The 142,309-nt window shown below is 48.4% G+C and overlaps 4 protein-coding genes across 8 annotated transcripts; 2 read left to right on the forward strand and 2 right to left on the reverse strand.

Annotated features, from left to right (window-relative positions):
* Positions 1 to 499: 499 nt before the first annotated feature.
* Nup37 (nuclear pore complex protein Nup37) lies at positions 500 to 14,776 on the reverse strand. The gene is made up of 7 exons (XM_077675237.1): positions 14,504 to 14,776; positions 13,410 to 13,534; positions 10,851 to 10,923; positions 7,160 to 7,345; positions 4,286 to 4,470; positions 2,919 to 3,054; positions 500 to 752 (listed from the first exon to the last, which is right to left on the reverse strand). Exons 1-7 carry the CDS (start codon positions 14,672 to 14,674, stop codon positions 636 to 638), a joined length of 993 nt encoding a protein of 330 aa, XP_077531363.1. The 5' UTR covers positions 14,675 to 14,776; the 3' UTR covers positions 500 to 635.
* Positions 14,777 to 21,473: 6,697 nt separating this feature from the next.
* Ubr1 (Ubr1 ubiquitin ligase) lies at positions 21,474 to 84,203 on the forward strand. 5 transcript variants are annotated; one of them, XM_077675238.1, is made up of 27 exons: positions 21,474 to 21,630; positions 31,353 to 31,767; positions 33,165 to 33,335; positions 34,735 to 34,858; positions 37,138 to 37,362; positions 37,686 to 37,808; positions 39,978 to 40,122; positions 41,777 to 42,113; positions 43,186 to 43,423; positions 46,064 to 46,450; positions 47,194 to 47,322; positions 48,277 to 48,424; positions 49,092 to 49,356; positions 49,661 to 49,871; positions 50,916 to 51,118; positions 51,963 to 52,371; positions 55,833 to 56,086; positions 56,851 to 56,992; positions 59,495 to 59,600; positions 60,414 to 60,616; positions 64,014 to 64,267; positions 65,368 to 65,701; positions 66,790 to 66,942; positions 68,048 to 68,262; positions 69,188 to 69,410; positions 71,998 to 72,121; positions 80,808 to 84,203. In XM_077675238.1, the coding sequence occupies exons 2-27, from the start codon at positions 31,493 to 31,495 to the stop codon at positions 81,005 to 81,007; spliced, it is 5,598 nt and encodes a 1,865-aa protein (XP_077531364.1). In that variant the 5' UTR covers positions 21,474 to 21,630; positions 31,353 to 31,492; the 3' UTR covers positions 81,008 to 84,203. The 5 variants fall into 5 exon arrangements, with proteins under 5 accessions (XP_077531364.1, XP_077531366.1, XP_077531367.1 ...); XM_077675240.1 differs by having other exon boundaries at positions 21,486 to 21,634; positions 31,358 to 31,767; XM_077675241.1 differs by having other exon boundaries at positions 21,490 to 21,630; positions 31,358 to 31,767.
* A 13,758-nt stretch (positions 84,204 to 97,961) lies between these two features.
* On the forward strand, positions 97,962 to 110,559 carry LOC144141667 (uncharacterized). Its single transcript, XM_077673199.1, has 5 exons — positions 97,962 to 98,964; positions 102,748 to 102,816; positions 102,909 to 102,998; positions 106,643 to 106,766; positions 110,439 to 110,559. Exons 1-4 carry the CDS (start codon positions 98,035 to 98,037, stop codon positions 106,730 to 106,732), a joined length of 1,179 nt encoding a protein of 392 aa, XP_077529325.1. The 5' UTR covers positions 97,962 to 98,034; the 3' UTR covers positions 106,733 to 106,766; positions 110,439 to 110,559.
* Positions 110,560 to 116,220: 5,661 nt separating this feature from the next.
* Positions 116,221 to 137,777, reverse strand: LOC144143083 (uncharacterized). The gene is made up of 6 exons (XM_077674899.1): positions 137,479 to 137,777; positions 132,862 to 133,088; positions 124,924 to 125,095; positions 123,996 to 124,112; positions 122,925 to 123,037; positions 116,221 to 116,483 (listed from the first exon to the last, which is right to left on the reverse strand). Exons 1-6 carry the CDS (start codon positions 137,636 to 137,638, stop codon positions 116,280 to 116,282), a joined length of 993 nt encoding a protein of 330 aa, XP_077531025.1. The 5' UTR covers positions 137,639 to 137,777; the 3' UTR covers positions 116,221 to 116,279.
* Between the last annotated feature and the right edge of the window lie 4,532 nt (positions 137,778 to 142,309).

Genomic DNA, 142,309 nt, shown 5'->3' on the forward strand with positions numbered 1-142,309 from the left:
CACAATGCACCCATGACCTCTCACAGACCTCCAAATACTATATTTTATGTAGGCTCTTACCGTCAGGCTCAATGGTTGTAACCAATAATAAGGAAAATGACCATTGTAATACAGTAGCCGACCGTTTTTTCAAACTGCAAAAATTCGGACTGCAAAAATTTGGACTTGCTGGATGTTTCGGACTTTCTTGAGGAACTGCCAGTTGCCCTATAGGAGTAATGACTCACAGATTTTTCGGACTATTTTTTGTTCCCCTCCAGGTCCGAAAAATCCGTCGGCTACTTCAAATGGTTTATAACAAATAGCAAAGTTGACGGTGCTGCGACTGTTCAGTGTTATATCTAATATACTGTTATAACCGTTATTGTTATAAGTGGGTTGGACTGTACATGGATGTAGCGTGCGTGGAAATGGGTTTTTCAGTGGCAACCGCAAACACTTCCACGTGGATGCTGCTGCTGCTATAATTCAACACAATTTCTCCTGGAAAAGAAACAGCTCATTTTGAATCGAATTTTTTAATTGAAATTGGAACAAACAGGATGGTTTCAAGATGGCAACAAAGCATTGCGTCTGTTATGTACAAGAGGACAAAAAAGGGGAGAAACCACAGGATCTCGGTGCGGACGCGGGAATCAGAAGGAGGTGACCCTGGCGATGTGAACCCTGCCGTCACCGCCGTACGCCAGAACGGGGTGCTTGTGATGCCAGGAGATCCCGCAGCCGACCTCACACGCCTGGCTTAGCAAAACCTGCGTGTGAAAGCGTCGTCACTGTTAGCATCGCCCTAGTGCATTGCCATCGTCGCATTGTGAACAACCATTGCGACAGGTTGAAATGTCAGAATGGTTTTGCGTCGATAATGAAAACCACAATTGTGTAAAATATGCTGTTAGGCTAGTTGGTGCATACTGCTTCAAGAAAAAGAGCACTAAAAACTACGACAGAAAAAACGGAAGGACGACTAGACAAGCACACCTGTCTTGTCGTTCATTTTTTCTAGCGTGGTTTTTAGCACTCTTTTTCTATATAATTATATAACCAGACTCTGAACTCGGCGGCATGTTTCGAACAGCCGATGACAATGGGTTACAACGTCAGAGAGGTTTTGTAACGATAATGGAAACCGTAATTGCATAATGAGAGAGAATTTCGGGGGAATTAATGCTGTTTTGTTATACGCCTCGAGCGCGGCCTGTAGGGGTGCCACTGAAATCCCCCTAGCGGCCCGTTTCGAAAGCAGGCGCGGGAGTCTCCGTCCCGCTCCTCACTGTTGTCGCTGCTTCTGTAAGGCAAGACAAAAGCAGCTCTGTAAGGCAAGACAAACCTACCAATCTGATTACTTGCAGATAGCTGCTAGCTTAATATCCCCTCCTGCATGTACCAGGACCACAGCTGTTATCTCATTCGGTTCCACAAGGCATGGCAGCATCTAACCGTTGGAATGAAAGTGCACTCGCCATAACGTAAAACGGCGAGGCTTTGACTGAACAGCAAAACAATTTTTCTTGGCTTTTGACAATAAGCGGAAAGATTGCGATGATGACCGGTGACGATGCAGGCATCACAGCCAAGATCCTGTGACATCACGGAGACGTCGTTGTATTGGGATTGTGGCCGGGGAGTTGCCACTGCCTTGCCTGTTTTCCTTAGAGTCCTTGCTCTATCGATAAAAAGCAGCCTTTTCAACAAACCAAACTTGTATCTCATCTTCCCCCTTTAAGGGGGCCATGCAGACAAAATACAAGTTGATTTCACTAGAAAGATTTCGTGTTTTTCGGTGCCCCCCCACGCTTGTCTGGAAGATAATGATGCTCTTTATTCACTGACAAATTCATCAAGTTAAGGTGAAATTTTGATTCTCCCGCCAAATTGTGTGTTTTTGTGATGTCTGCAATGATGTCATATGTGCTTGGGAGCATTGTTTACCGTTAGTCAATCTAGATGGCGCCACCATGAATGAATGAATGAATTTATTGTAAACAAGGACCATACCGCAGCGGACCGTTTTCTGCCTTTGGTTTGTTTTTGGCCGTGTTTGTACCTGGCTTGTTTTTGTTCAGGTAGAAAATAATTGTTTCGTGAAAGATGGTGTTCGTTCGACAAATATGGTCACGTAAGACACTGTCGCTTAGTCAGCCAGTGTCATCTGAGACAACCCCAAAGCGCCGCAGTGCTGCGCAGCTAAAACAAGCATAGTGCGCGCAGTACCAACAGCAGTACGCATCAGCATTTCTACGTTTACGTGTACTTTCGCAACTTCCACTGTTTACCCCACCATTCTTACTCCCACAAAAAGAATGTGCCCTAAATGTAAGCTCAAATAGCTCGTTCGGCAAGCCTATACTCCTGCTTGCTTTTGCCGGCCTCAGCCAATTGCACAGCTGGTGCGTATGACATCATATGTTCTGTTGCGGGAAATGAGCTTGTGGGTTGCACGGCCATTCCCTTTTGTCCTAATTATGTATACTCGGTGACAACTTAAGAACGGCACCGGCAGTTGCCGCTGTGCCTTATCACCGTAGCCGGATGTTTCTCCGTGCGGCGTAAGTAGGGCGTTACTGGGAATATTTTGAACATGGCGTGAGCCGTTCCCGTGATTTTGTGGACTTAGTATGCTTATAAACGACTCCAGTGACGACAAACAAACTGCGTGAGACAAGGCAGACGATATCACGCATTCATAGCAAACCCCTTTCAAAACGCGCGCGCACTGACGTCACGGGTCCGGCGCTTTGGCGGAGTGATACGCTACATGAGGTGGTGCCGTTCTTGAGTTGTAACCGAGTATAGCTTATCTGAGCGACGTTTACGTTAAAAGTGGTGCCACAGTACGATTCCAACGACGCAATCTTTCGAATGAACCAAACTTGCGTTTTGTCTGCATGGCCCCCTCTGAATTAAAAGGGTGCGATCACCTGAGCCGTCTTGAGGTTGAGCACCTTGACCGCATTGCCCGGGTGTCCACGGGTGGCGCACACCTCCTCCTGGATGTGTGAGAAGGCAAAGTTGGTCGCCCCACTCGGGTGCACGGGCTTCTGGTCCAGGGGCCGGCTGCAAATCCACAGCCAGAGCCAATTCAGTGTCACACGAGCAGACTCTGTGGTCAGGCTAGCACAACAAGAATGCTGCGAGCACTTGTTGCAGCACATATGCAGCACACTTCCTTTCGTTTCGAAACATGTGAATGCTCCAAAAATAATAAAGACCTATAAGGAGTGATTAGGTTTGTGCAAAGCTCTCTCTGCTGCACACATGCACACAGATAGACCGAGCATCGCTTGCACCCAGTGCTTTTGAAGCAGGAAGAACAGTTGTCTGTCCAATACCCTGGCCAACACAGGAGTACGAGTTCTATACCTCCCGTAACTGGGGCATTCAGTATAGAAGTCAGCAACTCCAAATTTTCCAGCACCAAAGTAATCAATAACCACACCCATGGTCTGTTCAGACCTATTGCTACGCCTGGCAAAATTAACGAATCACTCAAAATGAACCAACTTGTGCGGGTTTCAGATTCCTCAACCGCCTCAATTCAATGCATCCTACGGGCATGCCCATTCGTCCCACTGGACCGCAAGCATCTACACCCTATCACCCGCATCATCTCACCCTTGTCATGGGAGACAACCCAGACCCTCCCTACAAGAACTGTGCAAGTGAAGGACACCGCATTGCTGCACCCGCATAAAGTCTCTCTCCCCCTCTCTCCCTGCCCCCCCCCCTCTCTCTATGTATAGATCTCTTCCTCCCTCCCCCTCTCTATCTCCCGCTTCCTCTATCTCCTTCTCCGATGATGATGATTGATAATGATTGCTATTGGTTTCCCCTTTGAAGCGGGGTGACGACATGTCATCTTACCAAAAAGGACTAATATAACCATGTTTTACACTCTTGGTTTAATACTAGCTCTGCTTAGGGCAGGCACTAAAGCTTATTAGGCACGAAATACTTTTTTTCCCCTGTTATAGGTGGTAACTGTCCTAGGCAATATCCCCCTCTCTGCTTTTCGTCCCCCAGCATTCTAATCTTCTTTTCGTCCCCTCGACAGCCTTGAAGTTAACTTCCTCTGTGATACCCTTAAATCCTAGGGCTTCTGGAAGCACCCTTCCCCTCCCCTTCCCATCTCTCTCTCTCTCTCTCTCTCTCTCTCTCTCTCTCTCTCTCTCTCTCTCTCTCTCTCTCTCTCTCTCTCTCTCTCTCTCTCTCTCTCTCTCTCTCTCTCTCTCTCTCTTTCTGTATGTCTGCCTGCCCCCTTGGAAAGCCCCACCACTGCTCCACAGACCTGGAGCGGGCGGACTCCCAGAGGAAGCAGTGGGGACCGGCGACTGCCCCCAGCAGCAGGCTGTTGCACAGGGACCAGTCCACTGACAACAGGAGACCGGGCTGGCCGGTCTCCAGGGACATCAGGGGCTGGTGGGTCGAGGCGTTGTAGAAGCGCAGCGTTCCCCGCTTCTCGGCCACCAGGAGCTGCAGAGGAGCACGAGGTCATCTCAATCACAGCCTTCCATTCAACACACCAGTACCGATACCCTCTCGCTTCATCATGTGACCTCCTCCCACCACATGCACTTGTTTCTATGAACCTTGGCAGAATATTCAGAAGAAATGTCAGTCGGGTGTGTGGGCATGTGTTCCTGGCAAGGAGGGTGCCATTGAAAATGAAGACTTGGCAAGAACTTGCGATGGAGCATATTTCCAAGCCAATTAAACGAATAAAACTTTTACGGATCCAAGCTTTGTTCTTGCAGATAAACATGGAACTGCCTGCGTCCCTCCCTCGTCGTAAGCACCTTACTGTTTGTGGAAGGCCGGGTTCAGACTGTTGCCGCAACTGTTGTAGTAACTTTAAAGAATTACGTCATCTCACGTCTCAGCCAACCGAACTGCGTTACATGACATTTTTTGCGTCCATAAATGGCAAAACGGGTTTTGCGTCGGTAATCTGAACAGAATCTAACACACAAACCCAATCCGCTTTACCACTAAGGACTCCGGACAGGTCCCATTTGGCACGAAGCACCACTACTAACAGAAATTTACTTTGGAAAAACGTACCAATATATATATATGCATGAAACAAGGACCTGTGCCGCAGCACCTCATACGTTTTTGTTATCTAATAAGAGATTTGAACGCTTTGCATCAAAACCCGAACACTGTAAACTATCACAACGCCTGTGCGGTGAAAACAAGGACGAAAAAAAAATAATCTAACAAAACTTGTCATAGAGCTCGTTGGCGTGTACTTGAATAAAGAAGGAAACGTAGGGAAAACTATATGTGGACAAGGAAGAGAAGATACGACAGCATCGGTCAGTATCTGCATCTGTCGTATCTTCTTGATACAGATACGACAGATACAGATACTCACAGGTACTGTTGAATCTTCTCTTCTTTGTCCTCGCCTAGTTTGCACCACGTTTTCTTCGTTATTAAAAAAACAAACAAACCCCACCCAAAAAGGAAAACTTACTGTCCATAACAAAACGGATGGCTGTTGATGCAGGTATACCCTTCCCTTTTAACGAAGAAAGCTTCTATGAACTCTCTAGTGTACCGCTTTACGTACTTATCAACAATCACCACGTCACCAAGTTTAGGTCAGCACATTCACTCTTTGCAGTGCACTGCTATACTCGGTGACAACTTATGAACGGCACCGGAAGTTACCACTGAGCCTCATCACCGTAGCCGGGTGTTTCTCCGCGCGGCGCAAGTAGGGCGTTACTGGGAATATTTTGAGCATGGCGTGCGCCGTTCCCGTGATTTTGTGGACTTGATGTGCTTATAAACGACTCCAGTGACGACAAACAAACTGCGTGAGACAAGGCAGACGATATCACGCATTCATAGCAAACCCCTTTCAAAACGCGCGCGCACTGACGTCACGGGTGCGGCACTTTGGCGGAGTGATACACTACATGAGGTGGTGCTGTTCTTGAGTTGTAACCGAGTATAGATGCGAGTGTGTTGCCCCTTTCAAGGGGCTTCGATGTCCACAAAGGTGAACGTTGAGGCTCTGGTCCTTCTCGGCAATGTATTTCTTTCCGCACACGAAAGGGACACTAACCGTGAAAGGGTAATTTGGAGTGCACACCCACACCTAAAAATGTTTTTTTCAGTTGCGAGTCTGTGCCCGTCCCAACTTTCTTTGCACTCCCATCCGTTATGCACACTTTTCTGTCTCAAATAGCAAGGCAAACTATCCCAGCAATAAGCTGGAATTGGGAGAACTAAAAATCTGGCTTTAATTGTTTAATTTCTCCATAAATAAATCATTGCTTTGTGCAGGACCAGCGCTAAGTGCACTACAAAACACCACATTTTCAAATTCTCCTTTTTTCGTGGACTGTAACCGAATGCAATCAATTGCCAGCATTATTTGCAAATAGCATCGACTCAATTGACCATATTGTATTTTTACCTGTATTGTGAATGTGTTAAATTTCTTATTGTTATTATTGCTGTTATTGGTTGTTTGAGTTATGTCCTTAATTTTTGTGCTTTTCATGTTCCTGAACTTCTGTTGTCCATATTACTACATGGTTTGTAATTTCGTCCCTCCTGGTTGGGCCCTTCACTGGGCCTGCAGTATTGACTGCAGTATTTGAGTGAGTGAGTGAGTGAGTGAGTAAGTAAGTACGTAAAGCAAAGAAAGTAAGTAAGTAAATAAGTAAATAAATAAATAAACTAATTCTCGACTCACGGGCTCCAACAGCACTGTGCTCCAATATGAAGTCTCGCATATCCATTAGAATGATCCCGTCGGCCTAATTCGACTACTTCAGAAAATTATCATTTCTGTGCTGAGACAGAAAACAAAACCCTTGCTTGATAGACAGCGAGTTCCATCTAGTGCAAACTAGCTGAACTAAAATGCATATCTTGTTGATGTTTTATTTCAGTATAGAAGTGACATACACATTTCTAAGCAAACTAGGCCTTTAGAAACGTTTCCGTGGGTCTGTAAAACTTTTCATATTAGAGCACAATTGTTTCCAAGCCCGCGGGTCATGATTAAGTCCCACAGGACGTGTCATCAGGAGACACGCAAAAGCCACGCTGAACGGAATGAGGGTACCAGTTCTTACTGCGCGTGTTCCGTAAAAGAAGTCCATGCATCCCCCCGTGTACGGCCATCCGGTACAAAACGCACCTTTCCGACCTCCTCCGGGTGCCACGCGAGGGCAGTGCCTGGGGATCGGAGTAACAGCCGCGCTTGCTGCTCTCCGTCCACGCCCCAGATGCGGCACGTGTTGTCGTCCCCGACGCTGGCCAGCGCCTGGCCGGACTGCGGCTCAAAGGCCACTGCGTTCACGGGGCCCTTGTGGCCCGTCAGAACCTGCAGACACGGAAAGACGTTCACGGCCGAGGTGTGAAATAGCACGAAACACGTAGCTACACGTGTAACTCGAGTGACTTGCCACCAACATACGCTTATGCAACAATTGAAAGTTGAACACTGGGGTTCTTCGATTACCAGTCTCTCACTCACCGCGCGATCTCCGGGAAGCAATACACCATTTGTATTTCACATATATTTTTATGGCATAGGGAACCCTTTGACTACCTGCAGGCTATCCACATAGACTCTGAGACTAAAGGCACATTTCCACTTGTGACTTGGGCACGTCGCATGAGAACGTGCGATGAGACGAGCGATGATGCGACTGCATTTAGCGGAGTTGTTACCCAATCTGTACGATTTCCTTGGTGCTTTCAGCATTTGCATTAAAAAAAAAATGTCACACTAGCGCGACAAGAACAGGTAGAAATTAGTCCACAGATACTACACCCATGCGAAATCTGGAACAGTGCCGAAAGCATTGTGGGTTGCGGGAGGAATAAAAAAATTAAAGCCGTTCCACTCAACGTGAAAGCTGTCGGTAAGTGCAGAGCAGTGATTTACCATAATGGGCTGTAGCGCCATAATCCGCTCACTGCTACCACCCAATGCAATTCAAATTTCCCGCCTTCGCAGTGCTTGCGCGCACCCTGCCTTAAACTGCGTCAGCGGGAGTTGTCTTCTTTTTGTGCTTGCTTTTCCTCCTGCACGTGCTGGCATTGCACTGCCACTTTTTTCCGCTTACTATCGTAAAAACCAACCCTAACTAATTAAACGAATGCGGGCGCTGGTGGTTAATTACGTATATTTTGCCTCAAATGTACCGACACTTTTCTTTGTGCTAAACAATGGGGAGATGTATGACAAGGGCCAGCGGTTCACGAGTTTCGAACGCTCATGACTATATAAACCGCTTGCCTTTCGAAGCCTCTAGGTTACGCCGTGATGACAGCCGCTATGACGAAACGCACTGTGGCTCTACTTGGGTCCAGCACGCGAGCTCCGACGACAAGGTGAGCCCCTAAACTGCTCTGCACTTAAAATAACAAACTGAAGCAGGCTCTTTTCAACATATTATTGCAGGAAGGAATACATACGTTTGCTCTCACGCCACAACAATCGCATCCCGACCTGCAAATTTCGCACCTTTTCCCACACGCAGAAGTTCTGATGCCTCCGAACTCCACGGTGTTTACTACTTGCCAATAGAGAAACCAAAAGGCTGCAGCTCAGCCTACCGTCCCGCTATCCATCTACCTAATAAGAGTCTTTGCTTTTACTATTCAAATACGTTTCTCCGCACTGATGAGCTCCACGCTGTTCGCTGATTCGTAAATGCGTACGCTGAAGCCACTGACCGAAAAACTGAAGCACACGGGACGTTGCTTGCCGGCTCACTGCCGTTTGTAATGCCGGACATAAACAAGCGTTTCGTTTACGGCTACATCAGCCCACTCCGCGGCCACGACTGGCTATCCGGTTTTGCGGTGCCGTCGCACGATGAGGAAATTCAGTCCGAGACCGATCAGCTCCGCCGTCGCAAAGTGATGAAGAAGTGATGGTTACCTCATCGCTTTGCGACGTCACGCGACGTGCCCAATCGCTAGTGGAAATGTGTCTTACATCCAAGAGCCCCACTGAGACAGCAGTCGTCAACACATAATAGACACTCTCAGAATGACAACGCCGGGAAACATGTGCAGCCAAACTATCAACTGCACTGTTCAAAGATAAGGACGAGGGAGTTTCGGGGAGAGGGACGAACAGGGGTGAAAGAAAAACTCCCACCACCCCTCGCAGGAACCCCTGTGTAGATGCGACGCATAGGGGGTTCACGTTGCAGCGTTGGACCGCGGAGGAACGGCGCTGGAACGATGGAGCGGAGCGGCGCAGGCACCGCGTTTTATAGTGCGCATAACGGTGAGGGGACGCGCCGGCGCCAGTGCGTCTGCCGCGGCTATGACGCAACACAATCCAACACAATCCACTTTAATCCAATCCAAGCCAATCGAATCGAATCCAATCCAGTGCCCCTCACGAGAGAGTGTTCGCTATCGGAGAGGAGAGGGGCTGAGCGGTGGAGAGCGCAGCTCGCGCGGCGAGGAGAATGGGGGAGGGGCGGACGCCGACGACAACGTCGACGCCACCAGATGCAGGGACAAGGCGAGTGAATAAGATGCAGTCGCATCTAAAACTCCTTCGATGCACCGAAGTCTTGTCACTCGCTTTGCGGCTTCTGCTGCCGATACCTATCAGAGACTTCTTCACTGATACATTGTGTTTTGCATCTCTTTCTTCACTTTCGTTTCTTTGCCTTTTGGCGCACACGACTTCAACAGGCGGAATGGCAACACCACACGCCCGAGTTTCCCCCCAAAAGGGGTGTGCCTGTTCTACTCGCTTGCCGTCACATTTGTTTGTTCCGCGATATGACATCAGCATTGCACGCACTACTACACTAACTCCAGTTATGCCGCTGCCAACGTGCTCAGGCAGCAATGGTGGCAATGCACTAGGCTAGCACTCTGCAGAACCGGGTACAATTCCTGTGCAGTCCAGCCTGCTTACAATGAACACACCAGGAAATGGAAATAAGTTCGTTATATCCATTTCTTGCTATCATCATCATCACCACCATCATCAGCCTATGTATGCTCACTCCAGGGCAAAGGCCTCTCTCATAGATCTCCAATTACCCCGCGTGTTGCTGAAACTGCATTATGGGGCTTGGGGTGCAGCCTGATCCCGGTGACCATTGCCGGTAACGCAATCCCTCACCAGAGCAGGATTGGCCACCCTGGTGCAGTAATGGCCACAACCTCCCATGAATACGTTTTTTTGCTATATCTGAACATAAAATATACATATGGTAATGGGAACTGAAGATTTGTTCTTTATAGCCGGGATTTCGTTAAAACCGGGTTCGCTATAAGTGGGCTATGCTGTACAAACTCAGATGTTTTTTTTTGTTTACCCTTTACAGTGGCACCCGTTTTTGGTACAGGGCAACAACGCCAGTTTTTCGCACAAAGGGGCACTTAAGGGGGCTATAAAGTACAAAGACAAAATTCGTTCAATTCGAAAGAACTGGCATTGAGCACCATTGCAGTCATAAAAGACATTTTCATCGCCGAAAAGATGTACAAAGCGCTAAAACACTTTCACATTTCGCGATACAGTGACGTAATACGGGTAGCAATGATGCAATAAAGAGAAAAACGAAAAACAGTTTTAGTGTGTTAGCTGCACATCAGCATTCAAGCTTGCATTTTGTCTGTATGGTGTTCTCAAGGTTACTGCCTGAAAGGAATCAAATGCACCATGTACCGTGCTCTGCATAAACGTGAGCATGCATCCATTGAGCCAGTGTGTGAAAACTATCCGAAAAAGTGCAATTTGTAGGCTTGCGTTTATATTTTTAGCCTCGCATTTGAAGAACGGTTCAGTGTTAGGACTGCATACAAAAAGTCCACGGGCAGACGGTATTCCTCAGGGCTCTCACCTTGACCTCATCCTCTTCCTTCAAGTTGGTGTAGAAGAGGCGAACATTGTTGTCCAAACTCGCAGTTGCCAGCCTGCAAAAAACGTTGCAGTTAAAGGGAAATCGTAACATCAGTAAATAGGTGACCAGTAAAAAGCGCAGAAGCTCATGGGTACATTGTCTGCTCCCTCGGAGCCCCACCACTTCCGGTTCAAGGGATCGCCTGGCCTCCCGTACGCCGGCGGCTTTCACGTGCATGTGTGCTTGTTGTCTATCTGCTTCCACCAAAAAGAGAGAGAGAGAGAGAGAGAGAGAGAGAGAGAGAGAGAGAGAGAGAGAGAGAGAGAGAGAGAGAGAGAGAGAGAGAGAGAGAGAGAGAGAGAGAGAGAGAGAGAGAGAGAGAGAGAGAGAGGTAGGCCAGGCGGGAGCAGGGGGGGGAAGTGGGGAAGTGGCGGGAGCAGACGACGTACCCATGGGCCCTTGCGCTTTTTACCGGTCATCTATTGCACGTGAACATTCGAAATACGCAAATATAGCTGTCTATTCGATTCATGGCATGCTTATACAGTCTAAAGACGAGTTAGAAATGCTTCAAAAATTAAATAACGTACCACACTCGACTTCCAACCTCTCCGACTGGAACGCAAAGATGTTTAAATTATCGAGCAGTTTGAAAAAGTCGTGCCGAAAAGTATAGCTTACAACAACCGAAAAGTATAGCTTACAACAACAACATCTGAATGTTGGGCAGTGCGAAACCTATTTCAATAATAGTAATCCGTTGCCAAGATAGTGTTTTGGCCAACAAATTCTACATACATAAACCGCCCCTACTTCTGGCAAGCTATCAGCTTCACAATGCAAGCTTGGCTTGCAGATAGAGTTGGGAGAGCCCCTGTGTACCTCCCTTCTCCAGCTGAACATCGCTTGTGCGAATGAAGTATTCTTGCTGTTAGAAGAAGCCTTACATAAGGATGGACGCCACTTCCAGAACACAGGATTGCGAACATACAGGAGCACCAATAACGCTTTGCGAGGGGCGTTCACTTCCATTTGTACGAGACTTCGTACGTAGTGCATACAGGACTCGCCCTCAATGGGAAGTTCTTCTCCGCAGACAGTCGTAAAATGAATTTCCAGACGCAAGGCAGGTACCTCACCACACTTGCGGATTACTCAAAACTTCGTTTGAAAGCTTCTGAATAGTGCAACACCTTCACTTGCCATTCCAGTTCCATACGAAGCCAGACGGCTCTGTAAATTTGTTTTGGTTGCGCATTACTTGTTACTTGGGTAAAAATACAGCAGACTCTCGATAAACGGAACTTCAAGAGACCGGAAAAATTAGTTCCGTTTAACTGGAGTTCCGTTTACTGAGAGATGTTCTAAGGTGCAAATTTATGTGCATACACACTTCTAATGGCATTTCATGAAACTCTAACCACTAGAAAGTGACTGTAGCTGATAGTTTTCAGAAAGCAAGAAAACTACAACAAGCGTAGGCACAGCATTCACAAAGTTGATTTGGCAACAATGAGTCGCTGTGCACTACAAAATGCGTCAATTATTTTTGTTTGAGTCCTTGCAACTGCATCTTCACGGAGGCTACAGGCCTCAACTTCGCGAGTGCTTACGAGCCACCGAATTTAGAAGACAGCAACGTGGTAATGAAGGACGAATAGCGCAACGATGGCACAAACGAAACGACAGGAGGTGAGCCCTGTAGCCTCGGCATCTAGAATCGAGACCGAACAACTGGAACAAGAACTGCGATGTTGCATTCGTTGCGCTAACATGGCTAACCACTTACGAGACGAGGCTTACGAGGCCAACAAGGCTAAAAAAGCATAGAGAAAAAAAAAAAAAAAAAGAACGAAACAGCCAGAACAGTAATAAGCTGATTCTCATGCCAGTGGATTTCACAAGAAGTTCCACTTCTGGTTCCGTTTACATGGTGATGCGGAAATTTTAGTTCCGATTACTGAGAGTTTTTTTACGTTATCTGAATACAAAACCAACCAAATTCCAGCCAAATGTTCCGTTTAAGCGATTTCTGTTTATCGAGATTCTACTGTATAAATGAATTTGAAAAACACCCGGGAGATCCCCTACTGTTCCTCCTCCCTCCCAACCCCCACCAGTGGTTCCACACCTCTGACTGAACAGCTCTAACTTCTGCTAGCCACTTGTTTATAGCTTCTGTTACGCAAAATTCCCAAGAAACGTTTGTTAGAAAAATGCCTTCCAAGTTAATAACCACATTCTCTGTACTGTTAGGTATTAGTTATTAATGTCAGGTGGTAGTTAACGTAAAAAAAAATTATAGTCCTTGATCGTAGGGTTTTAACGCGCCGACGCAACGCAGGCGATGAAGCGCGCCGTAGTGGAGGGCTCCGGGTTAATTTTGACCACCTGGGGATCTTTAACGTGCGCCGAAATCTCGTACACACGGCATTTTCGCTTTTCGCCTCCATCAGAAAAGCGGCCGCCGTGGCCGGGAATCGAACCCGCGACCTTGTGCTCGGCAGCGCAACGCCTTAGCCAGTGAGCCACCGCGGCGGGTAAAACTATGGTTCTTACCTCATCCAGACCGGCTCCAAGACGAGTGACATGTTGGGGCTCCAGGCAATGCACTGCACCGGTGCAACATGGCTGAAGCAACGCACCACACTCGCTTCAATCGACTTCAGTCCAGGGTCTTCATCCTGTGGGAGTTAAAAATTGATGACCACTGGTATGCAAATCGGCAAGTCGGTACACGGCGTGCTGAGAACACAAATGACAAAGGTGAATCAACAGCAAGAAAACAGACAAAGGAAAATTCTATGGCTTCATTTGCACTCTCTCGGAGCAGTTTGTTTAAAGGGCTGGAAAGAACCGTCTGGGCGCGACACTTGGAACAGCAGTGCAAGAAAGTTACACCCACTCAACACTGATTCAAATATTTGACACCTATGGCGTAGCAAAGTCCACGGGCAATGAAGAATAAATTGCCCGGTTCATGAGGCAAACTATAAGGTTGGCTTTCAGTTCTTAACTGGGCTTCTGTTCAGCCCGTGCCAACATACGACGTATTCAGGCATTTCTTCACCGTACTCAGCAATGTAGTATCAGCAACTTCAAAGTAGTATCAGCAACTATATCAGAAACTTTGTGCAGATAGTACTTTCCATAGCCACAATAACATTGCAAACTCCTGCTGATGCCATTACGGACTGGTGTATCGGAGTGCTTTCTAAACCGGTTGGGGGTATCCTTGCTATTGGAGGAGGTTGAGCACACCTCAAAGCGGTGCTACAAGCCATTTACCTCCGCTACCATCTACCATCGAAACAGCGTCAACATTATTCGCAAATGGCTTTTTACATAAACCATTCGTTTTAATTTGTGGTCTCTCTTATTTGCCCGCGCAGAGCAGTATTGAGCAGTTCGTAGGAAGTCAACGGGCGCTCTAAAAGAACACGGAGCTGCCCTGGATCATCTCTTGGCAGTCCACAATGCTAAATCGAAGCGGCCTTTGATTACGAAGCAGCCGGCGTCTCGTCTGATTTAGAGCGCACGTGCATATAACTGTTCGCGCGGTTACATAGCGGACGTTATGCCGTAGCTCGTTGCGCGGCCGCGTTTAAGCAGTGGTCGCCCGTACGATTATGATCGTAACGAAGCGAAATTACCGGCAGCTTGACGCTGAAGACGGTCACTTCGGAAGCCGTCCCAACCGCCAACAGGGAAGAGTTCCACTTGCACGGACAAAACGCGACTGCCCTGACGGCGCCATCCACGGAGAGAGTTCGCCCCGGATCCAAGTCGGCGGCATTCTCCACGGGCTGGGCGGTTATCTTCATGTTCGCAACTGTCCCTCGAAACTTTTACGACTTGATAATTCGATCACGCTTTTACAAATGTTGCGGAGGCCGCCATTCACTGTTGTCCGGCTCGATTACGATGCCGCTTTCTAGCCGACTTTTAGGGCGATACATTTCACCTGCACCGCGTGAACCAGTTCAGGCGGTGCCGCACTTCGCCGTTCGTTTCAGCGGTGCAGCTCGCGGCACCTGAACCGCGCCGTTCGATTCACCGGTGGTGCCGACGGGTGCAGGACGGGTTCATGGCTTTGCCTGCACTCCCTGCCGAGGAGGTGCAGAAGCAGACGACAAAAGTGCAGGGCTGGTTCCGCCGATGGCGGAACCCGCTTTGCACCACTGTGAACTGGTTCAAGAGGTGCAGGCTGAATCGAATAGACCCTTGTCTCCTCGATTTGGCTACACTTTCTGCACCACTACAGGCGGTGCAGCACTCGCGCACTCGATTTACCAGTGCAGCTTGCGCCACCTGCACTTCGGCCCTCGATTCTCTATGCCTCGATTTGACGCCGTGCTGCACCAGTTCTTCTACACTTCTGCACTAGCCCCTGTGCGAGTTCTCGTATCGTGCAAGGTGTAGCGTGCGGGCTGTCCCTATCCGCACGCCTCGCGCGGATTATTTTTAAAACTGTCCGCACGCCTCGCGCGGATAACTTTTAAAACTGTCCGCACGCCTCGCGCGGATAATTTTTAAAACTGTCCGCACGCCTCGCGCGGATAACTTTTAAAATTGTCCGCACGCCTCGAGCCCGAATGCAGCCAATGCAGCGCTATGGTCCCCAGAATATATTTCTAGGGACCATAGCAGCGACCTGTGCCGAGTTTCTTTTTTCCGGGTGATATTATGGACGCCCCAGTTTCTTCCGCACTCAACTTGGATACTATCCGCGTGTTACGTTGTCATGGCTGGTTACTTTAGTGTTCGTTAGTACGATGATTTGCTCGGCTTCGCGTTATGTGCTGTCCTGAGCCAGCCAGCTCACGGGTGAAGCCGGCGTGCTAAGCCCTCGTCGGAGAAACGGCGACCACGACGACACCGACCCATCTCCTGAAGAATCGAGGACGAAGTTTGCCATCGCTAGTTCTGCACTTCCTATCCTACAAGCCACGTTGCAACAATGTGCCAGAGATCACCACACGAACAAATGCTGTGCTGTGATATGGCGAATACTGTGAGGTGAAGATGATTGTGTGCATCGGGGTGTAGTGCTCGATGTACTGCCACATTCGTCTTGTGATTGCGGTGACGGCGTAAACTTTGTAAATGAGAGCAAAAAAGAGCGAAGTTCCTCCAGTTGCTAGTGGCCTTGGTGCTCTATCCTCATTTTCACAGCGAGCCTTCTCTGACCGTAACACCTTTCCTCGTGGTGGTGTACAGCCATTGCTACTATTTCTCAGGCCCACTTTGTGTTGCACCAGAAGGCTATGGTTGCACACAGAAGTAGCCATTCCACTGAGAGGAGGGGGAATCACCCCCGCAACCTCACCCACCCAGACGTCGTCACCTGTACTCGTACTCTTAGACGTATGTTGTGCTGTCAATGCTGTAAGCATTGTACGACCCAAGATAACGTGTATGCTAGTTCAATCAATACAGTGAAGCACCTGAAGTAGCTTGGTGATGCTTTGAGTTTGTCAGCATATCCATGGTCGCTGTTCAAGATCTGTATACAGGTATTTGCAAGAGCACAGCCTGAATGCTTGTAACCACTTTGCCGACCACATTTTCCCTTCGCCTTATGTGAATCCTTGCCAAGTTGCCGCCGTCAGGTTCTGTTGTTTTCTTTAGCTCAAAAATCTCTGCCCTCTAACGTCCTGCTCTCTGCCTTGCGCTGCTTCCAGGAGGAGGAAGCTCCTCTCACACAAATGCAGTCTTGACCGGCCGACCTATTGCCGAGGAGGGTGCTGATAATCCACTGTGGGACCAAGGCCATTCTTGGCAGTGTGTGCAGTGAAGGTAGTCTATTGGTTGTTGACCTGTGTGAGAGATTGCTGATAGCACTGCACCGTTCCCGCTATGATTACTCTTCACTGTCCTTTCCTTTACAGCCTTTCCTAACCTTTCGCTCACGTTCTTCTCAATCCCATTTAGGTCTCCCTTTTTTACTCTAAAAGGCAACCTGTAAAGGAAGAAAAAAATTCGTAGGGGGAGTAGAAAAAACTTGCAAGCCAAAAAGTGCTCAACAGAAGTCGTTACGCAACAACGGTAGGGGTTTTCAATTATCAGTCCTGGACTCTCTACGAACTCCCCGAGAGGGAATCTGGCATTTCTTGCTCACATGTATTCCTGTGGTGTGGAGATGGAGAATCTTGCGACTACCCGTCGACAACGGGTGAAATGTCACTGTAAAGACCCAGTATATGGTTCAGGAATTAAGTCAACTTAAAGCATATAGATGAGACTAAATCTTTGTCACTTGAAAAATCTTGCATATTCTTCACATTTGGCCTCACGTTAGCTCCTTCTGCACAGGCAGGCTTAGTGAAACTATGTATGAACTCGCTGCACATTGGCTCCAGGGTACCATTTTCGGTTGAATAGCCTGCTGAAAAATACCGAACACTTTCCAATATCAACTTCAGGTTAGTTGTAGTGCAGTGGGAAAGTTTGTCGTGCACTCAGAAGCCATAATGTTTTTCATGGCTAAAGCTATGGCTACGTAATAAATCCAACATGTGTAACATGAGTTGTTAGACCAGCGACCTTCCTTATGTTTCTTCCCCTCTCTTCGTTTCTGTTGCACCGATTCCATCCAAAAAGCACCCTTTAAATGTCTGCACAGTTTCACCTAAAAACTAGACCATAAGCTACAGTTGAGGCTAACATCAACCACCCGGAGTTATCGTCTGTGGGTGAAAAGGTGAGGAGCATGATCCAGAAAAAAAAAATGAAAACAATATAATGCTGTTTGGGCAAAAGGTTTATTGTGCTCAATTTCTTTCGGAAAAAAAGTTACTAGCGAGTGAAAGTGGATTTCAGACTTGTTTATCTTCAGCATTTCTTTCAGTAAAGTTTTACTAAGGCTGCTCTCATTTCACAAGCTGACATCACAAGCACGGTGAGTTAGGCAACAGCACTGCCTCGACATTAAAATTTTATCATGTAAGGTGTTTCAACTGTGGTGATTCCGGCACTCAATAAAATGCAACAATAATGTGTTTAACAATCACGCATATGACTCCACATTACTACCCCTCCCTTTGCATAATACCACCAGAAGCTACTGCATTCTACCTGCCCTTGACATGAATGAAAACAATTTCCGGGCACCTTTCTCTGGCACTGATGTCACCTATTTCCCTTTTCATTACAAAATTATGAACAAGGTAATGGCCCTTTTATAGCAACCTGAAATGAAATTTTGTGTTTACGTTTTCCTTTGTGCTGAGTGAAGAGTTGTGTTACTAAGGTACCTATTTCGAAAGCAGCCCTGTTCTCATCTTCCTTGCCCCTGTGAAGAATAAAGGCGATTTAAAGGACTACGGACATGAAATTTCCAATTTGAGCAACTATGCAAATAGCTTCTTGTGTATGTAATCTTTCAGAAGTTGGAACTTTACTGTTTCATAAAAAAAATTTCAAGCTTCGCACGTATTCAAAAGGCAAAACGGTGCAAAAAAAGGCAGAACACCAACCCAAGAAAAGGAAATTGATAAACACCGCAACACGAGCGAGTACATATCTTGAAACACTTGCACTGCCTATGGTCTAACAAGATTGGCCCAGTTCAGTCTCGTAGGAAGAACTGAACATTATGAGTAACTACTCTTTTAGTGTGTGTGCCGTCTCATGCACTCATAATACAAAAGATTAACGGATACATCCTCTCTGGAAAGAACTTTCAAAGGCACACACTGTGATGACTGTGATATAATTCCCCTTCTCAAGAGTGAATGTATACACTGGTGGCACAGGTTGGAATTATCAGCTATTGAAGTGTATGCTTTTGGCTCTAGCTCCTCTATTACCATATAGAGTATATTGAACAGAAAAATTAGGACCGACACATGATGCACACACACAGAATTTTTGGCTAGGGGTCAACACATGTCGCATCATGTGACAAAATATAAAACAGTGGCAGTGTGTTTGTTCCAGGGGCAGATCCAGGCTTTTTCTGAGAGGGGGGTCAGCTCCTATCAGTGATGATGATGATGATGAGCAGGAGTAGGAGAAGCCTTATTTATTCACTGAAATTTCGGGAAAGCAAAAACACAAGGAATACAACAAGTCATCAATTCACCTTTTTCTGCGACCTGAGTGGTCATCTTCTTGGAGGTTTAAATTCAAAAATTAAGGGAGGGGTCACGACATCCGGACCCTCCCTCTGGATCCGCAAATGGTTGGTTCTGCACAACAGGAAAAAACAGCATGGCTGGAACAATGACAAAGGAAAGACGTAACACACCAAGAACTCGTGTGATGAAATGCTTGCCAGTGCCCTCTTTGGCATCATAGCAGATCCTGAGTTGTGTAGTTTCGCTGAGAAGCTTTGTATATCCAAGCCCACATATTGCACATGTGCTAGAACCATTAAGCAGTCTTTCCGGGTCCCCCACCTCACCCTGTTTCGTGAAGCTGCATCTATGGTCCCAAATGCACAAACCCCTCCCCTTCTTGCCCAGCCTCGTGTCCACTATACAAATGTAATCCTCCTGCCCCACTTGACCGACAACCAACTGCCCTTCACACCCCACCAGTACTACCCAACGTTACTAGACCTAGTCTAGTAACGTTGAGTACTACCCCTCTTCTGGGGGTGCCATCCACTATACCTGCCGCCACACGCTTCCTGGGAAGACTGGCTGAGCGCGGATCATGGTGTGGACGTGAAGTCGATGCAAGAACTTCTGGTGGTCATGGCATTCGGGTTAGTGAGGAACTCTGTGAGATTTGCAGACTGGCCGTCTTCTAATGAAGATTAGGAGACGGCCAGGCAACCTGGACTATGGCTGCCTATATAGTACAGATTTCTCTCTCTCTCTCGGCATGAATACTACATTTATAATGCTTTAACGCGCTCATAATAGCAGTGCATACAATGTGCCGCTACCTAGCAAGAATGTGGCAATGATGTGTGTTGTTTAAATGCATCAGACTCGCTTCTCACAACAGCAGTTTCCACAAAAGCGAGTGCTTTAAAATGGAGCGCTTGTAATTTCGAACTAAATTTTTATAGGCAAGAAGTCGACTGATTTTTCACACGCAGTGTTTTCGAAGGGTCTGACGCCTCATTACATCTAGCACAGCTATGAGGGGGCCAGCTAGTGGGTAAACCATAATGCTCACAATAAAAAAAAAACGGGCACATTAAAGGACAGCAAACAGCGCTAGTTTTTTTTTCCATTAGTTGTTTTTATTTTGTGCTGTGAGCGTTATTCTACGTACCCTCGTGTTGTTTTCAAAACCAATGCATGAACACTTGATTCAGTATCGCTTTGGCACTGTGCCTGTTCCTCTAGCCTGAAAACTAATACGCGCAGTAGCAAGCAAGCACCAGCAGAACAATACTAAGCACTCAAGGTCTGCACAGAATATACCCCACACGCATGCTCAGGTTATAAGTCCCGTGCGATAATCGCGTTTTTTTCCCCTTCAATGTTACGCAGGTAGCAGCTACGTTGAAAGAAAGAACCTCGGGCGATAAACAAACGCCAAGGCGACCGTAGCTGACTAGTGCAACCGCGCATTGCTTGCAACGGCTGCCTGCAGCAATCGCTGCCCGTGCAAGCATCGAACTCAGCCGCCGAATGCGCCGACATGAAGGGCGATAGCGCAGAGAACGCACCCTGCACTCGGCCCCACCTCATTCGCGCATTTACCATGTGCTACGCCGTCACAGCAATCACAAGCCGAATGTGGTAGTACGTCGAGCTCTACGCCCCGATGCACACAATCATCTTCACCTCACAGTATTCGCCATATCGCAGCACGGCATTTGTTCGTGTGGTGATCTCTGGCACATTGCTGCAACGTGGCTTGTAGGATAGGAAGTGCAGAACTAGCGATGGCAAACTTCGTCCTCGATTCTTCAGGAGATGGGTCGGTGTCGTCGTGGTCGCTGTTTCTCCGACGAGGGCTTAGCAAGCCGGCTTCACCCGTGAGCTGGCTGGCTCAGGACAGCACACAACGCGAAGCCGAGCGTTAGCAGACCGACGCTGCACTTGGTTTAAGTAAGGAAATCATCGTACTAGCGAACACTAAAGTAACCAGCCATGACAACGTAACACGCGGATAGCATCCAAGTTGAGTGCGGAAGAAACTGGGGCGTCCATAATATCACCCGGAAAAAAAAACTCTGCACACGGCGCTGCTCGAGACGTGCGGACAATTTCAAAAGTTATCCGCGCGAGGCGTGCGGACAGTTTTAAAAATTATCCGCGCGAGGCGTGCGGACAGTTTTAAAAGTTATCCGCGCGAGGCGTGCGGACAGTTTCAAAAATAATCCGCGCGAGGCGTGCGGATAGGGACAGCCTAGCGTGCGAAAGAACTGGCGCTGCACTTGCACGGCACTTTTGTGAACTAGTGCAGAAAGTGTTGCCGAATCGAGGAGACCAATTTATGTAAAGAATATTTGTTGGTCAATAAAAAACAGGTAGTTAAAGCAATTCAAAGCTTAAAATTGGTAAACTGTTTTATGTCACTACTAAAAGAGCCAAAATGACTAGTCAAGTTAGAGAATTTGGATTTCCCAGAGTTCACCGCCAAACTGCTCGCAAAGTTTTTAATCGCACTGCTTGGTTTGTAATGTTGATTGCTAAGTGGGAGCTCTTATTAAATGCCAGGTTTTTACCTCGTAGTTCAGCAACGCAGTAGCAGCGACAACAACGTTTTGTTTGCTGCCATCTGGAGACGGCTGCAGGCGACTCATTTTCGTCTGTTCCAACAAGCCCAACTCGAAACTCGGAATTTCGCACTCTTCTCGGCTTCTTCGTGGGTGAGTCGCTGTGTGCGAATACGTCTCACGCTCCCTTGACCACGGTTAAGACCTTGCTTCGTTCAGTCGCTCCGTCTCCAACGTGTCGCGATTGAATGAAAAAGCCTACAACGCTTCCCCCAGCCGGATCCGTTAGGCCTAGGTAGGAGCTCCTTTCAGTGTCTTACCGTCGGTTTTTTTTTTGCGTCCGCGTCCAGCCACGCTGACCGAGGCCTTGACGCAGCGGCAGTGAGCGCGAGGGCGCGTCCTAAATACGAGATTTCACGGCCAAGGCCTTTGAGTCAGCGTCGCGAGCCCTCAAACGTGGCGTTGCTGTCACTGGCCCGACGACGGTGGTGGTATCGGCGTCTCGAATCAGCTGTGCCGCTCCGGGGTTAATGCCTGTGATTGGTTTGTTTGCGCTGCTAAGCTCCGGACCATAGCTCCGGACTGTCAGGGTCGTGTCACTGATTTAGGAACGCGGCTTTGTAGATTCGGGCGCGGTGCGGGCGTTCATTTTAAACGCCAGTTTCTGATTTTTGCTGGCGCAACAAAACAAACTCTTCGCCCGAACGTGGCTTGCATCGCATTTGGCGAGGACTGCCGAATCACGGTACGTTGCGCAATTAAAACGGGGTGCTCTAAAAATACCCTGCTTTCGTAGAGGTTTAACCGGTGCGTCTTATTGTGATTTTTTCTTTTCGTTTTCTCGCGCGGCTTGGGGTGGTTTTCCCGTCGTTGTGTGAGTACCGTTTTTTTTTTGTTCGTGACATTGGGCGCTTCTTCTATGGGGCCGTGGTTACGTTAAATGTGGCGGTTATTTGGGAGAGCGATGAGTAGACTGGACTAAACAAGGAAACGCTCCAATTGACGGGGCGACCGCGCGGTCTAAACAAGTTCTTCAATGCGCCCCGAATGCATCACTGCCCATGTCTCCCTTTTTTTCCCCTGTGTTTGAATTTTTGTATTTGCGTGTGTCGTACACAAGTGAAGTCCACTGGCACGTTTTAGCGTAGACTGTGCGTCGTGGCAAAACAAATGGCGGTTTTCAATCGTTAATATTAAACTCTGATAGCTTTGTTTTCATTCATTTGCTGTCGACTCTGCCAGCCTCTACACCCCTTCCCTATTTTACTGCAAAACTACGCCCGCATTCACTGGTAGGCTTCTTGCCTATGTGGGTCCGTTTAGCTTCATTCAGGTGAATTGAATGGGCCAGTTTGACATTTCCTCGTGAATGCATTGGGAATGCGGTTCTGAAATGGGGACATGACATCTGTGTTCCTCGCTGGGGAACACACCCTACCTACCCTAACGACAATGTAAACATCACCTTTGAGTGCTCTTTTATCGTAACGAAATGAGCATGGATCTGCTTAGCAAACTGTGAACATAAACTACACAATCTGTAAGCACTTTCGGGCTCCCCCCCCCCTTTTTTTTCCAGCTTAGCCCTTTGCGACATGCATTAAGATCTAGCCGTCAGATAAATTTGTCCCTTTTTTTTTCCGGCTTAGCCCTTTGCGACATGCATTAAGATCTAGCCATCAGATAAATTTGTAACTGCCTGTGTACGCTTTTTGTACACTTGAATGCTGACGTCCAGTTAACACACTGATAATGGCGTTTTTAGTGCTGACCCCTACGTCACTTCTGTCCATAATACGTCACTGAAACATGAAAATTCAAAGTTTCTAATTTTCTAATTCAAAATTTTCTAATATTCCTTACGTCTTTTTGCTTAAAAAATGTATTTCGTGGCTAGCACGGGGCTGAGTGAGTAGTTAACAAAGACTAGTTCTGTCAAACTGAACAAAGCTATACTTTGTCTTTATGGCCTCTTTAATGTGGCAGTGTTATATCCCTGCTGCACTGGCGTCCGGATGTCATTTGAACCGAATGTCATTAAACCCAAATGAGTGGCTTCGAATGCTATTAACAATCTGCCATGCTCCACTACAATTTCTATGGCCTTTGAAAGCTTTAAAAATCGCTCGCCGTGCTGCGTGGCGCTGCTGCTATCAAGTTCTGTTTTTATACAATAATGCAACAGTCACATTTAGCAGCAGTCTTTGGCATTAAAATGATATCAAATTATCAATAACGTAAGCTTTGACACAGTTTTTGCGTAGTTCTGAACCGCAATCGAGTCTTTTTTTGGCTGTCTGGCCACACTGGTTTGTCACTTGCTCGCACTGGTGCTAAGATTATGGAATTGTTACATCGCGATTTAAGTAAATGAGAAGTAAGCGAAGTCCCACAATTAGTAATATTTGGTTTGTTTTAAGTACGCCAGTAATGTATTTCTTTATGCTGACTTGGAACGCTGTGCGCGATAGGACAAGAAATGGCGTTCGAGGGCCCCAAATGTCTCTATGGGTGCTCATTTGGCTCGAATGTCATTTGAGCCCAATGGCATTTCAAAACCCAATAAAGCAGCACAACTTCGCGTTTAAATGAAATAACATTTGGTTTGAATGACATTCGGACGCTAGTGTAGCAGGAGTATTATTCTTGGTCTGTGTTGTGATAGGTGCCAAGTTTTGTGCTGTCACTTATACAGTGATTTAGGTTTTCAGCCATATAATGTTGTCATTTAGTCTCCAACCGACGCCAGCCGTGTTTTAAAAGGAGCAAGATACTTGAAAAAGAGAATACCTTTGTGAGCATTGTTTGCTGCGAAAAAACGGCCATGTGTTCGGGTTTTCGGCACATGTTGAAGGCTTCCAGGTGGTGAAAATGAATCCGGAGCCCTCCACTATGGCGCACCTCATCGCCTATGTAGCTTCGGCACGTTAAAAATCAATCGTTTGCTACGGGCTAAAAGGGGTACATCTTTCGAACTCTTGTTTGAGTGGTCTCGTTTCGTAGTGTAATTTAGCTGTTTTCTTTTTATTTCGCTGTTTACTACAAATGTAGAGACTTAGCTCAGAAGTAGAAAACTTTTTTTTTCTGCTTTTGAATAAATGTGTGCCAAGAAGGAGATGGAATTTTTATTTTCGCCTGTTTTATGGCAAATCAAGCACACTTGTTTGTCCATGCAGTTTGCTGAAGTTAAAGGAGCCATGAAGACAAAATACAAGTTGGGTTTATTAGAAAGACTGCTTAGTCCCGATAACAATGATACCAATATCATCGCAATCTTCGAACAAATAATGGAGATATTGAAGAAAACGTGTGAAGCCGTGGCGACCCCCTAGGCAATTTCCCGCAACTTTTCTATGACGTCACGGAACCTTGTTTGTGCGATTGGCGGCCGCCTAACTGACCTGTCGCGACGACACATGACTGGACGTCTGTAATGGGGCCTCTAGTTTCATTTGACCGCATCACTTGAATGCTAACGTGCAGTTAACGCACTGAAAATTATATTTTATTGTTGGCCCGTATGACGTCATTCTTGCTCATAACACGTCACTGTGGCGCAAAATTTGAAAGTTTTAAATACTTCTTGCTTTTTTTCGTTAAAAACACATCTTTTGTGGCTCTAATGGAGCTGAGTGAGATACTGAATCCTAGTGCTTTCAAATTAAACAAACTTGTATTTTCTCTTCATGGCTCCTTTAAGCTGCTACCAGCATCCTTCAGACTTGTGTTGGCGACTTTTATTACTATTTTTTTTTGCAAAAATGAAATACTTATTGGCTGAAGAAGCTGGGCTGAAGAAGCTGGACTGGATGCTTATACATTCTAAGCTCTGACAATGCAAGGTAATAAGGCAGCGTTCAGAAGCCTGTATTAATCCAGAGCCCCTGTTCTGCAAAATTCTTCATACTTGCGGTGTTGTTTTTGCAATGAATTTATGCAAGGAGGTGCAGTGTAGTGTGGATTGTGGCACTATTTTGTGCAGCGTTTAAATCGAACTATTGAATGCTTTAAAACTTGTTTGCCACTTCAATTACGTACAAGCTTTCCTTGCGGTGTTCCGTGGTATTTGAAGGCAATCGATTGATTCATAGTTGCTGACTGGTTTGTTTTCTTTTCAGCTGAGGCTTTCATTTTAATATGTGTTATAGTAAATTCAATAACACACCCTTTACAAAAGTGCCTCTATAAATGTTCCTGCAAATAGTGAGACCGTAGGTCAATGACCCTTTGAGGGAAGCCAGACGATGTCGTGGCTTGTGTGACCCGCATGCCACTGATCGAGGAAAACGCAAGCGGCGAAATGTCGGCAAATGTCAGAGGTTAGTTTAGGGATTGAGGCAAAGAAACTGCACTGTGCAGTACTTTCTTATACTAGAGCAGAAATGAGACCGACTTGACACAGCACAAACAGCCGTCGTACGTTACTTCAAGGTTTTTAAACATTTAAACTAAAAGGAATGAAACAAAAATTCAAGAGAAACGTGACATGGCGGATCAAGTTAACTGCTTCGTACAGAGTCCAGTTTTTTGTTATTTCATGTTGCAGTGTTTGTGAGTGCCAGTAAACTGAAACAGGTAGGCAGTCATTCTTTTTTCTTTCTAGCAATTCTGCGGTGGTAATAACAGTGAATGCAGTTATAAACAGGCATGACTTGTAAGTTGCAGCGCAGATTACTGGAGACCCGTTCATGTGATTGCTTGTATCGGTGTGTAATGGACCATCGTGTCCAAATTAGACCTTCAATTTAGTTTCATGGGTATAGCTGTCTTAAAGGGACCGTGCAACACTTCAACTTTTTTTGAAATCTTAAATGCTTGCAGAACGTAGTCACCCAACACACTCAGTGCTTAGATTAGGGGGTCGCAAAGTACCTCAGCCAAAAATTACTGCTCTATGCCCATCAGATAACTTGTAAACTCGCTCAAAAGATTTTTCTCTCTTTCCTGGTCTTGACGTCCTTCGAAGGCCCGAATTACGTCACTGAGGCCATGTAGCGGCTGTTGGCTGGTTTTTGTTCAGTTGCAGCAGGTGAATGCTTTAAAAAAATCCTGCCATCTCCACGAAGTGAATGATGGTGAGAGGGGCGAAGCAAAAGTGCTTATCGGTAAAACCGTGAAACATTCGCCCACACATCATATAAAGACTCGACACGTCACGCTTTCCACCGCTCCGTTGACAAGCCCGTCGACGACGTCGATGTTTGTGGTGATCATGTAGGGCTTGTTTGGGACAATGAGAATCTCGAGGGGTAAGTTGGCGAATTCGGTGTGTAACATTTTAGCCACCTTGGTCGTCGCCTTCTGCAGAGCGTCTTGTGTCGTGTACCCCCGGTACGTGTCTTGAGCTCGCAGGCGACGAACCACAACCTCTTCTTCTTCCTCTTCTCCTTGTTGGGTAGCAACAAACGCGTTGAACATTTTGACCTCTTTGGCCAATCTTTGGTTGGCCAATCCCTAGGGGGATCCTGCCACAATCCTCATTAATGTGCCGTGCCATATACAGCAGCAACGAGGGGCGGCACAGGGCCCGAGCAAGAGGAGCTTCGCGCTTAAAACAAAGCAGAAATGAAGGCGTATGTGGTGCGACGAGCAAATCGTGCAGTTCCGCTCCGTGCTGGCCATAACCGTTGCTTTCGCAGTGGTTCCAGGCGCGAAGGAAAGAGTGAAAGTGCAAATCGGAAGTGTTGCAGGGTCCCTTTAAAGCAGAATGCGTGTGAAACTTTTTACGACTTTTTAGATTTCTCTGAGAGGGGGGGGGGGGATTTGGGGATTGAATTCAATCATGATTCCTGAATTTGGGTTTATACCTGCTTAATGCTACTTTACAATGCTTTAGGGGCTTTAGTATTTATTTATTCAAGATGCCCTCATGGTCCCAGGGGCATTTATTAAATGGGAGTTATACACGATCAGCACAGCACAACACAAAAGAAAATAAAAAAAAACATAACAGAGAACTGCGCAATGTGTGTAGGAGGCAAAGGAAGAAATAGAACAGAAACTTCAAAATGCATTCATACACACAAAAGAAAACACAGTAAGAAGTGAAGTAAGAACCAAGTTCTTTCAGCAGTGCGTTTCTTTTTCACCACGCTGGCTACATTTCTGCAGCTCCTGTAGGGCTGCAGCTGTCGCTTTGAATTGTGGGAAAGAAAAAAAAACGTTGCAGTTTTCCCGGATTTGCTGACAACGTCTGTATCCCATTTGTTTGTGTCTGTGGACGATCTGACGCATAAGCGTTTTTGACCATTGTTCGGTGGAAATATAGATGTGATGTCCAGGGGCGGTTGCATTCGGTTTTGCTTGACATGTACTTCGGAAATGAGTGCGGGAGCGTCTCTGAGAGGCTGTACCATGTTTGTTTTTTACTTGCGCATGAGCTTTCATATTTGACTCGTGGTAATCTCCTTGTGTTGAGTGGTTATTGCTGATTTAGTTTCTATTTCTTGCTTCCGTCATTTGATCCCTAAGAAGTTTCAGTGAAGGTTACCTTTTTTTGTGAATGCACAAAATCGCTTATCACTGACTCGCTTCGCACTTCAAAGCGGATTTTAAAATCTATGGCTGGGCGTTGCAAACTTGCCTGGATGAGATGTTAGTCTATGTTGTGGGTCACAGGACTCGCCTGAACAATGTTATCGAGTGAAAACAAAAACAAAATCGTGCACCCGTCTGTCTAATGACGGCGATGGTTGAATGCCAATCTTTCTCGTGACGGGCTTTTTGGTTGTCGGCTGAGTCTTCCAAACCGCTTCAACCACATCGAAATGGAGTGATCAGATAGATGTCGGCTTCATAACACAAGGGACCCAGGTTTGGTTCCAGCCATGGCAAGCATTTTTTTCTTTGACTTCACCCACGATCATTCATCATCATTGTTAGAGAAAGTTGGCTTTCCTGCAGGACATTTTTGCGTTACAGACGCCATCAGTAAGAACACTATAAAGCTTCACTTTAAAATATATGGTCCCAGCAAGTTTTTCTGAAAGTATTGCTGTCCTTCAAGGAGCCATGAAGACAAAATACAAGTTGGGTTTATTAGAGAGACTACTTAGTCCCGATAACAATGATGCCAACATCATAGCAATCTTCGAACAGATAACGGAGATATGAAAGAAAACGTGTGAAGCAGTAGCAACCCCCCAGCCAATTTCCCGCAACTTTTCTATGATGCCACAGAACCTTGTTAGTGCGATTGGCGGCTGCCTAACTGACCTGTCGCGACGGCACATGACTGGACGTCTGTAATGGGGCCTCTAGTTCCATTTGACCGCATCACTTGAATGCTGACGTGCAGTTAACGCACTGAAAATTGTTTTATTGTTGGCCCGTATGACATCATTTTTGCTCATAACACGTCACTGTGGCGCAAAATTTGAAAGTTTTTAAATACTTCTTGCTTTTTTTTTTCGTTAAAAAAACATCTTTTGGGGCTGTAATGGAGCTGAGTGAAATACTGAATCCTAGTTCTTTCAAATTACATGAAGTTGTATTTTCCCTTCATGGCTCCTTTAAAGAATTGAAGCAGCGATTGTTTCAGTGTGATAAGCCCAGCACTACTTCATGCTCGCTCAAATGATATGAAGGCCGAGAGACTTCTTGGCAAAGGTTATTCTTGGAAAACTTGTCCTAATTGCTTTGGAAACCAAAAGTACAGCTGTAGTGAATTTTAATTGACGAGTTTTAATCTAAGACCTGCAGAGTGTTAGCAGCCTACGTAGCTCTCAGAAGGGTCGAGCCGAGCAAGTCAGGTGTTTGTGGAACCCTTCTAGCCATTTTTTGCTATCACTGGCCACTTGTGGCTGTGACCATCTGTGCCTGTTCAGTCCACCTCGTAAATAATCTCCGGTCAGCGCTCAGCACCAGCTGTTACGTCCTGTGGGATAGGTCGCGTAGAAAATCCCTGCCTCCTATGCCGTCTGCTTGAGCTGGCAAGAATTTCCTCCAGCCATGCATGGGCGATCGTATAGCCTTGGCTTGGTGACCGGGTTGTACATACCGGGTTGCTGACTGCCTCTTCATGCAAATGCTGACTGGGCACTGTTTCATCATTTGGGGTCGAAAACAAATTCATGTCTTCCCTTGAACACTTAGCTCGAAACATCGCTTTTGCCAACCGGAGTGGCGGATGTTTTTTGTTCCCGAACTCCTTGCACCAGGATTGAATTAAAAAAATAAGCAAAAAGGTTGTGATTCAAAGGAGGTTGTCACGGCAACATTGCTGGCGGTGTAAAGGAGCCATTAAATCGTGTGTGTACTGGTAAAACGTGCACTAAAAAATGTTCAGCTTTTACCGCATGTGTCAGTTAAGGGAGGGCACTGGCCTTGAGGACATTTTTGTTATTTTTTAACCTATGTGCTTGAGATTTACACGTGAAGTGTATTCTAACATCCTGAGCACGTATATGCAGTCAGTTTTTGTCTATGTGGTGCAAGGTCAGAGTCGTGCAACTTGTTATGCCTTTACATTTCGGGCAATTTTTTAATTATCTACCTATGAAATACTGGAATACTTTTTATCTCTGTGTGCTCTAAAGGGACCAGGGAGTGCAACTATACTACAGCAGTAATTTTGATGTTGTTTCTGCAAACACTGTAAACCTATTAAATGTCAGGTCATGTATTACCAGTGTTTTCATAAAACGGATGGCATAAAATCTTGTGCTAGCAAAACGAAATTCTATATTTTTGTGGTTTCATTGCACTGCTCAGTTGATAAGCTTTTGAATGCAGCAAGAATGGAGCAAATCTGACCAGTACATCCCAAGATATTATACCCGACAGTTGACCTCGTGGGAAAAAAATTGGTTCTGAGAAAACGAGGCACGAAGTTTGGAAATATAGGCAAGAAATGGTCATTTAGGTGACTTTAAATGGCGACAGCTTTGTAAATACTTACGGTACAGCTATAAGATTTTGCAGGTACATTCTTGTGGGACCTGTAGACTGCGAATAAAATTGATACAGAAAATCCTCAAGACCAGTGTTCCCCATTAAGGATCAAGGTTCAAGTTGTAATGAATCAGGGTAGGAAGAGGGCGTTCTACAAGGCCTCGCACTGTTTCCTACCATCTTTGCTCGTGGAAAGTGGGCCTTGAGGTGGCGGCGCCGGTGACCGTTGGCTCGGTTGGAGAGCACCCTCCCCTCTTGGCACATATTGGTGCCTGTTAAGGACAAGAGGGAAACTTTGTAAGGTTGAACATTTGATTTTGTTCGTGCACCATTGACATGTAAAACGTATAGTACCACCAACACTCTTTCAGTGCAGCCAAAGACCCCTAGCCAGTATGGCCGTCAATGAGAGTACGACGAAAAAAAAATCTATGCATATTAAAATTTTGTGTGTAGCAAGGTGTATACTTCCAAACCCTAATTAGCACTTTTTCTAAGCTTCTATAACATGTCCGGCTTGTAAATATTGTAAATTCCTTCAGTCCACCTTTTTAAATTTTTTTACTACTTTGGTGCAGCAGAGATTTTGCAAACATATCTATGAAATGCCACTCGTAATGTTCAATGAAAAGTTGCCTCACATTGAGGTCAGTAGATTTCGAGCTGACTGCTGTTTCTCTGAAGTGTTTGACAAGGTCTGTCATAAACCTCTGCCCTACGATGCAAACCACGTTAACTCTTACCTAAGATGTTTAAGATTGAGTGAATTAACCGCACTCAGCTTGCCTATGCTTACGGCTATAATTCTTGTGAATTATATGGCCCCTTCATGTAAATAATAAAGTGAGAAGTGCATCATGAACTACTTGTGAACTACGACCTCGTGAAATGTTGTTTTAGAATCTGTTGGCTTCCCAGTGCAGTCATTCCTAATGCCTTTCTCACAACGCTTCTCTCTCTCTCCCCTCCTCTCTCTCCATCAGGGTAGGAGGAGGGCGTTCCACAAGGCCTCGCACTGTTCCCCACCCTGTTTGCTTGTGGACGGGTGGGCCTTGAGATGGCGGCGGCGGCGACCGCTGGCTCGGTCGAATAGCACCCTCCCCTCTCGGCCTGTTGAGGAGACATGGAGAGTGAGGAGGGCTCAGTGCCGCAGCCGACGCTGCCCCTGCGTGCTGGGGAGGAGGCGGACGTGCAGAGCCCCTACGGCTCGGAAGTGGACGCAGCAGTGGCCGGCTGGCTGAAGGCCCACGAGTGTGGTGCCCTGGCCCCCGAGGCGCTGCGCGCGTTCTGGGCCACCCACGTGCCCCCGCTGCTCAGCCCTCCCCTCAATTGCCGGCCTCTGGCCCTGGCCTACGATGAGGCCACTCTGCGGCGCACCCTCATCGACTCGCTCGAGAGGCGAGTCTTTCTTCCCTTCCCTCTCCTCCCTCGCTGTTTTGTCGCACGATGCGACATCCCGCAATCAGAGGCTGCATGTGTGGGCCCTAAATGTAGTATAAAAAATTTGTGATTTGTGATTAACCTGCCGCAGTGGCTCATGGGGTAAGGTGCTATGCTACGGAGCCCAAGGACACGGGTTCGATTCCGGCTGCGGTGGCCACTTTTTGAAGTGGAGGTGGAAAGCAAAAATACCCGTGGTCACGTGCGTCAAGATTTTGGTGCACGTTAAAGATCCCTATGTGGTCGTAATTAATCTGGAAGAGCCCTTCACTATGGTGCACCTCACAGCCCAAATGTAACTTCGGCACGTTACCCCCCCCTCCCCCCCCCTTCCAATTGTGATTTTTTAACATTCCCTTATAGCAAGGCTTTACTTGTCAATGCAATACTGAGATCAGGTGGAAAAGCCAGACAAGGATGAAGTGTTACAAGGAAAACGTAAACACTGCCTGCCTTTTCATTGGTTTCACTGGTTTCGCGGTTTCACTGGGGCCCGTGATCTTGATGCGTCTGTGTGCAAGAGCTGCACTAATTAAATTCTGGGAATCCCGAGAGATGGCCATAGCTGTTCTGGGCCCGAGTGGCCAATCCCAAGGACGGAAATTGGGCCTTATGAAACTGGAGCTCTGGAAAATGCCATGAAGTGCAGGCGCTCACTGAGATACATGCGGACACAATTTTTTTTCAAGCACCAGTAGCGGTAGTAGTTAACCATTAATTTTTCGATTCCTGGCCGCGGCGACCACTTTTCTGATGGAGGCAAAAAGCAAAAACGCCCGTGAGATTTCGGCGCACGTTAAACATCCCCAGGTGGTCAAAATTAATCCGGAGCCCTCCACTACGGCGCGCCTCATCGCCTGCGTTGCGTCGGCGCGTTAAACCCTACAATCAATCAATCAATCAATCAATCAATCAATCAATCAATCAATCAATCAGTTAACCATTAATTTATCCTAACGTGCGCATCATACTTATGCTATATGTGCGTGTGAAGAAGGTTCTTCTAGTCAGTATTTTTATATTGTAAGAAATTGTCGTGGGTTCCCATACAAATGCTGTGTCCTTATAATGCAATGAAAGCTCAGTTGGATAGGGGCCAGTTTCATAACGCGAGGGACTCAAGTTTGATTTCGACCACGGAAAACATTTTCCAATCGGCTGCAGATGTTATTGTTCCCTGCCGCTCCTAACCTGTACCCCTCGGGCCTTTGGAGTGGCCCAGTGGTCAGGCTCCCAGGGTCGATTTGCGCGACCTCCCTAGCCACATTTTTTTCTTGAGGCTCAAAGGTTTTTTGGTGTGACAGACGGACAAAGCTCGGCCTAAACAGCTCCTCTGCCGTTAAAAACAAATGCAGGTTTGTGTGCGGGACCTCGGACCCTCAAGGCTACTTCGAGGAACTGCGGCGTTTGGAGTCGCCACCAACACTGTGCGGCCGGGTGTTCAAGTCCGGCGAACCCACTTACTCCTGCCGGGACTGTGGTCTCGACCCGACCTGTGTCTTGTGCGTGGACTGCTTCAAGAGCAGGTGCGTGCTGTGCATCCAACATTCACTTGTTGTATAGATGGTATTCGCTGAAAAGTTTAGCGGTCAATTTCTTCGCTTGGCAACACTGGAAACGGCCACAGACGTGGACAAGTACCGCCATCCCGCGGAGCCCGACGTAACGAGTGACGGCGCCACTCACACGGTTGCATGGAGGAGAAGAGGGATGCCTGATCTGGGGGCCGTGCGCACAACGTCGCCTAGCAACAGACAAGCGCTTGGCCACAGATATGGCGGCGCACTCGCATGGTTGCCTGCATGCATTCCACGCCGTTGAATACCGGCCATACGTGCAAGCCCTGCTGTGCAGAACGTTAAACGTGGTCGTAGGCTGCGCCTCCTCGTATCTAAACTGACCTAAGAGATAACGAATCACTGTTATTAATGAAAACAACGTGTAGAATCACTGCTAGCGAATGTTGTTTAAGAGGGCACATGGGTCTTTGATCAAAAACTTTATTTTTAGAGTTATGACGATAAAAATTGCAGGACATATGTAGTTTTTTATGCTGATTGTAGATAGGAAGTTTGTTATTTCTTAAAACGACTACATTCAAATTTATTCAGATTTTTATACTTGACCATTTTGACAGCTTTTGTACAAAAACTGCTGGAGGGATGCAGCTGAACAATGTACAAGTGAACTAGGCACAAATCAAGGAGTGCAGTAAGACTAACGTCATCATTCTATCTGGTCTGTAGCAGAGGTTACGGCCGTTCGAAGTTTGGGCTTGGAAGGCAAAACCGGTTTTTCTTGTTCCCACCTTGCAAGCCCAAACTTCAGACTGTCGTAACTTCTGCTACAGACCAGATAGAATCATGATGTTAGTCTTATTGCACTCCTTGATTTGTGCACAGTTCAGTGGTACCTTGTTTAGCTGCATCACTCCAGCAGTTTTTGTACAAAAGCTGTCAAAAAGGTCAAATATAAAAATCCAAATAAATTTGAATGCAGTCGTGTTACACAAAAACAAACTTTATATCTACAGTCAGCATGAAGGACTACACATGTCCGCCAATTCTTATCCTTCAACACTGTAAAAGTAAACATATTTGGTTTAAGACCAGTGTTCCCCCTTTAACTAAACATTGGACAAAAAGAAATGTTACACCTGCTAACATTCAGCCCGTCAGCATCAGAACCCAGAAATGTACCTCGAGGCCAGGACGGCCTAATTGTGGGCTGCTTTAAAAAAAAAATTGTTCAGAAGAATGGTGTAGGTGTTCGGAGGGAACCAGTGGGTGGCGCCAGGTTACGCAGGAGGCGCCTGGCTTGTGCCCACGGGGAAATGGGAGCCCACTCTGTGCGCCGTTGTGGCCTGCTGGGGCAAGTTGTCGATTGTCTCTCCCCCTTCCTTCCTTCTCGGTGGTGGTGACCCAGTGCGCACAAGAACCACAAGTACAAGATGAGCATGAGCTGCGGGGGAGGCTACTGCGACTGCGGCGACCTCGAGGCCTGGCGGTCGTCGCCGTTCTGCGAAACTCACGGCCGCTCCAGCAAGCAGGTCAGCCGGCTGGCCAAGTGTTCACTCTCCTCTACTCCTTCCAAGCTTGTTCGGGAACAGAGATGCACTTGCAGTCAAGGGGGGACACCGGTCTTGAGGGCATTGTTATTTTTTAACTATGTGCTTGAGATTTGCACGTTAAGTGTATTTTAATATCCTGAGCACAAACATGCAGTCAGTTTTTGTCTATGAGGTGCAAGTTTAGATAGAGTTGCGCAACATGTTATGCCACTCCGTTTCGGGCAGTTTTTTCATTATCTACCTATGAAATACTCGAATAGCTTTTATCCCTTTGTGCTCTAGGAGGACCAGGGAGTGCAACTATACCCCAGCAGTAATTGTAGCATTGTTCCTGCAAACGCTGTATACTTCATAAATGTCAGGTCACCAATGTTTTTGTCTAACTGCATAAAATCTTGTGCCAGAAAATGGAGACACCATACTTTTGTGATTTTATTGCACTGTTCAGTTCATAAGCTCCTGAATGCAGGAAAAATGACACAAATCGAACCAGTACATCCGAAGATATTGTATCCAACAGCTGACCTTGTGAGAAAAAAATTTTCTGAGAAAACGGGGCACGAAGTTTGGAAACACAGGCAAAAATGTCATTTAGGCGACTTCAAAGGGGGACAGCGTTGTGAACACTTATGGTACAGCTATGATATTTTGCAGGTACATTCCTTGGGACCTGTAGAGTGCAAATAAAATTAATACAGAAAATTGACTTTTTGGCTAATCTCGCTCCTCAAGACCAGTCCTGTCCCCCCCTTTTAAGGGAGACTCGCTTGATCACATTTCTATCGAGGCTTGCTAATTCATGAGCCACAGGCTTAAAAAGAATCGCATACCGATACAAGAAGTTTTACAGATCCCCAAAAATGTTCCTAACTGCTTAGTTTGCTCCATCTAGAAATACACGAATTCTTTACCGAAATAAAAAGTAAACAAGAAACATATTTTGGTTTATCTAGTTTTCACTAGATGGCACCAGCTGTCTAGCAAGCCAGAGTTTTCTTTCTTTCAATACAGAAGTGTCATATTTCCAAAATAAGCAAACTATGCCCTTTGGAGCATTTTCATGTAGCATTTTCATTTTCACAACTTTTCGTATTGGTGCACAATGATTTTTAAGTGCGTGAAGTAGTAAGTGCCATAAGGACGTTTACAGGGGAGTCCCCCGTAAAAATGTGGCTTCATTTGTTCAGATCTGTTGTCGCAAGGCATTGGGCTGGCTTTGATGAGTGTATTTTTTTGTCACACCGTCAAGCTTGTAAAGGGGTAACGAACGTCAGTGTGTGTAACCTGATGATGATGATGACAATGATGATGATTTGAACGTCTACCCTCCACATTTATGTAAGTAAGCCCAGTTGGAATGGTTGGTGCGAGAGTGGTTTATGCTAAAAATGTGCTCGGAAAAAAATTGCGTAAAGGTTGTTGCACTTGGTTTCATGCATAGATGTTTCATGTTATGCTTAATTCAAAGTCCCAGACTAGACTTGCATGGTCACAGCAGACTACTTGCATTAAATTTATTGCCAGGATTAGCTGGCATGTTGCAATTAGTCTTAAAACCACGGCATGTCTGTCATCTGGCACGTTGCAATTAGTCTGGAAACCACGGCATGTGTGTCATCTTGTTTGTTGCATTTTTGCCTTGTTCTTCTTGTTGGGAGCTCAATTACAAGGGAGTTTTAGGCTGGCAATTTGTACAGAGGCTCTTCCAACACCAATTAAAGTGGATTGTTGGTGCTGGGATAATTTATGCATATTTCGTTCGTGCCCAAAAATAGACTGGAGCACAAGAAAGGATGCAGGTTCCCAGGGACGGGCACTAGACGTTAACTGACGATTTACAGAGCAAAATATTCAATTATGAACTTGCTGAGACCCAAGAAACGCGTGCTTCTGCACATGTGCTTTTGCACACACATTATTGCGCACAATTATGCTTGTGCAAGCAATCGTTCACTGGCTCTGTCAAGAAAGGAATTCGCTTATCTTAAGCACGGTGCATACTAATCTGATGTGCTCAGAAGTGCGTGTTTCTTGGGTCGCAGTGAGCTCACAGTTTGATGTTTTTTGTTTTTTTGTGTGTGTATGTAAAATATCAGTTGGCATCTAGTGCCTGTCCCGTTAACATTCTTCTCCTGTGGTCCACCCAGCCCCTTTCTTGTTATTTTGGTGCTAGGCAAATGCGTAAGCTCCCTTCCGATGTTCCCCATGACCCCCTTGTTGACCTCTGCTCCGCACGGTGACTCCTCTTTGCTCTCCAGGAGGGCAAGGAGGAGGAGGAGGAGCCGAATCCGCTGGACCGCCTTCCGCCGGACCTGGTGAGCCGCGTGGAGCTGGTGCTGCGGGCGGTGCTGCTCTACTGCCACCAGATGCTCACCTGGGGGAAGTCCACCGAGCTTCCCCCGGACCTGGCGCTCACCCCGCCGGGCACGCCGGACACCTATGTCACCATGCTGTTCAACGACGAGACGCACACCTACGAACAGGTAGGGGGCAAGGGGGTTCCTTGCAGCGAGGCAGGGCTGCGTTGTTCTTTGGATACTACCGCAGTGTGGAAAATGATGTAGAACGCCCCACGGAGGGCATAAATCGTGGTGAATAACGGAGTAACCATCTTTCGGTTGGCCATCATGTTTGTTCTATAACACATCGCTGACATGTTATCAACAAGGTTTCTGAGTAGTGGTGTTCTCCCGATCGTGGGATCACCCAAAATGAGGTACTTGAGTTAACGAGAACGCGCTGTTTTTGTGGTTGCCCATCTTGCTGCACTCGTGCCAACCACCCTGGTGGGGGTCTGTGCTCGCAGGTGATCCAGACCCTGAACCGGGCCATCGAGTGCTCGCACCGGGAAGCCATCGAGTACGCCACCACGGTGGACCGGGAGGGACGCAGCCTTGTGCGCAGCTCCACCTTCAGCGACTGCCTGCAGGTGGGTGGGTGGGTCACCACGAGTGTTCCCTAGGGCGCTCTCTGTGTCCCTAGGGAAACGGCAGAAGTGCCTAGGTAATAGGGAAAAGATACTGCGTGCCTTAGCGCTCAGGGATCCCCAGGGGAATGATAGTGGTGTGCCTAGATGGTAGCGGAAAAATACTTTTTCTTGTTAGTTATACGTATGGTGATATAATTTTGGCGGAGAGCCATCATTGGAGATTTTGTGGTCTGGAACGAAAATTTGGCAAAGGTGGAATTCCTCGATCGAATCCCTAGATTAACAGGCAGAACCCTAGGGGCTGGCATTACTGCTCTGCACACTTAGGGAACATGTTGGTTGGTAAATTGCTGCATATTTGCACATAGCATATTTGCTCAATATTTTCAGTTCTACATTGAAACAAGCGTTGTGAAATGTGGCTGTGTGTTGTTTTACGTGTGGCTTGCGATTTCAGGGCACCGTGCGCCTATAGAAGTTTAGTTTTGCAGTGTGGAGAAGTTTTCCATTGTCAGGGATTAACTTCAGCACATTCAAGCTAGTGATTGGGTTCAAACCTTGACATGAGCAACCTTTGGCAAATACTCTGCCTGCAACATGGAATGACTGCATAGCTCATTCGTTTTTCTTACTAAAGCTTGTACAGCCAAAGGCATACGTCTCATTTGTTGCTTTGGCTGGATAATTCTAAGGAACAGACCAACCTCAGATTGAAAGTTGACTAAAAGTTTGTTGAATATGTTTCCCACTGCTAGGGTTGCCACCTTTCCCCGAAAAAAAAAAAAAGGCCCTTCGGGGGAGAGGGGGGGGGGGGGCGTGGTATTTAGAAGGTTGAATTTCCAGTGAAAAAAAAAGAATCCGTGTTTTATGACATGCAGTGCCATATGCATTGTAGCGTTTTCCTAGAGAGGAATCAACGTAACGTTTGTACTGAAAGTTACTGAAATTTTGGTTATTGCTCTGAATGTTCTGCCCTGAAAGGAAACCTCCCATACTTAGTCCATTAAAAGCTCTTTCTTGCATCTAGCCCGCGCTCACCCGCGTATTTTCTCTGCTCGCGTGTCTTTGCGCAGCTTGCCGACACCCATTTATCGTCGTAGCTTCTGAATTAACGCTCATAAAATGCCAAACAAATAAATCATCACAGCACGATGGCCAAAAAACCGGCCAATGATGGCTGGTTTTAAGTGCGGACCGCCAACCGGCCCGCTTTCTAAAAAACCGGTCGGGCCGGTCAAAAACCGGGAAGGTGGCAACCCTACCCACTGCACAGGGTCGGGAAGTTGCTGGTAAGACATTTTGGAATTTGATTCCTGCTTCAGTTACCACTCCCGTTACTTACTGAAATGGGAACAGTGCACATTTGGACGAAGTGTGGAGGCTCCCTTCCAACTCGGGAATTCAGCGCTTGGACATGTGCATCTTCCCTTCGTCCTTTGCCCAAATGTGCACCGTTCTCACTTCAGTTTTTAGTCACAAACTGGCCCAACTTGTTATCCCGTGGGATTGCAGTCCCCCTGAGTGTAGCTAGCTGAGCTAGCATGCTGCAAAACAAATATGTTAGAGCAGAGAATGTGCCATGGGTGCATTCTTTTGGGTTGGTTGCATTCTCTCTCCCCCTTTGTCTCTCCTCGTTTTGAAAAACTGTGGTTGATTCCTCTGTCGTAGGAATCGGTAAAACACAAAAGTGAAATGTGCAGCGAAGTCTGCAGTGAAAGGAGCATGATTTGCGGGTCGGCGGCTGTCTTGTGGGTGTGCTTGGCAAGGGACGTCCGGCTGGTGGTTCGCTTCGGCAAAGGTGCAACCACTTTGGTCCTACTCCGTGGCGTGTACGGCAGACGGTTGCATTGCAACGAGCTCAGCTTGTGGCACGCGAAAGGCAGTGTTTATAGCTTAGACTGTGTACACTTTCACGGTCGAAGCTATGATCCAAGCGCAATCACGGTCCAAAAGGGTGCGAACTGTCGGCACTCGTTAGCATCACGATGCACTTCTTGGCTTCTCCTCTCCTAGACGGCAGCAACATCCGTGTCAATGAAACTTTTCCTGCCGTTTCTCCTGTGTTCGTTGTGCTGGCGTCATTTCTGTGGTGGATGTGACATCAGTGAAATATGTGTATCCCGTACATAAAACACTTTAGTGTTAAAAACCCGGTGGTCCCCTGTGCAGGTGAAGCAGCACATAGAGCGCATCACCTCCCGCCACGGAAGCCGGCCACTACGGGTGCTGGTGATGCACTCGTCGGTGGTGGCGCACCAGACATTTGCCATGCGGCTGCTGGCCTGGCTGCAGGGCTTCCTGGCGCAGTGCCAAGGTGAGGCACGAGGGCCGTTTCCTACCCCTTTGCAGAAGGGGCAGTTTAATGGGAGCTGGTCTCTAAAGGACACTTCTTCGATCAACGCTTGTACACCAAGTTGTCCACAGAGCTCTATCTGGAGGGCTTTCTTTCCTTGGGGGTCGCTTTGTGCAAGCTTTCGAAGTGAAGCTTGTGTGCAACGTTTTCTAAGAAACGGGTGGGCATGCACCATTTTTTCTGGTTTGTATTGCACTCTTGTCTAGTGCAGCTGGCAAGAGTTGTCCTTAATGCTGTTGGGACACGTCGCACTGGAGTATTTGGTGGGTGTGTCTGTCCCGCTGTTGTGAGTGCGTCATCTTGATTTGTGAAGCAGGAGGGACATGCTGTGGACTGCAGACTTGCACGAAGATCTATCCTTGTGCTTGGAGGGGGATTGGGGAATGTGGGGATTGCCTTTTAACACTTTCACTGCCGAGATTTTTTTTTTTGTGTCGGGTCCTCACTCCCTGCCGGATATTTCTTTCACGTTTGTTCTTTTGAAATCCATGTTTGTTTTGTGCAAACATGCACTCCACCTGTTGTCTGAAATTTATCCAACACGATCTATGCATTTATTCGACTTTTCACTAGATGGCGCGACATGCCCACAACTATTATTTTCACACGAGTTCACTCGGGAGTTGCAGGGAGTTAGGTAAAGAGGCAGCACGAGTATACTCGGGAATGGCGGGGGGTGGATGTGTGTGGTTGCCCAAGTTATCTTGGGAGTGGCAGTGAAAGGGTTAACCAGTGGAAAACTTGCACCTTTATGCATGCAGAGTGAGAGTTGGTCTCTGTGCACAAACTGTGAGCCTGCCTTCAAGACAGGTGCATGCTAAGAAGCAGGTTGTCACTTCCCTGGGGCTGTGACAAACATTTGCATGAGCTCCTTAAAAAGCTCCTTGGTGGCTGAATCACTGCACAAGATTGAAACAATATGGTGGGGAGAAAAGCGAGGAAAAAAACCTGGCAGTAGCAGAGGTCACTTGTGTTGAACGTACGAGCAAGTCATTGCATTCATATAAACTCCCCACCTACAGGGCAGAAACTTGGGGGCTCACTAAAAGGGTTTAACTTAAATTGAGGACGACTCAGCGAGCAATGGAAGGGAAGATGATAGGTGCAACGTTAAGAGACAAGAAGAGAGCGGAGTGGGTCGGGGAACAAACACGCGTTCAGGACATATTAATAGAAATTAAGAAGAAATGGGCGTGGGCAGGGCATGTAAGGCGAAGGCAAGATAGCCGTTGGTCATTAAGGGCAACAGAGCGGATCCCTAGAGAAGGCAAGCATGACAGGAGGTGGTAGAAGGTTAGATGGGCAAGTTTGCGGGGATAAATTGGTCGTAGTTAGCTCAGGACCGGCGTAATTGGAGATCTATGTGAGAGGCTTTTGCCCTGCAGTGGGCGTAGACAGGCTGATGATGATGATTAAGAAACTCCCCTCACTCTGTATGTGTGTGTGTACAGGGGTGCTTTGTGTGTGTGCTTTGTATCCGTTTTCGTTTAGTCACGCCGTTCTGTGCCAAGAAAATTGTGTGCCTCGCAAGGTTTGCTGCATGTGACGGCAAATCGCAAAGCGATTCACACCTGCCAGTGCAATGCATGCCCCTCTTGTGGATGGTGCTGCGCAGCGTTCCGGTTGATCCTGAGCGACGTGATGATGTCGCCCACGGCGGAGGAAGGGTACGCGCTGGTGCGGTGCATCATGCGGTCGGACGCGCAGCTGTGGAAGACGGCGCGGGCCCAGTGGCACCAGATCCTGATCGGGGGCATGCTGATGGACGCCCGGTGCAAGCGGGACTTCGCGCGGGCCTTCACGCGGGACTACCCAGACCTGCTCAAGGAGTTCGTGGCGGACGACCACGAGCACCCGGTCTCCATCACCTCACTCTCGGTGCAGATCTTCACCGTGCCCACCCTGGCCCACCTGCTGGTCGCTGAGGAGAACGCCCTCGCCGTGCTCCTCAGGTGGGTCTGCGGATGGGACTACTAAGGTGCACAGCGCAAAACACTGGGGCAGGAGAGGGCACAGGACAGGTGCTGACTCCAACGCTGAGTGGAAGTCAGTGCCTGCCCTGTGCCCTGTCTTATCCGTTGTCCCTGTTTCTGTCCCAGAGCTCGGACAATGTGCCATAGTCCGAGCTCTGTGTTGATGGTGACCCCCTGTTTGAGGTGATGCCTGTCCTTCAGAGTATGGTCTTGCTGGGAAGGACTCTATTGCTTGCCCCTCTGGCAGGCCCATGAGCTTGGTCGGTGCACGGTCTTCTTTGAGAATGACCGCAAGGACGAACCAGAAGGGTGTTGTCCTCCTGACCATCTGGTGGGCACATCTGTTCTTAGCTGGAACCAGTGACTGTTAGTTGGCAGGTGCTGATGCACGGACACTGCCCATCGATTAGTGGAAGCATTGCTCATGTATTCTGGGTGGAGTCAGGCCGGTGGTGTAAGTGCGTCATCCAAGTTCCCTGTAGATGGCCATACCAATGTCTTGTAATTGGTGTCATCTGAGGGAGCGGAAGGATAGACAAGGACAGTGTTATCCTTCTGACCATCTGATCATGGCTGTTCTTCTAGGAACCAGTGACTGGCATCTAGCCAATGTTGATGTACGGATGTTTCCGTCTATAAGCTGATGCTCTTTTTGTTGACGGAAGTGTTGTGCGTGTCTTCTGGGTGGAGCTGGGTTAGTGGTAGAAATGTGTTATTGTCCAAGATCAACGTTCCTCGGGACGCCTTCTTCCCATGTGCAGTGCATTCTTGTGAGAGTGCGACAAGCATGGACACTGCACGTTGATTAGCTGATGTGCCCTTGGTTGATTGAAGCGTTGTGCATGGCTTTTGGGTGGGGCTGGTGCAGTGGTAGAAATGCGTCGTCGTCCTCGGGATGTCCTCTTGCAGGACGTTCCTGTCGGAGAGTGAGAAGCACGGACACTGCACGTTGATTAGCTGATGCACTTTTGGTTGATGGAAGCATTGTGCATGGCTTCTGGATGAGCTGGGTTAGTAATAGAAGTGCGTTGTCGTCCTTGGGGGTGTGCAGGACGTTCCTGTCGGAGTGCGAGAAGCACCGCAACGCGGAGGGGCGGCTGGCCTTTGAGCGGAACCAGGCCAATGTGGCCTTCCGGCGGGCCCAGTTCGTGCTGTACGACCTGCGCTACATCCTGGCCGTGCCCCCCGACACGTGGACGGAGAGGCTGCGCAAGGGCTTCCTCTACGGCGTCGGGTCCCTGCTCACCCTGCTCGGCTGGATGCAGGGCATGGACTCGGTCGTGCGACAGGTACGACAGACGACAGGTCGGACAACAGACGACAGGTCGGACGACAGACGACAGGTCGGATGACAGATGACAGGCTGATTCCCCCCTTCTTTCTCAATTGCGTCCAGATGATTTTTTTGGGAAGAAAATTTTAGGGCAGCTTATTCATTCGAACGTCGGCCTGTATCGAGTCTGAAATAGCAGTGTTCGACTGTGTATACGCAGTCTGCGCCCTTTGCGAGGGATGCAGCTACAACAGACCACTACCCCTACTGGCCGTATGTGCTGCTACTTCTAATGCTACTTGCCTCCCCCTCCTTTCTCCATTTTTATGAAAAATTTGCCATCCCTTCCTAAAGAAACCCGAGAGAAGCTAAAAGTGCGTCCAGTCGATCGTCAAACCTTCAAGAGCCCAAATCGCAAACGAAGAACAAACCCACGTGAGGGTTTTCCACGCACTAAGTAAACTCGCCTACGAACGATCTAAATGTACACCGATACATGGTTTGAGATAAAGGTACGCTATTGTACACTTCTTCTTGATGGATGCATGCCGTCTTATCTAGAGCTGTTTCTTTTTCGCGATTTCCGGTTAACAAGGGAAGCCCAGCTTCACGTACATGCCGTGTGTCCAGAGCTTTTTGGTCAACCAACTGGTCTGTGGGAAAATGCATTAGTTTTTTGACAGGGCGCCATTGGTCCCACAGGGAAAGCCTTTGCTTTACAATACTGCAGACACCAGACCCTGTTTTGTCAGATTATGAGTCTCTGCTGTACTGAGCGCAGACTGTGTGCATGTGAAAATGTGCGGATGTATATACCGTATTTACTCACATCTTCTTGAACTCGCGTAATGTTCGCAGCCTGAATGTGAGCTGCCAAAACAGATTGTTTGTTCCTTCGCGCAATCCTTGCACCCCTGGAGTACCAAACGGTGAAAGTAGTCTGCTTGCGAGACTTGCATGATGCACGCGCTCACCAGCACTCCGTTCAGCAGAGGGTGTGGTGTATCCAGGCGCGCCAGGCGCACGGAAGCTGCCATCTCTCAAACACTACTCACTGTCATTTTGCCAGTTTTGCATGTGCACTACTAGGCAGCATTTGCGCAGCCCACGGACATCCCTTCGTTGGACGAGCAGCGGTCAGTCTAATCGGTTGTCGAGAGCTCACCTTCCGCCATTTTGAGTTTTTCATCGTTTTGTTCTGTGCTGGCTTTGGTGCCAATTTGTCGTGGGGCGGTATCGAATACGCTATAGGTTGTATTCACTGGCGAGGCGCGCATGCAGGCAACCATGTGAGTGCGCCGTTAGTAGTTAGGTCGGGCTCTGCGGGATGGCGGAACTTGTCCGTGCTAAGCACATGATGTGTGTTGGACGCTCCAAACTCTTCCCCACCGAACGCAAAGTAATGCTCCGACTCTAATGTGAGTGCCATTAATAACTTCTCTGTTACACCATTTTGAGGATCGGGTTAAAACGGAGCAGACGATGCACGGGGGTGTTTCTTTTTTTTTTTTTTCTGTGGTGTGGGTGCAGTGGCACTAGCCGCACCATGTCTGTGGCCGTTTCCAGTGTGGCCAAGCGAAGAAATTGACAGCTAAACTTTTCAGTGAATACCATTAATGGAGCACAGCAACTGTACCACAAACAGGCATTTCGCGTTGAGTGTGTGCTGAGACGGCAGGACAAGGAACTGAAGGCGACCAGCAAGGCGCGCACAGTTAAAGGAGCACTGTGCACTGAGCTGGCTGCCATTCCAGGTGGCTTAATTAATGTCCATGCTGCAGCCTTCGAACGCGTCTTTGAACAAGCCGTTCAAAGATAACGTTTGAAGGATGTATGCAGAGTGGATGGCTGAAGGCCAGTCCGACATGGAATCCGAAGCCGACATGGAATCCGGAGGTGGTGATGATGAGGCAATGACCAGCGATGTTATACTCGGTGACAACTTAAGAACGGCACTGGCAGTTGCCGCTGTGCCTTATCACCGTAGCTGGATGTTTCTCTGCGTGGCGCAAGTAGGGCGTTGCTGGGAATATTTTGAACATGGCGTGAGCCGTTGCCGTGATTTTTTGGACTTAACATGCCTATAAACGTCTCCAGTGGTGACAAACAAACTGCGTGAGACAAGGCAGACGATATCACGCATTAATAGCAAACCCATTTCAAAACGCGCGCGCACTGACGTCACGGGTCCGGCGCTTTGGTGGAGTGATACACTACATGAGGTGGTGCTGTTCTTGAGTTATAACCGAGTATAGCAGCACTGACTCGGACAAGGACTGTTCCCACTTAGGTCCCCCGCTACCAAATGCAGGATGGTAAAGTTGGGCGGTGGCTGGCAGCAACGAATAAAGTTCTGTGCTTCGTGCTTATGTCGGGCTTGTTCTTTTCTTACGAAGGTACGTCCTGCTTGGAAATGCCTTGGTTACCGAAAATAAATACTCAAATCTTATTTAAGCTCATTTTCACCGCTCGAAATTTTTTTTCCCCGCATAATTATCGCGCACCCTAACTTCACACCGATTTTTTCAGTAAGTGCGAGGAGTATGAGAGTAAATATGGTACACGTGCACACACAGGCGCCTATTTCCGTGTGTTCCCGTATAACGCATAGCATCGGCCAGGTGGACCCGTGACTCCCCCTCCTCGCCCCCCGCAGGTGGGCCAGCACGTGGAGTTTGAGGCGGAGTGGGAGACGGGCATCAACATCCAGCTGAAGCTGGCCCCTGTGGTGGCCCTGGCGCTGGAGTGGTGCTCGCGGGACCGGGAGACGGCCATCAAGGCGCTGCGCAAGGCCCTGCGCGCCCTCGAGGCCGCCCAGGGGCGCATGACGGCCGTGGGCCGCGAGCTGGCCGACCACTCGGCCTCGTGCGTCGACTACGATGTGGCCGCCAGCCCCGTCTCCATCCACCTGCCCCTGTCGCGCTTCGTGGCCGGCCTCCTGCTCTGCCTGGACCGCTTCGGCCTCGGCTACGACTCGCACGAGTTCCAGTTCCGGGGCAAGCCCACCCCGGAGCAGCTCATGGAGCTGCCCCTCCGCACGCAGGTCCTCCTGGCCTCCTTCTCTCTTCTTATTTATTGCTTATACGGACTTGGAATTGGCCTAGGTGCTTGTCTTGACTTGCTAGTGGCTTTTATTGGCTTCGCTCACTATTGGCTTGGCTCACTGGCTCGCCTTGGCTTATTGTCTTGTCAGCGGCTTATCGGCTCAGCCCACTAGTGGCTTGCTGGTTGCTTGGCTTGTCTTGCCTTGGCTTGATGGCTTACTAGGGGCTCTCACTAGTGGCTTATTGGCTTGACTTTTTAGTCGCTTGGCCTATCAGCTTACTAGTGGCTTATAGGCTTGGCTTACAAGTGGAGGAGGCCTAATGTTTGTCCATTGCGTTAGGTGTCCGCGTTGATTTGACTGAAAATTCTCTTCTTCCTGTCAGTTGGGGACATTTTAGACCAGCTTTGTGCGGAGTATTCACTAATTCAACAGGATTTGCAGGGCCTATAACTCTTGGTTATGTCTGAAACCAACGTAATTCTGTTCCTAATAGAATGGAATACAAGCAACGTGTACTTCACAAGATGGCCAACAGGGCAAAAAAACTTGGGGGCTTTTAACAACAGCCTGAAATTCCGGGAGCAACACACAAAGCGATAGGGACCAAGCAAAAGTTCCGGGCTATTTAACCTCGGCACGCATTTCAGAGAGCTTCTGTTTTAGGTCTGCTTGTTGCTGTTGCGAAATATTACTGGTTGGTGTCGTTACTATAACTACTTTTTTCTCTCCCCCGCCTGCAGGTTATGGTGGCCCAGTTCAGGGCGGGCATGTGGCGACGCAACGGCTACTCGCTTCTCAACCAGATCTATTTCTACCACAACGTGAGGCTTCGCAATGAGACGTACGACCGGGACATCACCCTTCTTCAGGCAAGACCCACTTGTTTGATCGCATATGCTCAACTGGAAAGGGGGGGGCGGGCAACAGTAAAGCAGTGTTTCATGGCAGTTCGAAAGTGAGAGCACTGTTGGGCCAGTTAGCATTTGAAGAACGGGTAACTTAGTGTAATTGAATCGGGTACCTTGAAACAACTTGCTGGGTAGGATATGTTTTGGTGAGGGCCTAATTTGTGGCTGTACAGTCAGCCTAGGCGATCCTTGCCCAACACTTTGGGTTCCCAAATGTCTGGGTGAGCTGCAACTGCTTATGATGCGTTTCAGTTGTGAAGGGCAGCTCAGTGAGCATCCACTTTGTGGTTACATCAAGCAGTGAGCTGTACGGAAATGTTAATTTTAACACGAAAGCTTTTCTGTGCTTTTTGTGATAAGTTCTACCTGTCATGGTGGCGCGACAGTGGCCCACTGGGGGCGTCTCCTGGCTCCCACAACCTGGGCACAGGGCTGGAATAGCTGTGCCAATTGCACCGTTATGATAGTCGGGATGTGCCAAAACTGTTTGAACGCCAAGAATTCTCTCTCGCTTGTGACCGTTTTGGGATTGAATGAAGCCAAGTTAGCGGCGTGCATCTCTTCTGTCAAAGGCTACAGCACCATGTGTTGATGTGCTTGTGAGTGTCACTGCGATCACTGCAATTTTCTGCTACTGGTGCTGACAAGAAAACACGTTCCAGGCTATGTTTTATGCAAACGTCTTCACTCACTTGCCCCTTGAGTCGAAGTGCCGGAATTTTCGCTTCCACTTCTCCGTGAGATGTTTGTGTGTTTCAGAACAGCCTGGTGCTTCAACTAGCATTGCTACTAACCCTGTTGATTAGTCCTGTCAGAACAGAGTGCAATTCACGGACTGACAGGTGTGCGCCAAGGGAAACGAAATGGCGAGGAGGTCGTTCTCAACAAGTTGCTTCCCCTCTCCAAAACGTGCAGGCGGCAGCAGCGCTCCTGGAGAGCAACGAGTTCCTAATCCACCTGCTCAACAAGTATGGGCTCCTGGCGTGGGCTTCCAACACCTATGACAGCACCCAGGACGAAGCCAATGCCCAGCTCACAGTCGCCATCGCGGAAGAGTTCCTCGGTGGGTTCGGTTGAGCACCTCCAATACCATTTGTACTTTCTTTTTGTTGCCGCGGTGCCACTCTTAGGCATGGGGATTTATTTTTCGTTGCAAAACTTGTTGCCAAAGAAACTTCTCTCTATGTTGTATGCCAAATGTTCTGATTTTTCTGAATGTGTGCCTGTATGTTCCAAGAGGGGATAAGCAGTGTCCAGACCTGCTAATCGTGGCTGCAATGTTTCGTATTGCACAATGTGAAATTTGCCGCGCCACAAGCATAAAAATATCTATACATACCAACACTGGTGTGCATCGTCGGGGGCATTCTTTGTCCCCAGATGCGATCAGTCTTGCTTCTTGGGGAGTGGTAATGGCAGCTGAAAATTTCGCACACCAACATGCGGACAGACACCGAAACTTTTTTTTCACAAGTCCTTCAACGATGCCTCCAGCTTCACATTCTGGCCCCATTCCTCTCAGCTAAAAAAGGGAGAGCCAAGAGGCATGCACTGAAAGCGACAGCTGGTGCGGTGTTCCCTAGGGTGGCGCCCTGAGCACGACACTCTTCGTTCTTTCCGCCTTCTTGCCAGGCCTGTTGAGAGAGAGAGTGGTTGGGTGTTCCCCAGGGTGTTGCCCTGAGCCCTATGCTCATCGCTCTTTTCCCTCCCGCTATGATGACGATGATCAGGCCTGGTGCTGACGCTGATGAGCGAGCGCAGCCAGCCCGGCGTGGGTGCGGTGAGCGAGACGGACCGGCTTCAGCGGGAGGTGGTGCAGCTTCTCTGCGTGGAGCCCCTGCCGCACAGCCAGCTGGTGAAGCTGCTGCCCCGGGGCAGCTCCCCCGCGCGGGAGGCCCAGGTGGAGCAGGTGCTGCAGCGGGTGGCACACTTCCGACGCGACCACCGGGCCAACGCCACGGCCGCGGCCACCACCGATGCCTCCGCCTCTACCAGGTGAAAAAGGGGACGGCTCTCGGGTTTCAAGTGGGCAAACCTCTAGTCTCATTCGACGCTTGTAAATGTTTCAAAAAGGGGGTTATGGTGCACTTTGACAAAAACACACTAGAAAAAAAGGGAAGACTGGACACAGTGCCACCTCCTTCTTTCATGGTGTGTCCTTGTCTAAATGTGCTGCACCCCCATCCCCCCCACTGCCAGCAGGCCTGATTCATTGCTCTCAAAAGGAAGGACTGCAGCTGATTCTGAGGACTGAGTCTGTGCTCCCCCCCCTCCCTCCGGTTCCAATTTTGCGTTGCAGCCGGTACGAGCTCCGCCCCGAGTTCTACAACGAGTTCAACCCCTTCTTCTACCACTACACGCGAGAGGAGCAGTCCAAGGCAGAAGAGGCCCAGCTGCGGAGACGCAAGCAGGCCGGGCAGGAACCGTGCTGCCCGCCGCCCGTGCCGCCGGAGTTTGCCCACCCCTTCGCCATGGTCATCAACGTGCTCCAATGCGACGTCATGCTCAGGGTACGGCACGAGTGGGGAGGAGGGGAAGGAGGGGCATGACTGCCCAGGCAGCACTTGAAGTGAACCAGAGAAAGGTAGGCTGTTTGGCCTCGGAAGAGCGCATGGAGAAACAACTAATGAGGCAGTGCAGGGAGATATGGGCTGGGCGTCGTTTGATGTGTTTTGAGAGGAGGCTGAGAGCAATGGATTAGCGTAGGTGGACAGCTAAGGTTTTTTGGTACCTATACATGAAAGGTGTGGACACGCAGTGGCTAAGGAAGACTAGAAGGCTAACGATGGAATACGGAAAGGACAGTGCAGAATCCAAGACAGCCAAGGTAACCAAAACAGAGGCAAGGAAGTTAGAAACGAATAAATGGAAAGAAAAAATGGAAGCTAAGACTTCGTTAGAAATGTACAGGGCTGAGAAATTCGACATCAGAAAGGAAAATCTCTACGACAATTCCCAGGGCAGTGCTTTGCTTTTTGAGGCTAGAGCAGGTTGCTTGAAAGAACTAAGAGCTTCGTAGGGAAGTATTCACAAAATGATGGGGTATGCGTGGTCTGCAGAAAAGAGACAAACTGTGGGACATAGTGTCCATACGTGCTGTTAACTTCCAAAGTGTCCAATGCAAGTGTCCAAATGCGAGGTTATCCATCAAATCGACATGAACGGAATATTCGGCTTCCAGAAGCCCTGGGATTTAAGGGTGGCACAGAGGAAGTTAACTTCAAGGCTGTCGAGGGGACGAAAAGAAGATTAGGATGCTGGTGGACGAAAGGCATGGAGGGGGGAATACGGCCTAGGCCAGCTACCACCTGTAACAGGGAAAAGAAAGTATTTTGTGCGCAATACGTTTTTGTGCCTGCCCTAAGAGCAGCGCTAGTATTCACACCGTTACAATGGTGAGACCAATATCAATCATCATCAGCGCGGTCGGAAGGCTCCAAGACACTTTTGTGTCTTGTGCGTTTGTTGCTCGCCCCATCACTATAATGGCTTGCCAAGGTCGTTGACCCCTTGCGAGGGGGGGGTGTCGTTGACCTGTGTGGGTGCGCATGCAGGTGCTGAACTTGGTGCTGGAGCGGTCGACGAGCCCCAGCACGGGTGCCTTCTCGGAGACCCAGCTGGAGAAGGCCCTGCACCTGATCGGGGTGGCGCTCCACGAAGAACAGCGGCTACGCGATCGGGGGGTGCCCATGGCTGACTCATTCTTCGCCTTCACCGCCCGGGCCACCCAGGCGGGCCTCGACGTCGCCCTCGAGAAGTGAGAGGGCAACTCTCGTTCACTCTTTCGTTACCACGGAAAAATGGCCCGTTTTGAGTGCTTCCACAAAACATTTTTTTCTCTTGAGCTACCCAACACATTTAGCATTGCTATGCATGAAATTGTAGCTTATAGATTGCTCTTTCAAACACATCAAGCAGTTATGTGACAGGTACAATTACTTACAGTTTATTGGTCAAACAGAAAAAAAAGGCACAAAAAATATACACATTAGTGTCCCTCAAATAAGTGTTATGAGCAATAGTATGAGCTTATTAAGTTTTCTGAATACTGTACTTGGCACAATTAGAATAATTTTATTTAATTGACTATCTTTTCAGGAATATAAATCGCATCAGCATGCATGGCAGGTCGTGAACTGCACATCCATCCCATTTAATGGCCCGTAAGAAATTACTCAATTAGACCCCAGTATTTTCTTTATAACTCAAAAAATAATTACGCCACTTGAAAACTAATTACATATTTGAAATGAAGACAAAACACATATGCACAGTGATTTTCATTATCATAGGCCAATTAATAAAAACGTTCATTTTAAGACCACAGCTCCCCTTAATTGACACTTTTTGTGTGTGTGTGTGTGTGGGGCGTATTTCTGCTCTGTGGGCATTGTTAGCAAGCAGAGTAACTTGCTTATGCTTAAAAATTGAAAATTCTTTCTAGACTTCTTCCTAGGCAATGCTTGCTTGTCATACTTCACTGTTTTTGGTTGAGCTACTCAGCTATTCTAAGTTGCTCTGCATACAAGCTTTCTTTGTAGCTCCTGTTGCAAAGAGTATGAATTGGAATTCATCTCCATTTTTTGTTCCACCGCACACAGGTGTGCCGCATCGCCCCGGGCCAACAGCCAGAAGCCACTGCTGGACCACACGGTCCGTCACTTCCGGCGGGTCCGTGATGGCCCCTCAGACCAGTCCACGCCCATGGAAGTCGAGGATTCCTCCAGCAGTGCCGTCAAGCCCGGTAACGGCGGTGGGGGGCGCAATGCGGCGGCCGCGGCGGCGCGTCGCGCCCGCATCATGGCCCAGATGTCGGCGATGCAGAAGAACTTCATCCGTGAGTACTCTGACCTGTTCAAGGAAGCCGCTGAGGCGGATGTGGCTTCGGCTGCGGCTCCGGAAGTGGTCAGGCACACATGCATCCTGTGCCGGGAAGATGAGGAGCTGTCACTGACCGGACGGACCCTGGTGCTGTCGGTGCTTGTGCAGCGGTCTACGGTGCTCTCCAAGGTGTGGCACTATGCCCTCTCTTGTTTACTGCATTTTGGGTTTTACCTATAGGAAGCGAGTTGCGGCTAAACTTCTTAGCAAAACAAGCTTCAACAAACTGATGCAAGGGGGTCATGTTCTCGCTCTTATTTCCTGCATTTGATACTTCTGTACCTTTAGTTTTTTGCATAGCGAGTTACGCTTAAATTTTGTAACAAAACGGGCTATGACAAACTAACTGATGTAAGCGAATAATTGTAATTCTGCTTTCTGCTGGGATTGAATGCGAAGGGTGGCTGTGACTACAAGGTGGGAGTTTCTCTTTAGTGACAAGTCTTGGCGTAATCTCGCATAACTGCTTTAATGATACAGTGGGGTTCCTAAGGTTTCATACTAGCTACAAAAGTCACTGTTTCAGATTTTCTTGTTGCACATCGTTGGTATCATGTATCAATTTTAAAAGAAAATTTTCTGACATTTAAAATTTGTTTTTGTTCCCCAACTTGTGTTTTGAGAGCTTTAGTTCTCTGCGATCAAAATGAGAATGTTGGCCACAATGCTGTGGTAATAGTTACAGTTCATCACTGATAAGTGGTCAGTGTTGCTGCAGTGATAGTTGCAGTTCTAGTCGCTCCAGTAATTTGCCATGCTGCGCACTTACCAGTGCCCCATTCTTCCTTCAAGGGACACTGAAGTGAATTTGTCAAGCTCCCGTTTTTGCTTGCACTGCGTAGACTGGCTCAAATTAGCACACTTTTCATCGTTTATCCGGTTGACAAATTGGTAATTATTTTACAAAGCGCGAAAGAAGAAAAACTACCATGCGCGGTTTGCGACGGCCGCACCAACTAAGGCTGTGACGTTGGGAGAAGGGGGCACCGTGATTGGACGATGCCCAAGGTTAGCAATCAAACAAGTTTCGGTTTCGGTTCTGTAAAACACAACCAATGGCGTTGTTGGATGGGCATTCTCAATATCTTAGTAATCATCGTACAGCGCTTCTGCAATGTTGTCGGCTGTAAAATGCATAAGATGAGCCTCCCAGGACGGCTTGGAATCGTAGAATTCACTAGCCGAGGCCTACGCAGTGGATGAATGTCCTCCGCGACCCCGCAGATGCTCAAATGCCATGCGTTTTTCCCCTATATTTGGAGCTTGCCTCACTCATGCCTGTATCGTAAAAAGCGTGTTCGCACCAGGACAAGGGTCTGTTGATTCTGGCCTGTGCCCACTGCCCGCAAGCAGTCGGTGCTTATGGCAACAGCACGCCAACGAGAACTCGCTAGCGCGCCAGTGCCAGCCTGCGCGCGTTCTGTGAACTAGTTCGTGGAGCAATGAACGTTGTGGCCCAAAAAAAGGGGAACTCGGCATAGAAAACATCGGCGGGAAACGAAAAAGGTAACTTATAAAAAAAAAAACCATGTACCCGCGGGGATTCGAACTTGTGACTTGCAAAACTCTTGCTCTGAAATAACTAGCGCTCCAAACCACTCGGCCACGGGCGACGCGGACGACCTTGGAAATATAAGGTATATAATGTATAACCAGTTTACACTTTTATTTAGTTTTAGCATTCCAAGCAGCTTAGGTGACTATTTGTTGTTTTTCACTCGTGCAGTAAGCATCCCCCAAGTTTCCACAATATCTCACGTCTAGCAATTGCATTTCTTAGACGGAAAAGCGTTCGCAGATGCGTAGTCGGGCTGGCTGCTGGCCGCTGTGCTGTTCGCCCAGCGCAAAAAAGGGCTTCCTGCACGCTAGTTTTACGCTGTACGTAAAAATATCAGTTGATTTTATTTCCTTAGTACCTACAGTCGAACCCCGCTACAACGAACGCCGCTTCAACGAAATTTCCGCTTCAACGAAATATTTCCAATTCCCCGTCAGCTAGCCATAGAAGTCAATGCAACAAAGTCCTCGCCACAACGAACCATTTGTCAGGCTTGCTTTCGCTTCAACGAAATTTTCGATGATTTGGGCTGGGTTTGAACAATTATTTGACAATAAAATAAGCATAGCGCCAGCTATCTGTAACTTTTTATACATTCAGGACGCTTAGTTTCACCGAAAATGCGCGTTGCGACCACACCGCCATTCAAAACAAAACAAAAAATAACTCATAGGCGCACGCCATTGCTTGATGGTGATAACGATGTGGCTGGCCGTCTTTACACGAGGCGCAGGCCCGCTTCGCCAAGGCGGAGCCCCAGAGCTACAGCCAATCCGTATCCAGTTGAAATTGCATGAATGTGCTCCGCTGCTGGCGCGGTGCCGTCATGTATGCGTTGTGAGCAGCTGTCCTTGCCGTTTTCCTTCAACCATTCTTCATAGCCAAGATCAAAAGTCATGTTTGCGTGTTTGGTCTTGAAGCCTAGTCATCCTATCTTAGTCGCGAGCGCGTGGTCATGTTAAATGCAAGCGCGCGCGTCTTGCCTGCCAAGGTCAGTAGCTGCCGTGCCCTGTCAGAGGATAAGATAACGGCACTGCTCCTGCCACAAGCTAGAGGGGGCCTTCCGACGGCCTAGCAGCTATCTGCAAGTAATCAGCTCGGTGGACACGCCTTGTTGTACAGCGATACGTTTTGCGCCTGCATATCTTCACCCCCCTCCGTAACGCGTTCCTTGGGTGCAGTGAAAAAACAGATAACCATTGGTATGTTTGTTATCCGAATAAACATGAGTTATGGCACGTCACTCCTTTTTCTAAACATTGTATTATGCTGCCAATGTTGCGGAAACGCACGGGGCTATTTTTCTGGCCTTTCCGTGGTGTGTTGGGGCAGATTTCGCCTCAACGAATTTTCGCTTCAACGAAATTTTTCGCACGTCCCGTCAATTTCGTTGTAGCGGGATTCGACTGTATATTGACTTCGCTGACTCTTCTCCCGCCTTCAAGAGGCCTTATATTTTCCTACTGGCGTACCAGTCAGCAAAGCGTCGCATGTGCGCTTGTGCAGCGCTTGTGTGAAGCGACCTTGACTTGGAGCTAGATACAGTGTACAAACTAACCAAGTAAAGAAAGGCACATTCTTCCATTCACAAACGTGTCCTGGCTTCGTTTCAACTGACCGAAAGAATTGCGATGGCCCGTCGGCGGCCGGCGGACGAAACGTTGGGCCGACTGACTCTGTCTGAAGGCCGGGGAGCCGTGCAGTAGCGCAGCCAATTGCGAGCTCGGCTCCTCCCGACGTCACATGAAAACGCCACAGAAAATGGGCGAGCGTAAAGAGAGGAGGACAGCATTTTCGAATTAATTTTTCTACTAAATAAAATCGCGTAAACGCGCCCAGAGTGGTCGAAACATGACCTGGGGACTCCGGACTACAATTTGCGCTAGTAATCCCGCAATGTTTACATATCACTTCAGTGTCCCTTTCATGATCCCTCACTTGAACCTGCACCATATTACAAATGAATAATTTAGACAAATAGAACTAATTTTCTTGCACGGTCATTTACATCCCATTTCGTGTGTTTGTGCAGGACCGTTCACAGCTGCCGCCACCTCCAGCGTCGTCGAGCTCGGGCGGCAGCGAAGAAGATGAAGAGAACGCTGCCGGTCCCAGTCCTTCCAAGAAAGAGACGACGACCCCTGTGGAAGACGAAGACCCCACGGTCGCATACGGCGACCTGCGGTACGGCCCTCATGCCAGCACGTGCGGTCACGTGATGCACGCCCGCTGCTGGCAGAAGTTCTTCGAGTCGGTCGTCACCAAGGAGCGCCGGCGACCGGCCAGGTGAGGGCCACAAGCTCTTTTCCTAACAAGAGAAATGCTTGAGGATTGGGGAAACAAGGCAAGAAGTGGGCGGTATAATCTCTTGCTAAGTTGCTAATTTTTTCCTGTTTACTTCCGTCTTCTCTTGTCTTCTACACATAGAATGCAATACTAAACTATATGCACCCAGAGGTTTGCCTCAGTAGCTGTTGGGACTGGGCGTCGATAAATTTTTAGTAAACCACCTATCTTGTTTAGCGTATGTCATCTCTTGTTTTCTGTGCAAAGACGCATTCCGGAACTACATGGTACCGAGAATTTTACCTTGGTAGATGTCAGAACTGGACTTTGAGAAGTCTTTACAATGCTGCCTACCTTGGTTCATACCTGGCAGTCTTTTCAATGGCAAGAATGCACTTTTCCTTTGGCTGGTGGAAACAGTTTGGGCACATTGTAGCTGGGCTGGCCACGGCTTCTTTTCCTTGTGCAGTGGTTATTTCTCAAACCACTGCTACATAGTTTGTGTAGTGAAGTTGCAGCATTGCAGCTTTTCAGGGCAAGTCACCCTTTTAGGATGCATTGCAGACTACTGAAACGGTGTTACTAAGGTTCTCGTCAAGGGATTTGTAACTTGCAGCGACCAGTGAGGTTGTTCAGGGTGTCTGGTACCAAGAGGGGGCTATCAAACTTTGCCACCCCTGGTTTGGCGCTGTGCCTGCTATTAGAGCGCGTGCATGAGTTGTAGGGCCATTCCAGCAACCCTGTTCCGTCCCCTGCCCTAACAGGTATGGCCGCCACATCAGCTTCAACGTGGAGAAGCGAGAGTTCCTGTGCCCGCTGTGCGAGTGTCTGAGTAATGCGGTGGTGCCGCTGCTTCCGCCGGTGTCTGCGCTTGTGCCCCCCGAGTGCCTGGAGCGGGCTGCCCAGGTATGCGGTAGTGAGCGTCAAACCTTACGTGTAATGGGCCTCTTGGTGTATAGTTCTCTGGGATGGTGACTGTGTCTAATAACTTATGCCTAGTCTAACAGCTAGTGTCTAGGTGCATAGCAGTCAACTAGGTACGTGCCTGGCGGTGTATAGCTGTCCGGTGGGGTGAGCGTCCAATCTTGAATATAACGCACTTTGAGATGATCTGTCTGATCCGTAATACAGGGTGGTACGATGATAATTGGAATACCTCAAATTTTTCCTGAGTGAACTGCTGCTCTGCTTGCGCTCAAACTTCACACGAAGGTCGCATTTTGTGGTCTATTTTGTTTGACACCGGGAACAACAATGGTATTGCCTGTTTATTCTGAAGATAAATAAAAACGATTTTTGCCTATGGAGAAAATGGCGGCCGATTTGGACGTGGGAGCCAGCGCAAGCTGATCTTGGAATGACAGCGCCACCGGGGGTATGCAGAGTGAAATGGACGATGGGGATTCACGGTAGGAAGAAGCCAAATGAGGTAGCAGACGATCAGAAAATGTGGAAGCAGGTTTTCTGATCCCAGAATATGTATAATATAGAATATGTTACACATTGAATATGTGCAACAAGTACACTGGTTCCCAGGGTACTTGTTGCACACATTCTATAGTAGGTAGTCTGTTTTATAGTAGTTGTACGTATTCTATAGTTACGTCTAGTCACAGGGTATAGAAAAATGGGTGACTGAAACAAACAGTACCAGTGCTTCTATTGTCACCACTTTCATCCCTGTCCTTTTTTGTGCTGTTTCCAAGAGGTGCCACCGCACCATCTCACCTAGCTTGCCGCCCTTTTACAGTGTATTGCGTAATTGTACATCTGCGGTAATTAGCTGAATCTGCTGAAGGTGAACGAAGTTGGGCTCAGAGTCGTTTGATTTTTAAACACCGCTGCAACTTGTCAAGCCAGATTGGTGTCATTGGCACGGTACACCTTGGTCGTTAGTGTGCATCGCTTAGCAGGTTTTGATGCCAAGCTGTGTGGTCTTGCTGAAAGGCAGCACTAGCCATAGTTCATCAATTAACCAGCGTTTTACTATTCCGCCTTGCATCGCCGATATGGGGTGTTGGCTGTGATGTCCAGCAAGTGGCGCTGCGGGATTGGGAGTGCGGATAACTTATGTCGGCTGGGCTTGAACAATGAAAGAAACTGTGTTTGTCCGCGAACTAAATAAAGACTGCACTTTTGAAACTGGGATAGCGTCCAAACCACACTACAGGGAAGTGTTAAGTCGGTGCATTTGTTCAATGGGTTGGTGAGGCTCCTCCTTGTTGTTCTTGGGGGCAAAAATGAACCAAGACCCACCGCAGTGGCTCAGTGGCTAAGGCGTTGCGCTGCTGAGCACGAGGATGCGGTTTCGATTCCCGGCCGCGGCGGCCGCTTTTCTGATGGAGGTGAAAAGCAAAAACGCCCGTGTGTTCAGGATTTCGGCGCACATTAAAGATCCCCAGGTGGTCGAAATTAATCCGGAGCCCTCCACTACGGCGCGCCTCATCGCCTGCGTTGCGTCAGCGCGTTAAACCCCACAATCAGTCAAACAAAAATGAACCAAGGCCATACACTTTTTCTAGGTATACTCAAATTACGTGTAAAAGGGACGTGGACTGCACCGTATAGTCACAGTTCTCGGTGGCACTAAGATTGGATTTTCTGAAAAGTGGGCTGTGTGTTTTGATGTAGCATCACTCTAAGCTGCTGGCCACTACACATTTGGCATGGTTATCATCTACATACGATACAAATGACATCCTGCTAGCAACCATGGCAGCCATCCCTAGGTCTAGTGATTTCAGCATAAGTCCCCTGCACTTTTTGAGTGTGCAGCACTTTGGTGCCCGCTACTGTGGTTTGATGGCGGCATTGGCCTCGTAAGTGAGAGAGCAAAGGAAACACCTTAGATGGAAAAAAAAAAAAAAAAAAAAACGGCAGAGGAAAGTGTGGCAAAAGTGCGAAGGGGAGGTAGTGAGACAGGCTGGGCGGTGGCGACGCGCTGCGAGGTGGCCCCATAGCAGCGCGTGCTGTTGTGCGCACAACGATGATGTGCGTTCACTTCCCAAGACGCAATTCGCACTGCCAACACAGAGGCTTACCCTCGCTTGTGTCGAGAGAACGCACGAGTGAATGCTGCCTCAGTGCACTGAAGCGTTCAGGAGCGAGTGCTGAACACCGAGTGTGGCAACAAATGGAGGTGCTTTGCGTCCTCCTCATTGCATGGTTCATCCGAACCACGTGACGTTTGCGTGGTAGGTTCAAACACGATATGCAACAACATGCTCAGCAGCCGCGATTCCCCTGCGAGAAAACGGCAGAGTAGCACACGCAGTCGTGCATTCGCTGATCCACGCGATCACTTCCTGAGACGCAGCAGCTATGCGCCGTGACCGAGAAGACTGCTGTTCATGCTGCGCTCAAGTTTCGCATTAGAGAGTATAGTAATCGCCCTTCTCTTGCCCGCAGGTTGAAGCCCTTGGTCCAGACCCGGGCTTTGAGGCTTGGCTGCAAGGTGTCCGTCTGGCCCTCGAGAAAGCTACGCTGGTTCGCAGGGAAGGGCCGTCCAGCGACGGTGAGGGCACTGTCCGGCACTTTGTTCTTTCGGAGGGGGGAGTGCTTGAAAACAGGGGCGGAATTCTAAGGTTGCGTCCGTTTGAGAATCGTCCATTTCGAGTCTATTTCACCCTTGACGTACTTCTGGTTGCTGGGCCTCTTCTGGCCAATCTGTGGCATGCGTAGAAACCAACACCTTGTTTTGCCTAATTTGCATCACATTTTATTGTCCGCCTTCAGCCAATCGAGGCTCTTTAAAAAGGGGCACTTTGAAAAGAACTAAACTTGAAATCTGTCTTTGAGCCTACAATTTTTGAGTAAAGTTGTTAATGAAGGGTTACTATTTGTACCAGCTCTCTACGCGAGTCAAACTGGCTTGTTGGCAGCGTTGTGGGAAGTGGTCAAAAGGAAGTTTGGGCAAGTTTAAAAGGAATACAATTATGAGCAGTCTTGTGTTAGAATCTGTAGTGGTGCACTAAAGACCAGTGTGACCGTAAAGGAGTACTTCCAGTGTAGCAGCCATTGCATAAATTAACGTCTTTGCAGTAAGCATCAGAAAAATGCGGGGAGTTTGAGTCTCTAGGGATGTTCAAGCCAACCTGCTGGCTCAAGTTTTTGAAATTTCCATCAGTGTTCTAACAGTTGAAAAAAAAAAAGATGCCAAGAATGATGCTCGCTCACCAAAAACAAGTTTGCAGCCCAAGGTGCGAAGCAGCTGTGGAGCGTAATTGGGCCACAGAGAAATGAGAGCACGAATGCATGCCACAAAGCGGTGAGGTTACAAGTGTTGTGAGCCTTGGGAACGCGTCTTCTTGTTTTTCATCGGGTGCAGACAAAATGCACCCGCGGCTGTCGCCGCCGCCCTTGAAGGACGTGTTGGAGGCGTTGCCCTCCGATGCGGCCGACCTGTTCTCTCGGCTGTCTGCCTGCTACAAGGAGCCCTCCCAGGGGCCGAGCGGCAGTGCGACCAACGGCGTGGAGTTCTCAGGCACGCTGTCCGAAATGCTCAAGCTCTTCTGCCAGGCCTGCTATACGGTGAGCTGCTCTCTTATTAAGTGCGGAGCACTTTATGGATTCGCCTCGTAGTCTTAGCTCGCTAAAGGGCGTGTGGCTGCCGGAATCAGGCGGCGCAGCCAGATAACGACCCAAGTAAAGCCTTTTGTACCGGTGTCAGGGAGTCGCACTGAGGCTTCGAAAAACATGCGGTTTAAATAGTCACAACCGTTCGAACCTCATGAACCGCTGGCACTTGTCATACATCTCCCTGTTGTTTAGTGCAAAGAAAACTGCAGGCGCATTTCAGGCACAATCTGTGTGTATAACTGGCAGCCCCGCGTTCATTTAGTTAGGAACGCCCGTTGGGTTGGTTTTTACGGAACTGAGCGACAAAAGCGGCCGCGCAAGAAAGAAATGGCTCGTTCGAAATGACGCAGAAAGGCTCCAGCCGCCCAAGAAAAAAATGGCGCGTTCGAAATGACGCAGAATGGCTCCAGCCGCCCAAGAAAAAAAATGGCACGTTCGAAATGACGCAGAACGGCTCCAGCCGCCCAAGAAAAATATGGTGCGTTCGAAATGACGCAAAACAGCTCCAGCTTACGAAATTAAAGCAAGCGCAAAATGAACAGAACTCCCGCTGGCGCAGTTTCAGGCAGGGGGCGCGCGAGCACTGCGAAGGCGGGAAACTGGAATTGCAAACTGGAAGGCAAATCACTGCTCTGCACTTCCGACAGCTTTCACATTGAGTGGAATGGCTTCAATTTTGTGCTTTCCCTGGGCTCCTCGGTGGGCTGATCTTGCCAGTACCCTTCGTCAGCCAGGAGGTTCATGTAGTGCTAATTATAGTTTGTCCCCATCGTCATGGTTGTCTTTCATTGGCCACCTGACGTTTCCCCGCTGAAGGACAAATGCCTCCCACAGGGTTCCAACCACGCCTGTCCTACCCAGTGCGGTTCCCTTCTATGTCTCACCCGCGGCGGTGGCTCAGTGGCTAAGGCATTGTGCTTCTGAGCAGAAGGTCGCGGGTTCGATTCCCGGCCGCCGCCGCCGCTTCTCCGATGGAGGCGAAAAGCAAAAATGACATTTCGGCGCACCTTAGAAAATGCAACTTCGTTTAATTTGAAAGAAATAGGATTCAGTATCTCACTCAGCTCTATTACAGCCGCAAGAGATGCTTTTTAACAAAAAAATGCAAGAAGTATTGAAAAACTTTCAAATTTCGCGCCACAGTGACGTCATATGGACAAGAGTGATGTCATACGGGCCAGCACTAAAAACATAATTTTCAGTGCGTTAACTGCACGCTAGCATTCAAGTGATGCGGTCAAATGGAACTAGAGGCCCCATTACAGACGTCCAGTCATGTGTCGTCGCGACAGGTCAGTTAGGCGGCTGCCAATCGCACAAACAAGGTTCTGTGACGTCATAGAAAAGTTGCGGGAAATTGGCTAGGGAGTCGCCACGGCTTCACAAATTTTCTTTAATATCTCCGTTATTTGTTTGAAGATTGCGGTGATATTGGTATCATTGTTGTCAGTACTAAGCAGTCTTTTTAATAAACCCAACTTGTATTTTGTCTTCATGGCTCCTTTAAAGATCCCCAGGAGGACAAAATTAATCCGGAGCCCTTCACTACGGCACGCCTCATCGCCTACGCTGTGTCGGCGTGTTAAACTCAACAATCAATCAATCAAAATCAAATCTCATACGTCTCGCAACCAGCTGACCCTGTCCCTCTGCTGAGCTTTGTATCCCAAACTTCTTTCTGTCCCATCCGTTGGTTGCGAGCCAGTATCCCGCCCTTCTTTTATTACAAGAGCCCCACCTTTCATTTTGTCAGACAGTCACAGGTGAACCTCGTTATAACCAACACTGATGTAGCGAATTTCTATAGTGAACTAAATGCGAACTTTGGTTGGCCAAGCTTTGTTTCAGTGACACGTATTCTGTTTATAACAAAACCGAAACCGCTAAAGCCACACGCAATATTGGCTATGGCGAAGAAATGTCTCAGGACGGCTGATTGGCTACTCTAAAAACTCCCCGACGTTCAGAATTGCGGAAGTGGAAAATGCCGTTACGTGCGTGGACAAGGTGGGAAACTTCATCCTGCTTGGTGCTGCGCAAAGCCGCCTGACGGAGATCACATTCTACTATAAATGAATAAGGGCACAGGCCTGTTTTGTCGAACACGCGTTGTTCTGTTGTAATTTCACTTTCTTGTGTTCTGGTCCGTTTAGTTTGAAATGCCATGAGGAGACAGGGAACGATTACTTCGTTTATAGCATGTTTGTGTCTAAGATTTTTACGCTTGCCCGATTGCCCATTTGCTGAAGACGATTTTTTCCCATACTGTTTTCTACAACAAACATAGGGAATAAAGTGCTAATTTTATTGCCCCAATACTATTTCGTTATAAAACGAGGTTCGGCTGTATTAGAATTGCAGGAGGGTGTGGTTAACTTGTATTCCTCCATTTCTTTGCCCTGCTTGCTTCCTGCGCCCTCCGTTATCTTCTTGGGCAGGCTGGGGGGAACTCCTGAATGTGAAGGAGCGAAGTGTCTTCCTTCTATTCCTCCATTATGGTTATCCTGGTTGGGCAGGAAAATTGGGCTGCTGGATGAGATGCACTGTCCCGGGCACTGCCCCTTTTGGCTCACAAGAGCAAGCATAGCAGCCACAAGTACTGTATTGATTGATTGTAGGGTTTAACGCGCCGACGCAACGCAGGCGATGAGGCGCGCTGTAGTGGAGGGCTCCGGATTAATTTTGACCACCTGAGGATCTTTATCGTGTGCCGAAATCTCGTACACACGGGCGTTTTTGCTTTTCGCCTCCATCAGAAAAGCGGCCGCCGCGGCCGGGAATCGAACCCACGACCTCGTGCTCAGCAGTGCAACGCCTTAGCCACTGAGCCACCGCGGCGGGTCCACAAGTACTGTATCGACACGATTGCAAGCTGATCCACCCATATCACATGTCTGATGGCCTAGAGTGAGCGTGAAATTGTAGCCACACCGTAGCATCTCTGATATCTCGATTATCTTCTCTTTATTGCTGGGACTATGCTTAAATTTTGAGTATAAATCGGCCCTCCACATTGAACTCTCATATTTAACAACAAAAGACCGACTTGAAATTTGTGCAAGTTTTTATTTTGATTACAAATAGCGACGCTGCCAAGATGGCATTATCGTAGGGTGGCTTGGGAATGAAAAGTGTCAAGCAATCCCATAAAAAGTGGCATCATAGTGAGACAACAGTGGGTTTGCAAAGAAAGCCCAGTGAAGCATGAACGAATATTACATGCTGGATAACGACGTCATAAATGACAGTGTGAAAATCGTTTGCAGTAACCACGCAATAACGACGTAAGTAGCATTGCCGGAAGGTGTGTACAACTTCATTTTCTTCAACCCCCCCCTCCCTTTTGTAGGTGGGCCTGGAGGCGCACCCCAACGCGGAGGACGACCGGGTGGCGGCGCAGACATGGTGGTCGTGCGCCTACACCATCCACGGAGCCGAGTGGCTGCTAAGGGGCAAGCCCCTGCTTGGGGACCTCACTGCCCGCCGCCTGCACTGCCTCGAGGCACTCGTGCGCACGGCCGCTGCCGCCCTGCGTGTCTGCCCTCCGGAGGCCCTCGCTAGCCACTGCCTGCGCCTTCTCGGCCGACTGTTCGCCCTCTCCAGGTACTTCAACGGGCCTCTCGGCAAGCGTGATGCTCGCAGTGGACAGAGAGGGGGATAACAAACATGCATCACCCCTCTCTCTGTCCGTGGTTTGTTTTTCACGCCACAAGCATCGTGAGATATGAACTAGCCGGAACCCTTGCTCTTTTAGGTCACGCCACCCAGCCCCACATTCGTGCCCCACATTCATACCCCGCATTCGTACCCCACATTTGTACCCCGCATTTGTGCCTTGCATTTGTACCCCACATTCATGCCCCGCATTCATACCCCGCATTTGTGCCCCGCATTCGTGAACGTGGGAGGGTCGAGGCACCCTCGAGCCGAGCGACTACCTGCAGCCCGCTAGTGGTGACGATGACTGACGTCGAGCAGCTGTGCTCGTTGGGGTTTACTTGATTAACAATGTTGCCCACCGAGCCCGGCGGGCCACCGAACTTAGCGTCCAATGAAGATTATGGCTAGGGGGACGTCACAGTCTTGTCACAGTGATTGTTTGTAGTGGGCAGGAAAGGAAATGTGAAGGGGGATTGCGAGGTGGAATGCACTAGTGTATCCATTCCATTGATATGCAACTAGTGGCACAGTTGTTTCTGCTTTTAAAGTGCAGGTGCACCCTGGCAATTCTGTACCAGACTCGTGCCACTAGCCTGCCTCTGTTAACCGAAACGTTCAGATCTGCATTTTGGAGAAAATCAATCCTGCTTGTGCTTCACTTATTGTCAACTGTACATGTAGTGCCTATAATAAAATTTGACTGAGTGACACAGAGGCTGTGTCACAGTGTTTGACCCTCTGCCTGTGCATTGAAGCGCTTGATCGATGTAGCGATCCAGCCGCGCTGAAGGTGCAGTGTTCAGAAATTCAACCCTGCCTGAATCCTTCCTTTTTCCTCTCTTCAAACCATGGTGGCCATTTCTCTAATGGGGCTGAAACACAAAAAACGCCCACGTATCGACATTTCGTCTCATGTCAAAGATCCCCAGGTGGTCAAAAATTGATCCAGAGCCCCCAACTACACTGTGCCTCATGGCCTAAGTGCGTGAGCTTGCGCACGTTGGCCCCAAAGTCTAAAATCCCCGCTCCTCCCCCCTTGCCAGTCCCCCTGGAACATGCCCGGAGGGTCCCTCGGAGGAAACCCCTGCTCCCTCGGGAGGAGGAGGAAGATTGGGAGAGTGCCCGTCTGCGGCGTACCTGGCACGTGGCATCCTGGGGACGGGCGGCCTGTCCTCCTCCGGACATCCTCAGGAGGCCCTGGCGGTGACCCTGAAGGCGGCGGAAGGCGGCTCGGTGCTGGACGTGGACGCCTTTGGGCTGCTGGTGGGGCTGTGCCTGTCGGCGCCTTCCCTGTTTGGCGGGGGCATGCCGCTGCCTCTCGGGGGCGCCCTCGACAGGCACGTTCTACGGCTGGCCGTGGCCCTCCACCTGGTGCAGGTGGGTCTTTTTTTTTTGTCATATGTAGCCTTTGAGCTGTGACACTTGGACATTGGAGCTGTAGTGCATCACATAAACTCCTTTCAAGATCTGTTGGTGTTCGAAAATGCCTTCTGTTGGCTTGCTTGAAAAAAAAAACAGTGGGCTCTGTCTCGCACTAAAAGCGACCTACTTGCAGCATCAACCCTTTTAAGAGCCGAATTTTTTCGCCAAATGCGACCCCCCCACGGTCGATTTTTGTTACTGCTGATTTAAATTCTCTGGCTGAATCTATTTTGAGAAAAAAATTATCGTATTAGGGTGACCATAAAGTGACAAAACAATCGTTTGTGTCGTTACATACATGTGGTTTCTTCATGAGTAACACAAAAAAATTATAAATAAAAGCGAGAGAGTAACAAGCCAGCACCTTTTGAGTGAATCAAAATCAGACATCAGTTTCGCGGGCGCAAAATGCGGTATGCGCCCAGAGGATGATACCAAAAGCAGCTGCTGGATGCGTGCGCGCTGCCGTATGCTTGAGTGATAGACAGCGCACCGCTCCTATAAAATACAAAAAAAGGAGAAAAGAGCCTCATCAGTTTCGGAGGCGCCCTTGGTCTGTGGCAGGCGCAAGAAGCGAGAGGCGCCCGGTGGGCGTGGCGTAAGGGGCTTTAGGTGGGTGATACCCAGCGTGCCCCCTCGTTACCGGATGAGCAAGCGATAGCCACGTGCCACTGAAGTAATTCATAAAAAAATAAAAAGAAGAGCCATCGGCGCAAGAAAACAATTTGACGTATTTCCGCAGTGTGGCAGCACATGCCAAGGAAGAGAAGTTGGCGAAAAAGGCGCGCTTTTTAAACATACAAGCGATGACGTACATGTAAGTTTATTGACCATTTTGAAGGTGTTTGCAGAGGACGTATACGTACGTCGTGACCCTGAAAGGCTTAAGGGGCCAAGAGGTATGAAAGAGCAGATACAAGCCATCGTGTCTTGCTGTCTCTTGTCTTCAGCCAATATGTAGCTAAACTGGCGTCAAAGAGCTTTCTTAGCAAAATGGGTCGTAACAACCGTAATGAGGCTCTAATCCGGCGGACCGCTCCCAGGTGATCCTGACGGTGGAACCGCACGAGGCAGAGATGGAGACGGACTCGCCACCCACCAAGCAGCCCAAGGGCTCGGAGTCCGACTCCAAGCTGCTGGACTTCTGCCGCCAAGTGCTGTCCGCCGCCGGAGCCCAGCACCAAAACCCCGCAACGGTCAGTGCACGGGCCTTCACCCTGTGACTCGCGCAAAGGTCATCGAAGCTGTTGAGTGCAGCAGATGCAGACATTTCCGTTTCCACAATAGAGTGGAAGCGCGAGTTGTGTAATGCAAGCTGGTATTCGATGCAAGGCAGTCTCAAATTGGGCCAGAATGGTACGGCAGCGCGTATTTTGCAACTTGAAGCTTCTGCAGTGGGAACGAACACTGCTAATTTGTTCTTAATTTGTCAAAACACACCTCGGTTGCAGGAATCTCAAGTGCACAGGTTAAGAGCTAACATATCGTAATAGCCGCAATGTCTTTAAGATTCTGTGGTGATGTTGTACAAGGATGGTTGCCTACCCCCCATGCGACATTCCATTCTCAGGCGGGTACTAGTCCAGCACTTCCATTGTAATGTCACATAAATGTGTTGTGCGGCTGCACCCTGTACTTAAACCAACCTACAAGATACCAAACCACCTTCACCTTCAAAAATAATGTGTAGAATTGACCTAAGAGAGCTGGAGTAAAAAAATTATTGGTCATGGCAAATAATGTTAGAATTGCTGCGGCTCGAGCCCATGCCATCAACATCGAAACCTGAAACTCTATCCCTATGCTCACGAAGGGATAACAGAATCCTTTTAGCAGTTTCTGATGAGAGTAGGAGGAGGGCTCCAAGCATGCATACTTGTGCCTACGCTGTCATTCATCCACTGAGCATGCCTAGCTCACTGCGATGTTCTGTATTGGCTTTGCTGAAGAAAAAAAAAAAAAAGCGGTAAGAGAATTTCCATCCCTTTGCCAGGCAGGCCCAGCTGCGAGGCCCCAATGCATATTGGGGCTTCTTCCTCAGCTGGCCATCGAAGAATGTCGCAGTGAGATAGGCGCACTGAGTGGGCGAATAACAGCAGGGCTCTTCGATTATCAGTTCGAAACTCACCACGTGCTCCCCGAGAAGCAATTCGGCATTCATTTCTCACGCATCTTTCCGCGGAGATTGCTCAGACTTTTCGCGCTCTACCCGCAATGAGTCCAAGACTAAATCGGAGAGCCCCAGTGTAGCATCCGCGACCTTCGACCTCACGACCCTTCCCCTCCGGCGACGGACTGCAGCTGAACGTGTCGTTCCTGGAAGCGGTGCGGGAGGGCATGCGGCCGTTCCTGCGGTGCAGCGCCATCCTGCTGCACTTCCTGAGCAGCCGGCCGCCGCCCGACGCCCTGTGCGTGGCCGGAGGGGACACCTGGGAGGCCCTCTGCGAGTTCCTCTCGCTGCCCACCGACCTGGCCTGCGTCCTCGCTCCACCCGCCCTCCGCCAGCTGGCCATCGGGTGAGGCGCTTCTCAGGAGTTGTCGTCACCTTAGGGTGACGCATAAAGGGGCCCTGAAACAGGTTTGGAGAGTGGGCGGGGTGTAGGTGAAATGCATAATGTTTGTTTTTCTGGAACGTTATTTCGTGATAAAAATGTATTCAGTGTGGGCACCTCAGGTAGGGGCCTTGAAATGGTTTTGAGGGAGGGGAATTGCTTTATTGGGGTATAAATGTGAAATGCATAAGGCCTGTTTTTCTGGCACATTGGTTCAGGTTAAAAATGAATTCAGTGTCAGCACCTCAGGTGTGCAGCTGATGCTTAAAGGGGCCCTGAAGCAGGTTTTGAGAGTGGGGATGCACTCTGTCATGTAAAGTTTGAAATGTGTGCCTTGGGTTCTGATTTTGCTTTTCAGACAAATTGGTTTCTGATGAAAACGTATTCGAAGCATTGGCACCACTTAGTGTGCAGCTGATGCGTAAAGGGGCCCTGAAACTAGTTCTACGGCCAGGGAATCGCTTTGGTGGGGTATAGTTTGAAGTGTGGAACTTGTGGTCTTGCTTTGTTTCTCATGCGCATTTGTTTGAAATAAAAACATCTTCAAAGTGTTGGCTCCTCCATGTGCACAGCTGACATGTAAAGGGGCCTTGATCCCCCACATTCCTTGAGAGTGGGGGATCACTTTGCTGGTGGGGTAAAATTTCGAATGCATAACTTCTGTTCTGAGTTTGCTTTTTTGGCATTTGGGGTGAAAGTGTATTCAAAGTGTTCTTTCCCTGTCACCATCTCCCATGCACACTTTTGTCGTGGTGGCTGTGATGCAGTGCTCCTAAGTCCCCAGGGTGTTATTATCATAGCGTTCGTTTAAATATCCTGGATATGAATTATTCCTGAAGAGAAGCTGTGTCCTTGCTTATCTACTGTATCTCACCCCTTTCCCTTCCAGGTGGGCATCACACCCACGGACAAGTGCGGGGCTCCGTTCTCCGAGCCTGGTGCGGCACCCCGTGCAGGCCAACCGGCTGGTGGAGCTTCCGAGCGACTTCAGCGAGCTGATCAACGAGGCTTCTCTCTTCCGCTGCCCAAACTCGGACGGGGACGACTCCCGGTCACCCACCCTCTGCCTCGTCTGCGGGCGCATCCTATGCTCGCAGAGCTACTGCTGCCAGGTTCGGTCTCTCTCTCTCTCTCTCTCTCTCTCTCTCTCTCTCTCTCTCTCTCTCTCTCTCTCTCTCTCTCTCTCTCTCTCTCTCTCTCTCTCTCTCTCTCCTGCTTCTCCTCCTCTGTTTTTCCATGTGCACTCCACTCTGTTCGCCCTCTCCCCCTGTCCACTTTATCACTCTCCATTAACTTTCCATCTCTCACTCCTCTCTCCCCCCTGTGTCTTGCTGCAGAAGACAACTTCGCAAAACAGAGCAGATTGTTGCGTCCGAGCGTGCCTTAGTTCACCGTGTTGCAGGATTGTGCTGCCGTCGGCGGGCGGAAAGAGATGGGTGCTGCGGTTACAGTCGAACCCCGTGACAACGAACGCCGCTTCAACGAAATTTCCGCTTCAACGAAATATTTCCAATTCCCCGTCAGCTAGCCGTAGAAGTCAATGCAACAAAGTCCTCGCCACAACGAACCATTTGTCAGGCTTGCTTTCGCTTCAACGAAATTTTCGATGATTTGGGCTGGGTTTGAACAATTATTTTACAATAAAATAAGCATAGCGCCAGCTATCTGTAACTTTTTATACATTCAGGACGCTTAGTTTCACCGAAAACATGCGCGTTGCGACCACACCGCCACCCAAAACAAAACAAAAAATAACTCAGGCGCACGCCATTGCTTGATGGTGATAACGATGTGGCTGGCCGTCTTTACACGAGGCGCAGGCCCGCTTCGCCAAGGCGGAGCCCCAGAGCTACAGCCAATCCGTATCCAGTTGAAATTGCATGAATGTGCTCCGCTGCTGGCGCGATGCCGTCATTTATGCGTTGGGAGCAGCTGTCCTTGCCGTTTTCCTTCAACCATTCTTCATAGCCAACAGCAAAAGTCATGTTTGCGTGTTTGGTCTTGAAGCCTAGTCATCCTATCTTAGCCGCGAGCGCGCGGTCATGTTAAATGCAAGCGCGCGCGTCTTGCCTGCCAAGGTCAGTAGCTGCCATGCCCTGTCGGAGGGTAAGATAACGGCACTGCTCCTGCCACAAGCGAGAGGGGGGCTTCCGACGGCCTAGCAGCTATCTGCAAGTAATCAGCTCGGTGGACACGCCTTGTTGTACAGCGATACGTTTTGCGCCTGCATTTCTTCACCCCCCTCCGTAACGCGTTCTTTGGGTGCAGTGAAAAAACAGATAACCATTGGTATGTTTGTTATCCGAATAAACGTGAGTTATGGCGCGTCACTCCTTTTTCTAAACATTGTATTATGCTGCCAATGTTGCGGAAACGTACGGGGCTATTTTTCTGGCCTTTCCGTGGTGTGTTGGGGCAGATTTCGCCTCAACGAATTTTCGCTTCAACGAAATTTTTCGCACAAGCCGTCAATTTCGTTGTAGCGGGATTCGACTGTATCTTCATTTTTGCGCTACATAATCCGGCAGAAAAAGTGCAAGTCGCGGGTAGTTTTTATGCATAAGGACCTGAATACGACACGAGGGGCACTTTGCAGACACCAGAGTGGGCAAAATACAAGTTTCAGTGCACGTGAAGAAAACTTGGTTATAAATAAAACTTGGTATAAATAAAACTTGGTTATTCCTGCACGTTATATGTAGCGCTGAAACAGTGCAGGCATCTCTTTGTGCCTTTTGTAAGCCGTCGTGAAACTGCTGTATGCCGTGTGTGTTCGCTGTCACAATGTCCCCATCGTGTTCGTTGTCGTCATGCTGTACTATTCCGTTTCTGGGGGATCAGGACACCTCACGAGCATGAGCAGCTCGCCCATGTCGGTGCTTCTCCCGTTAGTGGGGAGGCAGTGATGGGTGAGTGGACCATAGAGTGTCATAGTAATCTATGCTAGAGGGAAACTGCATGCGCTTCGCGCGCGTACCGCTGTGTACTGGGTAGTGTACTGGGTAGTGTACTGGGTAGTGTACTGGGTAGTGTACTGGGTAGTGTACTGGGTAGTGTACTGGGTAGTGTACTGGGTAGTGTACTGGGTAGTGTACTGGGTAGTGTACTGGGTAGTGTACTGGGTAGTGTACTGGGTAGGCATGGCTCATGAACAGGCTGAAAAGTTGCCTGTGGCTGCAAAAAGAAAACATTTTTTGTAGATCTACACTCAAATTTGTTTAATATTTAGAAAAATTGAGCTCTGAAGCTTTGTTTGTCATGAGTTGTTTCAAAGGTTTATGCAAGATGAACAAGGAAAATGTCATCAATTCTTGTTGGCTTTGGCTTCAAGAGCGAAAAGAAGCCACATGGCTAACCAGGCCAACTAGGCGAGGAACACCTTTAGTGCTGCGGCAGCGCCCAAGAGAGCACACGATTACAGGGACAGATTTCCCTCTTGCATATACAGTAAACCCTCGTTACAAGAGACACTCAAGGGACCCAGGAAACATGTCTCTTGTACGCAGTGTTGCTAGCATGGCGAACATAGGAAAATCAACCAAACCGTCTCCATTCAAATGTCTCTTATAACCAAGTGTCTCTTGTAATGAGGTTTTACTGTATTAGAACGAGGCTTTGTGCAGTGGGCAGTGCAACAGAGTGGCACAGGATTGTCATGCATGAGTTTAGAATCGTGCTACAACTTCGGCCTTGGCGCAGGTGGAGGTGGGAGGCGACCGGCTGGGTGCGTGCAACCTGCACGTGACTACGTGCGGTGCCGGCACGGGACTGTTCCTGCGCGTGCGTGACTGCAAGGTGCTTCTCCTCGTTGGCCGCACCAAGGGTGAGTGATTGACGATGATGGGGGTGCGGTGCTCGAAAAACACTGCACTGTTTCTGTGAACCCATGCCTGTTAGTGAAGCTGTTCTTTGAATGTTAGCCACAAGAAAACTAAACATTATTGGGTCTTGTTCAGTGGTATTTTAAATCACAGAAGCAGTCATGAGGGGTTTAGTAAAAGACACTGGGGATCCCTGACAATCTTGGCAGGGTTCGTACAGGCTTCAAAAGCAAAAATTCAAGGGTTTTCAAGGACTTTCAAGGACCAGAAAACACATTTTCAAGGTCCCCATCTAATGTTTTATCTGGGATTATTTATAAGTTTTTCAACGCAATGCAAAAGTTTTTTTTTTTGCACGATACCTATGCACACTAGTGAACATTTATATAGGCTAACGGGTTCGTGAATGCCCCCCAGCTTTATTTCTTATTTCATGGTTGGTATTTAGAGATTTTTCTTTTTCCTTGGGGTTTTGCTCAGGCTGTATGATTTCAAAACTTAGTTAATGTTGCTTGCACCGCCTGCTTTGTCAGCAATAGTGTCAGCTGAAATTAGTTGCTGCAAGGCAGGATGAACTATGTACACGTCTACCATTTGCACGTAAGAGCAAACGCAGATGGAGCGTATAAGGCACAGCACACATGCAATGAGTGAGCATCCACAGACTAGATGGAAGATGCAAGGTAGAGAACAAAAGTCGGCTTTCACTGGATTGTATTGTGACATTGATTGGATTGAGAAGTGCCTGCGCCCAATGTCGTCTCATAATATAGAAAACTCGCCAAACTTGTAATTTCACGTAATACACTGAAACTTGATTGTTAGAATGGTTCTTTACATTTGTTTACAACTAAAATCCACGACAAACACTTTCAAATCAGGGGTTTTCAAAAACCATTTAAAAATTCCAGAACCTTCCAGACCTTGAAATGGAACACTTCTAAATTTAAGGGTTTTCAAGGTTTTCAAGGACCTGTGCGAACCCTGCGTGGGGCATCTCTCTCTCTCTCTCTCTCTCTCTCTCTCTCTCTCTCTCTCTCTCTCTCTCTCTCTCTCTCTCTCTCTCTCTCTCTCTCTCTCTCTCTCTCTCTCTCTCTCTCTCTCTCTCTCTCTCAGACTTTTTTGTATCTTTTGAGCTATATATATATATATATACACACATACACTGGAATATTGGTGATACAAATGTCAAGGGGTGTCAAAAACACTTGTAGTACGTGAATATTCGTATCACCAGAAAGCTAGAAAAAAAATTTCCCCGCATTTCCCCGAGGGGAAGAATGTGAAAGTGCGAATGCACGAGTTGAATTTGCGCGGTTCGGTAATGTTCGCGAAAGAGAGATCACACACACACATAACTACAAAGAAAGATGCATTTATTCACAGACACCTATTTGTGTTGTCGTTGTACTTGATTGCTAGAGCGGATCTCAGCTTTGAAATTTCGTGTCAGTACTCCTTTAAGGGGGGACGTGGCTTTCAAAATCAACTTTTTTATTTCTTTGTGGATTTTGATGAAAATTGGCACAGCACCTGGAAATGCTTCTGTGATAACACCAGAAAAATTTGAAGTTAATATTTTGATAACTTTTTTATGTATGAAATTTTCTTTCTGTTCCGCTTGTACCGAGCTTGAGCGGCTTATAAAACACGATAGAAAACTTGTTCGAAGTGCTTTGCATTCCCAAATGAATGGACGAGGTCGTGACAGTTTTAGAATTTTTTTTTTACAACACAATGTTTTTTAGTTTTCATTTTTTTAGAGGTTAATGTGCAACAGGCATGTCAACTGTGAACGATTATTTGAATAAAAAAATCACAAAAAACAAATCTGGAAAACTAAAAGTGTCACGACCTGAACATCAAGGAATGTAATGCAAGAAACGGAATCAAAATAGACCCAGCAGTCACGAAGAAATCCCTGGGACAAGCGACACAGGTGGCAAAAAAAACTGTTTTGAGAAAACGGCTTCCGAAGTTGCAACATAGGTTTCACATATCAAAAGTCGTCACGGTTGTAGCCTTTCATGTCCTTTTGAACATGGGGCTTCTGGAAGGCCTTGCCTTGAAATTGGAGTGCCTTTTCAGCCTTTCTCTTTCCAGAAAACATCATTTTCAGCTCCTCCGTGAAGAGTACATACCCCCCTTTGCAAACCAAACGGAGGGGAGATGGGTTTCAATGGGCTTTCAATGCAAAGTAGGTTAGTTGGTTGGCTGTATCGCACTGGACAACCTCCTTTTGCAGTGTTGTCACCATGGCAACAAGTTAAGCATTTTTTAACTTAAATTTGAACATTTTTGGCTTTTTTTTCATGTTTTATCTTGCCTGGCACACCAACTTAGTACTCATAGTGCAGGTGTTCATTGCCAAAAGTTTGCATACCACAAGGTTGAAAATGAGCTACTTTGAAGCTTGGTAGAGTATTCTGCATAACTCCCAACATCAATGCAAGAGCATATTTTTTTTACTACTTTTGACATTCAAGGCATCCAATATTTCTCGCAGCACAGCCAGTATGCCCTGAGCAATGGTATCAATAATTTCCCTAAAAAAGTCACTGTTAAATGCTGCCACAGTAACGTACATTTTTAACGCAGAGAGCATATTTTTATTCCTATATTACTAACTCAAACCTGTTAGCATGAAAATTACAAGTGCACGGGAAACATTGCGCAAGAAAGGCGATATGGCTCGCGCGCATCGCAGCGCACGCTTACCGCGACATATCGAGCTTTGATTATACCTGATATGGCTGGTCAGGTCGCTTTTAAGATTAAAACTAACGTCGCAGGCATTAATTACAACTACTGGCGTTCAATCGTAACCGGTTGCCCAGTCATGTGATGCTCCAATGCGCGTCGGCTATGCCGTGCGCGCCGCAGCGTTTGACGCGTCGACCGTTTCTTTCTCAAGGCTAGCGAGCCCACAGTCAAAACACAGCAATAACTAAGCGTGTAAACATCGCAAATCCGACTAAAAGTTCACTTCACGAACCGCTATCGCAAGCGCGCACACCGCGTCACCCTCCGGGGTCTGGCGACGGTAGAGTCACGCGCACCACGAAGCGTTCGATGACCTCCGCCTTTCGAGCCACACAACTTCCCGTAATCTGGCTCGTTATCTCTGGCATTCCCATCGCGATAACGTCCGTTTTGAATACCACAGATTGAACAGAAACTCGGCCGAGCGAAGCGGCGAAAATGAACTCAATCCGCTCGCTACGCAGCTCAGGCGGCCGCCATCTTGCGTTGCGCCCGCGACATCCAATCAGGAGGGTCGCCCCGACCGGAGGACCAATAGCGCTTCAGCATCTATTTCTAGCTTCTTTCGTGCGTCGTTTCTTTTCTGCCGTTTGTGCGTTTGTGAATGAACGAAGATAAAAGAGACGAGCGGAACCGGAAAAACGATCGCTCGGCCGATCTAACCATATCAAAATGGCCGCGCCCGGTGGCACCGTTGCGGAGATAGAGCGCTCCGAAAATTGCCGTTTTTTCGCCCTTTTGCGCTGATAGTTTGTCACCGCGCCTGACAAAAGTATTTTTTTATGCCACTTTGCGACGCTTTTCAGCGTAAAAACTTTGCAGACGCACAGAATAGGAAACATAGAAGCCGAATATGCGGGTTTCAAAAAAACGATGTTTTGGTCATTTTTCCGAAGTTGAAAGCCGCGTCCCCCCTTAAGCGGGTGCATTAGCCCTTCTCACGCCCGATTCCTGGCCAATCCCCCACGTGGGTATGTGCCATGTCAGCGGCCGGGCAGCGCGCGCCCATCTCCCCCCGTTGCCAAGGAAGACGAGGAGCGCGCGCACCCGCAGCTGTTGCTATGTGGACGGACGGCGGTCGCCGGAATTCAGGGTCGCTTATAAAGTGCATTCGCACTTAAAATGAGTTCTCTGCAGTGGAAACGCGCCGCGCACGAGACAGGTGGCGGCAACATGGCATTTGCTCCTTCTGTGTTGGCTCCGACCGCTTCTGACCTTTCATTAGAATACGGCTCAAGGTGTAAACAGTTTACAAACTGTTCATGCGGGAAAGAAGCTGATAATTTGTGCGAAAGCTGCACTATAAAATGTCAGCCACGCCAAACACCCGCCGCAGAGGTGGCCCAGCCAGCTGCTGCGAGCGCTTTGAAACTGCTGCCATGAGGCACGCGTCTCCTTATTGGCGCAAGTCGTGAGGCCCCTCCCACTGCCACAATGCGGCAACTGAGGCAGAGGCCGCCGAAGGAGTGCCGGGCCAAATCGTCACCATGGGCGTCGAAAGAGCATGCACCCATCACCGATGCGACGCGCACACAAGAATTCACACACGTAATCGACACGTTTCCTGGCTGCGGTGGCCGCTTTTCTGATGGAGGCGAAAAGCAAAAACGCCCGTGTGTTCGAGATTTCGGCGCACGTTAAAGATCCCCAGGTGGTCAAAATTAATCCGGAGCCCTCCACTACGGCGTGCCTCATTGCCTGCGTTGCGTCAGCGCGTTAAACCCTACAATCAACAGGGTTCGCACAGGTCCTTGAAAACCTTGAAAACCCTTGAATTTAGAAGTGTCAATTTCAAGGCCTGGAAAGTCCTGGAATTTTTAAATGGTCCTTCAAAACCCTTGATTTTTCCAGAGAGAATCAATGGCCCTGTCTTTTCACAGGAATTCAAAGTGCCGTAGATTTTAGGTGCTAACAAATGCAAAGAAACATTGTAACAATCAAGTTTCAGTGTATTGCGTGAAATTACAAGTTTGGTGGATTTTCATTATTACAAGGCAACATTGGGAGCAGGCACTTGTCAATCCAATCCATATCGCGATACAATCCAGTGAAAGCCAGCTTCTGTTCTCTATCTTGCATCTTCCATCAAGTCTGTGGACACTCGCTCATTGCATGTTTGTTGTGCCTCATACGCTCCATATGCGTTTGCTTTTACGTGCAAATGGTGGACGTGTGCATTGTTCATCCTGCCTTGCAGCAACACTTGCTGATTCAATTTCAGCTGATACTCTTGCTGGCAAAGCAGGAGATGCAGGCAACATTAACGAAGTTTTGAAATCAAACAGCTTCAGCAAATACAAAGAAAAGAGAAAAACCTCTAAATACCACCCATAAAATAAAAAATAAAGCTGGGGGAGCATTTGTGAACCCATTAGCACCTATCTAAATGTGCACTAATGTGCTTAGGCATTGTGCAATAAAAAACTTTTGTATTATGTTGGAGAAGTTATAAATAATCCCAGATAAAGCGTTAGATTCGGACCTTGAAAATGTGTTCTCTGGTCCTTGAAAGTCCTTGAAAACCCTTGAATTTTTGCTTTTGAAGCCTGTACGAACCCTGAATCAATCAATGTATATTGAACTGTGAAACAGCGGCAACTGAGCCAAACTTTAGTTAAATAAATTAGGTAAAGTTTGGCGGCAACAGCCAAACTTTAGTTAAATGTATATTGCTCAGTTAGGTAATTAGTCAATTTTAATTAACCAACTTTCGAACCATTGAAGCTAGGCAAAAAATCCCAATTATAAAGTTCCCGAGTGGTATTCAAAACCTCAGAATAAACACTTTCTGTCATTATATCCATTTGGTATTAGTGTTTTCCCGCGTATTGGAGATGCCCGCGAAATGCAACAAAATACTACGTGTCGTGCCAGCTCGTGCGTCTTGATAACAGTGCTTCCAAACGTTGCACTCACAAACTACCACAGGCGAGCCGCTGCTTAAAAGTCGACGGCAGCAACATATGCGTTGGCCGTGCCATTTGCGACAGCGATGGGCTGCTCTCGCGACAGATCGCTAATAGCGATAAGCAGATGCAGCGGTTATCGCTTGTCCTGCCAGAATAAACAGGTTCGTCATCTGCGCTGTCCCTTTTTAAGCGGCAGCGTGCCTATGGTAGTTTGTGCGAATGAGGCGCCCTCCTCATTCGCTCTCCAGTCTGCGAGTCACTGCTCGCTCTTGCCTTCATGTCAACTCCTCACCCCCCTGCCGCCAGTTTCATCATCGCTGCACCTCCAAAGCTCCTTCCGCGTCGCCCGCTGCATTCAGTCACTTGGGCGCCGACGGCGTGTGCCTATAGATGCGGGAGTACGCACGCTTGCTGCGAAGTAAAGTTGAATGCATTAGCGGCGACCACAGCCTTGTGCAATGCTCGGTCAAATTGGAACAGGGGTTGCTCACGCCCAGCAGGAACTTGAAACAGCCAAAGCTCGCGGCCTTTTTTGCACCTGAATATAGTTTTACTTCACTGAATACATTGTGTTTTGATTCCTCGCAGTTGTGGCACAGTTAAAGCTCAACTACTTCACCTTTTATATAGTGGTCGCTTATATCAAATTACCGCTTATAACGAAATCTTGTGCCGTCCCGCTCACTTCATTATAACGAGGGATTACTGTGTGTGTGTGTGTGTGTGTGTGTGTGTGTGTGTGTGTGTGTGTGTGTGTGTGTGTGTGTGTGTGTGTGTGTGTGTGTGTGTGTGTGTGTGTGTGTGTGTGTGTGTGTGTGTGTGTGTGTGTGTGTGTGTGTGTGTGTGTGTGTGTGTGTGTGTGTGTGTGTGTGTGTGTGTGTGTGTGTGTGTGTGTGTGTGTGTGTGTGTGTGTGTGTGTGTGTGTGTGTGTGTGTGTGTGTGTGTGTGTGTGTGTGTGTGTGTGTGTGTGTGTGTGTGTGTGTGTGTGTGTGTGTGTGTGTGTGTGTGTGTGTGTGTGTGTGTGTGTGTGTGTGTGTGTGTGTGTGTGTGTGTGTGTGTGTGTGTGTGTGTGTGTGTGTGTGTGTGTGTGTGTGTGTGTGTGTGTGTGTGTGTGTGTGTGTGTGTGTGTGTGTGTGTGTGTGTGTGTGTGTGTGTGTGTGTGTGTGTGTGCGCGCGCGCGCGCGCGCGCGCGCGCGCGCGCGCGCGCGCGCGCGCCCCGCGCAGGGTAAGTAGAGACAGAGACACACGAGAAAAACATGAAAGAAAAAGTTTACTGATGTTTCAGGAAGAGGACTTCCTTTCTTGAGAGTCCTCTTCCTGAAACGTCAGTAAACTTTTCTTTTAATGTTTTTCTCGTGTGTCTCTGTCTCTACTTATCGTACTCTCTCGCGCTCTGTGTGAGTTTTTCTGTTTCCAGACTACAGTCGAATCCCGCTACAACGAAATTGACGGGACGTGCGAAAAATTTCGTTGAAGTGAAAATTCGTTGAGGCGAAATCTGCCCCAACACACCACGGAAAGGCCAGAAAAATAGCCCCATGCGTTTCCGCAACATTGGCAGCATAATACAATGTTTAGAAAAAGGAGTGACGCGCAATAACTCATGTTTATTCGGATAACAAACATACCAATGGTTATCTGTTTCTTCACCACCCAAAGAAGGCGTTACGGAGGGGGGTGAAGAAATGCAGGCGCAAAACGTATCGCTGTACAACAAGGCGTGTCCACCGAGCTGATTACTTGCAGATAGCTGCTAGGCCGTGGGAAGCCCCCCTCTCGCTTGTGGCAGGAGCAGTGCCGTTATCTTATCCTCTGACAGGGCACGGCAGCTACTGACCTTGGCAGGCAAGACGCGCGCGCTTGCATTTAACATGACCGCGCGCTCGCGACTAAGATAGGATGACTAGGCTTCAAGACCAAACGCGCAAACATGATTTTCGCTCTTGGCTATGAAGAATGGTAGAAGGAAAACGGCAAGGACAGCTGCTCACAACGCATACATGACGGCACCGCGCCAGCAACGGAGCACATTCATGCAATTTCAACTGGATACGGATTGGCTGTAGCTCTGGGGCTCCGCCTTGGCGAAGCGGGCCTGCGCCTCGCGTAAAGACGGCCAGCCACATCGTTATCACCATCAAGCAATGGCGTGCGCCTATGAGTTATTTTTTGTTTTGTTTTGGGTGGCGGTGTGGTCGCAACGCGCATTTTCGGTGAAACTAAGCGTCCTGATTGTATAAAAAGTTACAGATAGCTGGCGCTATGCTTATTTTATTGTAAAATAATTGTTCAAACCCAGCCCAAATCATCGAAAATTTCGTTGAAGCGAAAGCAAGCCTGACAAATGGTTCGTTGTGGCGAGGACTTTGTTGCATTGACTTCTATGGCTAGCTGACGGGGAATTGGAAATATTTCGTTGAAGCGGAAATTTCGTTGAAGCGGCGTTCGTTGTAGCGGGGTTCGACTGCATATATATTGCTGCGAACCATGTATGGGTTTGTTTATTTATTGTTTGTTTTTACTGCCGGGCCATGCCCGGCTGTGTTATCTGCATTCCAAGCAAAGCGCGTCGTGCATTCTTTATTTTTATGCTGCATGGGCTATCACAATCAGATTAGCAGACTTTTTCGCCCTAACGTCGCTAGCCCAGAGTAATCTTCTGTGATCTACAATGTTCTGGATGGGAATGGACGGTTCCAGAAACACTCGCACCGAAAGATAAAAGCCTGCAGAGCAGATGCCGTGGCATTCGGTTCGACTACACTCGCCTGCGCAAGTCACCTTGTTGACCGCTGCTTCGCCGCCTCTGTGTTCTTTTGAGTTGTTAGGGGAGCACAAGTTCGCTCCAATAAACTTGTTTCTCCTGCAAGACAACTGCGTCGTCCTTGGCTTTGTGACAATATATATATATTGTCTGTCTACCCTTTCACTTTCAGTAGCCATCTACCCACTGTCTCTTTTCCACCTCTCTAGATTTACATTACATGCTCTCTCTCTCCCTCCCTTTTCCTGCCAGGCTGCTACCTGCCACCGCCATACGTGGATGAATACGGGGAGACAGACCCGGGCTTGATGCGGGGCAACCCGCTGCACCTGTGCCCGCGCCGCTACGACCAGCTGCAGCAGCTGTGGCTCTCGCATGGCATCCCCGAGCAGGTGGCGCACGCACTCGAACAGTCCACGGGGCTCTCCTCCACCAACTGGGCCCTCATGTGAAGGGAAGCTGTGTTCGTCCCATGAATGTCCCAAGAGCGTCCCCAGTACGACATTACTGCAGTTCTCGCATCATCGCGCTGCACTGTGGGACATACATCCGTTAGGTGTCCCCTGGACGTCAGTAGGACAGTTGTGCGGGTTTTGCATCGACGCACCACTGCTGGACGAACGTCCCAGAAACGTCCCCAAAACGTCCTGGGAATGCCCACTGTACGACAACTCTGAAGGTCTTGCACCGACGCTCAGCACTGTTGGAAATCGTAAACGTCCCATGAGTGTCCGTGCGACAATTCTGCAAGTCTCACTCACCCGATCATGCTGTGCTGCTGTCAGACATTTGCAAGCCTGTGGTGTGTAGATGGCGTCAACGGCTGTCACTCGAACGTCTCAAACACGAACCTCTGCGTGTGGAAGAAGACAAAGAAGTGAGACGTGTGGTGTTGGGTTTACCTTTTCTCGACTTGGAACCGAATTCATGCGATAAGATGGCTCACCCGCTCCTGGGAAGCGTCCTCTGCAAATGTAACAACGGAGGTACCTGCAAACAAACGCACACTCGTACGCAGCTGGGCGGCGTGCCCTCCCATTAAAGGTGGACGTCAATGCTAACACGTGTCTTTTTCGCCTAATTTGTCGGTATCTCGTTGCTCTTTTTGTGGCTGGGGCAGAGTCCTTGGCATGTGTGTTAATGTGCTCAGTTTGAAACTGCCGCGTTTCTCTCCTCCGGAGTAGGCGATTGCGAAGTTTTTACGGCTTTCATGTGGGTGGTATGTTCTTATTTCGCCTTTATTCGCGTGATACCCATTGCGAGAATAAAATTACCTTCAGTCATCAGAGAGTGCAGTACAGCTTTACCCATGAAGTTGATTGACAGGACCTTGTTGACAGCCGACTAGCCCTTATCATAGACTGCATGGCTTTGCTAAGAGCATGAAAACTTGGGATAAATCTGCAACTAGTTCTGTAATCTTGCAGTGGCAGGCCTTGTTTGACTTAGGTGAGGTGGGATGGCCATCCAAGTTGTTAAAAATGTGGCGTGCGGCATGACTAGTTGTAAAGTATTTGTAGTGGATATCTTATTGACGCTTGCACTCAAGTTCTACGTGTATTTTTTTAAGGTTGACTTCAAAACTCGCCTGAAAACTCCCCAAATGCGGTTTTTGGGATTAAAGAGGGATTGGTTGCTGGCTCGCTGCAACAAAGGTTTTGCAAAACAGTTCCTCGCTGACAAAAAAAAGTGCTAGTTTTCCCGTCTCTAACTGTGTTTTGTAGTTGAGATTGCCCCCCCCCCCCCCCCTCGTTTGTTTTAATTGTCATCCCAAACGTCAACTGGCAGCTTTTGTTTTTCCAATGCATCTTATCCCTTCCGTGCCACGTTGCATTCCTTATCTTTGTAGGATAGTAGATGTTCAAGATCTTTGTTATTGCGCAAGGTCCTACAGCTGACTGGCACGACAACACAAGTTTGTGTACACTTCATGAGTGTCTTTACCAGGTGAAATGAAATGAAATTCGTGGAGGTAGTTTTGGTGAAACAAGTATTTCGGTTACCTGTCACTTAAGCAGATGCATTCTCGATTCCATGGTTGAAGAAACGAACAAGGGAAGAATGGATGCCAAAAAATAAACGGCAAGGCTGTTCGGTAATGCAATTTCAAGGCTTCGCGAGTCTGGCTAGTCAGATGGAAGGAACGAACCCTGAACAAAGAAAGCCACCCCAGGCGATGTTGCTTTGAGTACGTATTTGACAGCATTACTCTGTAGCCCTTTAGTTTGTGTTGTCAGTGGCATTTATTGTTTCTCTGCTTTTGACATGGCTGAATGCTTCCTTGGTCTATATTGCTGGCAAGCCGTTGTGGTGCTCAAAAAGTTTCATGTCCGCACTGGTTCATTCTCGAAATGCTCGGGTGATCGCACAACTGAGGGGTTTAGTTGCACTGGCCACGGAATGACAATTCGTCTCAAGCCTCAGTGCTTGTGCCACCCGCATTAAAAATATGAAAAAAGGAGCGGCCATTTCTTATTGACATCTCATTTTGGGGCTGGTGCAATAATGAATCTCGTGGATCATGAAAGAGGTCATTTGGCACGTGTAATCGTACAAGGAACGTCTCAGAACACAATCTATTTTCGCACACTCGTGAATGCGCCCTACACCCCGAATTTGCGTTTTGGTTCGTGTAAACGTTATTTGCCACTTCGCCAACCAAAGAGGGTGATTACCTGACAAATATTTTGTGCCTGTCATTGATCCTGGATTTTGAGTCATTATTGTATGCTCAACTTGACTGAGATGACTGCCTCTTCGAGAATGTTTCGCTCTGTAGGACTCTAGCAAGGACTCAAACGAAGCTGCCAAAGTGTGAAGTCAGGTTTGAGGATCTACGCGGTGCTGTCACCGTGATGCAGGGCTCCCGGCTGGTTATGTGTGTTAGTATTCCCAGTCGTTAAGTCGCAGTGTCTGTTTTGCGGAGCATTTCTGGACTCGTTTCTTCCAAACTCGTTTGATTTCCTGGCCACGTTATGAACTGTCTTAAAACAAGATTCGTATGCTTTCAGGTTGCCCAGGTGTTTGAGAAAAAAAGAAAACCTAGGGACCTGATCGTCATTTTAAGGTCGTTACGCTGATTCAGGCAGTGTTGCTAGATGTGTTCTTTTCTGTATGGGGTAGACAGCACCGTCTTTACATTTTATGAATGTGAGTAAAATTTGGAGATGTTTGGAAGAACTTAATGCAGAGTGTCTTTACGCATTGGAATAGCGCAGCCAATTCGGAAATTTGAAAGCCAATTCGGAGCAGATATCGCACTGCCCGGCAAAGCGAGACGTTGGTCGCGTCATCATCAAAGTGTTTTCCTTTGCCCTGCCCAGCCCTGCCAAGCGCTTTAAATTCTCAAGAAAAAACTCTGCAAGCTTTGAGGAATGTTTACAGTACTCTCGTTGAAAAGTTTTTTCCCCTGTCCTTGGCTCTCCCTTGTGTTGTGTGGGAAGTGCGTACAGGTGTGGAGGGTGTGAATAGCTGTCGGTGAGGCGATGTACCGCCGCCTATTTTTAATTCTTTGCGTGCCTTGGAGGACATTTGAGCACGCCCTCTGTGCGAAGATGTGCTAGTGACGAATGTTTTTTGTGTGTGTGTGTGTGTGACCTGATGTGAGAGACTTCCGTCGTGTTTAATAAAAGATTGCTATGTTTGGGATGTCTGTCTTGGTGACTGGCTCTGTCGTCGATACAGCCATTGTTCACACTTCACAGTGATGCCTCGCCTGAATGTTTGGTACTTCCTTCAAATAAATCGTTTTATCTGATTAGCTTGTGAGCGGCAGTGGAGCCAGTCATTGCCCTTTTTGACTGGCAAATGATGGGCATTTTTTATTTTTGTCAACTTGGAGAATGGCTGTCATGATCAAAAACTTCTAGGGTACATTTTAAATTTGTGCTTGATGGTACATGTCTTTATTATTTGAAAGGATGCAGTGACTGATCATTGAATGAAAACGCCGCCTATACAGAATCGTGGCAGACAATTCTTATTGGTGGCCGATAAATTTCGATTTGTTGTGAAAAAGAATGCGGGTTCCCATGGCCATTTCTCCTTTCCTCAGATGAACTTGCAGGTGGAGTTTCACATGCCGGCCATTACTCTTGAGGTAAACTCCTGTGTGAAGAAATAAGCTACTGTTACTCGAAATAAACTCCTGGTACTTCATCCTGCACCGGAGCGGCGCCCATCACAGGGCAAGCAAAATTTTCACGGATTTGGCTCCCGGTCGTCCCCGAATTGCGCAGTGTCTCCTTCAGTTGGTTCCCAGTGTGGGCTGGCTCCTTGTAGGAGGGGAGTTGTGTTCAACTCCTTTGTAGGAGGGGAGTTGTTCAACTCCCTTGTAGGAGGGGAGTCCGACTCCCTTTTAGAAGCGTCCTTGTAGCGGGGGATTTCTTCAACTCCTTTGTAGGAGGGGGGTTCAAGGAGGAGTGGAGCTGGTTCAGCTGCCGAGTTGCGGTAGACAGCCTGGCCTTCAGTGCAGCCATGTCTGTCGGCTGCAGGATGGCTACTCCCTGCCACGATGAGTCCGCGGTGGTCTGGGCGTGATTTCAGCTGCAAGCACAGACTGTTGCAAATGGCTTTCAAGAAAGTCATTGATTCCATAGCGTTGACACCTTTATACGTACAGTTAGCATGATGTGAAGCCCAGAGGCGCACCATCTGTCCAAGGAATTGTCCGGACGAAACTAGAACCCCGTCGGGTAAAGCTCTCGTTTTTTTTGCTCCATCCTCAACCACATTGGATCCAAATCCTCCTTCGCCTTACAGCAATGACCATATCGCTCGTCAATATACCGTATTTACTCGATCCTAAGCACCCCTTTTTCTTTGAGATTGCAATGTCCAAAGTGATTCAAAAAATTCGAAAAATCTAAAATGAGATCCTTCCCTCCATACACGCACACTTTTCGCGGCAGTAGTTAGATGAGGCTCGCGCAAGAAATAATGTTCTATACAGCAAATGCTAAAAACAATCGGTGCAGACGTTGAACTCGCCGCTCGCGTCTCGTACTCAGTCACTCTCACTACCCCTCGAGTGTGTAGCACCGCTGGAGCCGCTGCTCTGAGTATCTCGCAGCAGGTTATCTTTTGTTCCGTCAAACAGTTTCTTCAAATGACTAGAGTACAGTGAAAGGCGCCAGAACAGACTGAGAAAGCGCATTGGCGGCGCGAGCCGTATTAACTCTATAATTTAGGCAAGGCATGCTTGCTTGCAGAAAAGGGAGTGCTTAGATTGCATGCAAACTTTTTCAACACGAAAGTGTTTTATTCCGGGATCCACGAAGATTTTACTTGCGTCATATCCGTCATGGAAGTGGTGTCGGTACAACAAAGCAAACGGCCTGTACAAGGTGCACCCCCCCCCCCACACACAGGTACTAAAGAGTACGTACGTTATACTTCGGGTTGTTTGTTTTCGGGTTTTATATTTTAACACAAAAGTGTTTTATGCCGGGATACACCATGATTTGAATGACGTCATATCCGTCGCGGAAATGACGCCAGCACACCTTTGCCGAAGCGGCCCGCGAGCAGGATATCGCTTGCCAAGCACACCCACTACACAGCCGCCGACCCGCAAATCATGCTCAGCTGCAGATTTCGCTACACATTTCACTCTCGTTCTACCGATTCCTATGACACAGGAATCAACCACAGTTTCTTTTTCAATTTTTTCTCTGAAAGTAGGGGGTGGTGCTGAGAATCGCGAAAATACGGTATTCCAGGAGGTCATCATCTGTGTACTCATTGTGAACCTAGGTCAAGGTCAAGTTTTCATATACCACTCCGGATTGAGCATGTTGTTCAGTATTCCTGCAAGGCTCTTAAGTTCTTCATGGAGACCTGTGCAAGAAAAAAAAATCTCAGGCCGTCTGCATTAACGTGAAACCTAGGGGCGAAGCATGTAGTGTATAATTGTATTCAAAGATTGTAAGTCTTTTTCTTGCCACACGGCGCGCGCTGATTGGGCGCCGGAGAAGCGCTGGTCGAAGAAGCAATCGCGTGCTTGCTGAGGTGGTGGCGCCCTCTCTTGCGTTGAACCGGATTTAAGCAATGGACTTCTCCCTGTGTGTAAATATCGTGACGTCAAGAAGCGCACGTGCGCGACGGGTGGCAAATGCGGCGGCCGCGCAATGCAGCGCTGATTGTTGGCAGCAGGGAATTATACACCCCCCCCCCAACACCCCCCTCCCAGTATTTCGACACACCCCCAAAAAGATTCTGGATAAACCCATGGACGGCAGAGGCAGAGAAAACCTTCTAAAGCAAAGCTTTATACCTCTACCAGCCGACGGTTCTTTTGCGGCGTGCGGGACAATAAACTCCCAACGCGGCAGAGGCGGCGGCGGGGGAGGGGGGGAGCGGAGAGCTTCACTCATGGAGCATACTGTAAATGGCGTGGCGAATTTACCCAGCGTTCGCGCGGAGGTGCCTGCTTGCCGGCGGGTGCGTCGGTGGTACGGCTTTGTCATCTGCTTTAGCTAATTGGGCCTGTTTTGGCGCAGCTTCGCGTCCATTGCGCACTTCCTTCGCGTGGTTTGATTAACTTGTTCAACCGCACCTCCTGGGTAACCCGGACCCGACGTAATTAAGTGGTCGTACGGCAAAGATACGTTAAGGATTGGTTTGAAGGGCGGGAAAACAATGTAGAGACCACATACAGACACCTGGCCGCTAGAGAAACGCTACCTTTTGCGCACTGCTTGCTACGAATGGGACTCGGTTTTCTGAATTGATGAATATAAATTCAGGTGTGTTTTAAGAGGTATTACAAAAGGCGGAAGGGGAAACTGGTCCCGATAATTAGCGATTATAATTTTCTTCAGCTTTCTCGCAATTCTCAAACTTACTAAACTAACTGGTTTAAATCGGTATTAATGGGAATCACTAAGCTCACGTGCTTGTGTCAACATCAGGTCAACATCATTTTGTAAACTTTGCACCCATGTGTGCAAGTCCTCGATGGTAGGGTCCTCTTTTTCTGTGTCCTGCACCCGCCTTAGTTTACGGAACGTGTGCCAGTTTACTATCTTGTGCCTCCGGCCTGTGGGTTTACACGGTCCTGCTGTAAGCGTAGTCTCCAAGATGAATTTTTCACTGCCCAAGTCTTTAAAGGCGCTTGGAGCATTATAACTGCAGGGGTGGTGTCTCGTTGGACACTGTTGCCTCGCCTCGTTGGGTGTGCCGGATCAGTCCGAATTGTCAAAATGAGTTGTTGTATATCCTCCCACACTTTCTGCCCTTTTTTATTGGCCTTGTGTAGCCCCGTGCGGGATGCGGAGCATTGAAGTACTTCGCCCAAAATGGCCAATGGGTGTCCACGGGACGTGTGGATGGCTTGGTGTAGCAGCTGCGTGAGTTTGCGCGACTGTTTTTGTGCGCTGTACACATTTAAAATGTACAGTGTCTGGGCGTGGCGAACAGATGTAGGAAGAATTTCTAAAAATACGTATTCAGGGCCAGGGCTGTTGACATACAGTTGTTTGGCGGGAATGTTTCTCTGCAGCAATGTTGATACCCGCTATTTCTGTGGGGCGTCTGTGTCAGCTGCGGTCGAGTGATACGCTTTATACCCTGAGAGTTTGGCCGGAACTTAATTATGTTTCTTGAAGGGCGATTACGTCAGGCGTTGGCTGTGAATTATGATGCAGGAAATTTAGGTACTGGTGTAATACTCCCCTTTTGGATCTGTACCCCCTACAGTTCCACTGCCATATGCGGTAGCTAGCTTTTATTACGTCTTGTCGTTATCATGGCGAGCTGTGTTTTGTTCAGTCAGTATATTATCTCTATGGTTCAGTCTCGTTGCTCAGAATCGTTGCGGCCTGGATGTGTAGGTTGACTACGTAAAGCATTCAAAATTTAGAAAGTTGAAAAAGTGTTGCAGTGCCCCTTTATGATTTAGCTGGACTCGTGCTAGAATAGCGCTAAGTTTAAAAATTAACGAATGTGAATCAGAGGTGTGGACAACGTTAAGCGACGCTTCAACTGCTTGCCGTTTAAGTTCGTCCCTCTCAAATTATTTCTCTGCGCCAACAGACGACACCCGCTGCTCTCGCAAGGTCGCCGATGAGGCGTTGTTCTCGTGAAAACGCGGCAGCAGGAAATTTTGTGTGATACACGCATCCCTTATTCAGCTCCCGGATCGTCTCGAATCCTGAACACTTCACTTGACGGAAGGCGTTAGTGCATTCAGCACCATCCTAAGCCACAGTGGCGTTCGGCATCAGCACATGTAATTCCGATTACAGTAATCTATTGTGGCTGGTAATCGCTGTAGGGAAATTTTCCACGCGTACGTCGTGGTGTTGGTTCACATTACTGATCGCGGCAAATTTTGTAGCGTGAGCTACACTGGCCGAGGTTGAGCAGTTTCGCGTGGCTCTGGGAGAGCCGTGCTGCGCATGCGCGAGGAGCAGTGACGTCTCACGGCGCACAGCTGGCGCGCTAGAGCCGCCGCCGCCGCCACCGCCACCACCGCAATTGGATTGGATTGGAATGGAAATCATTTTAGCAGCAGTCAGCATGATAATCAGCTATTCCTAGATAACCAGAAAACCCAAGAATAACCAGGTGAACCTTAGCTCACGCTACGTATATCCTGGCATAGGCGAGCTAAGCCACGGCTAATTTTTTTCTTTCTTGCCGTTCACTTTCCTTTTTTCAGTTGCCAAATAAGCGGATAAACTGATAGAACAAACTTTGAGATTTTACATTGAGAGAAAATGATTGAGAGAAATTTACATTGAAAGAGAAATCGACTGGCGAGTAAGGAATTACGACAAGTAAATATAACCCGGCGTAATGGTACATTCGTCATAGCGCCTAATTGCCATATAAATTGTTTTGGTATAATTTACACAACAGAAGAGTTAGAGCCGTTTTCTGTAATCATACTCCCTCCATAGATTCTTTTTTTAATTTCGAGAGGTTGACCTGCGGCATAACATGAAGTTTTAAAGGTACAACATTGCACCAGTTTCGCGCAAAAATCCAAGAAGAGACCAGTACTGGGGTCCCCATATCCAACGCTTATCTGGGGGTCTGCCAGGATGGAGCCGTGTGCCTCGAACGTGTTGAATTCGGGCGCTTCTGAGACCTCAGCAAGTCCGCAACAGGTGCTTAACGTCAGCTTCTGGCGCAGGAGTCACACAGAAGGGGCAGGTGTCCGCAAACGGGGCGTGATATCGGGCAGACCAAGCGTGAGTAACTGCTGGGGATAACGCCACCCCAACTCGAAGCCTCCGCAGCAAGACGGAGGTCAGTTCCACGCGGTGGAAGTGAAGCACGCGTGGCGCAGCGGAGGTTCTCTTATTCCACCATCAGTTCTTATAACAATACACAGTGTGGGGAAGCCAGCTTACAGAGACCAAGCTAACACCGAGCACCTTAAAGACGGCTTCTCGTATAAATACGAGTGTCTTGCTGGGAAAGCGTTTTTTCAGGGGCCATATGAGCCGTCTTATGAAAACACTAAGGTACGAGGGATTTTTAAGTGCAGAGCACTTTAGGCGCTCTCCTTGTTGACGTAGCTCGCTCGCTGGACCCATGGAAAGTAGAGCAACAGGGCGTCCCGTGGTAACGCTGTCGTTCGCGGCGTACCCCAGAGGCCTCGAAAACCACGCGGTTTAAGTAGTCACACCCGTTCAAACCTCGTTAACCGCTGGCGCTTGTCATACATCTCCCCGTTGTTTAGCGGAATGAAAACTGTAGGTACATTTGAGGCAAAATATATGTAATTAATCGGCAGCGCCCGCGTTCATTTAGTTAAGAACGCTAGTTAGGTTGGTTTTCTAAGCGAAAAAAGTGGCCGCGCAAGAAAACAATGGCGCGTTAGAAATGACGCAGAAGGTCTACACGCGCAAGGAGAAAATGGCGCGTTGGAAATGCCACAGAAAGGCTCCAGCCATAGAGTTTCTCCAGCCGCGCAAGAAAAAAATGGCGCGTTCGTAATGACGCAAAACAGCTCCAGCGTACGAAATTAAAGCAAGCACAAAAAGAACAGAACTCCCGCTGGCGCAGTTTTAGGCAGAGTGCGCGTGAGCATTGCCACGGCGGGAAGTTTGAATTGCTTGGGGTGGTAACAGTGAGCGGAGAACGGCGGTACAGCCCATAATGGCGAATCACTGCTCTGCACTTACGACAGCTTCCACTTTGAGTGGAACGGCTTTAATTATGAGTTGTTTTATGATTTTTTCTATACTGAGAACTTGTTTTTCTCGCGATGGAGAAACTTGGTCCCGAGAGAGCGTGACACGTGTCACGCACTACATTTTTAAAAAAAGCGGCTGGCCTGTTCTTGTTCTGCGTTTGCGTCAATATGAAAAGGCGTTACACCTACCAACACCCACGAGACACTTCTAAACGTGCCGGAGGCCTTCCGGAAGGGCGGCTGGCGAAAGAAACGGCTACTTGTTTATGCAGGCCCACTAACCGCGGCATGCGACGCGATATTTTACCCGTGCGGAGCCATTAACGGCGATTTAATTTCCGTTTCTTGGAAGGCTTTTCTGCGGTATGCTTTGAGACAAAACACGTCGATTTGGTTGCCGAGTCGATGGTGCGTGCATGATTTTCTGTCCGATAGGCTCCTGACACGCCAAGGTTGGTTATGCGTGTGGCTCCGCCCACAATCGCGAATGCACTTGAAGTGGCGATTGTTTGGCGGGAGTGGGTCATACAGCAAGCCACGCCAAACGTTGCCAAACTGTCGAGTTGTTGTGATAGGGATCTTGTTCGCGTCCTGTGTGATTTTTCATTATTCGTAGATACCAACAGAGCAGGCCGGATAGGGCGGGCATCCATGCGGAAGTGTCTAGCAGAAGACAGACGTCAACATACGTCGTTTGAATGTTGCGACAGCGGTGACGTCATAACTTTCCGTCCAATCACCGTTTAGTGCACGGGTAGACCAACTTTCAAGAGAACGGTTGTTCGTTGGCGACAACGGCGGAAAATTGAACGGCTTTTTGGCGTCATGGCCATGCCGGTTGCGCCGGCGTATAGCGCGTGAAGGAACTAGGGCTGCGTTCTCATCCTGCCGGACTTTCCAACGAAATATCCCCCGCAGATCACAGGTACTGTTGACGAAAAAGAAATGGACTTGCTTCGACGTAAGTACCACTGGGTTTAGTATTATCGTGATGACTAACAGCTTGTGATCAGCAGCAAGGTGCTGTAATGAAGGCGTGACGTGACCTGCACACCAGCCGCACATGTTGCATACAGTCAAACCCAGCTATAACGAATCCGGATTGAGCGAATTATGCTATATATCGAACAAAAATATTTCAGTTGCGGAAATACCTGGGAAACATATTCCTTATAACGAAGCTCACATCCGATATATCGAACTCTGCGCGCTGAAAATGGCCACCGAAATGCACGGTCTCGGAGCGGCGATTGGGATGCGGATTGGCCGCGACCACAAAGCAAGAGTTGCGACTGAGACATTGCGCCTCGCACGGACGACGTGACGCCAGACACTTTCCGTAACTGTTTCCGACGCGCGGGACTCACGACGGAACCCGCGCAGTCAGCGAGTCCGGACCAAAACAGCAGCATCGGTGAACTGCGGGAAGAGCTCCCCCATGTTCCCGATGATGTCTCGAGTGAAAGCCGTCCGACGCTTATAATGAAGCGCTTTCGGGAGTCGATGTGCTCGGCCAATGCGTCTTAGATTTTGGAGGACGTGGACTCGAACTTATGTAACAATGTTTCGTGTGGAGAATGCTATGCTAGTTGAAGCCGCCAAAACGAAAGTGAAAACAAAAATCACCGTTTTTTTCTTTGCAAAGTAGGCAGTTCAGGCGGAAAGTAGCTTTATTACTTGCAATAAATGGATTATTTTGGGTATGGTACTGGCTACTTTAATGTGGTTGTTTCTGCATGCGGGGATGGTGGAGTTGGGGAGGGCGAGAACAGGGGGGGGGGCCTCCCTCGTATTGCGAACTTGTAACAATAAGTTCGTTATAGGCGGGTTCGGCTATATCGAACTATTGGATATATCGAACTAAATCCCTGTGCATATTGCAATACGCTATAAATGGATTTGACTGTATACAGACAAACCCGTTTATAGCGAATTGGGATATTCGCCGCGATTAGTTCGATATATCCAATAGTTCGATGTAGTCGAACCCGCCAATAATGAGTTTGTTGCGAGTTCGCAATGCTCGGGACACTCCCACGCATGCAGGACCGAACACAATAAACTTTGTTATTATTATCCACAAAACAATCCGCAATGCAAGCTAAAGCTACTTTCCGCCTTAACTGCCTACTTAGCGAAAAAAAAAACTGATTCTTGTTTTCACTTTCGTCTTGGCGGCATCAACTAGCAGAGAATTCTCTACATAAGACATCGTTTGCACCAGTTCGAGTCCGTGTCCCTCAACATCGAAGCAATATTGGCGGAGGACATCCGCTGCCGAAAGCGCTTTTAAGCGTCGGACGGCTTGACATCCTCCGCCTCTTCGGTGCTTTCAGAATCAGCAGCACCAGCTGTCACGACATCGGCGACGGTGCCTCCGTCCGAGGTGCTCACAGTGATGGCAACGTGATCTTCGACACTCGAGAACATCTCGAAGGACACTCCTTTCGGCACAGCATCGAAAACGTTGGCGAGATCTTCCTGCAGTTCACCGATGCTGCCGTCTTGGTCAGGGCTCGCTGACTGGGCGGGTTCCGTCGGAGCCCCGTGCGTCGAAAACAGTTACGGAAAGTGTCGGGCGTCACGTCGCTCAATGCGAGGCTCAACATTTCAATCGCGACCAATCAACATCTCAATCGCCGCTCCGGACCATGCATTTCGGCGGCAATTCTAGGCGCACCGAGTTCCTTATATCGGATGCGAACTTCGGTATAAGAAGTATGTTTCGCGTGCTTTTTCATAACTGATTTGCTTTTGTTCGATATATAAAATAATCCGCTCTATCCTGGTTCGTTATAACCGGGTTTGACTGTACTGCTCTTTAATAGACGTTGCACAAATATACACGCGCACAAGGACACAGTATTGCAAACCCAAACACTGAAACCGAAACTGAGACTACAAAACTATGTACAGGATAGAAGAGATTTCCCTCAAACTTTTAGTTAATGTCTTAGTAGGTTAGTAGAGGTTAATCGCACTTAGTTTTTACATGGGAAAAGAATACACCGCAAGAAAGAAAATATATATACACCGAATCGCAAATACACATCAAAATACATCAGAGAATACACTGAAAAACAGGCACACCAACATTGAGAAAATCCCTGAACACCTTCACAGGTCGTGTCCATATCTAGCCGGGGGCCGTCTTTCTCGTGGCGGTTGAACCCGACGGCCGAGTGGGCACGACGCAACTGGCTGTTCCGTGGTGCTCACGGGCGGGCGTGGCACAGTTTCTGATGCAGGACACTGTTCTGCGGCTGACCTCGTTTGCGAAGCGGGATTAGGCACAGGCTGCACTGCGGGTACACTTGCCTCGGAAGACGCTGGCTGCCATGTTGCAGCGAGAAGTGTCGCATCGCCGGGGTCGTGATGAAGTGACGAGTCACGCCAAACTGGATGTTGCGAAGGCCACTGTTGCCCGTGCGACGAGCAGGCACCTTGCTCAGCTTTGCCGCGTTCCATGTTCTGCCATCATCGAGGAGGAGGGATTCTGGACCATGTTGCTTGATGACATCCCTCGGCTTTGAAAAAGAGCTGTCACCCTTGAATGAAACAGATGGTTTCTTCACCCAAACCATGTCTCCTACCGCCACCACTGTCGGCTTTGCCACTCGCCTCCGGTCGGTGTAGGCTGTGCTATACTGTTGCCTGTGCTTGACACGCTGTCGAAGCCTGGCCAGTTTCTGGTAGGGTGTCTTCGCGAACGACTCGAGGGATAAGCCGAGGACGTGAAGCTTTGTTCTTGGCGGCCTTCCATGAAGCAGTCCCTCAGGGGCCACTTCTGTTGTGGCGTGTGGTGTAGACCTGTAAGCGGCGAGATAATCCCGTACACCAGTTTGCAGCGAACGTTGTTCCAGACGAGCCAGTTGGAGGTATACGTCTTGAATGTGCGGTTGAACCGCTCGATCTGTCCATTTGTCTGCGGGTAATAAACAGATGAACGCGACAGGCGAATCGCTCGTTCTTTTAGGAAGTCGATAAATTCTTTTGAGGGTAACTGGGGCCCATTATCGCAGATTATCCCTTCAGGATATCGGTTCTTGTAGACGGTTCTTGGAGAAACTTCTTTGCACAACTGCAATTCAGGCCATTTTGAGAAGTAGGCCACGAGCGTCAGTGCAAACCTGCAATCTGGAGGCGCCCTCTTCAGGGGACCAACGATATCAATCACAAGTTTCTGCCACGGTCTCTCCGGCAGCTCGGCAGGTTGCAGAGGGGCAGGGGACGTCTTGGCAGATTTATCCGCTTCTTGACAGATTCTACACTTGTGAACTGCTTCTTCCACGTGACTGTCTATGAGGGGCCACCAAAACTGCTCCCTAAGTCTGGCTTTGGTGCGTCCGATACCCTGCTGGGTTTCATGCGCTGTTGCTACCAGTTGAGCGACGAGAGATAAAGGAACGACGAGCCTCTCCGCACGCAAAAACAATTCTCCCACGACTGACAATTCCTCTCTAACTCTGAAATATGGTTTCAGCTCTTCAGGCAAGTTTTTGTGGGAGGGCCAAGACCCATGTACGTACGCCTTCACCTTTTGAAGAGTGGCGTCAGCAAGGACTGCTTGTTCAAACGGGTTGGACCATGCAAACAAAAATCGCCAAAAGTCAGCTCCGAATCTGCAATATGAACTGGCAACCGCAAAAGAGCATCGGATACTCTGTTTGACGAGCCTTTCTGGTACTCCACCGTAAAATTATAACGGAGTAGCCATGCGCGCCAACGCGCGATTCTGAGTGGGTGGCGGCCTGAGCGCTGCGAGAACAGAAGCGAAACGAGTGCCTGGTGATCTTTTCGGAGAGTGAAGCATCACCCCTACAGGTAAGCATGCCAATGTTGGCATGCCCAAATGCATGCAAGTGCCTCTCTTTCGCCAACTGCGGATGTACGTCCTTTCCGCCGACGAGAGCGTGCGTGATACAAAAGCGACAGTACGAAGTGTATGACCGGCGCGCTGCTGGAGGACTGCTCCGAGCCTACATTCAGACGCATCAGTGGAAATGATAATTGGAAGGGCAGGATCAAACATCTGCAAGACGAGATCTGAGGACAATACCGACTTTACAGCGCGGAAACTTATCCACCTCAACAGACCGGGCGAACGCTTGGTCTTTCCTAAGTACAGCTCTCATTGGCTGCACCATCTCGGCTAAGCGTGGCACGAACTTGAGGTAGTATTAAACTAACCCAAGGAACTAACGGAGTTCGGCGGCATTGTTTGGAACTGGAGTTTCCACAATTGCGTCTACTTTCCGTGGCAGTAGCGAAATACCGGAAGGAGTCACCTTGTGACTACAAAATTCAAGCTCCTGAACTCCGAACACACATTTACTGTTCAGCTTCAGACCTGCGTCTTTGATACGCTGTAGAACTGTCTCAAGGTTCTTTAGGTTCTCCTCAGCCGATTTATGAAACACAATGATGTCGTCAATGTAAAAAAGGACACCAGCACAATTGCGAAGAATGAGAGACATCGCACTCTGGAAAGCCGCAGGTGCGGACGTTAGCCCAAAACCAACCCGCTTGAAGCGATACAGCCCTTCATGTGTAATGAAAGCCGTCAAGTCCCTACTCTAAGGATCCAGGACAACTTGGTGATAGGCAGAAGGTAAGTCGAGCTTCGAAAAATGCGTTGCCCCCACCAAAGCGTGAAGCATCTGTCACGGAACTGACGCCACTACAACGAAGCAAGCGGCCTGTAAAGGGTGCACCCCTGCACACAGAGTCTTTTTGCGGGGAAGCAGCCTTATAAACTAACGAGTACGTTTTACATCGGGTTGTTCATTTTAGGGTTTTATATTTTAACACGACAGTGTTTCATGCCGGGATACACCACTGACGTCATATCCGTCACCGAAATGACGCCAGTACACCTTTGCCGAAGCGACCCGCCGGCAGGACGTCGCTCACCAAGCACACCCACACGACAGCCGCCGACCCGCAAATTATGCTCAGCTGCAGATTTCGCTGCACATTTCACTTTCGTGATTTACCGATTCCTATCACAGAGGTATCAACCACAGTTGTGTCAACCAACTACATTCACTGACATTAACCACGCATCACACAATTTTTATAATAGTAAGGTTACGCTGGAGGATTACATTATCAGTACTATTGTAGATATGACGATATGGGGCGTGATCTTCAGCTAACAGCCATATGTTAGATTGGATAATAGTCGGTGAGTCGTTTATCGAACTCAGAAATAGCAAAGGTGTGCCTTGAGGCCGTCCTGAGGGTACGAAAGATGGGCTAGAAGAGTGTGATTCGGGGAATTAAAACTACTCATGGTTAGTTAAAAAAACTCCCCCGTGCATTCAGGCCAGATCGTATACCAGCAAAGCTGTTAAGTGCGGCAGGACCCGAGGTAGCTTCAGTAGACTGTTCCTGCTTGCACCAGGCAACACGAGGCTGTTCTAATCATGGACTTCCTCCATGGTTCTAATGCTCGGTCCGCAGTGCCCCGTCAGCGTATAGGCGTTTCCTAGTCAGCACAGCCAAACGACGCATGGCACCATCTAGGGGCATTTTTGAAGCTATGTCCATGTGTATGTGGCCCTCAATTTAGTCGCTCAGAACCGCTTGGTCTCGTAGTGTAGTAGTTCTGCTGCTGTTAAGCAAACATACTAACCCGGGTTTAAATGCCGTTACCGCATTTGTTTCAAGGGTTTGTCATATTTGAACATTGACATTTGTTACCACGCATATAATCTTTTTATGACATCTTTATGCCTTATAAATGGGATTTTGGATATTTTCGTTGCCTTTTGGTCAGTCTAAGCTACTGCTTCTTGTACGTTTTTGCGGGTTTCCCCCCTTTAGTTCGGTTTCGGCTATTTCTGTTGAATATTTTTCCACACCATTTTTCTACACCGACCATGCGCCATGTTCTTCTACACCGTGTTCTACACCATTGCGGGTCCGTTTTGGCTGTTATTTATTTCAGTTCGGGTGGTTTTGTATGCTTTAGGTGCGTTTATGCTGTGATATAACCCCCATAAGCAGGCTCAGGGGACGGCTGGCTGTACTGACTAGGAAATGCATATACGCTGCCGGGGGGAGCTTTCTGCGCACACAGGTCAGCTGGATTTCCCTTTCACTTTACTTGATAAAGCTTGGCGTTAAAACGTTTGCAGCGAAGTAAACTTATCACAGTGGTGAATGAAACTCGTACTGAGAAATTCAACAAAGGCGTACGTTTGCGGAACTAAATGAGCGTGATTTGTTGCAGGCAAACGCCGCCAGATCCACGACCATTCCAACGAGCACGTGCAGCGGCCTTTTCCTGAAGCAAAAGATTACGGAAAAAAAGCGGCCTGCTCCCACATGATGGAGCACTTCTGGAAGTGGGGCATGGCCTGTAGGTTCCTCGGCTGCCTTTTCATTGCAGGATTCTGGGACCGGTCGCTCAAGACGGCTGAGGTCAAAGTACTCAGTCCCTACGCTGTATATTCAGCGGCATGCCTAGCAGGCGTGGTGGCGTACGAAATGGGCGTCGTGGTCGTCAACATGTACCTGCTGCCCGACGTTGCCGGTTCCTTCTCGAAATCCATCTTGCTCATCGTGTACACCGTTGTCCTGGTCAAGATTATCGTCAACGCCCTCTGTATGACACTCGGATCGTCCAAGCTGTTGCAGTTTCTTCGAGAAGCGGAGGCGTACGAAAAAGCCACGAGCTTCGGCTACAGCGCAGGCTCTGAAGTTTGCAGGCGCGACTGGCGCACTCAAGCTCGTCGATGGGTAAGCGCGGCAGCCTTGGTCGCATCTTACGGCATGGCCATGACAATCTACACGAGGAACTTCATGCAGGGTCGCGATGATCCGTGGCACATTTTCATCAAGGTTGTAGGTTTTTTCTCCGAGCTCATTCTGTTTTTCTATGACTCCGTTGCGTACATTGTCTTGGGAAGTACCGCAGAGGTCCTTGTAGAGTATTTAAGGGCCCTGTCAGTGTCTCTGGACACCTGCGAGAGAACCAGCTTGCAGCTCTGTTGCACGCTGTGCCCGCGCAGAGTCGAAGAGATAAGGCTTAACCTGTCCAGAATTCTGGCACTCAAACGTTGCATTAACGACATCTGGCATCCAGCTATAACTGCAACTTCGGCGTGCCTCGTGTGGAATCTGTGCACGACGCTGTACGCGGTCTTCGACGTCGGCTTCACGACGCCGGACATTTGGCTCTCGGTGACATACGCCGTGTACGCATCGCTGGGCTTCTTCGACATCGCCGTCATAAGCCAAGACCTGAGAGACCAGGTGGGCTATTCCTATATGTAGATCTAACAATCCAGCCCTTATAATCTATACAGCGCACTTTGACGTACGTGTTGAGAACACACGTGTTGTACCATATTAGCGGCGAAGCTGTTTAACAAATCGTAATTTTTTGTGTCAGCAGTTAAAAATACCAAGAAATTTCCGAGCGCGCGCGCGTGAGCGCGCAGGCCTAGCGGCGACCACCCGGCAGTTAACAAAACCAAGAAGAGCCTAGCGCTCGTGTGTGCATGCCTCGCGACGACTACCCAGCGTCCCCAGCGCGCGTTTGTCATGCCAAGCACACCTACTTATGTAGATTGGCCAAAATTGCAGCGACCGCACGGCAGTTAAAAAATACAAGAAAAATGCCGAGCGCTCGTGTGCGCGTGCCTCGAAGCTACCGCCCAGCGTCCCCGGCGCACGTTTGTTAGGCCAAGCATATCCACTTGGAAAATTGGCCAAGATTAGCCAAGACAAACTCCAGCGTTCCCTGTAATCGTGGGAACACTTGCTCGGTACGAGAAAGACACGTCATAGCCTGCGCCCGTCCAAGGTGATGTCCAATGATTATCACTTAAAAAAAAAAAAATGAAAGCTAGCATTTATAGCGACAATGATGGAGTGAAGGTCGTTGCGGCAGCGAAAAAGAAGCAAATCGGGTGCAATCGTGGGCTTAATTAAACCTTCGCGATGGTAGTAAAGGTTGCGTACAGCTTCGGTATACCTTCAAGCCTTACGCGTTAGTGTCAGCTTACTCCATTTTTTGTTTCCTCCTGTGCCGTTCATCCGTAGGTGGATATGCTTCCTTCCGCCGCAAATATCTTGATTCCGTGAGCACGATGAAATAATACAGAGTAGGCACATCCTGTCACTGTGGGGGAAAAAGTACCCTGCGCACTGCCATCGACGACATATGGGTGGCAGATATTTAAAGGCTTTCTGAGCGGCTTGAAGGAAGACTTTGGACAGTCCAGCAAGCACTATTAGGAAGGGTGATAGGACGGTCGTTTAGCGATACGAAATGATCATTCGTATATCGGAAAACAAAGCCAGGTGTGAGACATAAGTGGACTTGTGCTGGGTTACAATGCAGAGAACTGACAACCAGTAGACCATCAAGGTAACAGAGCGGCTGCCGAGAGTCGGTACTGGAAGTATACCAAGACCATTATTTCGATTAAAGGATGAAATCAGAAAATCCAGAGGCGGAGAATGGACTAGGGCATCACGGGACTGAAATGGCTGGAGGAACACGGGATAGTCTTTCGCCCTGCAGTGGACACAAACGAGCTCACGATGACGACGAGGATGATTATTATGATGATGATGATGGTGATGTACATATTACGTTACATTATCCGAGGGTTGTTTGTGACGTCCAACCGAGGGGTGTTTCTTACATCCAATGAGTGTGACGTTTGCGACCAGTTTGTGACGTCCAATGAATGACGTCCAAGGAGTGTTTGCTTCGTTTGTCACCTTCTTTCATACCACGAATGATCACAACCTGGCCTTACACACCAGCCATCCTCACTGTCTTTTACTGATGTTACTTTTGTTCTTGCTGACTGATTTTAGTATTTACGTTCTCACCTCTCATATATGACCACTGTTTCGGCGCTGTTTGCCCCAGTTGGCCTTGCGCCATTAACGTCCAACCATCATCATCATTTTTGAGCACGAGGACGCGGGTTCAATTCCTGGCCGCGGCGGCCGCTTTCCTGATGGAGGCGAAAAGCAAGAACGCCCGTGTGTACCACAGTTCGGCGCACTTTAAAGGTCCCCAGATGGCCAAAATTAATCCGAAGCCCTCCACTACGGCGCGCCTCATCGCCTGCGTTGCGTCGGCGCGTTAAACCCTAAAATAGATCAGTTGGTAATTTCGTTCGCCATGTTCTGTTCACCCTACGACACTGCGTAAAAAAGTGCGTTCTGAACAATGCGAGAGAGCTAACATCTCACGTGAGAGTCACCTCACAGCGATTGTGGGCTGCAAGGATCGGACGTAAAGGAGCAGGCCCATAAGACATTTTTTGCGGCTCGCATTATTCGGAAATCCGGTTAACCTGAATTTATCGCTCCTATTTTGATGTAATGTGTTGATGTGCTTTGAAATTCATACTGTTTTTTTTCTTTGTATTTTTTATTTACTTCTGCGAGAATGGCTTGTGTAGAGTTGTATTTGTACTGGTCTCCTCCTGATTGGGCTTTGTAAGCCTTAAGTATTTAACAAAAAATAAATACTTTTGAAACTTACAGTTAACAGGCTTTGCTGCAGCGAAGTGCAGCAGTAAATGGCTCGTAAAGGTAAAAAAACGAAAATGGCTGCACATACGAGATATCGGCGAACGTTAAGGATGCGCAAAGGGTGTACAGTACAGAATTGTTCACCTCACCGGTGTAGCTTTGTTGCGCGAAAACACGACTTCAATTCTTGGGGAATGACTGCTGAATGAGTACAACAGCATTGGCAAAACAAAAACGAGAGGTGGTGGAATCGTCGTCGTTGTGGTTGTGGTTGTCGTTGTTGCCGTGGTCATTGTTGTTGTTGCCGATGGCATTGTTTTTAACAGGGAAGCTGTTGTACCAGGCGTAAGTTCGCCGTTGCAGAAAAAAAAATACCAAGAAAATGACGAGCGCTCGCGAGCACGTGTTCCGCGGCGACCGCCGAGTCTCCGGCTCTTGCAGTGGCTTTAGCAAAAAAAAGAAGCTCCGACTTTCACCTTAACCGCGGAAACACTTGCTAGGAACGAGCAAGACACGTCGTAGGGTACGCCCCTCGTTCTTTAGTCCTCGGGTCATCGTGCGCATGCGCTTTGTACCTATAGACGAAGAGCCCTCGCGCGTGGAAGTACCCTGCTTGTGAGAGGTCACTGCGGCCGCCGAATTCTCTAGAAGCCATTACGGATAATTGGAGACATGGCTGTGAGTGTGCGAATCCTTCCTGGGACGACTTCCTGCAGATCCCACCACCGGTGCCTCGAGTCGATGACGAAGGGCTGGGGCCCAATTCTCCAAAACGACGGGCCGTCGCTTTGAAACTACGGCGTAGCGCCATTGAAATGTATGTGTCCTGGGGTTGGGGCAGTCGCTTTGAGGTGCTCAGCGTGAAGTCACTGCCCTCCGTCATTTCACTTGTCGCTTCGCGTCCTTGCCACAGTGCTTTTCTTGCAGCTCCTACTTCACGCTGAGCACCTCAAAGCGACGGCCCCAACCCCAGGACACATACATTTCAATGGCGCTACCCCGTAGTTTCAAAGCGACGGCCCGTCGTTTTGGAGAATTTCGGCCCCTGGTAGAAGTTTACAATGTTGAGGATGACTTTGCATCTACCACTCGCTGCGAGGAAGACGACGACCGTTTCGATGCATATGACGACGATTACTAGCACCGCAACTATGCAAATAAACAATGATAGTGAACTTAAATACGCATCCGGAAATTCTCGCCTACACCAGATCCGCCATTCAAGTCTTGCGCGTGAGTGCAAGTTTCCCTGATTTTTTCGTCGTTGTCATCGTTGTTGACGCTGTTATTTTTGTTTATAGAGGCCTCCCTTCAGTTGCCAGCAGTTGCCTAAAGCGTTGTGTTGCAGGCTCAGAAGATGAAGGATGCCATGAAGAGTTGTCGTTGATGTCGTTGGTGTTGTTGTCACTGGTGTTGTTGTTGTCACTGGTGTTGTTGTTGTCGCTGTTGGTGTTGTTGTTCTTGTTGTTCTAGTTGGATTTGTTTAGAAAGACCTCCTTTCAGCCCACAGTCGTTCCCTGAAGCCTTCTGTTGCAGGCTCAGAAGTTGAAGGATGCCACGAAGAGTGTCCGGCGGTGCGCGGCCCCGGAGGAATACATTCAGCAGGTAGGGGAGATTGATGACGAAATTTTGTTCCTTTATAAAGGCCTTTGCATCGGTATTTATAATTGCAGATATTTTATGCTTAAAAATTCTAGGTCCAGTTCTTGCACGACACCATCGAACCGGAAGCCTTGTGTTTGACAGGTGGAAGCTTCTTCAGTCTCAACAAGGCACTGCTTGCGTCCGTAAGTGTTTAAACTGGTGGCTATGTGCAGCACGCATTAAGAACGCACCAGGATTTTACTTCTCATTCCACTATGTGCCCACACCATTAAAAAGACATGTTCAGTCCATTTTTAATAAGAAAACAGCGTAAACCATTGTTATAACGAAGTCATCGCTATAGATAAAGCATTTTTATAAGCGGTGTTGAATATAAGTGGTTTCAGATATAGGAGTTATTGCTGTTCAAGTAGTGGTGACTTAAAATTAGATGTACTGAGCTGGGGCCACGGGTAATTTCGAATAAAGCGATCGTTTAGGAAACGGTTTTGTGATAGAGTGCGTTAACTGTACACTCTGTCGCTTACATTCGCTGTGTGGATATTTTGAAACATCGCATTGGTGTCAATATACTTTATCATAAATGGGCATTTGGGATGCCACAAGGCATCCCAGCCAAAACCGCGTGCAGTTGAACAGCTGCATTCAGCGGCTGGCAAAATATTGCCGCGAACCATGCATTGGGTTTGTTTATTAGGTGTTTTGCTTTTGCCGCCCGGCGGCGCCGGCCTGTGTTATCGGTGTTGTCTGTGTGCCAAGGGAGGCGCGTGTTCCGCTCTTTCTTTCTGTGCCGCATGTGTTATCTCTTCTGATAGGGAGAGCGTTCCGAACTAACGTGAACAGCCTAGAATAATATTCGTTGATCTACAGTGCATAGAGTTTCTACACTATACAGGAATCTGGCGCTCGTCTATGCGGCTTACATCAAGGTCGTCTGTGTCGTCATGGACCGCCGTTATACATCGCTCTCGCCTTAATTTCATCATTGGCTTGGATTGAAACGTTTTAGTGACAGCAAATTGAAATAAAGTGCCACAAAAACGCGAAAAATAGTGATCAGTTCTGTAAGTGAAAAATAAAAACAGGCTGTTTTAAAACTAAGAAAAAAAGAAGTAAAGCGTATTTTTGCCGGAACGGTTGTGCCTGCTATTCCGCAGGCCAAGGTTGTGGTTACGACCAATGTTATTATTTGGGGGGTAACTCATTAGAGAATGTGATTTTATTAATTTTACCATTATTTAAAAAAAAAAACAAGTTGTTTGAAGAGTTTCTAAAGTTTTTTGAGCGTGTCTATGAAAACGTTGCCTTCGTGGCGAACCGGTGCACCGCGACCGCCAGCTAGTTAAACGAAAAAAAATTCCCCCGCATTTCCCCGAGGGGGAGAATGTGAAAGTGCGAATGCACGGTTGTCGGCCCGCTTGCGGCGCTTGCGCTCGGCCCCCGCAGCCCACCGCCTCGCCGCCTTCTCTTCCATCTCTTCCATCGGGTTTGTAGTATCACGTGTACACCACGCAGTTATCAAGCCGCTATAACGCCGCTGAGTCGCCAACGCACGCCGCTGACGACGTAGTTTGAATGCGTTAAAGATATAAGGCGCGTCACTAACGCTGATATCACGTCGCGTCCGTGGCTTGGTCGGTAGAGCGTCGCGCTGCGGCCGCAAAGTCCGCGGATCGAAACCGGATGCTGTTTCTTTATAGAGGAGCACCCAAACCATCCACCGCCGGCGTCGGCGGCGGCGTCGGCGTCCGCAGTGCTCCTCTATAAAGAAACAGCACCCGGCGCCAGGTTTCGATCCGCGGACTTTGCGGCCGCAGCGCGACGCTCTACCGACCAAGCCACGGACGCGACGTGATATCAGCGTTAGTGACGCGCCTTATATCTTTAACGCATTCAAACTACGTCGTCAGCGGCGTGCGTGGGCGACTCAGCGGCGTTATAGCGGCTTGATAACTGCGTGGTGTACACGTGATACTACAAACCCGATGGAAGAGATGGAAGAGAAGGCGGCGAGGCGGTGGGCTGCGGGGGCCGAGCGCAAGCGCCGCAAGCGGGCCGACAACCGTGCATTCGCACTTTCACATTCTCCCCCTCGGGGAAATGCGGGGGAATTTTTTAAATATAGAGGAGCACTGCGGACGCCGACGCCGCCGACGCCGCCGCCGCCGCCGCCGCCGGCGGTGGATGGTTTGGGGTCGCTTATAAAGTGCATTAAAATGAAAACGTGGCGCTAAACAGTCGTGGACGATGACAAGATAGGACGCATACAAGCGCCCGTATCTGCCGCATCTTGTCTTCGTCGAAGTACGTTTTGTTTCTTCTTTTCGTCGGCTACAAATTTCGCGGCGGCATATTACCCGCTCAGTCATACGTCCTTCGACTGCGGCATGAGCAACGTCAGGTGCGATCACGCATTGCCTGCTGTTTCACTGAACACGGCGACCACAGAAACGGGACGATTTCGGCTTCCTTGTAGCTCGTAAACGTGTGAATGCATGCTAAAGAAAGCAAATCCCAAAAACCGCTTAAGAATCCAGTTGTCATGCCAAGCCCAAGCCAAAAAGGATGTCTTCCCACGAACCCCCACGACGACATGGCTTACGAGGCGCAGTTTCCTCTCTAGTATACTTACTAAGAAACTCTATGCTACAGTGTTCTGGATACAATTCGACTATTCGAGAAACCCTCGTGCCGAGTGATAAATTCCCGCAGAGCAGATGCTGCGGCATTCGAATCGCCGACGCCAGTCTGCGCACGTCACTTTGTTGACTGATGTTTCGTCGCTAGCTGTGTATTCTTTGAGTTGTTAGGGGAGCACAAGTTCGCTCCAATAAACTTGTTTTTTCTTCAAGACACCTGCATCGACTTTGGCTACGTGACAATATGACGGAAGGACATCGTAAGCGACAATAAAAATAAGCAATGAAAACGAGTATTCACAGCGAAGCATATCCATCGGCAAAATGAACAGTTACATGAAAAGGTATGTGATAATACGTGCCTTGCCAGAAGCGTAACTATATTTCAGTGACCGTCACGATTTTTAATATCTTATGGCAGAAATGGCAAGCACGTTTATACGAGGTTGTGTCTCGTGGCATCAATGTGACAAATGAGAGCACGCAGAGAATACGACTGTCATTGAAGCCCGGGAATCAATTGCTTACAATTTATAAACAAGCCATTAAGAAACCTCGTGCAGATTTTCAATGAACCGCAGAGCCAGTACCGCATTTAATGGCACTAATAGCGTTACCATTGTGCACGCGGGCTGCCGTGTATGGCCATGGCAGGGCTAGAGCGGCAGCGCGCGCTGTGTTGATGCGCGCACGCCACCGCTCTAGCCCGGCCGTGGTATGGCGTTATCCGTTTCACCGAGCGGTGGTTCGCGGCGGCCGAGTGAGCAACACGGTTTCCCGTTTCTTGCACTTGTCCATCAAGGCAAGGCATTTTCTTGATGGACAAGGCGTTGCCTTGATTTCCTATCTTAGTGGAGTCTCCAAACCTATGTACCCGCGTATCCAGACGCAAAAGAACTTGACACAAAGCTGTTTTAGCGGGAACAAACGAGGTAAGGCGTTTCTATTTTATTTTTCCTCGTATCTACATGTTCGTGTTGCGGATCGTGTGTAATAGGGACTGTGGGCGTAATTTGAAAATACGACTGGCAAAAGGAAGTTTCACTGATGTTCTCACAGGGTGAGGAAACTTGGTAATCTCTCTTGATAGTGTCCTGCAGTGGCCATAGTACAAAAGGGAGAGACCTGTTGAAGAGGCTTACAGTGCGCCATTGTAAAATGAACTGGAATGTACGCGATGTTTTCAGATGGTCGGATCTATCATCACGTACACCGTAATCCTGGTTCAAACGCGCGACGAACTCGCCGAAACCATTGACGTCACCAAGCTGGCTTGAAGGTATCCGTGAATCCAGCGTACAATCACCAGAGGTAAGGCACGCACTAGCGTCCATGACTTCAGAATCACGTGCTTAAAGGAGCCATGAAGAGAAAATACAACTTTTTTAATTTGAAAGAACTAGGATTCAGTATCTCACTCACCTCCATTAGAGCCACAAAAGATGTTTTTTAACGAAAAAAAAGCAAGAAGTATTTAAAAACTTTCAAATTTCGCGCCACAGTGACATGTTATGAGCAAGAATGACGTCATACGGGCCAACAATAAAACATAATTTTCAGTGCGTTAACTGCACGTTAGCATTCAAGTGATGCGGTCAAATAAAACTAGAGGCCCCATTACAGACGTCCAATCATGTGTCGTCACGACCGGTCAGTTAGGCGGCCGCCAATCGCACAAACAAGTTTCCGTGATGTCATAGAAAAGTTGTGGGAAATTGGCTAGGGAGTCGCGATAGCTTCGCACGTTTTCTTTAATATCTCCGTTATTTGTTCGAAGATTGCGATGATATTGGTGTCAATGTTATCGGGACTAAGCAGTCTTTATAATAAACCCAACTCGTATTTTGTCTTCATGGCTCCTTTAAAGAAGTACTGAAACGAAATTTCCAAGCTGAGATAACTATGTCAATAGCTTCTTCTGTATTGGGGATATTTTACAGTGTGATATTTTACAGTAATTTTCCACCGTAATCGTACAGGATCATCATCATCATCATCACCACCACCACCACCACCAGCCTATCTACGCCCACTGTAGGGCAAGGACCTCTCCCATTAATCTCAAATTAACCCGTCTCTGTGCTAACTGCGACCAATTTATCCCCGCAAACTTCTCGATCGCATCTGCCCATCTAACTATCGGCCGCCCTCTGCCACGCTTGCCTTCTCTTGGGATCCACTCTGTTACCTTTAACGACCGCATAAAGGATAACATATTTTAAATGAGTTTCGATCTTTGCACGTAAGAGAAAGCCCATAACGAATGCCCTATCAAAATCGACATCAGCATGACGCCATGGGCGCCTAACCCCAAACTTACGACGTCACGGCTGCCGTCACGCGACGTCATGTAGTCAAGGCGCTGTCGTTGGCCGCGTCGGAAGACGCCATCCTGGCGAATTCGCACTGAGCCGTGCGCGCGGCGGAACACTATACCTCCTGGAATCCGCAGCGACGGGACGACAGAGAGAAAGTAAGAGGGAGGGATGAGGGGGGAAGGAAGGAGGAAGCGAACGAAGAGAGAAAAAAGAGAGAAAAAAACATGCGTACATGAGGGGAAGGCGTCACATAAACTGGAGACCACCTGCCGCCGCTCTTTTAAGAAGAAAACGTAGCACGAAAATTTTGTGTCAGTACTCCTTTGACAACGCAGTGAGAAACTTAACTGCACGAAGAACTTCGTATAAAATTCCCCGCATTTCCCCGAGGGGAAGAATGTGAAAGTGCGAATGCAGGAGTTGAATTTGCGCGGTTCGGTAATGTTCGCGAAAGAGAGATCACACACACACACACAACTACAAAGAAATAAAGATGCATTTATTCACAGACACCTATTTTGTGTTGTCGTTGTACTTGATTGCTAGAGCGGGTCTCAGCTTTGAAATTTCGTGTCAGTACTCCTTTAAGCGGGTGCATTAGCCCTTCTCACGCCCGATTCCTGGCCAATCCCCCACGTGGGTATGTGCCATGCACAGACACCTATTTGTGTTGTCGTTGTACTTGATTGCTAGAGCGGATCTCAGCTTTGAAATTTCGTGGCAGTACTCCTTTAAGCGGGTGCATTAGCCCTTCTCACGCCCGATTCCTGGCCAATCCCCCACGTGGGTATGTGCCATGTCAGCGGCCAGGCAGCGCGCGCCCATCTCCCCCCGTTGCCAAGGAAGGCGAGGAGCGCGCGCACCCGCAGCTGTTGCTATGCGTACGGCGGCGGAATGCGGACGGCGGCGGACGCTTCAGGCTCGCTTAAGAAGTGCATTCGCACTTAAAAAAAAAACAGTTATCCCTAACTGTGTTCCTATTGTCGTCATTGTGGAACTGCTATGAACAAAACGAAAGAAAAATATACAGTGAAGTGTCAATGTGCGACTAGTTGTGACTGCACGTAAATAAGCGTATAGAACCCGTGGAAATTCAAACGAAGGACAAAATATTAACATGACTAATTCTCAAAACACATATGGCAGCAAGCGCGCTAGACGATGCCACCTTTGACGAAAGTTGAAATCGTGCGAGTAAAGACGTGTTTTTCAAGGAACACCTCAGTGCTTCCCGTGCAAGATTCGCATTGCGTTGCCCCAAACTTGTCTTGAAACGTGCGCCGGAGCGACAGGGGCCCTTTCTCATAATCGTTCTGTTGGACAAGAATTACTAGCAGCCCCGTATGTATGTGGGGATCGACTTTCAGCGAAGCAGCGGCGGGTGCGCCAAGATATAAGACGTAACGAGAAACGTTCAACGCCTCAATCCACCTGGCGAGCACGTGATCAATCGCACGACGAGTCCTTGATACCTAAGAAGACGCCCGCCGTAGACACCTTTCGCCAAGGCCGGCAAGCACCGGTTCACCGTTTTTCGAGGCAGGCTTTCAAGTACCTAGTGAAAGCCGACGGCGCGGACTTCTCGTGGCTTTAGTCGTAACCAGGAATCGCAGCCTCTGGTACGCAGTGAACGAAGCGCAAGGCGATGTAGACTTTAAATTGTGTCTGCGTTGCTGCCGGACTCATGTAGATGGCTGCTAAAACCACATCCACGGCCCCACGCTTGCCGTGCGCAACGCGCGCGTCGTCCACGCCGTTAGCGAGAATGAGCTCGCCCTTTCCGATGACTGGCAGCATGGAGGGAAGAACCAATGCATGGCAGCGGCTGGCCGACTCCGAGACGCGTCACTGCCGGACGGAGCCGGCTGAACCGCTACCAGCAGAGGCGGCGCCATCTGGTGGTGAAACCCCTGCGACGCATCCGCGCAGGGTGCAGCAGCAGCAGCAGCAGCAGCAACTGAAAAGCCTGGAGGAGAGGCAAATGAAGCTGCCCTCTAAAAATTGAAATTTCTTCAGCAGAAGGAGTACACTTGCAGATGGCTGTAGCCTTTTCGAGGATGGCAGCTAAGGACAACGGTAGTTGTGCGAGTCGTTCCGGAGCACCGCCGTAAGGCTGTTGTTTTGGCGCGGCTAAACTAAGGCACATTACATCCTGGTTTTGTCGGGAGAAATACTTTGTAAGCGTGGTAAATTGCGTTACGTTGCCTCGTTGGGAATTCTTGTGGACTCAAGTCGAAGACGACCTTTCCTTTCGCTGCGAGCAATAACGTCCAGTGAGTCTGCTCGGGCTCCGCAGCACCACAGCTCGGGATGCTCATAGCATCCCATAGCATGGGATGGGATGCTCATGGGATGCTCATGAAATGGGATGCCCATGCTCATAGCATGGGATGCTAAATAGCACCGCAGCTTGGGATGCTCACCGAAGCAAACATTCCACTTTACTTGAAACGAGCACGAAATCAAGAATCAGTGCGAGTACCTGTCACGTTTGAGCCCTTGTATTCCTCGCCTCCTTGAACAACCTATCCCTGCATAATTTTTGTTTTCTGCCTTTCGTGTAATTTAGGGGCAATTCAAGCCAGATGAAGCTTTGGCAAGTATAGCGTGTCAACTGGAAATGGGGTTTCAATGACGTTCTTTCTGTGTTCTTTTATTATTGCAGATCCGCTACGAAACATGAAATTTCTGAAGATGGATTGTTAACAAAAAGAACGACGATATGAAACTCAGACGAGCCGCAGCAAAAGCAATGTTGTGGCATTCTTTTTATGGCCCTCAAAGCAAATAGGAAAAGCTGTAACGCACGAAAATAAACTTTTCCTTCAATACCGCGGTCTCGTTGTTGCCGTTATTGCTGTGATTGCGTTTCCTTCAAAGTTCTAGTGCTCAGCGGATGGTAGCGTCGTCTTTTTCTTTTGCCATTGTATGTATATTTGCCAGGTCAGAAGAAATAACATCATTAAATACTAAGTGGGGCTACACTATTTAGGTAAACCACGATAGAAAGGATACCAGGGAACACTAGGAACAGTATTAGCTAGGTTACCAGTATTAGGAACACCCTTCTCCATAACTAAAATGACGAAGTGGCTCGAAGTCTTCGTGAGAGGCCTTCTTACTGCGGTGGACAAAACAGGGTTTGGCCGTGATGACGACCTGTGCCTTCAAACACAGCAGTGTGCGCTTGGTAAGCACCTTCCGGTTGTAGTATTAGACAGAACTAAATACCCACTAAATCAAAAACTGAAATCACAGAGTCGTTGGAAGTCTCTGGAAGATGCCTTTCCCCTGTCGTGGACACAAATAGGCGCTTGGCGATGGTGACCCTATGAAATCAGAATTAAGTAGTGTGCACTCACTAAGTGCATTTCACCCCGGAAGGCAGTGTATGCCGGAACGCAGTCTCAATTTTGACCTTGCATATACGGCACGAGCCTTCTGCACTGCATCGTCATGCCATTGGATGTGTACCCCGCGGCTGACGCCAACGAGCGTGAGAGTGTTGAGCGAGCACGCTACTGGGATAGTTTCGTTCGAACGTTGCTTAGGCCAGTAGTGCATAAGATGCTCAGGCGGAGAATTTTAACTTAGTAAGTTATCCGTTCCCGGCTCCACAGAAACATTTATTCTTGATTTAAGAGCGCCAGGAAACATCGTCGCAGCCATCAATCATGGCCACGCGTCCTGATTAACCGAGAGATATCACCTCGGTCCCCACACGCAAAGTCGGCCTTAAAAGCTTGTCCCTCCGGCGTCCGGCGTCCGTGCTCACGGCACAGCCCCGTGTAAATCGAAACATCTGTGAACGAAAGGTTCACAAGAGGTGAACAAGAACAAAATAAAAGGTTCACAAAAGGTTAGAGAGAGAGGGGGGGAGAGAGAGAAGCACAGCGCCGTGTAAATTGAAGCATCTGACAGACAGAACAAAATAAAAGGTTCACAAAAGGTTAGACAGAGAGATAGAGAGAGAGAAAGAGAGAGAGAGAGAGACGCACAGCACCGTGTAAATTGAAACATCTGACAGAACAAAGTAAAAGGTTCACAAAAGGCCGGAGAAAGTAAGAGAGAGAGAGAGAGAGAGAGAGCGGGACTGAGAGAGAGTGCTCCTGGAGGGGCGTGCTGCGCATGCGCGAGGAGCATGCGATTGGATTGAATAGGATTTGGATTTTGATTGGATTGGATTGGACTGGATAGGATTAAATTGGATTGAATTGGAAATCGTTTTAGCAGCAGTCAGCACTCTCACGGGTGATTTACAGCGAGAACGATCCCCAGTGCTTCGCCCAATCGTCATGATTCACTTCCTGGAGTGCGGGAATTTTTTCGGAGGCTTTACAGCTATAAAAATTTTTTGTATTTAATTGCATTAAATATTGTGCTTTGTACGCATAACAATATATTGTGGCGCAACAAAACTTTCTTTTTCGGAATGCTTGAGCGAACGACAAATTCTTTTTATGGCATGAACAGACAAAACACTATTTTTTGAATGCTTTAAAATTATTTTTGTATGATTTAAAGGGGCACTAAACAGGCTTCTGATGGTCGCCATTTCAATCGCGCAATCGCTAGAGTACCCATTCACGAAAATGTATACCAAATATTCCACCTCCGCGTAAAGCAGGGTCCGCACAAACACGCGACAAAGATGCTTTCTTTCTTCCTTGCTCACCTACCGCGTCCTTGCCGCCACACTGCCGCGCTATGACGTGGACAGACCGCTTGTGACGCACCAGTGTGACGTACAAAGCTCTCAACAGTGCGGCTGCGCTATTGGTGGGCCCCGTTAAATGCTGTAGCCAATCAGCGTTCCCGGCTCTGGGGGTAACGCGGTTGCGCGCAGCGCTCCTGCACCGGCGGCACGGCGTATTCGTCCTGCACCGCGGTGGCACGGACGAATGTAGATCGTCGCCATCCTAAACACGAGCTTAGCCGCGTTTGTAGATATGGCGCGTCGTTTACAAGGTATGAACAACGCTGAAAAACACGGAGCATCTCTGCGGGCACCAACGCCCGCTACACGCGCGACAGCGGCAAGCATCTGCCTGAACGGTCGACAAGCAGCCCACTGTTCGGCGTATACACGATACGGCACACCCCGCAGCAGCTAAAACTTCTCACCGCCCGCCAGAGCGGGACTATTCCTGAAAATCGGTTTGCAAATACGTGAAAGGGGGTGATAGTGCAGTGACAGATTGCGCGGGGGATCGTCGTCGTCGCGGCCTCGCAAAGCAGTGTCTGGATAACTGCGGCGATGCTAAGCCTTTTCCCAGACCTCGGTGGGACGAGTTCACCGCGACAACGCTGCATACCGAAACGCTAGCGCGCCGTTGACGACCTACAATTATTGTCGTTAGCGAGCATGTTGCGTTTGGAACCCCCTATCTTGCCTTCAAAGGCTCGTTTCCGCCGACGGTAGCCGCGAGGAGCCGTTCGATGCGGGCCGGCCACCGACCGACCCCGCTGAGCGGTAGCGGAGGGAGTAGGCGGAGCTTGGCCGTCGTCTGCTAAAAAAGAAGCGTGACGTACCGCCGAGCGGAGCCCATGGCTGCGCGCTTCTCGAACCAACCCTCTTTCTCTAGGTGGTCTTGCGCCTGGTCGGTGACGTTTCCGCTTCCACAGTGCTTTGGAGGCGCGGTGAAAGAGGAAATGCACCAGGCCTTGTTGCGGGCCGTTTTTAATGAACGATAACTCGGCTAATACTGACCGCTTTAAAACCATTCTTGCGGCAGGACGTTCTTTGGATAGTACTCCAACGATTGCGCACGTAAAATCACAACCTTTGGGGCCCTGTTTAGGGCCCCTTTAACACATTAAATTCTATTTCAAACTCTTTCAGTGTTAAAAAAACTTTCGACGCATTGAAAATTCTCTTTTGAACGCATTAAAATATCTTTTTGAATGCATTCAAAACACTTTCGTAAACGCCCTTTGAAGGCGTTTACAAAATTTGGAATATTCTTTTTTTCAATGCTATGACGCATTCGAAAAAAATATTTTGATTACTTTAACGCAATAAAAATTCTTTTTTGAATGCTCTAAAACTTTAAAAATATTTTGGAGCGCAACAAAAAATTAATTTCTTTTTTCCTTTACAGTCGAGTAACATCAGTATTACGAATTCGGGTAAAGGAACAGCGCCTTAACTCTCGCGTGAAACAGGAGCCACCGTTTCTGTGTTTACTCTCCCACGTGCAGTAGCTATCATCACCTTGTTGGGAACCGATTACTAGCGCCACCACGAAGCTGTAGTGTAGTGCGCAGTAGCCTAGCCAGCCTAGCCGCCTTTGCCCCTTTTCTGTCTCGTCGTTACTTTGGGTGTCAGTCGGTGGCTCGGTAGTTTCTCATGCTATTCACGTGTGCGCAGATGTTCGGGTGGCGGAAGGGGGGGGGGGGGGGGGGGCGAATACAAAGGAGAAATACAAAAAATGCGAATTTTCACAGGACGAGTCGATTATGGCCACGAAAACTCCGTTTATTACTTCGCTCTATAAAGACCGATGCAACACTGGTGGGCCAGATACCCGCTCCAGTTTTTATTGAAAGTCCTTTACTGAGACATCAAGGCACTCTATTCACAGCTTCGCGCGGTGCCACAGACGGTGCAATTTATTAAGTGCGAATGCACTTCTTAAGCGACCCTGAATCACGCGTCCACCGCCGTCCGTCCGTCCGCACCACATACCCACTTAGGGCGATTGGCCAAGAAGAGTTCCTAATTTCTTTAGCACATACCCACTTAGGGCGATTGGCCAAGTAATCTGAATCACGCGTCCACCGCCGTCCGTCCGTCCGCACCACATACCCACTTAGGGCGATTGGCCAAGAAGTGTTCCTAATTTCTTTAGCACATACCCACTTAGGGCGATTGGCCAAGTAATCTGAATCACGCGTCCACCGCCGTCCGTCCGTCCGCACCACATACCCACTTAGGGCGATTGGCCAAGAAGTGTTCCTAATTTCTTTAGCACATACCCACTTAGGGCGATTGGCCAGGAATCGGGCGTGAGAAGGGCTAATGCACCCGCTTAAAGGAGTACTGACACGAAATTTCAAAGCTGAGATCCGCTCTAGCAATCAAGTACAACGACAACACAAATAGGTGTCTGTGAATAAATGCATCTTTCTTTCTTTGTAGTTGTGTGTGTGTGTGTGTGTGTGTGTGTGATCTCTCTTTCGCGAACATTACCGAACCGCGCAAATTCAACTCCTGCATTCGCACTTTCACATTCTTCCCCTCGGGGAAATGCGGGTAAATTTTGCTTTCGCTATAGCATGCAACGTTTAATTTACAAGTTTGAAGCGCAAATTAAACGGCCATGGCGACAAAATGCAACTGTGGTGCATTAAAAAGTCTGGTTTGTCCTGATAGCAATGACACCAGTTGTAACGAAAACTAAAAAAAAAAAGGTGTGGTTGATTCCACTGTCATAGAAATCGGTAAAACACGAAAGTGTCATGTGCAGCGAAATCTGCAGCTGAGCATGATTTCCAGGTCGGCGGCTGTCTTGTGGGTGTGCTTGGCGAGTGACGTCCTGCTGGCGGGTCGCTTCCGCAAAGGTGTGCTGGCGTCATTTCCGTGATGGATATGACGTCAGTGAAATATTGGTGTATCCCGGCATAAAATACATTCGTGTTAAAATATGAAACCCGTAAACGAACAACCCGAAATATAACGTGCTCTTTAGTACTAAAGGTTGCTTCCCGGCAAGAAGACCCTCTGTGCAGGTGTGCACCCTTTACAGGCCGTTTGCTTCGTTGTACTGGCGTCATTTCCGTGACAGGTATGACGTAAGTGAAATCTTCGTGAATCCCGGCATAAAACACTTTGGTGTTAATAATCAAGATATTAGGGAAAACAGATGAAGCAGTGGCGACTCCCCGCCACTTTTGAATGCTTTCTCTAGGACGTCACGGAATCTTGTGAGGACGTCACGGAATCTTGTTTGTACGATTCGCGGCTTCCCACCTAATCTACCACTAAGAGTCATGATTGGTTCTATAATTGGGTCAGTATAGTGGGCCGCACTAGGACAGTAGTGGGACTTACCTTTCAGTTTAGTAGCATCACTAAATTCGAACCGGCAGTTTTTAGTGGTGGCGTTTTTAGTGATGGCCTCTATTGCGGCCCTCCTGCGTGTTCATAATAGCGCACTGCAGCGGGAAAATTTCAATGTTTTATGTTTCTTACGTATTTCCTTTTAAATACATGTTTTGTGTCTGGGATAGAACTGGGTAAATCATGAAAGGGTAGTTTTTCAAACTGAAGGAAGCTGTCTTGTTTCATGACCCCTCTACGCATGAAATCTCTGCTCTCTGATGAACCCTGACTGGCTGAACGAAATAAAAAAAAAAAAGGTACGCGAAGAAGGCAGCGATTTCGCTCTCAAGTGAGACCGCGCACCAGCTCGGAACTACATCGTGCCCGTTTATAAATCAAACGTTTCAATTTTATTTCGGGAGGCCCGCGGAAGCTGGTCACGCCGTGAGGTGCGCACGGCGCCTATCGGGTGACGCTCGAAGACCTGCGACGCTGCGCCGGCGGCACATCTGGTTGCGAAAGCAGCGAATTCGCGGATCCTGCAGTCGCCACTGAGCCCTTTCGGCGCACCACCATGGCCGGCGGAGGACCCGGAAGCAGCACGGTCTGCAGCATGCCTTCCCGGGGAACGTCGGCAGCTGGCTGAGCCTCGGGACTAGCAGTCGCCTGCGAAAGAGCGGGCCAAGCAAGTGCACTTTAAGGAGGAAGCCTCCTTTAGAGATTATTTCGCGGAGAACACGACCGTTGCAGAACCTGGATCCTGCTACGCGCACACTCAACGGATATATTTATCTGATAAGCGGGTTCTGCGAGAACAGGTGAACCTCCGACAAGCACGTGGCGCCCATCACTCCTACAGAAACAATGCATGAATAAAGAAATCTATTATGCAGTATACTCTCCATAAACGAAACCTCAAGGGACCGGAAAAACTAGTTCCATTCAACAGGAGTTCCGTTTACTGAGAGATATGTGCAAGTTTGCAAATTTTGTGCGCGTAAACACTCTTAGGGGCATTTCATGGAACTTTAGGCACTGGAGGGTGAATGTACCTGATAGTTTTTCAGAATGCGAGGAAACTACACGACGTTTAGGCCCAGCATTCGCAAAGTTCACTTGGCAACAGTTGTCACTTTGACCTAACATATGCATCAGAGAGAGAGAGAGAGAGAGAGAGAGAGAGAGAGAGAGAGAGAGAGAGAGAGAGAGAGAGAGAGAGAGAGAGAGAGAGAGAGAGAGAGAGAGAGAGGGAGTAAAGGCCCTAAAAGAAGTAGGGCAGAAGAAAGGGGGAAAAGAAGAGGTTAAAAGAAAAAAGGAACACGAAGCTTTGCGTGGTGAGGTAAAAGTCCGCACGGTCTCACAGGTAAAGTTCTAAATTGTCTTTGCGACGCCGATTTCGCGTAAATAGTCAAATAAGGGAACCAACACTTTTCTCTGGGATGATGGAGAGAACCAGGGTCCAAGGAGACCTTTCAAAGATATAGATGCCTTGTTGAGGCGCTCAATCTTTCCTGCGAGGTGATTTCTTTCTTCGATGTATGCTGGACACTCTAGAAGGACGTGCTCTACTGTTTCGGCCAATCCACAATTATCGCAATAGGGATTTGCAGTTAGACCGAGGCGATGGCGGTAAGAGTTCGTAAGCGCTGCGTTGAGACGCAACCGGTGGTAAAGGGTTTCAAGCTTATGTGGAATCCGCTCTGGTAGCCTCATTCTGAATGCATCAAAGAGCCGCTTCGAAGTCATGAATGATGCCCTTTCATTTCTAACGTAAGCGCATGGTGTGCAGGCCTCAAACCTTGACTTCGTGAGTGTTTACGAGCCACTGAATACAAAAGACGGCAACGCGGTAATGAAGCACGTATAGCACCACAATGGCACGAACGAGGCCGCAGGAGCTAAGCCCTGTAACCTCGGCGACTTGAATCGAGACCGAATGACTACAACAAGAACTGCGATGTTGCATTCGTCGCGCTAACACCACTGACTACTAACGAGACGAGGCTTACGAGGCCAACGAGGCCAAAAAAAAAAAAAAAAGAACAAAAACTGAACAGCCTGAACCGGAAAAAGCTGATGCTATATTGGCCATGGGTTTGAAAAAAAGTTCAATTTTTGGTTCCGTTTACGCGGTGAGGCGGTTATCTGAATACAAAAACCAACCAACTTACATGCTACAGTTCCGTTTAAGCCGCGATTCTGTTTAAGCGATTTCCGTTTATCGAGATTTTACTGTACAAGGAAGACACTTTGGCCTGTTGACGATATAGGGGAAAAAGTTAGTGGTTAGGGGTCAATAAAAATCACGTTCCATTAATGACGTGAGCTTCCTTCACGAAGGAGGACCACATTCCAAGCAGCACATCGTTGGCGTCATGCTTCGGGTGTACAGTTAAACTTGGATATAACGAATTTGGCGAAAATTCGCAATGTTTCGTTGCATGCAGGGTTCGAGTAAAGGCTCGCGTGAATGAAGTAGAAAGGAAACCAAAATGCTAGACATCAGCGGAGGACTGTGAAGAAATGCGTGATTTCCGCCTGCGGCTTTCCCGCGAGCTTAGTCCCTACACGGCACTACAAAGAAGCAACGCCAACTTATCACTTTGCTTTTGACGCTTGTCGGTGCCCTAACTCGTTTCAGGGACCAAACTTATGCTGAAAGGGCGCCTTTTCGCGAACTTGATGCACTCTTCCTCACTCAAGATAGATACTGAACTGGGCGCGCACCCGAGCCGAGCTCCGTCGCCTCTGACATACGTGTGGTAGCGTGGTTTGAAGCGAGCGGCCAGCCGCTGTTGCAGCCGTGAAGAAGTCCAGAAGCCGTAGGCTAACGTAACTGTTTACTTCATAGCAAGAGGGGAGCCGAAGCCAAAGAACAATGCCCCAACGGGCGAGGTAACAGTACAGGACTCGAGCAGAGTGACAGCATTGATTCACTGCTCAAACAGGAATGAAACTGCAGCGCTTGGGCGGGGTCTATTTATACCCAAAGTGCTAACGGTCAAAACAGCGTTCCCTCTAATTGTGCACACGCTTTCCAGAGTTAGCAGTCGGTAGCAGCGGCGCACGCTGAATCCGAGAGAGGGGAGAGAGGAGGACTTCGCTGCGAACGCGGGGCCTCTGTGTCCTTGGGGCGCGTTGAAGCCTGCCCTGTCGGCAACCGCCGAAGTTTGAAAACGCGCTGATAGCGAGGCGTCTGACCCGGGCTTGTCGAGACGTGAAAACACGAGTAACCGACACGGGGTGGCTTGCTCGAAAGGTGCACGTAGTGGAGGCTTCGCCGCACAGCCGAGTTGTGTTGAAACAAAGCCCAACGGTGGGCTCATACATAACAGCGGCGACGTCCTTCTCTCTCGCCGGCGGAGATGGCATTAAAAATTGCGACCTTGTCTTGAAAATACAAAAAGTTTCGTTTTCTGGCAGCAGAAGTTATCACCGACGAACCGACACCGCGGATAGCAGTGGAGACGCGCGACTACTCAGCGACAAGCAGGCCTAGCACATAACCGACACTGCACTCACATGTGAAAACGCACAGTAGTTTGCGGTGCGGGCAAAATTTGTTAAATTAGTGCATTTATCCAGCCGATTATCAGAAAATTGCAAAAAGTAATGGCTCTTCAGCGTAGGGACTTTGTTACATCAAAGTTAACCGTTGCAACGCCTTCGCTACATAGATGTCCCAAAAACTTGGCTGTCAATGGGACTCCCAATGGAGAATTAAAAAGCTACGTTAAATCCGGGAATACGTTATAGAAGTTCGCCGCATCAAGGTTTAACTGTAGCGTGTTCTTCAGAGATGTGACGCCAGGGGTCTTGTGTCCTGTTCGAATCTCTTCGAGGACCCTACATGACCCCAGCAAGTATTACGACTCCCCAACGGTATTAAATGCTTTGGGACTGCCGAAACACCAAGCCATTTAGAGCACATCACATAAGTGGCTCACTACCGAAAACCCGTCGGAGGAGCAAAGAACTTCTTCACCATGAAGGCACCACGAACAAGCCAGAATGAGGAGACTCCTAGCCACCTCCTCTTCCCCTCCTCTTTGCAATCATAATAAAGTGTCTCCCTGTGTCTCTTTCGGACGAACCAGATGTGGGCAATCATGCAATGGTCCTTTACTCTGCCGTCGATCAGGCAACTTTGATTCATCGGGCGGTAGCAATCCCACTGGCAGTTGACTATGGAGGCGGCTGCTGCCTGTCCAACGCACAATTTCCGTGCCACACGCGTCCGGACCACAGGGTCGCACGGAGATATGTCGGGGGGATTGACCCAGATATCCCAGAAATGCGAAAAATGAAGCAGCGGCGTCTTAAATGGGACGGTCGTGTTAAGCCTAACCCGTTGGAATTCCTGTAGAGCAGTGGTTCTCAGCCATGAGTGTGCCGGGGAGCCCCTTGGTGCTTGCAAAAGGGATGGAGGAACCCATGATAAACGACGTCGATTCATGCTAAAATGTCAAACAATTTGCCCTTTCAGCCAAAGTCGCCCGCGTACTTATTGAATGCCCGCCTTTTGTGTGTGACTTTTATGCTGAAGAGTGTCATATTGTCAAGCAGTTTGCTCCTACAGAAGTCACCAAACCCATCAGCAGCCTTTTGTCCGTCCGGCGTTTCTGCACAGCTACTGTGTTGTGCGAAAAGCTAACCTTAAAACACGTGCTACGCGGAGACATTTAAGTGTACGAGCCATGCAGCAAAGCCACCTTCTTGCATACCAAGCAAGGTTAGGCGAAAAGGGAGAGAAGAATGGGGGAAGAATTTTGGTAAGGGATTCGCGGACCCTCAGTAGAGAACCCCTGCTGCAGAAAGGTGTGGAAATGGGCTAGTTGGTTCATAATCGTCACGAAAAAACAGCCAACAGAAAAAGAACCGAAGACAAGAGACACGCACGAGCGCTGACTAACAAATGAATGAATTTGATTGCGTGTAGGCAATATATGAAAATGCAGAAAGAACACAAAACGTATGAGCGAGCGGGCGCATGCTTCACTAAGCCCTCCGTAGACTTGTTAACCAAGGAGACAGTATTTCCGCGTTCTTAGCGTTTCTTCTTTTGTTGCGTAAGCTACACTGGCCGAGGTTGAGCAGTTTCGCGTGGACCTTGAAGGGCCGTGCTGCGCAAGCGCGAGGAGCATTGGATTGGATTGGATTGGATTTGGATTGGAAATCGTTTTAGCAGCAGTAGGCATGGTAACCAGCTAATCCTAGACAACCAGGAAACCTAAGAATAACCAGGTGAACCTTAGCTCACGCTTCGTATATCCTGGCATAGCCGAGCTAAGCCACTGCTAATATTTTGGGTTCTCTCTGCGTTTTCTTATAAAGCCTCCGCAAAAAATTTCATTCAGTTATTAGTCAGCGCGCGTGTGTGTCTCTTGTCTTCCGTTCCGCATCTGTGTGCTGTCTTTTCGCCAAGACTGCTGTGGAGTACACGACAACAGTTCGGCTGGCTCATGGACTGCCCGCATAAAGGGGACACGAGTCTTGGGCGTTGGTCACGAGCGTTTATCCTGTGCGAACATTGGCGAGATGCTGCCCCGAAGGTAATGCGTGCTCATATGAGATGGCCCGAGCAGAAACGACAGTGTTGCAAGGCTGCTCTTAATCGCCGCGGAAACCGAGAAGAAGCGTGGAGCCAGCGAGCAACAGTAACCTGTACAAAGAGTTCGTTGATTTGCGATTACATAATCACCTTATTACATAATCAGCGATTACATTATCAGCTATCAGGGGCACAAACTTGGAGGCTCACTAAGAGGGTTCAACTTAAATTCAAGACGACGGAGCGGGAAATGGAGTGGAAGATGATAGGTGTAACATTAAGGGACAAGAAGAGAGCAGAGTCGGTCTGGGAACAAACGCGTGTTAAGGACATATTAGTAGAAATTAAGAAGAAGGAATGGACGCGGGCAGGGCGTGTGATGCGAAGGCAAGATAGCCTTTGGTCCTTAAGGGCAACTGAGTGGATACCTAGAGAAGGCAAGCGTGGCAGGGGGCGACAGAAGGTTAGATGGGCAGATGAGATCAAAAAGCTTGCGAGGATAAATTGGTCGCAGGTGGCACAGGACCGGGGTAATTGGAGATTAATGGGATAGGCCTTTGTCCTGCAGTGAGCGTAGATAAGCTGGTGATGATGATGATGGTGATGATGATTCAGCTATTGAAATCCTCTATATAACCAGTATGTGCAGATATTATACACACTCCATCCACAGAAACATTCGCTTAAACTAATCATCAAATTCTCAACAAAACAGACGACAGCGACCATTCACAGCGTTATCCATCCTCAGTACCAAAGATATTCCCTCAGATTTCCTCGTTCCTCGCGCGAATTGAGGTTAAAAAATCTACTTGTTTTGGATCAATAAATAAGTATCCCATCTGGAGCAACCTTATTCCTTTCCGCTGGAACATAGGCGATAGGTAAGCTATTACTAAAAATCAGCGTTAATTCCTGATTTGAATGAGTTGGTAGGAGCATCGAATTTGCTGACTGACGATGAGCGGAGCTACACACGTTTATCTTGAATCGGTTGATGCATTGTTCCTTTGAAAGGAATGCATCGCGATTCCACTAGATGTTCACCTCACATGTGGAGAGGGATGCATGGCTTCTCCAACGTGGCACTGTTCATCCCATTCTTAGGGTCATGTTCGACTTAGTGAGGATCCCTGCCTCAAGTCGCTCTATGAGGGAATGTTCCAAGACAGTTTTTTTCTAATCACCAGCAGCGTGTTGTGTAGCGCGCGCTAGGTAGCTATACAAAAAGCCCTGGTCAAAACAGTCACCGATGCCGCCCCCAGTTTTCGGTCGCTGGACAAGGCGCCTGTCGGAACACTTGGTTGAATAGAGTCTCCCTCCCTCCCTCCCTCCCTCTCTTGCTCTGTTGAGAGAGAGAGAATCGTGACAACGACAGCGACGTTTATGCGTCGTTGACCTATACCTACATGTGCATTTTAGTTCGGATCTGGGAATAGTACTTCATTCGCTATGGTGAAACGAACTCGCTCTACGCTCATATGCTTCCGTCGTTTTTGCTTTCCTTTGGCAAGCAAAAAGAGCGACAATTTTCGGCCGTACCGTTGGCTACTTACCGCTACGGGGTACTTGTTGTACATAATCTTGAAGACCACACCGATGGCCAGCAGCATGAGGGAGATGACGAACAGGGCGATCAGGTAGAGCGTGAAGTCCTGCTTGCCGGCGACTGCGACACAAGAGGTTGGTACTCTGTGTACCGTCCAAAATCGCGTATGTTGGGCTGCACACTTCGCACGAGAGTCTCGCCAAAGGAATAAAAGGAGCTCCAACAAAAGCACTACACAGTTTATTCGTGGCGTTGCAACCCTAAGCTAACGTCAACAATAAACTCGGACATATATTATTTGTCGTTAACGCACCGAGAATTTTCCGAGCCAACTCCACTGGTGTCAAAGCGATGCTCATTTTTTGCTTAACAACTTATTGCGCACATATATCTCAAGTTCAACCAGGGAATGGTTAGTTTCACTAGATAAGGTGACAGAGTAGCGGCACTCTTTCCTCCTATTGTTCCGTGCTGCCGCCGTGATCATTGGTCAATTCGCATCACGTGACATTTGTTTACACTGCGACGGTTCATGGGCACCGCCATTTTGTTGTTTATGCGTTTTTTTCCGGTCAACTATGGTAGTCTCAGCTAATCCTCTCTGGTCTGCGACTGCGTGCGACTGGCTTCGTTCAGTACACGAAGCAAAGATAACGCGCTTCTCAGCATTTCAGCTGCCGAAGTGTGTAAAGATGCCGTGTTGCTGCGTATTCGGCGGTGTTTACAAATGATCTCGTCAGAGTTAGCGGTGAGGCCGCAGACGCGGCAATCTGGCAACAGTGATAAACCCCAAAATGGCCGCCGTTTCTCACTTGCTGGCCTCAGTGACGGTATTCTATCTTATCTAGTAACACTAGGAATGGTTAAAGAGCGCCGGGTACAGTACACCGCCCTGAGGGACGCCACGGGTCGCTTTGTACGAGGACGATCATAACCTGCTACCAACACATCAGTGTGCACGTTCAAGCGTGCTTAGTATTGGTACATAGGTACTGTGTTTTTTTACGTTGTTTAAATGGGTTTCTTACTCTGCCCGTCCGACACTACTACTACTGCTCACACAGCAGAATAAACTCACAGCAAAGGCGTTCATCACTGAAGTCCCCGCAGTTGTCTTTGCCGTCACATTTGAAGCCGCTCCAGATGCAGCGGTCGTTGGAGCAGCGGGTCATCCCTTTGCCGCACCCGCTAGCTTCTGCACGCGCCAGATTCAAATGCAATATATCGACTGTAACTACTTAGATAAGCCTTAAACGCACATAGGACAACACGGAGGCAAGAAGCGGCCCCCTCATTTTAACAACGAAGCACACGGTAAACCACAAATTAGCCTCCCCCATTACGCGGGTAATCCTCCTCTACAAGACCCATCTTCAAAAGCCGTGCGATAGAGCACTGGGCACACTCTACGTCGTACTTCGTGTACATCTGCAGGATAACTGAAGAATGTGTGTTTTCAAGGAGATTCGTTTCACTCCGGAACCCTCGGAGTGACTCAAAGTGTTGGCGTTATTAATTTTTAATTCTGTTTTATCTGCCCCTTTATGTACCGTGCAGGCACTTGTCTGCATTTCCCCACAAACGGAACAACAACATGGAGCACAATCAACAGTATACGCCTCTGCGCCCAATCCATTATTAATCAGTCGATGCCTATCAGGGGCGCCTTTATGTGGGCGAAATGAGGTGTCACTGATGGCCAAAGTGTAAATGATGGTGATTTCCCGCGTTCGAAGGAAGTTCGAACGTGGGAAGGAAAGGCCGGTGGGATTGTGTTTGCCATATGTGAAAGAGCGCCCCTTATATAAAGGCGACGACTGAAGAAACAGATGAGATATCTCGTCTGCTCTTTAGTCCTCGTCTTCTATCGCGCTGTTGTAAATACTCATACCAATTCGACCAGCGTCACCCTCCCTCAGTTGTTTTTGACAGGAAACGAGTCTGCACTGACTACGGCCCGTCAGGACGCTGGCACATCGCTGGGGAGGCAGGAGTATAGCGCTCACCGGGCTGCTGGAAGCCGGTGATGACGATCTCGAATCCTCCCAGCCTCTTCATCACCTCCCTGGCGGACACTGTCCAGCGCAGCGTCAGGGTCGAGCTCGCTTTCACCATACTTTTGGTGCCAGTGTAGTCCTTGCCGCACAGAAGGTCCGTCGTCTCCGTAGATGACACCAGCTGCAGCGGAAGCACCGTACGCCACATAAAAGAAATGCCCGCCTATCTGCTTGCTTTTCACTGCTAATGTCGCCGAAAGACGACAGTCTTCGACAGCATCTGCAACGTGACAGCCTGTCTTTTCTCCCCCTTCACATCCTCATGCTCTTTTCCTTCCCTCTCTCTCATTCATGATGAGTGAAATTGCAGTTCGCTCAAGGCATAGAGTTTCATACTAATATATACTAGAGGGAAATCTGGCGCCACTGTATAGTGGAGCAGCGCTTCAACGAGCGTTCCGTCGTGTACCGGGCAGGCACGTTCCACTTGTCCTTGGCATGGCTCATCAACAGAATGAAAAGTTGGGTCTGGCTGCAAAAAAAGCAACAGTATTACTGCAGAAGGTTCATCAAATTTGTTTTGTTATTAGAAAATTAAACCTCCAAAATGATTTATTTGTCAGTAATTATTTAGAAGCTACATTTACGATGAACAAGAAAAATTTTACCCTTTTTGGTTGATTTTGGCTTCGAGACAAAAAAGAAGCCGTATGGCTAGCTAAGCCAAGTAGGCGAGGAACGTCGCTAGCGGCAATGGCGCCGCCCACGGCGTTCCGCGACTGCAGCGACAGATTTCTCTGTAGTATATATTAGTATAAAACTCCATGGCTCAATGCCACCAACAACGATGATTGCGCCCGATGGAAGCCTACAGCCTGTATTGCTGCAAGTAGATCGAACTTGCGGTCAGATGTTGGACCCTAAAAAGGCAGGTATTCTTTCCGCTCGGCTGTTTCCTTCTGGTTTTGGTTCTTTAGCGAGCCGTCACTATTCCGCTCTGGTTTCTCTCGTAAACCAGCGTTTTTTATATTTCGCTTCCCGGGTGCACCGCCACGGTTATACTTTCCACAACTTAGCATCCACTCGCGAAAAGCGAAAGCCTTGTGGCCTACACGGGGCTGCCACCTGCCGTACCTTTACACAAGCTCTCCTTGCCTCCTCCAGTCGACTGATGGGCGAAATGACACCATTAAAAATCTAGCAAGTGGCTATAGCCACCCAGAGCATGATGTCGGCTTTAAAGAAATCATGCCCCCCCCCCCCCCCCCCCCCCCAAAGTTCAAGAAAGCTTCGAAGCGCAGATTGTAAGGTTAGCTCAAGCTGGATTCCCGCAATCAGTCGTGTCTTCCGCCGCGCAGGGAGTATTCAACAAGATAAGAACCGAAAATGCCAGCATTGACAATGAAAGGGAACGCAACAAAAAACGTGCAGTTGTGCCATATGTTCACAAGACTTCCCACAACCTTAAACGAGCCATGAAGAGAAAATACAACTTCGTTTAATTTGAAAGAACTAGGATTCAGTATATCACTCAGCTCCATTACAGCCACAAAAGATGTTTTTTAACGAAAAAAAAAGCAAGAAGTATTTAAAACTTTCAAATTTTGCTCCACAGTGACGTGTTATTAGCAAGAATGACGTCATACGCGCCAACAATAAAACACAATTTTCAGTGCGTTAACTGCACGTTAGCATTAAAGTGATGCGGTCAAATGGAACGAGAGGCCCCATTACAGACGTCCAGTCATGTGTCGTCGCGACAGGTCAGTTAGGCGGCCGCCAATCGCACAAACAAGGTTCCGTGACGTCATAGAAAAGTTGAGGAAAATTGGCTAGGGGGTCGCGACTGCTTCACACGTTTTCTTCAACATCTCCGTTATTTGTTCGAACATTGCGATGATATTGCTATCATTGTTATCGGGACTAAGCAGTCTTTCTAATAAACCCAACTTGTATGTTGTCTTCATGGCTCCTTTAAGAAGGTCATGAAAAGATATGGCGTGGGAGTGGCGCTTTCGGTTGCAGTTAAGCTTGCGGGGATATGTTCGCGCATTGAAAGGGGTAACAATAGGCGGTAAGGGTGCGAAACGAAGCACACCAATTCCTACGTTGATTGTTGCGTCGGAGTAGTGTATCAGATTCCCCTTTCATGCGGCAAAGTTTACGTCGGACAGACTGGCAGATGTGTAAACGTGAGATTGCGCGAGCACGAACTTTCAATTAAGAATCACGCAAGCGGACATCTCCCTAATAACTGCTTGACGTGCACGTGTAAACCAGATCTGTAAGCCACTCTTCAAGCAAGTTATTCGCGAGGCTTACCATATCAGAAGAAATGACACCAGTTTTGCCAAGGCTCCGAGAATGTTTCGTCCCGTGTTCGTGAGTTGTGCTAGCGCCGAGTCTGGAGTACTAGAGAAGCCATAAGTTGTCTGAAATCGAAGCTTTTGCTGCATGTCCCGCAATGTGAAAAAAGTCAGAAGGAAGCTATCACTCCCGCTTAAGTCTTGAAGGTAGCGAAGCTGTACGCAACCTTCACTACCATCACGACTGTTTAAGTCCACGATTGCAGCCTATTGGTTTCTTGTTCACTGTCGCAAGGACCTGTACTCCATCATTTATTTATTCATTTATTATTTATTTACTTATTTATTTATTACCCACAGCGCCACAAAGGCATTACAGCGGGGGGGGGGGGGGGGTGACCACTATCACTGCTGTCACTGCTAACACTGCTATCACTGTACTCCATCATTGTGTGAGCTTCCTTGATTTTTTTGAAGTTTTAATCATTGGACATCGCCATGAAGGGGCGTAAGCTATGACGCATTTTTCTTTCCCCGAGCATGTTTTGCCACTGTTACGGCAAAAGGTGGCGTCTTTCTCGTACTGAGCAAGTGTTGCCACGATTACGGCAAACGTTGGTTTTTTTTTTGGCCAATCTTGGCCAATTTCTCTAAGTGGGTATGCTCGTTTTGGCCAATCTTGGCTAGTCTCCCTTAGTAGGTATGCTCGGCATTTTTTGCCAGTCTTTTTAGGTAGGTGTGGTTGTCGGTATTTTCTTGGTATTTTTAATTGCGGACACGTAAAAAATAACAATTTTCTAAACAGCTTCACTGTTAAAACCAGCAACAGGATGACGATGCAAACGAAGCAATGTGGCTGCCTAAGGACCGGGATTAGACGAGGGTCGAAAGGTATTAGTGCAGTGATGTGATCAATTTCAGCATAATGAACGGATTAGGTTCCAGCAAAGATGAATGGGAGGAGTTATAGGGAGAACCCTTGGACCTGCAGTTGGCATCCAACGACTGATTTTGAGGGCGGGCAGCAATTAGCAAATCACACCAGACCTTGCCGTTGCGTTTTCAGTAAACGTTCTTCTGCATATCAGTGCGTTCCCGCTCATATCTAATGTCAGAACATCACTCAGTGTTGGCAATCTTGTGGATTTTCTTCCATGCCAGGCAACACGGCTATAATATATAACTATCCCAGTCGAAAAACACAACAGAAAAATACGACAGAATGATCCTGTGAGGGAATGGGACATCCTGTAGTCTGTAGTAAACCCTGTCCTGTAGTCTGTAGTAAATCCTGTCCTGTATTCTGTAGTAAATCCTGTTCTGTATTCTGTAGTAAATCCTGTCCTGTAGTCTGTAGTTAATCCTGTCCTGTAGTCTGTCGTAAATCCTGTCCTGTAGTAAATCCTGTTCTGTAGTCTGTAGTAAATCCTGTTCTGTAGTCTGTAGTAAATCCTGTCATGTCTGTTTTCGTAGTAAATCCTGTCATGTCTGTTTTCGTAGTAAATCCTGTCATGTCTCCAATTTCAACTAGTTTGGCATAAGAAATTTACTTCCCGTGATGTTTTTTTCTATTAATTACCTGAAGTATGCAGGATATGCATAACAATTTCAATAAAAATATGACCAACAAACATAAGCATTTGGGGTCATTCTTGCCTTTCCGGTACAAGCTTGAAATTGTTTTCAGTGAATAACTGATTTCAGAAAGCTGTACCAAAAGGCATTTAAGCAATGCAACTAGTGGTACATTCATGCATGCAATACAAAAGTTTGATGTTACGCAGACTGCACATGCCTGATCACAGTCCGAAAAAAAAAGCAGTTTGCGGTGCTTAACCATTTTATTTTCCTCTTTTTACAACACTGTTCCTGGGCACTACCGGGGCTTCACTTTTTGTCATGGAGAGGCTTTTACTTATGTTGCTGTTACACCAAACAAATAATTTTTATTTCATTGCCAAATATAAAAACAAAATGTGGCGCGTTATTTGTATGCTCCATGATCGTGCTGACTTGGAAACGGTCAGAACTATAATTTCTTTTAGTACAAAACAGCTTTCATCCGCACGTCATGCGAAACTGCGCCTGCTGCAAATTCACGGGAACCTGGACGCTGGTACACGCCGGACACGGAAACTCGTGGATCCAGCAGCCGCTGGAACGTAACGCTGGAACACGCCCGAGACCACGCCGTCTTTAGCGAATAGCGTGGCCGATGCTCGCGCTCTGCCTTTTTTTTTTTTAATAGCCGTGTAATTGCAAACCTGCGTAGCTGTTAACAAGAAATACAGAAGTTTCAGGGAAACCTCAGTAGCGCTACAAAATTTAGCCAGACTCATTTGGGCACTTTTCAGCTGATTTGGCCGTGCTTCGGAAGCAGGGCCAAATCGCGTCCCATCATCGCGTTCCGTCAATGACGCTCAACCTGTTCATAAAAGCAAATTTATTCTCCCCGATAGAAAAAAAATATTAAACGAGCATCGACAATAACCGTTCGAAAATTCGTTCCTTATATTAGTTAGGGCCATTAAAACACAAGTGAACAAATATTTCTTTTACACTGCAAAACGTGAGAGAACGTGAGAAAATTAAAATGGAAAGTCAATCTTTAGCTGGAATGCTTGCCTTTGTGAACCTTGTTCCGTTGCATTCGCACAGCAAGGCGTGGAAGGGTATCCTGTGGCGAAAAGCGCACGTCTCTGTGGTGCTGCACTATCTTGAAGAGTACGCACACACGATACCTGCCGAAGTCACGCAGGGATCGTTGCAAGTTCAGTCGATTGTCGAAGCACATCGCACGTATTCCAAATCACGCTGCCTGCGAGATTCGCCGCATTCACTCACATTAAAGTGCCAATTATCCCAAGCACCCCGGTTAGTCGTCGCTGGAGGAGTCCTCACATCGAGATGCTTGAAATCCGGACCACTGATCTTGCTTTTACCACAGCTTCCGAAGCTTCAAATGTTGCTGCTGACACTCCGCGGAGACATAAGATCACGTTTTTACAAAAAAGTTAAGCCTAACTTCAACTAGGCAAAGCGCCGATGTGAAATGTGAACGAGCCACTGGGCCACGCAGCCACCGCAAATTTTGACCGGGAGACGAAAAGCAGGAAGGAACAAAGCAGGAGGGAACAAAGGAAGGGTAAGGAGGGAACCGGCCGATCACGAGAAGTTGTTTCGCGACCCCTCCTGACCCCTCTCGATTCTTCGTATTGTGGTCTCCCCGTCCCGCGAGTTCTGTCGCGCCGCGACATGCCTTCAGTGGTGACGATGCTTCCCCGAACTTCTTCCAGAGGGCCGGGCTAGAGGGAAGGAGCGCGTTTTCTTTCTTTCTACATTTATTTTTTTAACACATCTCGGCAATGCAGCGAGTTCACTGGCGCCGTTTCTTTTTTTTTTTTTTTTCACACAGGTAGCGGCAACTGGTTCGCTGTTTTTAAAATCTTATTTTAACTATTTCGCTTGATTGGACACATGTTTCGCGTTAAAATAAACAAATTGCTCGCTAAAAAAACAAAACAACAGCACGCAGATTGAAACAATGGGGCTCTCAAAGACACCCAGAAATACATGTCAGAATGTGCACTGCAATTATTACACCACGTCTTCAAAAAGCACATCTTGCTTGTTTTTTATGCGTCCGTTTTGCCGAGGGGCTACCCTTGTTGCCTGATTCTTTTATCAAACATTGTCCACAGTACAATATAAGCAATTGCAATTCACTCGAAGAACCCGAGGAATTTCCAAAGTTCTCTATGTATCCATTTTTTTATTATGGGGCTACGCTTAGATGCTCCAACATTAGTGTGATTTGTGCTAAGTTGCGTTGTTAATTGCAAATTTGTAGCGAAGGTTTTTTCCTACACGGCCGGAATGCTAATGGCCGCAATGCAACAAACGTTCATTACAACGGACGCTTGCAATGCAATTGAACGAGATGACCGTCACTCGCACGCAGCATTGTTTCCGTGCAGCGCACGCTAAAAAAGTGGGATTTTGCTGCACCGCACGGGCCGCAAACACCAAGTTTCGGAGCATCTGCGTCGATCGCGGCGCTGGAATACAATCAGTCCACCCCTTAACCGGCGCGCGGCATTCCTGTGTCCAGCCAAGCAGCGGCACCATACCATCCCGTACTATCCCGTTCGTGCTATCCCCTTCGCATTGGCTAAAGCCCTGTCCCCAAAGGCAATGTCCCCATGTTATTCGATGCTCTCCAGCAACCTCCCCGCGTTGCTGTCGTTCAGCGCGGCGTTTTCCTGTGTATTCCGTTCTTTCCGGGCTATTCCATCGCTCTCCTAATGTTGAAAACGCGGGGTATTCCGACAGGGTAAGCAAGAAATTTTGTAGCAATACTGAACGGTCTGCCATGTGACACTTTCGCAATGGATCTAAACTTCTCTTTCACACTATAAAAATCTGCAGGGACTACAAAATGATCTGTCGCATGGCAGATAATAATGGTAATTACGGAATGCTGAATGTAGTGGCTGAAGGACAGTCTGTGGGCCAACAGAAGTTTGTGTAGTGCCTACAGGGTGTTGCACAAAAACTGTAGTACAACAGAAATGTCTCATGCGACAGAAATTTTGTAGTTCTATTACAAAGGTTTTTGTAGTGGGGACTGCAGAATGTCGGTCGCATGATAGATATGTCTGTTGTACTACATAAATTTATGTCGTACGACAGACATTCTGTCATCATTCTGCACAGATTCCTGTCTCACAACAGACCATCCTGCATTCCCAACAGAAATTCCTGTTGTGCGACAGAAATGCCTGTCGTACGGCAGATTTTCTGTAGTTGTACTACAGGAATTTCTGTCGCACGACAGGCCACCCTGTAGTCCCAACAGAAATTCCTGTCGTGCGACAGAAATGCCTGTCGTACGACAAATTTTCTGTAGTTGTACTACAGAACTTCCTGTCGCACGACAGACCATCCTGTAGTCCCAACAGAAATCCCTGTCGTGCGACAGAAATTTCTGTCGTGCGACAGAAATTTCTGTTGCGCGACAGAAATTCCTGTTGTGTTTTTCGACTGGGATGTTCTTTTTATTGCGTATTTATCCGAAAACGTTTTACCCCAAAAGACCATAGAGTTCCATACTAATATATACTAGAGGGAAATCTGTCGCTGCAGTCGCGGGCCTCCGTGAGCGGCGCCATTGACGCTAGCGACGTCCTTCGCCTATTTGTCTTTGCTAGCCATACGGCTTCTTTTTTGTCTCGGAGCCAAAGTCAACAAAGAAGGGTAACATTTTTTTCTTGTTCATCGTACATGAAGCTTCCAAATAATTACTGACAAATAAATCCTTTTGGAGGTCAAATTTTATACTAATTTCATGAACCTTCTGCAGTAATACTGTTGCTTTTTTTGCAGCCAGAGGCAACTTTTCAGTTTATTCGTGAGTCATGCTAATGACAAGTGGAACGTGCTTGCCCGGTACATGACGGACCGCTCGCTGAAGCGCGGCTCCCCTAGACAGTGGGGCCAGATATCTCTCTAGTATATGTTAGTATTAAACCCTATGCCAAAGACCTCCAGTCACTGCACCCACTTCCTAATTAGAACCGCCAGTTATTCCCTCGATTCCTCCTGTAGCGGCAGTTGCATTTTGGGGGAAAGAGAGACGTGCCTCGAGGTACATGAAGCACATGAAGGAGTCGGCGATGGTGTCGAAGAAGCGGAAGGAGAGGGTGAACTTGGCCGAGTTCTCCACCTGGAAGGGCAGATGGCAGACGCTGGAGCGCGGGGTCGAGTTGCGGCGGTGAGAGAAGAGCACCACGCCGGCTTGGTCGTTGTGCAGCGAAACGTGCACCGGCAGCGCCTTCTGGCCCGTGTTGCAGTAGTCGTTCATGTAAACTGCGAGTATGCGCGCAAGTTTCACTCCGAATCCATTGTTACACCACTCAGGGTATCGATGAATCCAAAGGTCTCCTCGATTTGGCCGCACGTTGTGCACTAGTTCACAAAAGTGTCGTGCAAGTGCAGCGCCAGTTCTTTCAGCGCGAGTGCAGCCGTACACTAGCGCTTTCCGTGCAGCGGCCGAATCGAGGGCAAAAGTGCACAAATGTCGTCTGCTGCGGCTCGTGTTTGCGCGCTCGCGTTGTTTTTTTCGAAATGGCGTCACCCTGCACTCACCTTGTGTTTCGTACACAAACGCACTATATATCTTATTGCACGTGACGTCCATTCTCGTCATAAACGGGAAACGCTGTCGTTTCTACTCCGCTTACTGACACAACTATCATGCTGGAGCCATCTGCTACGATGAGCACCAAAAAACGCGCCAAAGCACGCTGCACCTTGCACCAGACGAGAACTCGAACAGAAGCCAGTGCAGAAGTGTAGAAGAACTCGTGCAGCACAGCGTCAATTCGAGGTCCGAAGTGAAGGTGGCGCTAGCTGCACTGGAAAATAGAGTGCGAGAGTGCTGCACCGCATAAATTGGTGCAGAAAGTGTAGCCAAATCGAGGAGACCACAAGTTCACCACAACGATGGGACAAAGGAAGGCATTCACAATAGGCTCGAAGTCAAGGGTGTGATGGAAGCCCGTCTGGTGGGGATGCATTTTGACGAAGAAAGACAAGGACGCCGACCACAGGTTAGTTGAGTTTAATATGAAATTAACGTTTCGGCTTCCACACGGAAGCTTTGGTCACAATAAAATCTTGAAGGCAAACAATCGCCTTAAGTCTGTTTGACAACGCTGCGCAGGCAAGTTGCGTAGATTGGCGGCAGGTTTCCGGCGTTCCTATTCGGGATCATAGTTCGAATTAACCCTTCCGGATATCGACGCGTTCGAATTATCGGGAGTTTCCCCCCATTGAAATATACAGGGCTGTGCTGGGACCGGGGCACGAGTTCGAATTAACGGAGTTCGAATTAACCTAGTTCGATTCTATGGACCGTATTAATTAGCGTCCTTGTCGTCGATGCACTACATCTTCCCAATGGTCCGTTTAGGCGTCTGGGTAGTGCGGTAGGTGTGTGAAATAAATTGACGTCAAAGGCATACGACGACACGAGGCACGGAAACAGACAAGCATGTTGACAAGATCACGTGCACAGCACCGCACCGCTCCGCCGCACACTGATTCGGCGTCTACAGTATGCGCCGTAGAAGCGTATATATAGTGCGTAAATTCAAAAAGCACTGAACGCCCCGTCTAAGGCGCTAAGAGCCTTACTGGATCACGGGTTGGTTTTTCCCCCGCGGAGGTTGCACTTAAGTAACTACCCATGCCTTATTTGTTAAATGAGCCCCTTAATTTGAACCACCTGGAGTTCTATGACGTACCCAAGGCTTTCGGAGGATCCAGAACATCCAAACAGGCGGAATCTCTCAATTGCACTCGTATTTTGGTTCGCTTAAAATCCGACTGAACTGTGTGTTAAGCCAAGCTTTAAAGATGTTGAGTCGGACTTGTGCGGAACAATATTCGCCGGTGTGAGGACGTGGCAAATTTTTGTATAGATGTAATATTTAATCGTTGCACCCCACACGTTCCACCGGGTATGCGACGCTGCACCAGTGTCGTACACTGGATAGAAGCCTTATCACCTTTCTTCATCCTTGCGCTGCTGAGCACGAGGTCGCGGGTTCTATTCCCGGCCGCGGCGGCCGCTTTTCTGATGGAGGCGAAAAGCAAAAACGCCCGTGTGTACGAGATTTCGGCGCACGTTAAAGATCCCCAGGTGGTCAAAATTAATCCGGAGCCCTCCACTACGGCGCGCCTCATCGCCTGCGTTGCGTCGGCGCGTTAAACCCCCACAATCAATCAATCAACCTTTCTTCATCCGTCACTACGCAATACAGAGCCACTCTGCCCAATGGTTCTTTCCAGCCGCACTTACAAGATAGGCGATATAAATTAAGCCAGCGAAAGCCACCGAAAAGCCAATGTACAGCCTCCCAAATTTTTAATAACATAGCGGGAGCGACGACCGATCGGCATGTCAGCGCCTTATCATGGTGTTCACCGGCAAAACAGGCGAGGGTACGCGCACGCGCATAGAACTATCTGTTGTGGGAGCGTCGTTGCTCCGCTGTTCTCGCAGCAACACCCCCATGTTTTTCTTATCTTGCAAGGCCGTTTCGCTACCGCCAAAGGTAGCTAAGCAGCGTGGGGCACAAAGTCCTTCAGATGCAGTGGCAGGGGGTGTACCCCTCTCAAGGAAACAGCGTATAGCAGACGACACTCATACAGCAGATAGCCATATGCGCATGCGCGTACTCTCGCCTATTTCACTGCTGAGCACAGTGATAAGGCGCTGACATACCGGTCGGTCGTCGCTCCCGCTATATTATTAAAAATTTGGGAGGCTGTACACCTCGCTCACAGAATTTAAATGGGCCGTCCACCGAAGAAATAAATGCGGCCGAAAGATGAGGTACTTACACCTGCTTATCCGCAGACCTTAGCCGTAATTAAGGCTCACCGTGAATACTTATATACCTGGAAATAGCTGATACCTTTATTGTTCTAACCTGCAGGTTTAGTTCTCCGTACCATTCCTCTCATGTCAAATACTTGATACGGCAGTTGGAACGTAATGTGTGCCTTTCATATGGCCTGGAAATTACAGCCTTCAACGAAACAAGGTTGATCCGATCATATAGATGGTATTCGTTGAAAAGTTTAGCGGTCAATTTATTCGCTTGGCAACACTGGAAACGGCCACAGACATGGCCGATGCGCCACGGACATGGACAAGTACCGCCATCCCGCGGAGCCCGACGTAACGAGTGACGGCGCACTCACACGGTTGCATGGAGAAGAAGAGGGGTGCACATGTGCTTGATCTGGGGGCCGTGCGCACAACGTCGCCTAGCAACAGACGCTTGGCCACAGATATGGCGGCGCATTCGCATGGTTGCCTGCATGCATTCCACGCCATTGAATACCGGCCATACATTTCGCCTACGTTCGTTGCGCATCTGCGGCGAAGCAATCTCTCTTGATTATTATCCAATCGTCCCAACCGCTTCTGCACATTGACCGCTTAGCGGTAAATATTAGTGACTCTGGCTGGTCAGTGCGTGAAAGCGTTGGTTGAAATTAAGACAGACAGCTCTATTTCAAGAGGGCAGCCAAAATGGAACGGGTCTAAAACCATAGCCAGCATCCCGGCAATGGTCTAAATAGTGTTGGATCGTGGTGGCGATGGGAGAAGTCTTGGTTGATTTTCCCAACCTGCCAAACCGCTTCCACTCACTGACTAGTCAGAGTCACTGATAATTATTAATAGTGACTCTGGCTAGACAGTAAACGAGAGTGGTTCGGCCGGTTGGGTAAAATCAACTGATCACTTGCATACGCGGAACGACACCAGCGAGGATTTCCGCGTGGGATGGGAGCAGTCTGTCTTGATTTTTACCCGACCTGCCAAACCGCTTCCGCTGAATTACTAGCCAGATTCATTATTAATAATTATCAGTGACTCTGGCTAGTCAGTGAGCAGAAGCGGTTTGGCCGGCTGGGTAAAATCAAGGCTGCGTCTAATCTCACGGACGCCGTGAGAATTACCTCCGGGAAATTCTCACGGCAGTTTTCATAAACACTGGCTGGCCTAAAATTTGCTGAAAAATTTGCTGTTACAACATAAGTTAACATAACATAACCTCACCGAACCTAGCGTAACCTAACCGAGCGCGTCATAACCTACCCAAATCCAGCCCAACTGCAACAAACCTAATCTAACCCAGCCCTACGCCACAGAACACAAACAATATTAAACGCAATTAAACCCATTCTAGAAATTAGAAATTCTGTACGTCGACCTCTAGATATAGTAAATACCAGAGTAAAAAAACCTATTAATAAAATCACGATGACTGAAAAATTCTGAAAGGTAAAAAAAAAAAAAACATCGCAACGTCGGACCTTCTCCTTGAGCCTTCTTGTTTAAACCTGAGCCTTCGGTGAGTTGGTGAGTTGGTGAGCCTCCTCGCTTAAACCTGAGCCTTCTCGTTTAAAACTAAGTACCACACCACAACACTACAGGGGCAGCTGCGAACGCGCCTTGGCTTTTGAGGGAATATTTTCCAAAATCTCCGCGTAGCGTGCTTAGCCAATGAGAGAAGTCTGCCGTGAGAAATTTCCGACGGTAATTCTCACGGTTACCGGGATAATAACCCTACCTACAATCAAAACGGACTGCTCCCACCGCCGCCATGATGCAACACTATTTAGACCGTTGCCGGCACTCCTCGGTCGCAGTAGGGGCTCCCCTTGGACGACCACTCACAGGCCCGGTAGCTGCCATCCATGTCTGTCGTGATGGTTCTCCTGACCGGCGATCCGCGCTCCGGGATGTTCGACCCTCGTTCTTGGAGAAGCCGGCCGAAGCTGTTCCGGGGCCAGGCCACGGCCATCAGCGCGAGCACCCAGGTCAGGTAGACACCCATGGCAGTGCTGCGCACTTGCAACCAGGTCAACGTACGCCAGCGTATCACCGTCTTCCGCGGCTACGGCGGCGCGCTTGCAGGGTGGCGGGCTGGGGCTATCGCGTCGCTCCCGTTGGGGCCAGCAAAGAATGACGACGCTTCTGCGCCGCCGGCGGTCCTTCTTCTCGTCTTCTTCTTACGTCATCCTGATGATAATGATAATGATAAGCACGCCCTCACGTGCTTCTTATTCTTCGCCATTTGTAATGACACGTACCCACTGAGTGGGATTGGTCAAGGCTTGCGGTTTGTCTAATAATTTAAAAGTGTTCTTTAGAATTGGAATATAATGATAAAAAAACTACACACCTTAGGGGTGGGGCCAGATAAATGATTGGACGGATCCGCTAGCATATGAGTCTACCGGTAGCCGGGATGAATTCGTGAAGGAGGGAGTAAATTTCTTTGCAGCTAGCACCGAATGAAAGAACTGAAGTTTTTAGTTCAAGTCTAAGCCGCTCGAATGGGAGAGTAAGGTAACGTTTTCTTTGCTGTGTGAAACGTACCCGTAGGTCGTGCGCTTAATTCTCGGCTGCCTTTTCTTTTTTCTTCTTTAAATTAAGCTGATCTCCGCGAACTGCAAAATTAGAGCAGACTACGACGCGGTGATTAACTGGAGGAAGAAACCAGATTGACAAATAAAAAATTACACCATCTAGCTTCCCGTAGGGGAACCCTGAGTAGTATGCGAAGCAGCTATGGGGTCGATTCAAGTGCCCATTAGTTTTCAGTTCGTCGTTTCCGTGAGGTTGAGGTACGTCTCTACCGTTATATTTACCGTTTGGTTTCGATGGTAACTACCAAACTTTTCAATGACAGTCAAACCAGATTATAACGAACCCGGATAGAGCGAATTATGCTATATATCGAACAAAAAAAAATCAGTTACGAAAATACAAGCGAAACATATTCCTTATAACGAAGTTCACATCTGCTATATCGACCTCGGCGCGCCTAGAATTGCCGCCAAAATGCATGGTCTCGGAGCGGCTATTGAGATGTTGATTGGCTGCGATGGAGATGTTGAGCCTCCCATGGAGCGACTGGATTCCCTGCACTTTTTGTAACTGTTTCTGACGTGCCTGATTCACAATTACACCCTCCCAGTCAGCGAGTCCGGACCAAGATGGAAGCATCGGCGAACTGTGGGAAGAGCTCGCCAACGTTCCCGATGTTGTGCTGAAAGGAGCTCGTGCCCTTCGAGGATTGCCCGAAACGACGTTGCCGTCACTTTGAGAGCTTCGGACGCCGACACCATCGCCGATGTCATTCATGGCAGCTGGCACTGCTGGAAGCACCGAAGAGGCAGAGGATGTCGCGAGTGAAAGTCGTCCGATGCTTGATGAAGCGCTTTCGGCAGTCAATGTGCTCCACCAATATTGCTTCGATATTGAAAGACACGGGCTGCAACTGATGCAAATCATGTCTCATGTAGGGAATGTTGTGCTAGTTGGCGCCGCCAAAACGAAAGTGAAAACAAGAATTACCGCTTTTTGGAAAAGTAAGTAGTTACAGCGGAAAGTGGCTTTGTTGCTTGCAATAAATATAGTTTTGTGTACGGTAATGACATACTTTATTATATCCATTGCTGCATGCAGAGATGGCAGGAGGATGGGGGTGGGAGTAGGGGTCCCGCGCATTGTGAACTCGTAACAAAAAGCTCATTATAGGCGGGTTTGGCTATTTCGAACTATTGGATATATCGAACTAATCGTGGCGCATATTGCAGTTCGCTACAACCGGGTTTGACTGTACCGGAACTAGGAAACAGGAAATTGCATTGACCCCATGGCTGCTTTGCATACTACTCAGGGTTCCCCTACGGGAAGATGATGTAATTTTATTGGAGGGGGGGTTTTAGAGTGGAGAGGCAATAAAGAGAGAGAAAGAGATAGAGACACGTTGTACGTGGTATGAGTTCGTCTTTATTTAGGCATTATTATCATCATGTTAAACTTAGGTAACGTCGAGCTGGGGTTGGCCTTTCTCTTTGATTATGACCGTCTTATGGTTTGTGAAATGTAGAGTCAAGGGATGTTGTAGTGGATGAACCCTAAAGTTGCTGAAGATGAGGTCGATGCACGTTCCCTGGATGGTTGTGGGCTGCTTGTAATCACGGCCCGCCGAGACTCGCCGACGCACGCCGCCGCCGACGACGATGAAACGTCGAAGGCGCGTGAAGCGCGCTCGTCTCGTGCCGGCCGAGGAAGACACCGGCAACATTGTCGCTCCAGGAGCCCTTAAAGGGTAAGACACCACCGGGCATTAAGCAAGCCCAGCATGCGCAGTGGGGGTGAGGACGCCGCACGGTGGAGGGAGGGACATAGCCCCGACCACGAGATGCTTCGCATCTAAAAATCGCAGCGTCTGAAAGCACAGCATAAAAGCAGCATTGAAACAGAGTGTAAACAAGCGTGACGTCACAGCTATACGTCATTACGTATCTAAAAATCGCAGCGTCTGAAAGCACAACATTAAAGCAGCATTGAAACAGAGTGTAAACAAGCGTGACGTCACAGCTATACGTCATTACGTATCTAAAAATCGCAGCGTCTGAAAGCACAGCATAAAAGCAGCATTGAAACAGAGTGTAAACAAGCGTGACGTCACAGCTATACGTCATTACGTATCTAAAAATCGCAGCGTCTGAAAGCACAACATTAAAGCAGCATTGAAACAGAGTGTAAACAAGCGTGACGTCACAGCTATACGTCATTACGGCGGCACTCAAGCGGCGCGAGGCGTCTGCAGAAGGCTCTCTCTCCCCGACTTGAGTTAACAGCTGCGCTATATATGACTCGCGCTAAAATGCACAACGTAGACACAAATAAGGTGTTGCCAAACTCACTTCACTGTTCCTTTAAAACTGATATCCACATCAGTTCTGCTTGAGTTAATTTGTGTTAAAGTACTGACACGAAATTTTCGTGTTACTTTTTCTTCGCTGGTATGCATGCCTACCCGACCGCTAATCATACAATGACACAGTAGACGATCCAGCGCAGCGTAAACATTCATTTACAGTGTCGTTTATTCGCGTCAGTTTCCGTTAAACAAAACGAACGCCGAGCGGCCGCCATGACAGGAGGTATCACGTGACGTCACCATTCCTGCCGTACCGCTGCCGCTCTAGAAGCGCGAGCGAGCGGCGCACGCGCGCGCCCAGACCGGCCGAGGTCTTCATCGTCCCCACGCGCCCGGGCAGCGTGACGTCAGTCCAAAAATCATGACGTGTACACACGCCGGAGCAGCGCGCGCCAACCACAGCCAGCGCGTCGGCTTCGTCACGGGAGCTCCGACAAGTGATCTGATGGGCATAGAGCAGTAATTTCTGGCCGAGGTACTTTCCGACCCCCTTATCTAAGTACTGAGTGTGTTGGGTAACTATGTTCTGCAAGCATTTAAGATTTCTAAAAAAAAAAAGTTGAAGAATGTGTTGCAGGGTCGCCTTAAAGGACGAAACCTGCATTTTGTCCTCATGGCTGTGTTCAGAGCTATCTGCTTTGGTCATACACTTCGTACTGAGCTCGCTTGCCTTGAGAGGCAGGGAGGGTGCAAAAGCGCTGGCAGTAAGTGCGGCTATACCCGCTTTACTCAAATGAGCACACACAGATATTTTATACGTGGACGCGGCAGAATACCGTCACCGCGATGCTTATGCTCTGGCCATTGTGAATCGGCCGGACGACCCCCCGTTATGCTCCCTTACAGATCGCACCCCTTGCCCTGCCACGGCGGAGGAGGCGGCAATTGCGCTCGCCCTGTCACAAAGGCCGACCCCCACGATCGTAATCTCTGATTCAAAGACGGCCGTTCAAAATTTCGCCCGTGGTCTCATTTCGCCACTGGCACTCAAAATTATCTCTCAAAATCCTCCAACTTCCCCGGTAGAACTGCTATGGACCCCGGCGCACTCGGGACTCGGGGGGAACGAGGCGGCCCATGACGCGGCTCGAGGATTCACAATCCGAGCGGGAGCCAGCCTAGTTCCTTACCACGGGGCCCGATCCGCCAGAGACCACCTAATTGCGTATCATGACATACTCACACATTACCGCCTCGCCCGCCGAAAATACCCCCCGGCGCATCCCCAGCTCAGCAATGAGCAAGCGCGTACCTGGCGACTTCTGCAGGTTCAATCCTTTCCCTGCAAGGCGGTGCTCCATCACATCCACCCTTCCCTCTACCCCTCACCTCATTGCCCCGCATGTGGCCAGCGCGCCACACTTCCCCACTCTATGTGGGCCTGTCCATCCAATCCCTTTCCTTTAATCACCCGTGACGAGCAATGGGAGGGTGCGCTGGGTAGCTGCGACCCGGGCGTTCAGATCGCCTTGGTGGAACGAGCTGCCATCGTCGCCGCCGACCTCCAACCGGCGGCCACCACGCTTCCCTAACCCCAGTCGCTCAATAAAAGTTTCTCTCTCTCTCTCTCTCTCTCTCTCTCTCTCTCTCTCTCTCTCTCCTAAATACACTTACTCTCCGCATCACTGTAGGGTAAAGTTACCCTACTAAACCTAGATTGAAAAAGCACTCCTTATACATAGACACGAAGACGAATGAGGAGACACAAAACGAAGCACACTAGAAACTGAATTTTCTTTTGAAATGATGATGATGAATAAACTTTAT

The sequence above is a fragment of the Haemaphysalis longicornis genome, unplaced genomic scaffold (genome assembly GCF_048455015.1).
Source record: "Haemaphysalis longicornis isolate Haplotype H1 unplaced genomic scaffold, Haemaphysalis longicornis Haplotype H1 scaffold_6, whole genome shotgun sequence".
In the NCBI taxonomy this organism is placed as follows: Eukaryota; Metazoa; Arthropoda; class Arachnida; order Ixodida; family Ixodidae; genus Haemaphysalis; species Haemaphysalis longicornis.

What these genes read in the sequence shown, in the direction of transcription:
- Nup37 (XM_077675237.1), bottom strand. Translation starts at nt 14,674, where the DNA reads ATGAAGATAACCGCCCAGCCCGTGGAGAATGCCGCCGACTTGGATCCG. An exon ending in AGGAAGAGGATGAGGTCAAG is followed by an intron (nt 7,346 to 10,850) that starts GTGAGAGCCCTG and finishes CCGTGTCTGCAG; the next exon opens with GTTCTGACGGGCCACAAGGG. An exon ending in TGGGAGTCCGCCCGCTCCAG is followed by an intron (nt 3,055 to 4,285) that starts GTCTGTGGAGCA and finishes GTGGATTTGCAG; the next exon opens with CCGGCCCCTGGACCAGAAGC.
- Ubr1 (XM_077675238.1), top strand. Translation starts at nt 31,493, where the DNA reads ATGGAGAGTGAGGAGGGCTCAGTGCCGCAGCCGACGCTGCCCCTGCGT. An exon ending in GTGGACTGCTTCAAGAGCAG is followed by an intron (nt 33,336 to 34,734) that starts GTGCGTGCTGTG and finishes GTGGTGACCCAG; the next exon opens with TGCGCACAAGAACCACAAGT. An exon ending in CGCAGAGCTACTGCTGCCAG is followed by an intron (nt 69,411 to 71,997) that starts GTTCGGTCTCTC and finishes GCCTTGGCGCAG; the next exon opens with GTGGAGGTGGGAGGCGACCG.
- LOC144141667 (XM_077673199.1), top strand. Translation starts at nt 98,035, where the DNA reads ATGATGGAGCACTTCTGGAAGTGGGGCATGGCCTGTAGGTTCCTCGGC. An exon ending in GCCAAGACCTGAGAGACCAG is followed by an intron (nt 98,965 to 102,747) that starts GTGGGCTATTCC and finishes CTTCTGTTGCAG; the next exon opens with GCTCAGAAGTTGAAGGATGC. An exon ending in CGGAGGAATACATTCAGCAG is followed by an intron (nt 102,817 to 102,908) that starts GTAGGGGAGATT and finishes TAAAAATTCTAG; the next exon opens with GTCCAGTTCTTGCACGACAC.
- LOC144143083 (XM_077674899.1), bottom strand. Translation starts at nt 137,638, where the DNA reads ATGGGTGTCTACCTGACCTGGGTGCTCGCGCTGATGGCCGTGGCCTGG. An exon ending in TGTGCTTCATGTACCTCGAG is followed by an intron (nt 125,096 to 132,861) that starts GCACGTCTCTCT and finishes CTTCCGCTGCAG; the next exon opens with CTGGTGTCATCTACGGAGAC. An exon ending in CAGTGATGAACGCCTTTGCT is followed by an intron (nt 123,038 to 123,995) that starts GTGAGTTTATTC and finishes CTTGTGTCGCAG; the next exon opens with TCGCCGGCAAGCAGGACTTC.